The 115,849-nt window shown below is 37.4% G+C and overlaps 1 protein-coding gene and 2 long non-coding RNA genes across 4 annotated transcripts; 1 reads left to right on the forward strand and 2 right to left on the reverse strand.

The window, feature by feature from the left end:
- Positions 1 to 1,186: 1,186 nt before the first annotated feature.
- Positions 1,187 to 20,032, reverse strand: LOC103092224 (uncharacterized). 2 transcript variants are annotated; one of them, XR_008917585.1, is made up of 4 exons: positions 19,396 to 20,032; positions 15,659 to 15,758; positions 13,012 to 13,185; positions 1,187 to 11,179 (listed from the first exon to the last, which is right to left on the reverse strand). It is a non-coding gene; the product is annotated as an uncharacterized LOC103092224 (long non-coding RNA). The 2 variants fall into 2 exon arrangements; XR_001629056.2 differs by having other exon boundaries at positions 1,187 to 13,185.
- Positions 20,033 to 38,966: 18,934 nt separating this feature from the next.
- On the reverse strand, positions 38,967 to 80,419 carry ATP6V0D2 (ATPase H+ transporting V0 subunit d2). Its single transcript, XM_001378881.4, has 8 exons — positions 80,031 to 80,419; positions 64,711 to 64,882; positions 53,798 to 53,976; positions 49,728 to 49,807; positions 47,160 to 47,237; positions 40,974 to 41,150; positions 39,468 to 39,545; positions 38,967 to 39,256 (listed from the first exon to the last, which is right to left on the reverse strand). Exons 1-8 carry the CDS (start codon positions 80,158 to 80,160, stop codon positions 39,095 to 39,097), a joined length of 1,056 nt encoding a protein of 351 aa, XP_001378918.2. The 5' UTR covers positions 80,161 to 80,419; the 3' UTR covers positions 38,967 to 39,094.
- Positions 39,406 to 64,715, forward strand: LOC130458356 (uncharacterized). Its single transcript, XR_008917586.1, has 3 exons — positions 39,406 to 39,640; positions 42,505 to 42,611; positions 63,393 to 64,715. It is a non-coding gene; the product is annotated as an uncharacterized LOC130458356 (long non-coding RNA).
- Positions 80,420 to 115,849: the final 35,430 nt, after the last annotated feature.

Genomic DNA, 115,849 nt, shown 5'->3' on the forward strand with positions numbered 1-115,849 from the left:
ATAGTGGAAGATATAAATTGTGATAGATATAAGAGAGGGTGAGTAAATTTGACCGCAGAAATATGTTTCACTACAGTGTCTTGGGTTTTTAAATCAAATATAAGGTGGTCGCTAGGGAAATATTCCCAATTATTCAAATACCCAAGTCAATTGGGTTTTATAGAGATTTTTAATTAACAATACAATGAGTAATCAAAGAAAGAGAGAGAGAGTAAGAAAGGAATAAGTATGAAGGGCCTCAAGCCAATATGGCCTAGACCTGAGTCTTAAAAGAGAAATCAGTCAGTTTTTTATAACTCACCATAAGATTTGTCTAAGTAAGGATTTCTAATGACACCAGGGCAGTGTCCTTCCTCAAAGAGTCTTCCAGCCAGAGATTGTTTCAAAGGGCCTCTCTTAAGAGCCTCCAGAGCTCCTACCCCAGAGGGACAGAGCTCCTCAAGGAGCTCTCCTTCAGAATGAGAATCAGAAACCCGATCTCCAATCTGAATGTTTCAGAATGACTTCCCCGCTCTTCCCTGAGCTCTTATTTTTAAGGGCAAAATCTCCTTTGTCACTTCCCCTAAGTCCTTACATCTACCAATCACTGTAGATGTTTCTAAAGGACCGCCCATTCTTAGTCCACACCTAAGAAGGTGTGGATTTTTGAGTAATTCACACCAGGAAAGCTCTGAGTAAGTTTTCCAGTTCTTTGTTCCTTGTAAATTCACAAATTGCTTGGCCTTTATAGGTACTTAGCTTAAGAAAAGTATGGGTTTAAGTACTTTTCATTGTTCAGAAAAGAGTTTACAACTTTATCTTCCCCTAGGGCAGACCCAAGTAGGTAAAGTAGAATTCTCACATTCCTGCTTTAAGTAGAGTTCACTGCCCAAATGGGGAATGGTCTTAATCCAATCTTATAAAGTAGGGTCTGGGAAATTTTAAGGTTTACACAACCCCACATATATATATATATTCTATACTATGGAGTTGCATGAACAATTTGTAGAATTTATACATCTCTATCTCTCTAAATCTACACCTCTCTATATATCATCTCTTTGATATTTTGTGTATATATATATTTTCATATATAAATACAGTTGTGTATACATATGTACATATACATATATGCATATAGATATATACATAGAGGTAGTCCAAAAGTCTTAGTATCACTTTAAATGATCAAAACTTAACACTGCACTATGACTTTGGACTTTGGAGATACCTTTAATGTATATATCTATGTGCATATATTTTTCACAATTTGTATATCTCTAACTGACATTTCTCTCTCTCTCTCTCTCTCTCTCTCTCTCTCTCTCTCTCTCTCTCTCTCTCTTTCTCTCTCTCTCTCTCCTCTCTCACTCCAGCATTTTAAATGAATAGGGAATTGGACACATAATTGAAAAAAAGGTTGAATTTGTGGTGGTGGTGGTCTAGGTCTGCAATTACAATGATATTAAGAAAATACCATGTAGGAAATATCTCTGCGAAGCAGATCAGCAATTTTTGGAGGCCATTCACAGAGGGAGAAATGTCTCAAGACTTTAATGATTCCAAATTCCCTGAAGCACAGATCTGCCTTAAAAAAAAAAATCAACATTCTCCTGGGAATGTTCTATAGCTGTAATTTGTGGAACACTACAATCTAGGAAGAATTAAAGTTGGCAATGCCCCAAAAGGGCAATGGAAAGGAACATGGTGGTAATGAATATACTGCAAGTGATCGATCAGAGGTGTGTAGGAAGAGCAGCACAAAAGATGCTATCAGTGAGATGCCTGATTTAGAATGATAGGATTGAGGGAAGGGGGAGAAGGAATATGTGGATATTTGATTACAATAAATTCAACTGGCTAGGAAACTACCCTAGGAGGTTGGAGGATTGGCTGATCATGCCAACTGATCAGTAAGAGTGAGGACTAACCAGTGGATAGACTTTGTTTACCTTTCCTATCCATGTTATGCTGATAGCTGTAAAGGAAAGCCCTTAGAATGTTGGGTTGACTCCTTAGGGAACATTTATAGGACATAGACAGGAGTTGCACAACACAAAAAGGAATGGATGGCTTGTGTTCAGCACAACTAATGAGGTACCCACATTGATGAGATCACAAATTTATCAGAGTATAAGTTTTCTGATACCCCGTAAGCACTAGGGATGCAAATAATGCCCAGTGAAGATCATATTGTAGAGGATGGTTTAAGATGAGGAGCATTTTTAGCCCTCCACCTTTTGGAGAAAGTGAGCTGAATTGTCACACCTTTCTCAATTCACATAGGCAAGATCAGAGTGTGACTTCCTTGTGAGATATCTACTCTTCCTTTTTGCATTAATATTAACTAATGATGTTGGTTTATAGTAAAAGTTTCATATCATGAACTCCTTTGGTAGTCTGGAGAAGATTCTGGACTGCCACCTACATATTGTTGCCATATTAATAATTTAAAGAAATACCAAATTTCAATCAGAAGTTAGTGAAAACAAAGATGCTTCCCCTAACCCTGAATTAATGAGTCCCCTGAAACTTAGATTAGGTATACAGGTATCCCTTCCACAACATGACTTTCCCCATCATGATTTCCATATATCAGAAGTTGGCATAAGAAATTAGATGGGAAATTTTGGAGAGTTTTGCAGAAGCTGCAGATAAAATGTGAAGGCTAGCAGATGGCACAGAAAAGTTTAGAAACTCAGAAATGCATGAAATATACATACAGCATTGTATAATATCAACATATTTTCTTTTCTTTCTTTTTTTTTAAACCCTTACCTTCCGTCTTGGAGTCAATACTGTGTATTGGCTCCAAGGCAGAAGTGTGGTAAGGGCTAGGCAATGGGGGTCAACTGACTTGCCCAGGGTCACACAGCTGGGAAGTGTCTGAGGCAAGATTTGAACCTAGGACCTCCTGTCTCTAGGCATGGCTCTCAATCCACTGAGCTACCCAGCTGCCCCCTATTTTCTTTTTTAATACCATAAATATACACCATTTCTTTTTAAAAGTGAAAATAAGTAAGAAGTTAAAGTTTGCATAAAAATGTAAAAACCAGCAAAAGCTAGAAATGTAGAAATATCTAAAAAGTTTAAAAACTCATAAATGCATATAAGATACCATAAAGGAAAAAAGAAAAATTCAAACTTCTTCTCTGGTACTAACGGAGGGCCAAAACATTTTTACATGGATTTTTCAGTTCGAGGGGGCACTGCACTCCTAACCCCTGCAATGTGGAAGGAATACCTGTACTTGTCTATAGGTTTCTGTTTCCAAAGTGACTCCATGGTTTAGATATTGAAGCCACATTTGTGTCACAGAAGGAAGTTGTTAGGGTCCCTTCTGTTCCTGTTTTTGTAAATAATTTATATAATATTAGAACGAATTATTCATTGTATGTTTGATAGAATTAAAATGCTCTGAGCCCCCAGGCAATCTGTTGATTGCTGATCTGGGAAGGTAGACTCCTAGCCTGCTGAATTCATTGTAATCAAATAGCCACTTATTCTTTCTTCCCTTCCCCCAATCTTGTCACCCTAAAACAAAAACACAAATTCTGGATGCAAGTACTATGATCTTATCTTTTTCTAGTAAACCATTATTTAAAATATGCAAGTAACTAGTAAGCAAAATTTAAAATAGCAATGGAACACAGTAATGGACCATGCTACCTGTCTTATGCAGCAATTAAAGAGAGAGGAAAACTGAGATTGTAGTTGATTCACCATTATTCTTATCATTTCTTCAAATAGGCATAATTCAATCTCTCCTTGTTGGATTCTCTTAATAAACCATACTGTGAGCCAGGAAAAGAAAAAGGCTCCTGTAAGCTGCTCTAAGGCTTGGAATCAGTCTCTTGTAAAGCATCCTTTCTCTGCTGCTGCCTCTGTTGCTGCTCCTGCTGCATTTGTCTGGATCTTTCTCCAACTCTCTTTTTTCTTCTCCAGAGGTTTGTTGTTTTTTGTTTTTTTTTTTAATTGCTGTGGTAGTGAAAATCTCTCCCTTCTTGTCCATTCTGGCAGAAACTTCCTCCTTTCCCTAGCTGGGAAGAAATACAACTCCCAGAATCTTTAGCAAATTATATACTCTTACAGGACCACTAGCCCAAGTCTTTCCAGATGCTCTTTTAAATAAAGATGAAAAAAGATACAGTTCTCAAAGAATTTATAATCTAAGGAGGGGAGATGGGGAAGATGTGCCATCTATGTAAACATGATGCAGAATAGAATGTGATGGGAGCAAAAGATAAATCTATACGAAATGCTATAAGGAAATGAGGCTGACTTCTAGGATACAAACATGGGTAACTGGAAAAGTAGTGGAACCTTGTGGGGGGAAATAGTGAAGTTAAGAAGACTGAAGAAGGTAATAAATTTCATTTGAAATATGTTGACTTTGACATACCCACAGGAAATTTAACTAGAAATGTCCATCAGGCAATTAGTGATAGGAGAGTAGTTTAGGAAAAACATGAAGGCGAGTAATGCAGTTTAGGGAGTCATTTATATACATAGGGTATTTGAACTCTTGATTGCTTATGATATCAGAGAGAAAGGGAGAGGGGGAGGGAGGAAAGGAGAGGGAGAGACAGAGGGAGGCAGGGAGAGGCAGAGAGAGAAAGGAAGAGGGAAAGAAGAACCTAGGACATAGTTCCAAGTTAAACCTCCAATTAGCATGCATATGATCCTTCAAAAGGGACTGAAAATGAAAGGTTGGACAAATAAGAGGACTGAACCAAAGCTCAAAGAGAAGATGGGACATCACTGTGTCAGGTGCTGCTGGAGAGCTCCCAAAGCTTTGTGTCAGAGGTGAAGCTAAGAATAGTAGGAATCGCTTCCTGCTGGCATTGGACTCCTTGGTGTCTCTATATCTTTTGCCCTGATGGCCAGGCCCTCTTCCTGGGGACTCATTCCTCCGAGTTTTTGTGAAACTGCTATCTTCTGTGAAAAATTCTCCTCTTAAACTTCTAGAGACATAAACGTATCGGAGATGATCCTTTGGGAAATGGAATGATGTACATTTTCTCCTAATTTTAAGAAAGATCCCCTTGTATCTACTTGTATGTATTCTTCTGGTACAAATTATCTCCTCCTATAGAGCCTATGTTCCTTCAAAGAAGGAACTGTTTTATTTTATTTTTTCCTTTGTGTTCCCAGTGCCTGACACATGCTATAGTGGCTACTTAATAAGTGTTTGTTAACTATTTGACTTGTAGGGAAAAAAGAAAGAGGAAGGAGCAATTACAATGTTGGGGGGGTATAAGGTGGTGAGTGCCACTTTAGTAGAACCTTAAAGAAAGAGAAGTATTTCAATAAGCAGAGATATGAAGAGAGTTCTATGATCTAACAATTCTTTTATGGGATGGATGGTTAAACTAATTTAAGTAAAACAACTATGGAGGAAGCTTTTCAGTCCTCAGAGTAATGAAGGATCCAGAACTCTATGCAAAAGTACTTAAATAGAGAATTTAAAAGTCATTGATATTTATTTTAATTCCATGCAGGAGTTATTGTATAAGATGGTAAATATTACAAAGATTAATTGACTGGAAGTGGTTGAGCCAGCAGGATTGACAGAGGTTCAAAGATATAAAACAGAAGGTTCTTCATGGGCATTTACAGTAAATTGTTACTCTGAAAATTTTATCATTGTAAAATGTCACTCCACTGTTCAAGAAACTCCTGTGGCTCAGTATTTGTTATATTAAAGTTAGAATGCATATATCTCTGTTTTAAGGCCCTGACCATTATAAAATAAATGTCTTGATGTGTGTGTTTGCATTTACTAAATGATCCCTTCAACAATGGGATATATTTTAGGTAGGAGGGAAGTATGACTGTGTTGGAGGAAGGGAGGAGTGCTCCATGCCTAGTGTTGAAAGGAAAACTGTGAATCAAGCTTTTGCATTATTGCCCACTGAGGTGGAGCAAATAGTAGTTGGAATGTATGGGAGGGGGAGTGACAATTGGAGTGAGAGAAGAGGATTGTGGGAGAAACTGCTAGGTGAAAGGGTTTTTGCCCTCTAAACTTGGCTGAGTGTGGAGCAAAGACCACGAGCTCTCTATTCCAACCTGCAGAAAACCTTGCCTCCATTTCCCTTACCCCGGAGAAGAAGATTCCTGTATGTTAAAGAGCACTTATTAGAGGAAGAAACCAAACAACTACAGCTGCTGAAAGGGGCTGATCCCTTAACTTCAGGGGGTCACCCTGAAGATCCTTTCCATCCCTTGACCTTCCCAAGAAGGACACTTGCCTTTTGTTTAGTAGGATAGAGATAGTGACTAGTTAAAAAGAAGATAGATAAGCTGAAGCTGAGCCATCTTGGCTCAGCAGAAGAGGAAAACAAGGGTCACCTATTCCTACTTACTTATCCCCTTTCTTGATTTACTCTAATTATTAAACTAGTTGAAAAATAGAAGATCACAGTCAGATTCATATTGGAGGGAGAACAAAGAAAAAAAAGCTAGTGGCTAAATCAGCCATTAGCCTAGGCTAAACAATGAAAGCCAACAGTGACAGTCTGACTGCCAGACAAGGGCAACTTCAGAGGGGTTGCAATTACCAGACAAACCTTGAGGAGTAAACTCCACTATCCCCCAGAAGCCACTAAAAACACTGGTCCTGTCATCCTTAACCCAACCTTACCCAGAGGTACCTCTCTCATGGGGTGAGTGGGAGGAAATTACAAAGAGAGTCTCTCAGCAGAGGGGTACTGCTCTCCCTTTACCTCACCAGCCTCCATATTCCCTCTGTCCTTCACCTCCTCCATTCTCAGTTACCAACCCTTCCTTATCCCCTGTATCCCTTCTTGTATATCTTCAATCCAGTTCCATTATTACACTAGAGTGCACTTCTTCATCTTTTCCCCACTTTTTTTCAAATTTCATATCAAGCATCACTTCCTCCACAAGGTTTATCCTGATTCCTTTAGGTGATCTTACCTTCCCACCAACACATAAAGGTTTATTTCATATATGTTTTTGTATTAACTTATGTTCATATTGTTTGACCCCAAAAGGTGAAGGAAATAATTACCCCATGAAGGAAATAATTAATTTTTTTTGTCACTGTATCCTTAAAGCATAGCACAATATCTGGTATAGTATTAGATGCTTAATAAGTACCTATAGAACTGATAGAGAACTCAATTTTTTTAAATGTTAAAAAGAAACAAAAATTTTAAAAGGAATGGATACAGAGATATGGATACAGACAGGAAGTAAAGTGGATAATTTTGGTTATATAAAATGGAAAAGTTTTTGCATAAATAAAACCATTGCTGCCAAAAATAGAAAAGAAACAGGGAGTTGAGGAGAAAATCTTTGCAGCAAGTTTCTCTGAAAAAAAGTCTTATTTCTAAAGTATATAGGAAGTAGAATCAAATGTATAAGAAAGAGTCATTCTCTGATTCATAAATCGTCAAAAGATATGATTAGAAAGTTTTCAGAGGAATAAATCCAAACTATCATTAGACACATTTTAAAAATGCTCTAAATCACTAATAATTTAAAAATGCAAATTAAAACAACTCCAAGGTATCATCTCACATTCATCAGATTGGCAAACTTAACAAAAAAAGGAAAATAATAAATGCTGAAAGGCTGATGGAAAAAGTTACTTGTTGGAGGTATTTACTATCCTATCCATTCTGGAAAGCAATTTGGAATGATGGCTCCAAATTATTAAAGGATGCATACTCTTTGACCCAGTGATACTGATAACAGGCATATTTCCCAAAGAGATCAAAATAAAAGGACCCAAGTGTTCAAATATATTTATAGCAGCCCTTTTCATGGTGGCAAAGAATTAGACATTGAAGGGGGGGCAATCAATTGAAGAATGGCTGCACAAGTTATGTTATATGGATGTGATGGAATGCTATTATGCTGTAAGAAATGAAGAAGGAGATGGATTTAGAGAAACCTGGCAAGATCTGTATGAAATGATGCAAAATAAAGTGATCAGAATCAGGGAAACTATTTATTTATTTATTTATTAAACTCCGAGCTTCCATCTTGGAATCAATACCGTGTATTGGTTCCAAGGCAGAAGAGTGGTAAGGGCTAGGCAACGGGGGTCAACTGACTTGCCCAGGGTCACACAGCTAGGAAGTGTCTGGGGCCAGATTTGAACCCATAATCTCCCATCTATAGGTCTGGCTCTCAATCCACTGAGCCACCCAGTTGCCCCCAAAACAATTTATATAATAACAGCATTATAAAGACAAACAATTTTGAGTAACTTTGGAACTGTGTTCAATATAATGGCCAATAACAATTCCAGAGGAATCAGCAATTTGGATCTATGCCCAAAGGGCACTAAAAGACTGTCTGCCCTTTGATCCAGCCATAGCACTGCTGAGTTTGTACCCCAAAGAGATAATAAGGAAAGAGACATGTACAAGAATATTCATAGCCGTGTTCTTTGTGGTGGCAAAAATTGGAAAATGAGGGGATGCCCTTCAATTGGAGAATGGCTGAACAAATTGTGGTATATGTTAGTGATGGAATACTATTGTGCTCAAAGGAATAATAAAGTGGAGGAATTCCATGTGAACTGGAATAACCTCCAGGAATTAATGCAGAGTGAGAGGAACAGACCAAGAAAACATTGTACACAGAGACTGATACACTGTGGTACAATCTAATGTAATGGACTTCTCCATTAGTGGCAATGCAGTGATCCTGAACAATCTGGAGGGATATATGAGAAAACACTATCCACATTCAGAGGAAACACTGTGGGAGTAAAAACAGAAGAAAAACAACTGCTTGATCACATGGATTGGTGGGGCCATGACTGGGAAAGTGGAGTCTAAAAGATCACCTTAGTGCAAATATTAATAATAAGGAAATGGGTCTTGATAGATGGCACACGTTAAACCCAGTGGAATTACACGTCAGATACAGGAGGGGTTTGGGGGGAGAGTAGGGAAGGAACAAGAGTCTTGTAACCATGGAAAATTATTCTAAACCCTCTAATTAAATAAAATTTGGAAGAAAAAAAAACAATTCCAAAGGAATCATGATTAACCTGCTACCTGTCTCCAGATAAACTATGGCTTCAAAGTCTAGATTGAGGCACATTTGGAGGAGGGCAGGAAGGACATATCTATTAATGACTAATCATTAGTTTAGAAAAAGCTATTCTGTCAAAGAAATCTGGAGTCCTGTAATTGACTTGCTTTTTTCCTTTAGTAGACTTTCAGCATAGAATAGACTACCAAAAAGGTAGGCTCACATAGACAGTCAACACTCAGCTGAAGCAACTAAAGGGGAAAATATGATTTAGAGCTTATCTTCCCAAAGAGTGAGGAACCTTTGATTAACAGTTACCTATGCCCAAACAATAAGTCTATATTCTTAAACCTGGAGCAGGGGCACCCTACATTATAAGTTCCACCCGTCCCCTCACAACCTCCTAAGTGCTAATGATAAGAAGAGGAAATTTAAGTTTGGGACAGCAGTTTTACTGAAGAGCAACATTAAAAAAAAAACAACAAAAACCGGGGGCAGCTGGGTAGTTCAGTGAATTGAGAGCCATGCCTAGAGACAGGAGGTCCTAGGTTCAAATCTTGCCTCAGACACTTCCCAGCTGTGTGACCCTGGGCAAGTCACTTGACCCCCATTGCCTAGCCCTTACCACTCTTCTGCCTTGGAGCCAATACACAGTATTGACTCCAAGATGGAAGGTAAGGGTTTAAAAAAAAAAAACCCACCACCAAAACCTAATTATTTTGCCTAACTATACATATTTGTAATGGGTCTTATTTTTCTTGTTTTTCAATTTTTTCTTGTTTTCCTTCAGTAAGGAAAGGAGGGAGAGGTAGTTGGAAGAGAATTTAGAACTGAAAATAAAATTAAATAAAATTAAAAAAAATAAAATTTGTGTGAATGAATCGTGAGAAAGTTATCTCAAGAATGTGGGGGAGCTGGGGTAGAAATTGAAGGATGGTCTTTGATGCTTGGGCTGTAATTCATCAGACATTTCTCTGAATTCCCTAGGTACAAAAGAATGAGCAACAAATCTGAGCATCATTTCAGAGCTTCAGAAATAGAAAAGATTATATATTAAAAATAAATTCTCTCAGTACTTTTAGTGGGGGCATCTACCTGTTTTATGAACTCTTTTTTGCTAATACTTGGTCATTGAACAGTTAAGTCCTTAGTCATATGTCACAGAATTTTGTATTGTTTTAACATGGGAAAACTTTTAAAGTGGCATTTGTTGCTCTCCACATCTAGAGTAAGAACTGTCGATGTAGAAATGCAGAAGAAAACATATAATTGATTTATCACTTGTTTATATGGATATATGGTTTGGGGTTTTGGTTTTAAAAGATTACTCTATTACAAAATTGAATAATATGGAAATAGGTTTTGAGTGATAATACACGTATAACCCAGATTGAATTGCTTGTCAACTCTGGGAGGGAGGAGGTGGGGGGAATGAGGCAACATGAATCTTGTAACCATGGAAAATATGAAAATTTGTTTTTGGAATAAAATAAAGAAAGTTTTAAAATAAATAAATTTTAAAAAATAAAGTGACATTTGTTTTAGTGAGCAAAATGCTTTTAAAAAATACACTTACTAAAGAATACTATAGTCTACAACTCATAGTGTGTAGCTATGAAGATTTGAACCTTCTGTCGAAAATCATCTTCAAAAGCTGGCCTATTCTAATCTCATAGTTTGCTAAAGATAATCATGATGCATGCATAGATGGACCTCATCAAAATCTTATTCAAGTATAAAATCAGGCATATGATTCAATAAATTGATGCCTTCTTAGTTGCCTTTTTTGAGAGTATGGAGGTCAAATCCTTCTTTTAGAATCTTCCTTTCCTTCAGATACTTTGGAAATTATCCTATCTTTAACAATTTCTTCTTTATGACTTTCAGCAAAAGTCTAACTTGAGCCTTAGGTTCCACATCTGTAAAATGTAATAATCTACTTCAATCTAACTCAAAAGGATATTATGCCTTGAATTCAACAAAGCTCAAACTGCTCTATAAATGTGAGTTAGTTTTGAAGTTACCTATTTTTGAAGTTCTCTCTTTTACTTCTCACATCCATCTTTTTATGCCTCTTCTGATTATCTTTTGCCAGTATTTTTTTACTAGAGGGCATTTAAAGAGATCTTGCCATAAAGTCACTCTTCAACGTGCATAAAATCAAACACTCCTTGTGAAGTTTGTTCTGGAGAAAAAAGTTTAAAAGGAGGATGGGGTAGTTAGATTAGTAGGTAGACCCTGATTTACTCACTCATTAATTTCTTCAGCAAATATTTTGGAATACCTCCAAAAAGTATAGTACAAAGTGAGGCATTCTGTAAGTAGGGTTTCCTGTTCTCAAGGCTAGACTAGCAAGAGTAGTCTAGTATCACAGTTTTTTAATTTTAGAATTTTCCTTTATCCACATACTCACTCACCTGGCACAATCCTGCTTAATTTTTGTGGGCTGACCTCACTTTACCCCCCACCCCAACCTTACTTTCTACCATTTCCAAGGTAGAGGGAGTGGTAAAGGCAAGACAGTTGAAGTTAAGTGCTTTGCCCAGTTATACAAGTAGGAAGTGTCTGAGGTCAGATTTGAATCCAGGGCCTCCCATCTCCAAGCCTGGCTCCCTATCCCGAGTCACATAGCTGGACTGCACTTTAAAAACAAAGTGTCTAGGATTAGTGCAGGCAAAGTTCAGTGGCTTTTGGAGTATGGTTTCGAAATGCTTTCCTAAAGGGCAGGATCAATTGACAGCTCCCTCGGTGGTTTAACGTGCCTATTTTCCCACAGAACCTCCAACATTTGAAGTGATAATTCCATTGTCTTCTGCCCTGGTCAGCCAACAGCTGGAGTACTGTGTTCACTTCTGAATACCACATTGGAGTTTGGGTGCTGAGAATCTGGAGCACATCCAAAGGACAAACAGAATGGTGAAAGGCTTTGAGTTCATTGTTTGAGGGAACTGGAAATGTTTGGCTTAGAGAAATGAAGACTTAGAGGTGACATGATAGTTCTTTCCAAATATTTGAAGGACTGCCATGTGGAAGGGGAATTAAACTTGTTCCATTTGGTTCCAGAGTACCGAATCAGTAGCACTGGATGGAAGTTGTAAAGAGAAAAATTTAACTTGATGGAAAGGGAACATTTCTAATAATCAGACCTGTCTAAAAGTGAAATAAAATGCTTCAAGAAGGAGTGGGTTCCTCCTCTCTGGAAATCTTCAAAACTGGACAGATCACTAATTTCTTTCAATCTCAGTTTCCTCATATGGAAAATAAGGATAGCAATGGGCCAGCTTCATGGGCTGTTGTGAGGATCATATGAGAAAACCTGTGTAAAGCACTTGGTAACCCTTAAAGCACATTTCTAATCTACTTGGGCGATACTTTGCATTATAGTTGCTTGTGTTTATACCAAGACAAGTGTGTAGTGATCTAATGGGAAGAGTAATGGCTCTAGAGCCAGGAAAAATTTGAATCTCTTCATTAGGAAATAAGAAAAGTTGAATTAGCTCCCTCACAGAATTGTGAGCAAAGTACTCCATAAGTATTAAAGGGTTTGAAAAATGAGCTCTTGTTGATAAGGGGAGGGCAGAGGCCACATATTACTTAATGTGGGGTCTTCTCAATGCCTACTACAGTAATCTGTACTAATGAATGAGGCTGAATAGTATCTGCTCCTTTCTATGTATATAAATTTGAACAAGTCTCTTAATTGCTCTACTACATTTATATGTTGTAAGGCTTATACTGAAGCACTTTGAATGAAACTAGACATAGATGCTGTTCCCTTCCAGAAAGAAATAAGATCTGCAAAATATTTAAAATATTAGAACAACTGGTCGTTCTGCAAATGCAATTTTTGAATCATTCTTCTGTTTTATTTTTATTTGGGGGAAGAAAAGGGGTTCTGGTTTATAATTTGTGTACATTGTCTTATTTTTGTGTACATTGTGTACATCTATAGTCTTAGAGAGTTGCCTGGCACATTGATTTTATTGATTGATTGTATATTTTTGAAAATACCCTTACCTTCTATCTTGGTATCAATTCTAAGTCAGTAGAGCAGCAAGGGTTAGGCAAGTGGGGTTAAATGCCTTGCCCAGGATCATATATCTAGCAAGTGCCTGAGGCTAGATTTGAATCCAGGTCTTCCTGACTCCAAGGTTAGCACTCTCTCCATTGTGCTATCTGGCTGCCCCTTGCCTGAAACATAGAGAAGATAAGAGGCTTACCCAGGATCATATAGTTTGTATGTATGTATCTGAGGAAGGTTTTGAATACAGATATTCCTGAATTTTAGTTTTGTTTTGTTTTCATTTTCTTTTTTAAAAATATATTTTAAAATTCATTTTGTTAAATATTTCCCAATTACATGTAAAAAATTTTAAAGCAAATGTTTTTTGAGTTCAAATTCTTTTCCTCATTCTCCTTTCCCCTCCTCCTTGAGAAGGAAAGCAATTTGATATTAGTCATACATATTAAGTCATGTAAAACGTATTTCCATATTAGCAATGTTGCAAAAGAAAAAAAATTAGACCAAAAAAAACCCACAATAAAAATAATATTAAAAAAGTATGCTTCAATTTGTATTCAGATTTCATCATTTCATTCTCTGAAAATAGGACTTTTCATTATGGGTTTCTAGCCACTTTGGGGCCAAATCTTTTATTTTCTTGCTTTATGACATCCCTGGCATTCAATCCTTTCTCTCGTTGACACAATTGCAGTGGTCCAGCTCCTCCTCATCTCTCACCTAGACTACTATAAAAGCCTCCTGGATCAGTTTCAATCCATCCTCCATACAGCCGCCAATGATTATATTTAAGCATATATCTGTCATGTGACCCTGGGCAAGTCACTTAACTCCAATTGCTTAGCCCTTAAAGCTTTTTCTGCCTTGGAACTGATACTTAGAATTGATTCTAAGATGGAAGCTAAGGGTTAAACAAAAACCATGAATTTCACCATGCAACTTCTCTACCTGACAAACTCTAGAGATGTTCTATTGCTTATAGGATAAAATGTAAACTCCTTGTTTAGCCTTTAAATCTCTTCACAGTCCAGACTCATTAGATAAGATTCTCCTCACACTCTGGAGTCCAGGCATATTTTTGGTGCACTCTGTGTTCCTCACATACCGCAATCCATTGTACATCTTCACATCCTTGCACTGACCATTGTCCATGCCTAGAATGCACTCTCCCCTTCCTCTCTATTTCAAAGAATACTGTTTTTCAAAAGATAATCATTTTCTACATTGAACCCTTCCTGATCCAGATCATTTCTAGTGCCTGCTATCCTAAACTATATTATAATCAATTACTTTGTTTTTATTCTATTTATATTTATTCTGTAGAAATATGTGTATTTGTCATCTCTCCTGTTAGAATGTAAACTCCTTTGAAGTAAGTATTGTTTCATTCTTTGTATTTGTATCCCCAGTGCCTAGCACAGTACCTGGCACATAGCATTTGCTTAATAAATGTTAACTAATTACTTCACTTCTTCTCTTTCATTAGCTAGTCCTCTGATTTAACATATTTAAGATACATTTGCTTTAGAGTTAGCTAAGTGGTATGGTGGATATAGTGCCATGCCTAGAGTCAGGAGGATCTGGGTTCAAAAGTGACCTCAGGCACTTTCTAGTTGTGTGACCCAGGGTAAGTCACTTGACCCTTTTTGTCTAGCCCTTCTCTTCTCTTAGAGTTGTTACTAAGATAGAAAAAAAAAAGTTAAACAAAAGATACATTTGCTTTATCATTCTTTTAAGTGTCAATAATGATCCAAGTTCTGTAATGTCAAGTAGAGTCATTTCACAGGAGAGTATTTTCAGCAATCTCTAATTAGCAAATGAATTGCATAACCCCAGGAAGTTTCATAAGATTGTGCTTTCATGTGACTTTGTAATCTTTGTTTGAACGTGGTTTTTGTTCTTTACCTTAGCATGTATCTGAGAATATCTGTTCTGAAAATTCTCAGGACTGCCCACATTAACATAAAACCAAGTGACCATCATGACTAGCTGTCTAGATGTCTAACTCTTGGAACCATATTGATATAAAACTGTCTCAAAAACTCTGCACATGCCATTCTGGCTTGTTAGTAAAATAGTTCATTTTATTACCTTTGCGTTCCTGCAGTGATGAGTGGGAGATGGCAAAGTGCCTGATGGATGTTGACTTAAGTTATATCAAAGACCTTGGACTTGGCCTAAGTGCTTTTTGCCAGTCAAATGAATTTTCCATTGCCTGCATTTCTAGCCCCATTCCCTCACTGCTTCGTCATGCTTCTCTCTATTCCTACATTGGCTGCAGTTGTCGTTACTATTTTTGAATGTTCTTGATTTAAAATTTTATTAATGACACTGCTGCTTCTGTGTGTTCAGTGGTGAACTCAGTATATCTTATGCCTGGTATAAAATAGCTTCTGTGACCTCAAGAGAGGACTATGGATGGTGTCAGTGCTCCTCCCCGATCTCTGGATGCTGTTGAGTGTATTGGTTGGGGAGAGGACAGTTGCAGTAGTAGTGGTAGTTTCTGAGGGTTAACACCAGTTGGGAATAGGATTTCCAATAAACAGCTAATGAAGTTTTTGTCTGAGTCCTTTGTAACTCTAAAATGGGGGTGCATGGGGAGGAGGAGGCATTTGGGCTAGAAAAAAGTTTGATGGCCCCTACCTTTGTATAGTTAGTAGTTTTCCCCCAACTCTTCCTCTCAGCTGTTCCTGAGGATGTGACTTAGTCCTCCTTCCTCTCCTTTAGTGGATCAGAATGGAGACTGTTCAGAGAAAGAAGAAGAGAGGATTAAATTTGTGTGAAGCTCTCCTTTACTTACTACTTTCCCTTCTGATTTTCATTCACTTATACTCAAGAGGAAATCATAAAGTCCAACTTCCTAGAGTTCATTATACTATTCCTAGAGCTTATAAAAATAATTAAAATTTTGTAAGACTATCTCTCTTCTAGCTTCTGACTCCCTTAAACTTCCAGATAGGAGATAACTTTTCTGAAGATTTAGATAAAGGGTATATGCCTCTCTCTCTTTCATTCTCTCTTACATGCCTGCTACACTTCCTGTCTCTTTTTTGCAATACTCCAGTTAAAAATAATGAAGCACTCAGAATGAAGAAATTGTGGTTGATCTTATCTATATCTAAGTCAGCATTTGTACTAATTAAAAAGGAAAATGTCAAAAGATTCTAAAGAACAGGAAAAAATTTGGATTTGAAATCTGCTTTTTGGGGCAGAAAGAGAGTAGATCAAATGTGATGGTTGGTGAGTGACAATGACAACAGTGGCTCCTGGACCCTTTCAAACACAAACCACATCTCTGCCACGCCTCTAGTCTGTCCCTTCAGCCTGTTCTTTTCATTGCCTTGCTCTCTCAAATGAATTGCTTGCTCAGCATCTCCACTCATAAAGGTCTCTGTATATATTTCTTCCTCCTCCTCTACCTCTTCCTTTTTAAGAACAAGGGAAAAGCCAATTGTCCTTTTCCTGAGCCAGTGAAAGCCTTGCTTTTTCCAGAGGCTCACATAGACAAATGCAGAAGACTCTTCTGCCTACAATAAATTGGTTTTTAACCCCTCTACTACCTAATGGTCTTAGCAGTATTTACCTCTTTCTCTGTCATCCTCTCTTTGACTAGAATAAAATTTTAGAGCTTGGAGTGATCTTATAATTTTTTTATTAAATAACTTAATTGTAGAAAATTTCAGTTTAAATATTTCATAAACCAATTTTAGTAGCCAACAATGAAAATAACTTTTTATTTGGTGATTTCTAGATAATAATTAAGTGACTTCTAGATGACAATAGCTAACTGTGTATCAAGGCAGTTTATCTGTATACTGAGGATAACAGCACATACCTCACAGAGTTATTTCCAATGTAAAATGAGATAATATTTGTAAAGCACTTTGTGAACCTTAATGCCTCATATATGCATATCACAGTCAGCCCACACTTTCTTTTGTTCATGTCCTCCTATAATCATCAAAGTAAGACCTTCCCAAATCAATGAGAACCTTCCGGTAGATCTCCTGACCCTGAAGTGCATATGGGGATGGTTCCATTGGTTGTGTAATGTCTTGTGCAATGTCACTGGTCCATTCCTTTCCCATTTAATTTAATATTGTGCTTTAAAGATGAAGAAACCAAGACAAAAGAGTAAATGACTTGCCCAAGGTCTTATAACTAGCATTTGATATCTGATATATCAGATATCAAATTTGAACTTGGGTCTTCTGGATTCCAGTACTAACAACTCTATGCATTGCCCACCTAGATCCAGGCCACTTCCAAACTCCTATTAAATTTTTTTTGTTGTCATTCTATATAGTCATATATGAACTGATAACAGAGGAAAGTGAGAATTAAAAGAACAATTTAAATTATCACAACTGCATTGTGCAAACGGATTTTGAAAGATTTAAAAACTCTGGCTAATAAACTGATTGATATGATTCTAAAGAACTTATAATGAAGCATGAGAGATGATAAGCTGATATGCACAAATGAAGTATACATTCCTGGACATGGTTAATATGTTGATCTGTTGTGCTTGACTCTTTATATATGTTACAAAGGATTCTGTTTTTCTTTTCAGTGGGATGAGGGACAAGGTTGGAGGGGAAAATAAGTATTTGATAATTTAAAAAAATCTTAAAAGGAAACAAATTTATGATGTAATGCTTGCCTGGTCAAAAAAAGGTTGTTTAATACCACATCTATCTATCTATCTATCTATCTATCTATCTATCTATCTATCTATCTATCTCTCTACCTATATATCTAACCATCTTTCTATATATCGATCTGTCTACCTATTTTCTATCTGTCTGTCTATCTTCTATCTATCAATCCATCTATCTATCCATCCATCTGTCCATCTGTCTGTCTATCTATTCACCTTGATATATATCAAGTTCTCTCTCTCTCTCTCTCTCTCTCTCTCTCTCTCTCTCTCTCTCTCTCTCTCTCTCTCTCTCTCTCTCTCTCTCTCTCTCTCTCTCTCTCTCTCTCTCTCTCTCTCTCTCTCTCTCTCTCTCTCTCTCTCTGTAATAAGTAATATTACCTGATAATTAAAGACTGGAATCTCTAACTTCAGACCATAAGGACATTTAAAAAAGAACCACCACCAGAGGCAGCACTGAGTCTAGAATGATGGAGTCCAGCCCTATCTCCCATTCATACTAGGCTATATGACTTGGGCAAATCAGCACACATCTGTGAGTCTATTTTCTCATCTGTAAATTGCTTTTCTTGATCTTTGTATTCCTCTTAACTAGACTAGCATGTAGTAGACTTAGTAAGAGTTTTCAAAACTGAATTCTCAGTAGAGTAGATATCAGTGGGAAGAATAAAGGAGAGGTGGACAGAAATATTCAAAACAGCCCAAGCACTAAGGTTTTTAATTCAAGATGACACTGAGAAAGACATATTAATTTATTATGAGAAAATTTATTATAGATTATAGTCACAGTTCATTGTCACCTTTCTTAAGTGTGAGATGAATTCTAAATTTTTATTCTTTAATTGCACAGTCTATATTTAATTTGCAAAATTTCTTCCATATGATAAAGAAAGCATAGAAGGTTAAACTAAGATATATACTACCTTACAAATATAAAGTCTAATTTTCCCAGGAGAATAAAGATTGGACAGGCTAGGTATTGTTTGGCTTGTAATAATGTTGCAAGGCGTTGAAAATTGTTTTTAGGAATCTCCACTTCTCTTTAGGAACTTCTTCTCACTCTGTCTCGCCCCCACAACTGGGAAACCATGAATCTTGAGGAAGTCATGACTTGAGGCTAAGATTTTTCAGCTACTTACTTTATTTTGCTTAGCCTGAAATATATGAGAAGCCATTTCTAAATGCCTATTGACTGATTTCTTAAAGATTGACCAATGTAATAATTGGCTAAGGAGGAGGACTTTGGGTGAAATATAAATCTGGGGGTTCAGGGGACAGAGAGCCAGGCCTAGAGGAAATTAGACATCCCAGATCCAAATCTGGCCTCAAGTACTTTCTGGCCGTGTGACCCTGAGCAAATCCCTTAACCCCAATTGCCTAGCCCTTACTGCTTTTCTGCCTTAGAATTGATACTTAGTATTGATATTAAGATAGAAGGTAAGGGTTAAAAAAAAAAAGAAACATTAATCTGTGCTTTTCAATGGAATTGAAAATCTGAGAAGAGACTGGGTTGGCAAGCTGACCAAGGACAACAACGATAAGACAACAACAAAAAAACATAACCTTGACTGAGACTTTGTAAGAATCCCGAGAAAATGAAGGTAGGAATGTTCTTCCCACCCCTGTCCTTCCCCATTTGACAAGGGAGAGCTTCTTTTTTCCCCCCGCAAGCTGCTATTTCAATTCAACATTTGCACCCAGCAAAAGATCTTTTCATTACCTTTGCTGATTGTGAGTCAAGGGCACTTTTTAGCTGTGGGTCAATTTACTAGTTCTCAGCAGCAGTTCCCAGGATACTTACAAAATACTGATTGCCTTGCCTCGTATGAGAGTTAAACCTGCCATATTTCACAATGCCTGAAGGTTACAGCATATATTTCCTTGTTCTAAGACTCCTCCTCTCCCCTTTTTCTGATCAAATCCAGTATTTGGACAAGTTTAAGTCTAAGTGAATAACAAATAAAAGGGAAGTAAAAAAAAAACAAAAAAAACTCAGCCTCCAGGAATAAATGATTAATGTGTTGTCCTCAAACAAAAATTCTGCCCGTGACTCACCAGCAGGAGGGCATTTTGTATTAAGTTGTTTTTTCCACTGGTGAAGTATCTTTCCAAGTAGGCAATTTCTGTGGCGGTAGCCCACAGGTCATTTCTTAAAATGTCATGCTCCAGTGAGGTTTGGGTTTTCCTTGAATTTATGGCCAGGATTTCTTCTTTATTATTCCAAAAGCATTCTGTTTCTCTCTTCCTTATTGCTCTCACAGATTTTTGAATGATGAATGACTCCTGTCTTAAATCACATCCAGCTTCCTAGCTCACACTCTACTGCTGCCTAGGAGAACGCTGGCTATCATTCCAGACCTTCCTTTTCAATTTGCATGGAATATTTTTCTCAACAGCCTTGCCTGAAAATATCATGAAACCTTGCCATGGCAGTTTAGTCTAGGTCATGTCTTAGAAATATGTTGATTTAAATTCCCGCCTGCTATTCTGGAATGAGGGATTTTGTCAGAACAAGGTTTTATTCCTGCTTTGAGCACTTTCCTCTTCACTTTCTTAATTTGTCTTTACCTTATTGATTCATTTATTTGTTTGTTTATAAAATGTTTTATTTCTACTATTTTTTACTCTCATTTACAAATTGTACTCTCATCCTTTTTTTTTGTCAAGTCAACAAGCAGATTAGGTACCTACTATGTACCAACAGCAATTAGTAAGGAAAAAATAGAAATATTGATCACATCTGATAGCATATGCACCATTCTGCACCTAGAGTCTACTAGGTCTCTAATTCTAGGTTTTAAAAATTGAGTTGTTTTCAGTAATATCTGACTTCTCCTAGCCCCATTTAGGGTCTTCTTTGCACCAAAACCATAATGGTTTGCCATTTCCTTCTTGGGTTCATTTTATAGATGAGGAAACTGAGGCAAAAAAAAAAGTTAGGTGATTTGTAAGAGTCATACAGCTAGTATGACCAGATGCTGAGGCCAGATTTTGACTCATGACAATAAGGCTTCTTATTTTAGCCTCTGTGCTCTAGCCATTATGCAACCTACCTGCCTCCTGACTCTCGGTATTTGGCATTAAATTTTCACATTGACTAAGGCAGCTTCTAAGATTTATCTTCAGATTCTAGAAGAGAATATTTGAATATGACTCTCTTCTATTTTACCTTAAAGTTGCTTTAATGGTAGCATTGGTTCACTTGTTTATCCAACCTTGAAGAGAAACTCTGAAATTTGTCAGTTGAACTAAAAGTTCCATCAACTCATAAAAATTTTATGTGTTTTCCTATCCTTATAGAGATGGTAGATTTATTAGTAAAAATAACTCCTAGTTATATAGTGCCTGAAAATTCACAAAGCACTTTCCCCATAATAGGCCTGTGAAATAGCTAGTACATTATTTTCACTCCCATTTAGTACAGAAGTAAACTGAGACCCAGAGAGAATAAATGGGTTTTTATGACCACTCGGTTTCAGAACCATGATTCACATAGGTCTCCTGACTCAGCTCATTCCACTATAACCATGTCATTGACCTAGTGAGCACTAGTAGTACTGATTTTCTTTCTTGTTCTATTTTCATTTAAACACTTTCTAGTAAGATTCTCTATCTGACAAGAACTGCTGGGGATGTAGGAAAGCAGTTTGGCAGAAATTAGATATAAACCAGGATCTGACACAGCTTCAAATGTGTGCAGAACCAAAGTATGAAAGATTATCTAACAAAAGAAAATAAAAATAAAGAATAGAAGGAGTTATTTTCATAAAGAACTATGATGGGGGCATGGGAATTTGTATGTAACAAGAATAAGGAAGATAATAAAAGATAAAATATAAAATTTTTATATAAAATTTAAAACTTTTTGCCTCCAAATACTTTGTGATATCTCTTTTTTAAGAGTCTTATATTCAGGATATATAGGGAATTTCCAAAAGTAATATGAAGAAAAACATTTTCAAAAGCAGAATTAAGAACTAGCAATAACGATAGGAAATATTATTGCAAATCACCCAAAAGAACAATGAAAATGAAAACAAATTTGAGATTTTAATTCACACCCATAAAGTTGGTAAGGAAGATAAAAAGAAGAATAGTGTTGAATGGGATAGAGGCAGATAGGTAATCAGGGGACCATGTAGTTGGGGACTGTGCTATAATCAGAGAAGCCTGATGCTTCATGGGATATCTATCTTCCATGGGCCCAGTCTTGGCAGCTGGTTCACTGTGAATAGAGCCCTGAGCCTAGAGTTTAGGAAGACCCGAGTTCAAATTTGGCTTCAGACACTTACTAGCTGTATGATCTAGGCAGATCACTTAACCTCTGCTTTTCCTCAGTTTTCTCAACTATAAAATGGGGATAATAATAGCATTTGCCTTGCAGGTTCATTATGAGGATTAAATGAGATAATATCTGTAAAAAGCACTTATACGTTATTTGTGTTATACATTTATATGTTATTTTAACCAGTTATTTTAGCACAGGATGGGGAAATCAAAGTCAGCGAGATAAATCCAGCTTGTATCAAAATATTTATAACAACATTTTTTGTGGTAGCAAAAAACTGGAAACAGAGTGGTTACCTATCACCAGACAAATGTTTTAAACATGTAGCCTGTGAATCAAAGTAATCAAAAGTAATATTATTTGTGGCATAAAAAAAGATGAATATGAAGAATTCAGAAAACCATTAGAACAATAGCAACTGATGCAGAGCTAAATAAACAGAACAAGAAAAGTATGCACATATAACCAATGTAACAAACATAATGTATTGTTAAAAAAAAAAAACAGCTACAAAATAAAGGTTAAACCCAGGAAAGTACTTTCCTACTCTCAGGCAAGAGAAATCTTAGGTGTGGAATGGAGTGCAATAGAAGAGGTTACTATGTCAGTTATTTTTCTTTATTATAAGGGAAGACTTGATGAGGTTGACATAGGAGAAACCAACAAATTTAAATAAAAGGCAACCATAAAACTAACAATTAAAAAGAATTATGAACCTGAATCTTTTTTTCTAAGTCTTCCTTCTTTTAAAAAAAAATAGAATGATGGTAAATTTGTATCTGGAGAGAGAAAAAAAAAACAAAACCTTTCTAAGTAATTTATTGTTTGGCCTGAAAGTTTATTTCAGTTTCTGAACTGGAGGCCCATGCTAAATTTTTTAGCCATAATACTAAAAACTATTAAGAATCCAAGAGTTCATTGCTAATGACCACAATTTGCATCCTTCATTAACATCTTACCTGGCATGAAGGATCTCCAAGGATAATGCAGTTGAGGTCAAGCCTTTGGTTCATTCCAGGTTGGAAAGGCTTTGACTCAGAATACTGGTGCAGGTTTGTTGCTCCATAATCCAAAAGACTTCCCCTAGTTGAATATAGAAGAGGGTACTGTGAAAATTAAAATTAACTCTCCCCTGAATATGAAGATTAAAATTGTAACCCCTGCAGATTTTTAGATTTAATCATCAAAAGTGTAAACATCCCATTAATCATTAAGTGGGAGGTCTGTGACCCACGCGAGGTAAAATTAGGGGAAGACACAGGAAGTGATGCAAAAGAAGCATCTTTAAAAGGAACTGTCACTTCCTGTGAAGGACAGTTCTTCATTCTTTGGAAGTGGAGTCTGGAGACAATTCTTCATTCTTTGTAGTGGAAGCTGGATCTGAGATCCTGTTCCTGGTAAGGCTATTCTAAAATCTCTTCTTTGAACTGACACAAGATCAGTGAAAAGCTGACTCTGGATTTTCTGAAAAAAACTAACCTCAGGAGAGACTTACCTCTTGAGAGAGACTTCCCCAGGTCCTTGGCTTTGCCAAGGCCTAAGAACTAACTCTCCCTGCCCGGGGTTGAACCAGGGTCCAGGAGTAAAGTACTTACTGCTTAAACTAGATATCTTACCCTATCCTTTCTCTGATTTTCTTACTTCATTCTTTCTACATTTTGTAAATAAATTGTAAATAAACCTCTTTGGAATAAATTAAATTCCTGGCCACCACACTCTTAAATAATCCACTCTGACCCTTTTAAAAATAACCCCCTTTCCTCCTTACAGACTAGTCTCCCCATTGATGCTCACATTGAACATCCGCCAAAAGGTGGAACATTAGATGATAATCTTCTAGCCACGGCAATTCTTTAAATCATCCAAAAAGGGAATTCATCTTTCCCCAAAAAACCCACCCTCTTTCTCAAACCTTCCTATTTCATGTCAGGGCATCAACATTTTAGCCACACATAGATTTTTTAATTTAAAGTCATCTTTGACACTTTTCTCTCCTTTGCTTTATCCTCATCTGATCGATTTCTAACTTTTTTTTTTTGCCATAAGTCTGTTAGCATCAAATTATTTTCAATTGCAGAACCACTACCCAAATTCATCCTCTTCTCTCTAGTAGCCTGGAATATACCAATTGGTCTTCCCTAATTCCAGCCTCTCCCCTCTCTAAAACATCCTCTACCTGCTAGCCAAAGTCTTACTATGTAATTACCTTGCTCAAAAATTAGTTTAAAACTTCTAAAACCTGACTCTCGTTTAGCTTTCCAACCTTATTTTCTATTACTACCTTTCAGAAAATCTGTGTTCTAGACTACTTGCCACTTCTAGATCAAATATGCTATCTGCTACCTCCACAAAATCATACAAAATAGCTCCTATGCCTACAATTTAGTTTCATTTCCACATCTTAGAATCCTTGATTTCTTCAAAGGCTCTTCTTCTCAGATGCCAATTCCTCTTTGAGACCTTCTCTGATACATAGGTCTATGTTATTTGTTTCTCAACTTATCTTGTAGTATACTTATTTGTATTCCTATTTTACCTGCTCATCATAAAATTAGTTCCCCGGGGACATTTTTGTCCTTTTAATTCTGGGTCCTAGCAGGACTGGTGCTTAATAAATGTTTGTTGAATTAAGTTGAATGGAATCCACCAAGAAATGCAAGGTTTAAGAACTGTACAGAATCTGAAGACAGAGTGTTTTGAGAGACAGGAGGCCAATGTTTCTGGACCACAGTTATAAGTTATATAAGTTATAAGAAGATTGGAAAGGTAGGGAGGAACCAGGATATGAAGGGCTTTAATAAATGACACTATTTTAGGAGAAAAGGAACACAGTTAATAAAGATTCATCATCTGAAATTGTTGTAGTCACTTCATAGCCAGCAAATTCTGATCAGTGAAGAGACATGAATGCTAAGGACTGCTGAGCAGGAGATAGAATGAATTGAAAAGAAATGGAATGATCCCTTTAAAAAATCAATGGGGTGAAGAACTGTCTGCCTCTTGGAAGTAAATGAGACAAAGGGGAAGGATGCCAGAGTCATATTCCTTTCCACAGCCATTTGTATGCTCACCCCTTGAACCAATTGGCAACTGATACAAGTTTTCCAGCATCTCATCTTTTTGGATATTTAAGAATGAATCACTTTTATATAACACTTTGAGGCCTTCAGAGTACTTCCCTCACAAAACTACCTTTGAGACGTAGTTATATTTTGTTTATTCCCATTATAAGTGGAGAAAACAAGTTTCTGAGATTAAGTGATTTACTGATGGCCATACAGGTAGTCAAAGCCATAAGTAGCCTGGAACAGCAAGGAATTTGATCCAGGGGACAAACATAAAGCAGGTATACTTCCTTCTAACAGTAGTTTTGGGGATATTGGTTGCATTTCCTTCATCCTCAGAGCCCTATTGCCATGGTCTGCCTTTCCTATGCTGACTCTCTTTTTCATTTTCCTCCTTTTGTCTCCCCCAAGTTCACCTGGGATTTGGGCATTGGGAACTACTGGTCAGCCAGACTCTCTGAGGGATAACTGAAGGTATGTTTTCTGTGCCTGCCCTGCCACCTGAATTTGCCCTATATTCAACAATTCTTAATTCATATTAATTCATAATTCATAAAATTCAATTAATAATAAAACATGCCCCCTATTCAGAGGGGACATACTCCAAGGGAGCACCTGCTGACCCCATATATAGGCTAGGTGCTCCAAAACCTTTCTTCTCTTCACTTTAAAACCTAAAAAAGGAAAGTGAAAGCAGAGGAGACCACAGCTGAGGGTAGTCACAGCTCCTGGCTAGGTGCTCCATAATCTTTCTCCTCTGCACTTCAAAACTAAGTTAAAAAAAGGAAAGTGAAAAAAGGGACCATAGGTGAGGGCAGCAACAGGTAGGCTTCCAGTCTTTCCTGATTGATCAGTAATGAAACCATGCTGCTTTTAAGTTTACAAGCTACTTTACATTTGTAACTTCATTTGATCCTCACAACAACCCTGTGTGGTAGGTATAACTATTAACTCCATTTTTGCGGATGAGAAAATTGAGGATGAGAAAAATTAAGTGACTTTCCCAGAGGTACACACCTAAGAAGATGAGGAAGGATTCAAACTCAGGATTTTGACCTTTTTTTCCTGGCTCCATTTCTAATATTCAGCATTTCCCCATGAACTCACCAGTAGCCTTTGTACCTTGGAAATGCTTCAGCTCCTCTGGCCTCCCTCCTCTGATTGGTGAGTTCCTGCATGGGACCACCACTTCATGACTCACTTCTCTCCTGGCTCTATTCCTAACCCAATGGACTTGTCCACATTATTTTCTTACTTTCATCCCGTCTCCCTTACACTTTATAGATCTATTTAATGGGTTGTCTTCCCCCATTAAAAGGTAAGGTCCCTGAGGGTAGGAACTTTTAAAAACAAAACAAAACAAAACAAAACAAAATATATATACATATATATATTCCTAGCACTTAGCACAGGGTCTGGCTCATGTTAACTATTCAATAATATTAATTAAATGTTCAATAAATACTCTATTTTTCTAAATATCATCTATTTATGTGTCTATCATCTCTCCATCTCTCCATTTCCTTATCTACCTATCTGCCTATATCTATATCTATCTATCTAACCATCCATCTATCTGTCTGTCTGTCTATCTATCTGTCTGTCTGTCTATCTATCTATCTATCTATCTATCCATCATCTATCTTATCTATCCTATTTCTTCCTGAATCTACCTGAATCCCAGTTGAGCCCTCTATGCTCTCTACCATCTAACTGCCTAAATAAAATGTCAGGACAAGTTCTTGACAACTGTGTGATGGTAAGGCTTTCTGTCATTTTCTGTCCATGCCCTCATTAATCCTGCAGTTTTTCATACCTGCAATGGGGAATTTCAGTTGTTCTCTTTTCTATCCTGCAACCAATATTACACATAACTTTTCTTCCTGGAAAATTGCTGTCAAATAACTGAATAGTCCCCTAAGAAAGTACACAGATGAATGAGCCTAACTCATATGATTTTTTAAATACTCATCCATAAATGATCAAGTGAAGTCAATTATATGGCATTATAAAGTTGTAGCCATTTTATTCTAGTATCCTGACAATGCCAGTAATTGAACATATCACCAAAATGGTTGATCATAATTTCAAAAAGAACAAAAATAAATACAATTTATAAGTTGTCTTTGGCATGTTGTAGATTCAAAGTGTGAGCTGTTTCTCATAAGTACTGCACAAGGAAACACATACTATAAAATGCACTATTGGATTCAGCCTGACCTGAAGAAGCTTGCAGTACAAGGCAAACTTGAATGTCAACATGTCCAGTGCTTTAAAGAAAACATTGAAAAATTAAGCAAAATAAATATAACAACGCCATATATGAACAAAAGGAATTAAAAACTACAATGTCTAAACACTGGGAACTCTGTATTCCATAGCAGTTTTTAAGTACTGTAGCATATACATTAAATTGCATACAACTTCCATTTAATGCCCTTTTCTGTATTGAAAACTTCAATAAGAACATGTCAGTCCAATAAGTCTAATCAGAGTATCAGTGCAAGAATACCAAACTGCTTGAGAAATATCAGCAAAGAGATTCTCATAGAACAAATGTGTTTAGAGAGTCTATTGAACTCACAGATAACAACACTTCCTCTGTCAACGAACATATTCTTCTTCTTCTTTTTTTTTTTTAAACTCTTACCTTCCATCTTGGAGTCAATACTGTGTATTGGCTCCAAGGCAGAAGAGTGGTAAGGGCTAGGCAATGGGGGTTAAGTGACTTGCCCAGGGTCACATAGCTGGGAAGTGGCTGAGGCCAGATTTGCACCTAGGAGAACATATTCTTCTTAAACCTTTGCACTCTGTGGAATTTAGTTGAAAATTCCTTTTTTGTTTTGGAAAAGTCAGCATGAAAACATTTAATCTAAGGTAAGGATAATGCATGAAATATCCTTAACACTTGTTTCTGTGCAGATTTGTTTTCCTCAATTTTATTTGCTCAATAGAGATTTGCTGAACTTAGGTGAATTTCTGACTTTGAATGCAGTTAGACGTCACACAATGCATGAAACATATATTTCTGTTGACATTTTTTTAAAGCACACAGTAACTTTAGGAGGAACATGAGAAAAGGAGTTCAAATATTCAGAATACAATCTAAATAAAACTAACCTAGAGAACGAAAAGAGGATATTACCTCTAAAAGGTCATACTATGTGAAAAATACTGATTTTAAGATGTTAATACATGTTAGCAGTTAGTATAATACCTACTAGTATGGCATGACACAATAAGCTACTTAATAAATGTCTTCAAATAGTAAATTAGTTTGTGTAATTAGATGACTAAAAGGAAAGAACCCTACTCACCAAAACGTCTTGTGTATATTTTTGTTTGCATATGTGTACCTTTCCGTTGAAATTATCTCTAGTTTACTATCTATCTATCTATCTATCTATCTATCTATCTATCTATCTATCTGTCTGTCTGTCTGTCTGTCTGTCTGTCTGTCTGTCTATCTATCTATCTATCTATCTATCTATCTGTCTGTCTGTCTGTCTGTCTGCCTGTCTATTTATCTATCCATTTATCCATCAATCTATCCATTTATCTATTTGTCTTTCTGTCTATCCATCTATGTGTCTATTGTTTGTCCAAAGTTATTTGTATGTTGAAGGTACCTAGGACAAATTAGACCCACTGAAGAAAACAGCCAGAAAAGACATGCTTGTGAGAATGCCTGAGACCCTTGGCACGGCCAGTCTTATGCAGACTAGATTAACTCTCATTCTTTTTCAATTTGCTTATGTTTGTAAAGGAACCCTGGCAAATTTCTTGTGTGAAGTCATTTCATAAACAATATTCTGTGGGAAAGTAGCACCCCCCTCAAACCTTCCTTTTTGTCAAAATAAATGGAGATAATAGAGACTATGCATCTGTCTGTTTGGCCCTTGCTTTATTATCTATAAATCTCCCTCTTTCTCTTTCTCTCTCTCCTTTTTCTCTCAGTGTCAGAACCCTGGCACTCCATAGTGCCCCCCCAACAGCATGTTGTCTCGTCCATTAGATTGTGAGCTCCTTGACAGCAAGGGCAATTTTTGCCCTTCTTTGTATCTCCAGGATTTAGTATAGGGCTTAATACATTGTAAGGACTTAACAAATAGTTTTTAACAAATGAACTAGTTATGGGATTCTGGATAAATCACTTAACCTTTCTCTGCCTCAGTTTCCTCTTCTGTAAAATGCAGATAATAGTAGCACCTATCTCACAGGGTTGTAAGATTAAAATCATGTGATATATAAGAAGATATGTAAAGTGTATTACAAACTTTAATGTGCTATATAAATGTTTGCTAAATTTTGAAGAAAACTGCTAAGAGGGACCAGTAAGAAAGGAATGCCTTCCAGGCTTAGGCCATGTCTTGTACTAAAGCATGGAGAGAGGAGAGAGACTGTCATGTGTGAGAAACAAAGAGGCCAGTTTGGCTGAGAGTGTGCAAAAGTGTTTCTATATGTAATTAGGATGGAAAGGTAGAATAGAACCAGGTTGTAACAGGTTTCAAATGTCAAACAGAAGAGTTGGCAGTTGTGTGCCAGATGGATAGGAGGGAGATGTGATGCTGAGAGACCAGTATGGGAGCTCGAGCAATAGTACAGGCAAGATGTGATGGAGTCCTGAAGGTCAAAGGCTCAACTTCATTCTCAAAATTTGAGTCTTTCCTCATTCTGAAGAGCAAAGAAGTCTTTGTAATATCATAACTATAAGAACCAGACCTTCCTTTCCCTAAATTATGCAGAACAGATGAGCTGTCACTCTTTCTCAATTTGCTAATGTTTGTAAAGGAACTCTGGTAATGTTCTTGTGTGAAGTCATCTTATAAACAATATTCTTTGTTTATGAATATGATGTTTATGAAATTAAGAAAATGTATCAGTGCTAGATCGATATAGTAGATGCTTAGTAAATACTCACCAATTGAGTGGTATTCAATCTGACTAACCATATTCAATCAGAGGGTAATGGTAAAATATAAGTTTAGATTTTGAAAGGGGAAGGAGAGAAATCAGTCCAGTTTCTTTTATGTAGGAAATGCTGGAGAGGGATTTGTCTACAGGTACATAATTCATATATTATGCTTAAATATGGCTTGCTAGGCTCAGTACTTCAGTATCTCTAGGATGATATGTGAAATCTTCTGTTTGGCTTATAAAATCCTTCATAACCTGACATATTCCCACCTTCTCCATCTTCTTCCATCTTACTTCCCTTCAAGTACTCATCAATCCAATAACACTGGCTTCCTTGATCTCTCTCTCACAAGACAACCCATAACCTAACTGGCTGTCTTCACTGGCTGACCCCCAATTCTGGAAATCTCTCCTTCATCTCTGCCTCCCTGCTTCCTTCAAGTCTTAGTTAAAGTTTCATCTTCTACAAGAAGCCTTTCCAGGTTCTCTTTAATTGTAGTGCTCTCCTTTTAAGATAATCTCCAATTTATCCTGTGGTAGCTTACATGTACCTAGTTATTTGCATACTGTCTCCTTCATTGGGCTGGGAGTTCTTTGAGAGCAGGGACTTTTTTTGTTTTTGTTTTTGCCTTTCTTTGTATTCTCATAATTTAGCACAGTGCCTGGCACCTGGTATGTATTTAAATGTATATTTATTGACTTGAATTGTTTCTCTATTCTTGGGAAAAATTACAGGATGGCTTTGTTAAGTAGTAGTGTTTCAACTTTAAAAGACTTAATAATTCTCTCAACCAACCTTGCATCCAGAGGATCACTGATAAAGCATGCTATCTACCTCCTCTTAGAGAGGTAATGGATTCAGGGTTCAGAATGAGACACTTTTGGGACAAGATCAATAAAGACTCTGACTATGCATGGTTATTATAAGATTTTGTTTTTTCTTCAATGGAGTGTGGGTGTGGCATGAGAGGAAAATGGATTTTTTCATTAAACATTTACATTTAAAAAGGATTTGTTCCATACTTTGTTTCTCACAATACACCCCACTTTTAACCCAATTGCTCAATGTCATTTTTGACTGCCAATCTGCCTACACATATTCTCAAACTGCTTTTAGATTCCCTCATCAGATCTGTGCCTAGTCCAGCTAGATTGCTTTAAAATAACATAGAGAAAATAACGTATTTCAGGAGGGTGGGTAGGGATTTGGCACTGAACAGGCAGGTTCATTCTAAGTATTTTTGAAAAATGTAGAGTATAGGAATTCAATTTGTCAGCCTAGACACTTTTAGGGTCAGATAGTGATTATAATGTGAAAACATTCCCAGAAAAGTAGTGGCTGGTTGTGGGAGTAAAAGTTGAGTCTCTGAGGCAATGATTTGAAGGGAGGGAGAGATTTATATTTTCAAGAAGAATAGAGAAACTATTTTCCTCTAGTTTTGCTCTGTCATATTTACCTCACTGATAAGTTCCTCAGAGAGTTCCCAGTTACAAGGTTTCCATTCTGCAGTACTGATCTTACTTATTGGTAACCTTAAGTAAAGTCTAGGTATAGAAGTCATATTAGCTCACAATTTTATTATTGAAGAATGAAAATACAGTACAGTAAAATGAGTAGATTTTATATATATTATAAATATTTTTGGGTATGTGGTCCTTTATCTCTTTCTTTAATCTAAGGGGGTCAAATGGTCTCCTGACTTTTTGCCTTGTGTCTTCCATCTTTTACTGGGCAGGGAGGCCTTTGAGGGAAGGTGGCAAGAAGTCAGGAATCTTCTATTTGTTCAAAAGCAGTGGCTTCCATCTGTGCCAGAACAAAGTCATATTCACCTTTAGTTGCAGCTTGATCTCCCAACTGGGATATGGAGAGTCTCTGCTGCAAAGAGGAGCAACCTTCCCTTTTATCTCAGGTTTTCCATCTGCTCTGCCTATCCATGGAGGGAAGAGGGGGGAAAAAAGTTGGTGGAGAATGAGGCTTCTTTCTCCAGCTATCCATCTCTTATTGAGCCCTTTTCCTGCTTACTCTCCACCCTTCAAAGGGAAGAAGAGTGTTGAAGCAGGGCCAGATCTAATCATCTGACCATCTTATACTACACTTGCCTTTAGCATGATCTTTAACCTCCAATGGGAAGAGGAGAGGTACCCTCTCTCTACTCACTAATAAAACTTCTCATACCTGGTCATCCCAGTGATTCTGAATCCCTAAAGGTCATCCATCACTCAAACCCCATTCTCTATCCTTCAACCACCTGATTCCTTATTCCCGTACCACTCATCCCTCCCACACCAAATTTTTAACCAAACACCACCCAGACCTTCCATGTTGATTCTCTCTCAAATATTCTAACCACTCACCCTACTCATTTTCTCTGAGCTACCTTTCCACCTAACCTCAGTTACACATGAAGATGGTTGTAACCTGGATCTTTCTATCACCTACAAATGTACTACCGCTATTCTCGAGAATTTTGAAATCTCTGTATCCAATCATAAGTTACTTTTTAAATCTCTTACTTTCTGTCTTAATAGCAACTTCTGAGGCAGTTGGGGTTAAGTAACAGATCTAGGAAATGTCTAAGGCCAGATCTGAACCCAGGTCCTCCTGATTCCAGGTCAAGTTCTCTATCCGTTTCTCCTTAAATGATTTCCTTTTTACCTCCCCCTCTACCTTCCTTTATAGAATCCTACTTTTCTCATACACTGTGACTTCTGACCTTTTGATGCTCAATTATCTTCCAAACTATCTCTTTTCCACTATCCAATCTCTCGCCACAGAGGCCAGGGAAGTCAGCATTTGAAAGCCTTTGGCCAAGGAAAGGACATAATTAACTGAATTAACTCTCTCTGGGCTGGGTCTCTCTCCTGGCTTGCCCTCTTATCTTATCTAATCATCTCTGGCAAGAAGGGAAGAAGAGGGAACCCTGGAGGCTGCAATGAGGGACCTGATCCTACCTTAAGTTAGAAAGACTGAAACCTGATTTCTCTCTTTACTCCATAAATCTAGTAAAAAGCTCCAAGATTAATTTTTATTTCACGCCTATAGGTATACTGCTGAATGAAGGTGGAGGAAACTATGCAACCATTCAGACTTAGTTCATTATAAATTTATGTTACATAACTGGGTCCTCAATGCTTCAAGGCAATCTTTCTGTGCCTCCCTTATTAACTGACTAGCCAAGTTTCCAGAGTGGCTCTTCTAAACCTTTTCATCTCACCTCAGTCCTCCCATGGCTCTATCTCGCCCTATTCTCTGAGTTAAAAACTTTGCATCATATTTAGCAAAAAAAACTGGGGCCATTTGCCTCTCGTATGCTTTTTTGCCATTATCTCCCCCTTCACCTTATCACATAATGAAGTGGCCTTACTCCTTTAAAATGGTAGCCCTTCCACCTTCGCAATCTTATCCAATATCCTTCAACAGAATGCCTTCCCTATTATTTTTCACTCTATCACTTATTTTAAATCTTTCCCTGTCTACTGGCTCATTACCTACTGCCTACAAATATGCCCATACCTTCTCCATCCAAAAGTCAAAAACATTCACTTGATCTTTCCATTGCCACTATCTTCCTCTGTTTCCTTTTGTAGCTAAATTCCTTGGAAAGGCTATCTATAATAGATGCCTCCACTTTCTTTCCTCTCTTCTTAGTTCCTTACAATCTATTATCTGATATCATTATTCCACCAAAATTGTACTCTTACTTACTAAATCCAATCTTCACTCTCCTCAATCTTTCTGCAGCCTTTGTTTGACACTGTCAGCCACTTCTGGGAATCTCTTTTCTCTGTAGGTTTTCAGGATGCCACCCTCCCCTGTTCTCCTACCTATCTGATCACTCCTTCTCAATCTCCTTTGCTGAATCCTTCTTCAGATCACAAACTCTAACCCTGGGATTCTATTGTGAGTCCTTTTTTACTTCTCCCTCTTTTTTCCTTAACTTATTATTACTCTCATCAGCTCTCATGAATATAATTACCATCTTTGTGCTGATGACTCTCAAATCTATCTTTCCTGCACCAATCTGCTCACCTCCAATCTTACATCTCTAATTGTTTTTCAGACATTTCAAACTGGACAACCATTAGACATCTTAAACTAAACATATCTAAAACTGAACTCATTTATCTTTTGCCCTAAACTGCCCCCCCAACCCTTTCCTTGCCTATTCCCCCCTATTACTGTAGAAGCTGGTACCACCCTCCCAGTCCCTGAGACTTGCAACCTAGTGGTCATCCTCAGCTCTTTATCTCTTACTGTCCATATTCAATCTATTGTTGGAGCCTGTTGATTTCACCTTGCAATATCTCTCTAATGTTTCTCTTCTAATATCTTCTGTCCTCTGACATTGCCACCATTCTTGTGTTCTTCACCTTATCATCTCATGCCTGAAGTATTGTAATAGTCTGGTGGTGGATCTGCCTGCCACAAGTCTTCCCTTACTCCAATCCATCCTCCATTCAGCCACTAAGGTGATTTTCCTAAAATGCCAGTCTGACTGTGTCACCCCTCTACTCAAAACCAACCAAACAAACAAACCAAAAACCACCCAGTGCCTTCTATTGCCTAAAGAACCCAATAGAAAATTCTCTATTTAGCATTAAAACCCCTTCATAAGTTAATCCTGTCCAACATTTCTAGGCTTTTTGCACCTTACCCTCTTATAGGTCCTCTTTAATCCAATGACATTGCTCTCCTGGCTATTCTACAAACAAGATGCTCCATCTCCTTCCACTGGAATCCTTTCTCAACCCCTCCTAATTTCAGTGCTTTCCCTGTTAATTATATATCTCTTACTTTGAATATATTTGTTTATATGCTGTCTCCTCAGTTGGAATGCAAGCTCCTTGAGGGCTAGGATTATCTTTTGCTTCTTTTATCCTTACTATTTAGCACATCTGTGTTAAAATAAATGCTTACTGATTGATTCATTTTCATTATAAGCACCTAATGACTCTAGGTTTAAATATAAAATGATCTGTTTGATATTTGAAGCACTTCAAAACTTTTACCTTGTCAATATTATTTTTTTAAACTGAGAATATTCTAACAGTATCATTTCTAAGATAGAAAAATAGTCAGGGTTAGGAAATGAGCATTAAGTGACTTGCTTAGGGTCACACAGCTAGTAAGTGTCTGAGGCCAGATTTAAGCCCAGATCCTCCCAATTCCAGGCCTGATTCTCTATCCACTGAGCTACCTAGCTGCTGACCTGGTCAGTATTCTTACACCTTATTACCCACCATCTACTCTTTGATCCAATAACAATGGCATCATGGCTCTTTCAAGAATACAACACTCCATATCTTGCTCTTATGTATTTTCTCTGGCTGTCTCCATGTCTAACTGCTTTCCCTCCTCATCTCTTCCTACTGGCTTTCCTGAGTCCTTTTAAGTCCTAATTAAAATCCCATCTTTTATTGAAAGTTTTTCCTAACTCCTCTTAATTCTAGTGCCTTCAAGTTCATATTTATCCTATATATAGTTTCTTTGTATATATTCTTGTTAGTTTGCAATATACTCTATTAGTTTGCAAACTCTCTGAGAACAGGGACTTCGCCACACTTAACACAGTGCCTGGCACATAGTAGGCATTTTAATAAATATCTATTGATTTTTTATCTCTTTAATATAAAGTTATTATCAGTATTACTGGGTCAAAGGGTATGTGCAGCTTAATAGCTTTTTGGGAATAGTTCCAAATTTCTTTCTATAATAGTTGGATCAGTTCACAGATCCACTAAAAGTGCATTAAAGTACTTGTTTTCTCATAGTGCCTCCAGCATTTATCAGTTTCCTTTTTAGTCAACATTCCCCATCTGACAGACAAGAGGTAGTATCAAATAGTAGCTTTACTTTGCATTTCTCTTACTGAAAAGTATCTATTCATATTCTTTGCTCCATCATAGTCTTTGAATATTAATAATTGGGGATTGACTTTTATTCTTGTCAACTTCACCCAGTCCTCTATATATTTTAGAAATGTGACCTTTATCAGAGAAATAGACTATAAAGAATTCTTTCCCTAGTTTTCTGGTTCTCTTTGAATTTTTAGCAATATTGGTTGTTTGTACAAAACCCTTTTTAATTTTGTGTAATCAAAACTGTCCATTTTACCTCCTATGATCTTATCTTTGGTTTGGTCATGAACCCTTCCCTTATCCAAAGATCAGGCAGGTAATTTTGCCCATGCTCCTTTAATTTGTTTATGTCACTTTTTTGTGTTTAAATCAAATACTCATATATTATCTTAGTATATGGTGTGAGATGTTGGTTTATATCTAGTTTCTGCCAGACTAATTTCAAGTTTTCCCAACAGTTTTTGTCAATTTGTATGTTCTTGTCCAAATAGTTTTCAGTTTATAAAAAAACTAAGTTACGATGCTCATTTGCTTCTATATATAGGATATCTAATGTATTCCATTGATTGACCTCTCTTCTTGTCTGGTACCAAGTTGTTTTGACTATAACAATTTGTAGTATAGTCTGAGATCAGGTACTACTAGGTCTCCTTTATTACCATTTTAAAAAAATGGATTCCTTTGATATTCTTCTTTCTACAGATGACTTTAACTCCATTAAATAATTCTTTGGTTACAAAACTCTACTGCTTACTAGTTTTGTGGCCATAAACAAGCTACTTAACTAATCTTAAGATGCTTTTTCATCCACAAAATGGGACTTCTAATACCTGTACTATCACTCAATAATAAATCTACATAAATGTGAATTATCATTGAATATTTAAGGCAACCTTTTCCATTTTTTACCTTTTCATCTTCTACCCTATTTACAGATGCACAAAAAATATAAATGTAGTTATTTGATAAATGTCCATTTGCTCTTTAAATTAGACTTCTGAGTGCTGCCACTTCAAGATATTACCTTGAATATATATATCAAGTGCCTCATTTTATGACTATGAAGAGGTTTAATATATAATTTGTATATACACATATTAATATAGAAGGAACTTGCTTTAAATTCAGAGAATCACTTTCTTTAAGCTTAAAATGTGTTCTTTTATTTTTCAATTGCCTTACCTCTGAATATATACTTCTCTTCTCCCCTCTACCATGGATTACAACAAAAATAAAAAGAGAAAGAAAAGTTGTTCAGTAAACTGAACCAAACACATTAATGAATTCTAAAAGGGTACACAGTCATCCACATTTACTTTCCCTCAACTCTTAAAAGTTTTTAAAGGTATTTGATGTTTTTGTTCTTTTTATTTATATTTTGGTAATTATTTTGAATACTGTTTTCCTGGTTTTGAAAACTTCATTCTGCATTGGTTCATATAATTTTTCCAGTGCTTCTTAATTCTCCGTATTAATAATTTCTTATGGCATATTTTATTATGTTCATATACCACAATTTATCTAGCCATTCTCCAATCAATAGAACATGTTTTATTACCAGTTCTTTACTACCACAAAAAGTGCCATTAGGAATATTTTAGTGTACATGAGAGCTTTCTGGTTTTGACTTTCTTGGGGTTATTATATGCCTTATTATATGCAGGATCTCAAGGTTGAGTGGTCTGGTCCTTTTAATCACTTTTTTTTTTAATAATTGCAAATTGCCTTCCAGAATTGCAGGAGTAATATACAGTTCTACCAGCAGTGTATCCATCTTTTTGTGGTCCAAGATGGACTAGTTGCATCTTAATTCAGGGTTTTGATTTTCATTCTTATGATCAAAATTCAGAGCAATCTTTCATATAGCTGTTGATATCTTGCAATTCTTCCTTTGAGGACTTATCTTTTGACCACTAGCCCAGTGGGCACTTGACTTTTAATTTTATAAATTTGTATTTGTTATTTAAATATCCTGGTTACCAAACTCTTATGTGATACAAAGATTTTTTCCTCCACCCCAATAAACAGCTTCCTTTTTTTAACACGCCAGCACTGACTTTTGTTCAGTTATTTTTTGGGAAAAAAAATTCACAGTTCACAATGAGTTGGGGATAACCTCTTTCACTTTATTTTTATTTATTTTTAAATTTAAAAAAATTTTCCCTCTTTAACCTAAAAAAAATGATCCTTTTATCCCCAATAATCCTTTCCCTTTTCAGAGGATTTCATGTTGATACATAGAAATATTAAAAGGAATACTGAATAAGTGGTACAATACAATTGGTTTTTTTGATCTGCAAGTCAAAGAAAAATATGTATTTTTCTCAAAGTAATATGTGAATACTTTTTAAAAGTCACAGATAGCATTGAACAAATAATGGCACAAGTTATAAATGACATGTAAGAAAAAAGAAGTGGTTTAGATATAGAATAAGATATCAAGAGATAGGCAGTTTCCAGGCTATGCTGGTATCCATGGGAAAGAGGAGGATGTTGTTGTTGCTATGTTCCTCCTCTTCTTCCTCCTCTTTGCCTCCTAGAATACTGGGTAGATTTACTATTTATGGAAAGATCTGGATAAGAATAAAAGTTGGAGGAAATATGGAAGGGTTAGCATCTGCATTAGTAGCCAATATATGCACTAATGTATCACAGTGGTGAGATCTGGTTTGAAGAGTCTTAAATATTTACTTGCTTACAACACTAAGGCAAAATTAAATTCTAAGTTGTATTAATGTTCCAAATCCAACAAAGCCACATCTATACAAAAGCGCAGCTTACTAAGACAGTGTTTAGTGGCTACTGGCCCCTTGGCACCAGGAGCCCTTGCCTTTTCAAGAGGCAAGAGAAGGAGTTTAGAGAAGTAAGCAAACAAAATTTAAAAGAACAGAAAAGGAGCAGGGTAGGGAGTGTAAGTATGTGAAGAGAGAGGAGAATTAGGATCAAAAGTTCTTACTCTGGATAACTAGGGGGGAAAGACTTCAAAAGTACAAAACTAGCCTAGTAATATACCATTGATTTTAGTATAATTTCAAATTAGTGCTTAATGCCAACTGAACCATAAATTACAAAAGTAAAAATAATTATTTAATTCTGGTGGAGAAAGAAATAATTGACTATTATTGTGGTGTTGATTTATAGGGTTTAATGACAGATCTGATACATATTAAGATGAAACTTTGTTTATTTTTGTGTAGCCCACAATATAGGGCAAAATAATAGCCTTTATCATTTCCCACAAGATCCACATTTATCTTGGTTGATTTTCTAACCCTGTTTCTCCCACTGAATTATAAAATAGGAACATAGTTGTTAATTTTTGTTCGATGTCTCTGTGAAATACATTCAGCAATCCATACGATATTTCTCATCTCTTGTTCCTTCAGCTTTATGTAAGCATAAAACACTCCATAGTGGAACTGCCTATTGAAGGTCAGTACATTCAGTTTTACCTAGGAAGGGAGAAGAAGAATGAAGAACATTAGGCTGTGTATGCAAAACCTTACATTCATAACATCCTAAACGAGATTGGACATGAAAATATACTTATTTGATGCCCGTGTAATGAGATCCAAAGAGTATAATGCTGAGAAAGTAAAATTAATAGTTTAATATTTGAAAGTCCCAACTTAGTTGAGGGTAACTTTTGAATTAGTCTCTTACCTCATGTTCATAAAAAACATCTTCCAATGACTTTCCTTCCAGGCCATCACCTACAGCTTCAAACAATGGCTTGTACTCCTTAAAAGGAACAAACAGAAACATTGGTACTTCCAAGTGCATTGTACATGGAGGCTTTATGGAATGCTATGGGCAAAAATCAAGCAGGAGAGAAGGTAAGGAAGAGATATGTCCTGCACTTGTTTCTAGTGGAGAGCCTACCCACACCAATGAGACCCACATAAACCCAAGTATTTCGGCCACCCGTTGGGAAATTTTCTTTTTTGAAACAATCAAATAGACAATCAAATACACACTTGGTTAAGAACCATTAGCTTTGGGGTAGAAATATATGTGAAAGCAGTTCTTTGGAAAGATGGTTTGGATGCTGGGCACTGTTCCTAACCAAACGACTCATAAACAGTCTATTTTTAATGCTATAATTAGTCATTTCTTTCTATTGTTTATGTCACTACATATTTTATATGTATATTCTTAATTGGTTACTCTGGGCCAGACACTGTGGAGGGAATGAAATATAAATATAAAGTAATGATAACCTCTGTCTAGTAGATTCTTACATTCTACTAAGAGACAACAGAAATAGTTCTGTCCATTGTTGGTTTCTCTAAAAAGATCAACGTGTGATTGTCCTTAGCTTAGGACAAATGGGTTTTGTGCATTATAGAGGAATGACCAAGAGCCTAGGGAGAATGCAAAGGATGGACTTCAGAGCATAGATGGAAATTCCAGTCCACTAGCCATATGGTGAAGAGGAACCTTTTTGTTCAGTTCTGTAGTTGGGACTGAGGGCATTAACCATAGTCAAGGCTCTTGGTCTTACTTCCTACCATGTGATGGAGTTCCAGGGAAAGAAGAAAGACAAAGCTGTGAGGATTGAGTCTCGTACAAGCCTGACATGGCTACTATTATGAATATGGTTTCAGCATTCATTCTTTCAGTTTAAGTGAAAGAGAAAGGAAACTGGCCAAGAACTCATGAGCTCTGAAAGGCTAGGAGAGTAGTAAGCCACTAGAAGGTTTGGGAATGGAGTCCATGGCAAGCACACCTGTCTGAATGAACTACAGAAAGTCTTTGCTTGCTCCAAATTCCCCCCAAGGAACTTCCATTGCACTCTACTTGGGAATCGACTCTCCAACTTCTTCTACAGGGGGAAATGCATTAGCCAACCATCCTCATGACCTGTTCATCATTCCCATTCCATATGGATGTTTTTAAACAACAATTAATAGGAAAGATGCATCCCTTGGGGCAGCTAGGTGGCTCACTAGATAGAGAGCCAAGGCCTGAAGACAGGAGGTCCTGGGTTCAAATCTGACCTTGGATACTTTGTGACCTTGGGCAAGTCACTTACCCCAAATTGCCTAGCTCTTATGCCTTGGAAGCAGCACTTAGTATTGCTTCTAAGGCAGAGGTAAAGGGTTAGAAAAAATGAATAATACATCTCACTTTGGGACAATAAGGGTAGAAAAGTTCATCATCACTTACTGAATAAAGGTCAGCCACAACCTTCATCTGTTCAAAATCCTCTACTTGGGATAGTAGGCGCAATCCTTCTGGATATAGTTTACCACAGGTTGGGTACAGTGTTACTCGATCTTGTTTGCTCAACTCCGTGCCAAAGGAATTAAGGGTGATGATAAAAGCACGTCTGTCAGCCTCAAACTGAATTTAAAAAACACAAGATTAGAGACAGAGCTAATAATCTACTAAATACTAAATTAAAATGAGGCAATTTCATTTTTAAATTTTAATTAATGTAATTTTCAATTACATATAGAAAAAAATTTAACAATTGTTTTCTGGTATTTTGTATTTCAGGTTCTCTACCACCCTCTCCCCTTTCCCTGAGGTGGTAAATAGACTGATATAGGTTATACCAGGACTTTTATGCAATAAATATTTCCATATTCCCCATGTGACAGAAGACACATATCACACATATACAATAAAAAAAGCTCATGAAGAAAATAAAGTGAAAGATGGCATACTTTGATCTGCAGTCAGATTCCAACAGTTCCTTCTTTGACTGTGGATTGCATTTTCATTCATGAGTCCTTTAGGGTCAGTCTGGGACTCTGTTTTGCTAATAATAGTTTAGTCCTTCACAGTTGATCCACATAAGATATTTCTGTTACTATATAGTGTTCTCCTGGGTCTCTACTCACTTCACTTTGCACCAGTTCATATAAGTCTTTCCAGGTTTTTCTGAACCCATACTATTTGTCCTTTCTTATGGTACAATAATATGCCATTACAACCATATGCCACAACCTGTCCAGCCATTCTCCAATTCATAAACACCCTCACAATTTTCAATTCTGATAATACAGAAAGAGTTGCTAAAAATATTTTTGAACAATTAGGTCTTTTCCCCCTAACTCTGATCTCTTTGGGATATGGACCCAATACTGGTATTGCTATGTCAAAGGATATGCTTAGTTTTTTGTCCTTTTGGATTTGGTTTCATATTGCTCTCCAAAATGGTTGTATCATTTTACAGTTCAACCAGTCGAGTGTCCCAATTTTCCCACATCCCCTCCAACATTTTGGTCATATTAGCTAATCTGATAGGTGTGAACTAATAATCTCAGAGTTGTTTTAATTTGCATTTCCCTAATCAATAGTTATTTGGAGCATTTTTTCATATGATAATAGATGGTTTTTATTTCTTCATCTGAGAACTGCTTGTTCATATCCTTTGATCAAATGGGGAACGTTATGTATTCTTGTAAATTTGACTCAGTTCTCTGTATATTTGAGAAACTGAGCTTTTGCAGAGACATTTGCTATAAATTCCCCCCACCCCAATTTGTTGTTTCCATTCTTATCAAGGTTGCATTGATTTGTTTATATAAAACCTTTTTTAGTTTGATGCAATTAAAGTTATTCATTTCATTTTTAATTATGTTCTCTGTGTTTTGTCTGGTCATAAATTCTTCCCTTATCCATAAGTCTGACAGGTAAACTTTTTAGTGTTCTCCCAATTTTTTTTAATGGTATTATCTTTTATTTCTAGATCATGTATCCATTTTGACTTTTTCTTGGTGTATGGTGTGAGATGTTGGTCTTTGCCTAGTTTCTGCCATATTATTTTCCAGTTTTCTCAGTATTTTTTGTCAAATGGTAAGTTCTACCCCAATAACTTGGATCTTTGGGTTTACTGAACATTAGATTATTATTGTCATTAACTGCCATGTGTTGCTTTCCTAACTTATTCCATTGATCCACTACTTTATTTCTTAGCCAGTACAAGATTGCTTTGATGATTATACCTTTGTTGTATAATTTGAAATCCAGTAGGACTATGCCTCTTTCCTTCATTATGTTTTTTCATTAATTTCCTTGATATTCTAAAGTTTTTATTCTTCCAGATGAATTTTATTTCCTAGTTTAAAAAAAATTGGATAGTTTGAATGGCTTGGCACTAAATAGGTAAATTGTTATTTTTATTTTATAGGCTTGGCCTATCCATGAGCAATTAATATTTTTCCAATTGCTTAGGTGTGATTTTATATGAAAAGTGTTTTGTAATTGTGCACATATAGTTGCTAGGTTTGTTTTGGTTAAGTACACTTCTAGATATTTTACATTGTCTATGATTATTTTAATAGAATTTCCTTTTCTTTCTCTTGCTATTGAACTTTGTGGATGGTAAATTAAAATGCTGATGATTTTTATGTGGGCATCAAATTCCTTTCTAAAGAACTGCATCTGATTAAGATGTAGCCACATCATCTTAGCACTTTGCAAACCTTAAAGGACTATATATATGTTAACTGAAATAATAGTAAGTTATTATTATTTTGAATTTCTTTAACCTTTTTCTGTACCAAAGTAGAAAGTTGGTACAATGGATAGAATGCTCAGGAAAATCTAAGTTCATAGACATTATGAATAGACTTAGATATATACTAGCTATGTGATCCTTGGGCAAGTCATTAACTATATACCTCAGTTTCCTCAACTGTAAAATGGGATGAGATAATATTATGAGATATTTTATAATGTGCTTAGCATAGTGCCTGGATCTTAGTAAGTACTTTAAAAATGCTTATTCCATTCTCTTCTCTTTCCAAAGCAACTTTGGAAACTTCTCTGAGTTGGGAGGACCAGCATGCAGGTGATATGCTTCACTTTATCAGCTCTCAACACTGATCTCTCTGTCTTTTCCCCCATCCCCATTATAATTAGAAATTTATTTCCACTCTCTTTGTCACTACAGATTTGTCCATGTAATATAAATTTTCAGATAAAATTTAAATATATTATCTTTTGGCAGAGTGGAAAAGAACCCTGTACTAATTCCCAGGAGATATGGGTTCTAATCCTAGCTCTGCCACTGATTTCCCATCAGTTCCTATCTCTAGCCTTTAACTTCCTTCTCTTCTGTAAACTAAAAGGATTAGACTAGTATGAGATTGGAAATGGTTACCCTAAAAACTATGATTCCGGGGGCAGCTGGGTAGCTCAGTGGATTGAGAGCCAGACCTAGAGACAGGAGGTCCTAGGTTCAAATCTGACCTCAGACACTTCCCAGCTGTGTGACCCTGGGCAAGTCACTTGACCCCCATTGCCTTGCCCTTACTACTCTTCTGCCTTGGAGCCAATACACAATACTGACTCCAAGATGGAAGGTAAGGGTTAAAAAAACAAACTATGATTCCCAGCAAAACTACAATTCCCAGGAGCCTACTCACTTCCTGTCCTTATATGCTGATGTAGACTGAAGATAAATGGGTGGAGTTCAGTGTCTAGCCCACTTTTCCTTCCTTTTGGTGGAGCAGGCACTTTGAGCAGGTAGAAAACTTAGTCACATGGTTCTATTTTGTCAGATAATAAACTTTATAAAAATAAGACTTGAAGTATTGGACATTTAATTTAACTCTTACAATTTCTGAGGCCTCTGAAATTTTATAATTTTTCAGTCTCTTTTGAAACTCTCTTAAATTTTAGTTTACTATATACCACAAATAAGAAGCAACTGACTCATATTGTTCACTGATGGACCAATTAGTAGCTGCCTTGATAATAGGTTTTATATAAAAGTAAGATTCTAGGGGGCAGCCGGGTAGCACAGTGGATTGAGAACCAGTCCTAGAGATGGGAGGTCCTAGGTTCAAATCTAGCCTGACACCTCCCAGCTATGTGACCCTGGGCAAGTCACTTAACCCCCATTGCCTAGCCCTTACCACTCTTCTGCCTTGGAGCCAATACACAGTATGGACTCCAAGATGGAAGGTAAGTATTTATTTAAAAAAAAATTAAAAATATTTTTTAAAAAGTAAGATTCTAAGTTCCTTAAAGGAGCTTCTGGTTTTAACTTTGTAACTTTAGTGTCTACTACAGCTCCTTGTACATGATAAAATGGTTAACCCATGGACATGGCTGCTGATTAATAAATTAATTTGGTTGCTGCAACAGCTCGTTGGTACCTATCATGGAAACATGAAAACCCTACAAGTTGGAAGTCTTCTACTTTGGGGACTCCAATGGGTTGGAACAGTCCACTCCAGTTAGCAAATCTGATCTTCTATTGGGGAAACTTTGGAATATAAAGAAGGGGGACAGATAATAGGGAGTTTAAGATAGAGATGAAATTCAGAAAAAAATTTAAGGCAGGTTGATGGGTAAATGATGTATATGTACTAGATCAATGGTGTCAAATTCAAATAGAAACAAATCCCTGGGGCTTCATATTGATTTAGAAAACCACAAACTGACATTATCTATATTGCATTTTTATTTATTTCATTAAATATCTCATTGTTAAAAAAATTACACTTTTATCTGGTTTGGGCAGCATTTGGGAGGCTGGGCACACAGTTGTTGTCTCTGCACTGGATGATGTCTAGCATTCTTTCAAACTCTAAAATGCAATGGTGCTAAGAAGAGAGACTGAATTCATCATGGGCACCCTGGGAGGTTAGGTGTACCATAGACACCCTCACAAGCCTGAATGAAGCTGCTTATATTATTCTTTCCCAAAGGCATCCTTCCGCTTAGAAATAATGGTACTTAATAAAACCACAGACCTAAATGATTCTGTGGCTGGACCATGTGAGTCCTGCTATGCAATAACAATGAGCTGTTCTTCACTTTAGAGCGACGGGAGGCTCCCGACTTAGAAATCAGTTATTTTCATGGGGTCATTATCAATTTGTGTGGATACAGCTCTGCTCTCACGCCAAGACCCCCAGTGACTAATTAAGGGCAGGCACATATAATATACTAGGAGGCAGAGGATGAGATCTAAATAGCTGTAGAACAAAACAAAACTAACTAGGTCTACCCCATGACCTTGGCCTTTTTATTGTTAGCAACATACTCAGATGGAGATAAACACGCCTCCGCAAACTTTGTGTTTGTTTTATCACTAGGTTTCCTTTTAAATCACATAGACAATTCAAACAGTGGGAAAGAGGTTATATGAGGGCAAATAACACATTATGCTTGAAGATACTTGCCTAATATAAACTTGACCTTATCTTCACACATTAAAACACTTGTTTCAAATGAAGTTACAATTGCGAGAACTCATAATATAAAATTTGTTTGGTGTTAACACTAGTATCATATTCGGTTTATTGGATGCCACATCAACTAATTTGTTTCTAGTTAGACATGTTAACAACCCTGCATTTTTGCTTTTTATTTAAATAAACAATAGTCAACAAGCATTTATTAACCCCTTTCTATATGTTAGATACCATGTCAAGTACTAAAGATGCAAAGAAAGACAAAATCCCAGTCCCTATCTTTAGCAAACTTACATTATAATGGGGAGATAGCATGTAACACCTTAGGAAAATTCAAAATTTAAGCCGCATAAATGAAAAATAATCTCAGAGTTAAGGCTCTGATGGGTTGGGGTGGGGAAGAGGTAAGGAAGAAAAAATTACGAGTTGGATTGAGTCTTGAAGAAAGACAGAGAGGTCAGGATGTAGAAGTGAAAGAATAGAGTGTTCCAGACATAGGGAACAGCCTGTGAAAAGAGGGGAAATTGAGTGTTTGTTCTTTTGTTGTTGTTGTTAAATTTTATCTTTATTTTATTCCATGAGTGTTTGTTCTTAAGGAACATTGTGTAGACCAATGTAGCTGAATCATGGAATTTAGTAAGGGATGTAAAATATGAAAAGGCTGGAAAGATAGAAAGGGGCCAGGTGACGTTGGGCTTTAAATATCAAACAGCATGTTTGAGTTGAACTGTTTATGAAATAATATTAATAATATTAGATCTTCAACTTGCCATTCTTATATATTATCATGTTTAATCTTTACAGCAACTGTGAAGTAAATAGGGGGTAATAAATCACATTTTCCAGATGAGTTCTTTGAGAAACAGGGATATTGAGTGGCTTGCCCAAGGTCCTAAAGACAGTTACGTACTTGGTATAACTCACATATTAATGGCAGGATAAGGAATTATATTTTGAAGGGCAGGAATTATCATTCAAAATTAACAAGGAGAAATTTAACAGAAATGACAAGTCCTGAAATTGGAGTCACTTCTGCCTACAAATTCTACCCACAAATAAATTTCTAGTGGGGGCTTAAATAATTTAGTATAATTATAGGAAAAGGAATCACCTAGATGAGAAGCAGGAGAGGAAAAACCTTTAAAATAACTGAAAGATGACTGGGCACCTGGTTTCTTAATAACCTCTTTCTTACCTCAAGAATAGGGCACATCACTTCTGCTGTGACATCACCATGTTCTTTGCAGAATTTGTAGAAAGCCTCAAGGTATGACTTAAAAAAAAGAACAATAAAATAAATATATTTTCCTTTAAAAAGGTTGAGTGCTCAACTTTCTAGGAGTTACTAAATGTTGTAATGGAAATTAAACCCTTTTCCCCTGGGGATATATTGTATAGATTATACTCTGATAAAAAAATTTTTTTTTAGTACAAACACACAATGTGAGTGAGGGCAACAGCAAAGTGAAGGCAGAACTAAGTTTGATCTTCACCCATCATCCATGTCACACAACTTAGTGCTTTATAGTGTTTTGAGTCATTCTAGCTCCCTCTGGGTAAACATTTGCTACCCCAAGAAAATTAGTCACTTCTGCAGCAGGATCCATAGGAGCTGAACAAGTTGATTTATTTATCTTTTGATAATATCTAATGTCTTGCATTTATCTGGCAGACACAAATGGAAAATGTTTCTAATCACAATTATAATATTTCAGTGGGATCTATGGCCTCTGTGAAGCTTCCTTTGAGTATCTTTGGAGAGAGGAAAGTTGTTAGAGGAAAAGCAGATGATAAGACTTCTACAAAGTCAAGGGACTGAATGCATGTCTTCCTGTATTTTGAAGTATATATTGGAGAGTGTGTTAAGTTGTGATGTGAGGGATCCATCATTCTTTTGGTGGGGAGGGGGGTAATTTCATTTAATGAGTTAATTTAGAATATTTTTCCATGATTACAAGATTCATATTCTTTCCCTACCTTCCCTCTTTCCCCGTCCCCCTCCCATAGCCGATACACAATTCCACTTGGTTTTACATGTGTCATTTTTCAAGAACTATTTCCATATTATTGATATTTACACCAGGGTGATCATTTAGAATCTACATGCCCAATCATGTCCCCATTGACCCATGTCATCAAGGAATTGTTTTTCTTCTGTTTCGACTCCCACAGTTCTTCTTCTGCATGTGGACAGCGTTCTTTCTCATAAATTCCTCAGAATTGTTCTGGGGGATCCATCATTCTTATGGTCTGAGCAAGACAAAAAGTCTTTTGCTCAGCCTATAATAAAAGCTATTTTTTTTCTAACCCTTACCTTCCATCTTGGAATCAATACCGTGTATTGGTTCCAAGGCAGAAGAGTGGTAAGGGCTAGGCAATGGGGGTTAAGTGACTTGCCCAGGGTCACACAGCTGGAAAGTGTCTGAGAACAGATTTGAACTCAGATCCTCTAATCTCCTATCCCCTGCACCACTACCTCTCTGCCCTGCAACTTGGTATTAAAGAATTGCCTAGATGTCAGCTGGGAAGTGCCCGAGGTCAGATCTGAACCTAGGACCTTCCATCTCTAGGCCTGGTTCTCAATACACTGGGCTACCCAGCTGCCCCCACAACTATTCTTAATTTCTTAATTCAGCTTGTAATTTCATTGGTACAGGGAACTCTCAGATGAGGAAACTCCCTCTACCAATAAAAAAGTTGGCACCTTTTTTGTGCCTTTTTTTTTAACCTTTAACTTCGGTCTTAGTATCAGTTCTAAGACTGAAGAGTGTCAAGGTTAGGCAGCTAGGGCTAAGTGACTTGCCCAGGGTCACCAATCTAGGAAGTGTCTAAGAACAGATTGGAACTCAGATCCTCCAATCTCCTATCCACTGCACTACCTAGCTGCCCTGCAACTTGGTATTAAGGCATTACCTAGCAGTCAGATTTAGTGACTTGCTTAAGGTCAGACAACCAGTATGTGTCAGAGGTGGGACATGAAGGTCTAGTCTTCCTGACTTCAGAGTCAATGTACCTATCATGCTGCCCCTCTTAAAATACAAAGCCCAAAACAAAAGGAACTTATAATATATTGGGAGAAAATATGCATTGCTGTAATGTATGCATGTATATTTATACATATAAATGAGGGGGTAGAGTCAACATGCACTTCCTGGAGGACATGGCACCAGCCAAGGTCTGAAGGAAGCTCAGGATAGATAGATAGTCATGGATTTCCAGCACTGCCAGCCCTTCAGCGAGTGAAAACTATGTGAATAGTTGAGCAAGGTGATTCAAACTGATAATTATTTTGAAGGAGAAAGAGACCGTGTTATATGATTCATTTGAATCACTCAGCAATCTAGCATAATCCTATGTCAACACCATACTCCTTGCCTTGAAATGGGATTTGTGGTTTATACCATGAAATCGTGGCATGATGGAGTGTGGTCTATGTAGTTGTAAAGATTGACTTAGGGTCATAGTATCTTTTTCCCTCTGTAACTTCTTGTAAAACATTTTTTTGTTCTCCAATTTTGACCATTTTCTGCTCCAAAATACAATATTTTATGGGGTGGCTAAGTGCCTCAGTGGAGAGAGAGCCAGGACTGGAGATGGGAGGAACTGGTTTAAAATTTGGCTTGACACTTCTTACCTGTGTGAACCAGGACCAGTCACTTCACCCTCATTGCCTAGCCCTTATCACTCTTCAGTTGCATCGGAACAAATACTTGGTACTAATTCTCAGACAGAATGTAAGGATTAATTTTTTTTAAGTACTTACCTTGTAAAGCTTATTACGCATTATTTCAATATTCATTTCTGTAAGGGTATTTTCAGACATGCAGTCTTGAAAAAAAGGAGCTGAAAGTAGAGATGATCACAGAATTAATTCATGCTATATACTTGACCATGGTCATAGTTATAGATGTGACTGATACTGTCACTCTTGGTATTATCCAAACACCTCATTGACTTAAAAAAAAAAAAAGATCTTTACTTACTGTCTTAGTAACAACTCTAAAGGCAGAAGGGCAAGGCTTAGATAGTTGGGATTAAGTGACTTGCCCAGGATCACACAATTAGTGTCTGAGTCTAATCTCCATGACGTGTGATTCTGAGAGTAGGTCTTTTACTCATGCTGAGTTCCACCTGTAATACTTTACCACTTTCCTAGAGCAATAGTTATAAATTAATAAATAAGGGACAGCTAGGTGGATTGGTGTACAGTGTGCCAGGCTTAGGTAGGAGAGATGCTGGGTTCAAATCTGATCTCAGACACTTCCTAGCTCTGTGCCTATGGGCAAATCACTGAATCCCAGCCCTTACTGCTCTTCTGCCTTAGAACTGACATTTGTACTAATTCTAAGACAGAAGGTAAGTAGTTTAAAATCAGTCTTCAGAGCCCTAAGGGATTGTGGGGGTCACCTCCTTGCAACTCTCTTATTTGACAGATGAAGAAAACGAGACTGAGAAATGGTAGGAGTAGATTCCGACACCTTTTGGCAGAACCAGAGTTGTAAAGTCTCTTGACTCCTTATTCAGTGCTGGTTCTAATATGCAATGTTGCTCCTGCAAAATACTACCCATTCCTAATTAAATGCCATCTCCTCCATGAAGCAGATAAGTGATGCAGTAGAGAGTCAAGAAGACCCAAGTTCAAATATGACCTCAGACACTGACAATTTGTGTCACTTAATCTCAATATGCCTCACTTTCCTCAACTGTAAAATGGGCATACAATGGCACATACTTCATAGTATTGTTTTGAGGATCAAATGAGATATTTGTAATGAGTACTCAGCACAGTGCTTGGGACAGAGTAAGTGCTCTCTTTCCCTTTCCCTCTCCCTCTCCCTTCTTCTCTCCCTCCCTCATTTCCTACCTCCATCCCTTTCTCTCTCTCTCTCTCTCTCTCTCTCTCTCTCTCTCTCTCTCTCTCTCTCTCTCTTTTCCTCTCACATCTCTTCTTCCTTTCCTCCCTCTCCCAACTTCTCTCTCTCTCCTCTCTCTCCCTCTCTCCATCATTTCCTCCCTCCATCCCTCCTTCTCTCTCCGTGTCTCTCCTCTCCCTTTCTCTCTCTCTCTCTCACATCTCTCCCTCCTTCTCTCTCTCCCTCTCTCCTCTCCCTTTCTCTCTCCCTCCTTTCCTTCCTCCCTCTCTCTCTCCATATATATAAGTATGTATGCTTATTCTCTCTCCCATGAAGCTTTCCCTAATCACACCAGCCCACAGTGATCTTCTCTCCTGAAGTTCTACAACCTTTATAGTCTGTGTACTCATTTGATATTTATACTTTCTTTGAATACTATTTAATTTTCAACACCAAGATTATCTCTTCAATCACAATGGACTCTTAGAGGTCAGAAATAATGTCATATTTCCTATACTCTCACATATGATACATGCTTTGCAGACTATAGTCTGGCGTGATCAGATGAGATCTGGCCTCACAACTTGGAAAACAAGTTCAAGTCAGATAAATACTGGCTATTTGAACTCAGGCAATGATTTATCATTGTCCTGGGCAATGTCTAAGATTATAAAATGCAATGAAAGGTCCTCTGTTAGAGAATGGGAATTCTTTATAGTAATGAAATCACAAATTTAGTCTCTATTCCAGTCTTTATATTCTGTATCACTATAGAAGAATATGTATAATTAAAAATAATGTATGGAATAATTCAATGATAATAGTTCCCAGCAGAGAGGCAGCTGAGTATCTCAGTGGATTGAGAGCCAGGCCCAGAGACAGAAGATCCTGGCTTCAAATCTGGCCTCAGACACTTCCTAGTTATGTAATCCTGGGCAAGTCCCTTAACCCCCATTGCCTGGCCCTCACTGCTCTTCGGCTTTGGAACCAATATATAGTATTGATTTTGAGATGGAAGGTAAGGGTTAAAAAAAAAAAAGGAAAAATGGCAGTTGAGAGGAGGATGAGTTTAGAGTGAGGAGAGATTTAAGAAAGGAGGATTTTAAAAAAATAGTCCAAGATAGAGGGGATGGAGAACTCAATGATTCTAAGATGGAAGATAAGGGTTAAAATTAAAAAGCAGCTAACACCATAGTACTATAGTACTTATTATGTACTAGGCATTTTGCTTTATAATTAACTCATTTGATTTTCACAACAATCCAAGGTGGTAGTTGCTATTTTTACATTCATTTTACATGTGGGGAAACTGAGGCAAGGAATTTTAAATGACTTGCCCAGGGTCACACAACTAATAAGAAATACTTTGTTGATTGATTATTGAGACCAAAGAGCACAGTAGCTGTGGGTGGGAGGACAGTTTGGTGAGGGGGAAAATGAACTGTGCCTCTTTTTTTCATTTCTAGCCTTACTCTGGCTAGAATAAAGATTTCAAGACTTATCTTTATAGCCTGTCTTTTCTCAACTGTGGCTGCTGTGACAGGGGAAAGTTCAAATATTCTAAGGGTAAGACAATAAACACCTAAGAGACTTGTCAGTCCTTTTCCCGTCCATCTATAAAATGGGTTGTTTTTTGACACTTTTAGTCATGTCTGACTCTTCATGAGCCCATTTAAGTTTTTCTTAGCAAAGATACTGGAGAGGTTTGCCTTTTCCTTCTCCAGCTCATTTTACAAATAAGGAACAGAAGCAAACAGGGTTGAGTGACTTACCCAGGGTCACACAGTCAGTAAGTGTCCCAGACCAGATTTAAACTCAGGAAGATGAGTTGCTGACTCTTGGAGTGGGTTCTATTTACAACATCATCTAGCTGTCCCATCCATGTCTCTAGTCACATGAGAAATAGGGTGACTAGGATGATGAAAAGTTTGGAGAACATGACATGGGATGAACTGAGGTGTTTAAAACTAGAACTAGAACTAAAACTAGAAGTGTTTAGCCCAGAGAGATGACTGATGGAGGGTAGCTATCTTTAAGCATATGAAGAATTGTCTAATGGAAAAGGGATTAAGTTTATCCTGCTTGGCCCAGAGGGCAGAAATAGGAGCAATGAGTAGAAGGTATAGATTTGGGTTTAATGTAAGAAAAACTTTGCCCATAATTAGATCTATCCCAAAGTGGAAAGAGCTTTTTCTGGAGAGAATAGATTCTCTGTCACTAGAGGTATTCAAGCTAATAGTGGACAATTGCACAAATAAAAACAAGACTACAGTTTGTCTATCTTGTACTTTGGGGAAGGCAGAAGGTAAGTCTCTCATAGCTCTCTTGAACTGGCTTTGATCTTGAAGAGTGCATTTGATTCCCAGACTCTTGAGTCTAATTCAGAGGAAGAATGGACCACTAAAGGAACAACCTATGACACAATATGAAATTAAGCGACGATTAACTGTTATAGCAATTGATCTTTTAATTTCTGTAATAGAAGTCCATATTGATGAATGATCCTAACAGTAAACTACTACTATTCACTTTCCCTAACAAATATTAAATGGATAACATTTACCAAAAAATCCTCTTAGTTTTCAATTAATTAAAACTGCTGTGAGCAATATTAATTTCAATATAGTGCAAAACTTGACAAAAACATTATTTCAGGTCATTTTTCAGAAGCCATGGAAGTTCTCATTTGAAAAGGTTAATACTTATACTTAATATATAAACTATACTTAAAATGAATTGATTTGTGTGGGTGACTTTTATTGGCAAAAAGATATCATAAAATCTATATATTAAAGCCGTTAAGAAATCAGTGATATAAAATCCTTCCTAAAAATGGAAAGTTCAGTAAGTCATTAGCCATGCAGTATAATTTATTAACTAGTCAAATATGAAAAGGTAAGGTATTGATCTCAATGATGTAATCTTTGAATTTATTGGAAAAAATCTATAGAGAAATCAAGAATTATGTACACTTTCATACCCAAAGGTGTTTCAACGAGAACAGCATCGAACAGATCTGAGGGTGTCTCTACAATGTTGACAGCTTCCATTTCCATAAACCTGCCCAGGGGATGACACTTAAGAAGAATTTCCTTGACAGATTTCTTTTGTAGTACACCATTGATCAGCAGTATCACATTATCAATCATATAGCTGCACCTTAAATTAGAAAGTAAAAATAAATGTTAAATATATGCATGTCAACGATTTCCAAAAACCCATAAAAGTATCCCTGAAAGAATTTTGTTTATTGACATTGATAAGCTGGAGAAAGTTCCAAGGAGAGAAACCATGATGGTAAAGGACCTCCAATAAATGAGCATGTTCAGCCTGGAAAAGAAAAGGGGGCACAGGAGGGGTATCTTTAGGTGTTTGAAGGATTGATGAATAAAATCATGACAAATGAAATCCAGGATTGAATCTGGGAAGAGGATTACCCTGTCCTGTTGGGCCTCAGAAGGCAAAACTAAGAGCACTGGATGGAAGTTACAAGAAGCAAATGTTTTATTTGAGCAAAACTTCTGAATAATTATCTAAAAGGAAAATAGATATAATCTCTAATATTGCCCTATATACTGGTTTCCCTTTATTATTGCCTGAAAATACACCTAATTCCTTTGTATCCTGAAAACTCCCATGAGACTCTATCATCTTTGCAATTTTTTGTCCTATGTTTCTCCTTATTTTTCTCAGTCAAGCTCCTTGGAAAAGCAATCTTTACATATTGCATTCTCTTTCTCTCCTTTCACTCTTTTGAAATTATCTATAATTTTACTTACAATCTCATCATTCAATTGAAACAGCTCTCTCCAAAGATACCCAGGATTTTCTAATTGCCAATTTGGTGTTTTGTTTTGTTTTTCTCAGTTCTCATACTTCTTGACTTCTTTGCAACATTTGAAATTGTTTTCTGTGCTGCTCCTCAAGATACTTTTTCTTTTGTTTTCCCAATATTGTTCTTTCTTGGTTCTCTTCCTAACTGTTGGATAGCTCCATAGTAATCTCCTTTGTTGAATCATTATTAAGAAAACAGCTAACTGGAATACACAAAAGGTTCTGACCTAGGCCCTCCTTTCTTCTCTCTGTAATATTTAAAGGAAATGTTGAGGATTGAAGAGAAACAGGGGATAAAGAAGGTTTTGTAACAGGGAATGGAGGAGTTGAAGGGATAGAGGGAATATGGATGCTGGTGAGGTAAAGGGAGAGAGATACCCCCTGCTGAGAGGCTGTTTGTGAAAAATGGGGTTCCCGAGAAGTGGACCAACCATGATAGCCTGAGGGGATGTCTTCTCTATTGATTGATGTTGAAGATACCCCAGAGCAGGTAAGCATGGACCCTCCTGAGGGACAAGCCTCCCCCCAGCCCAAGGTTGCCTGGCAAGGGTCCTATAAGGACTGTTTATGGTTGAATGGCTGTCTTAGGTTCTGCTTCCTCTATGTGCCCCTGAAATGATAGTTCTCCTCTTATGTGACTGTGGGTTATTTAACTCAAGATGAATTTAATCACAACTTTGGATTGGGAGGATATCAGGGTTGGGGGAAATAAGGATTGCCCTAAACTTTCCCCCAGATTGGGTTTGAGTCTCTCTCAGCTTTTGAGCTGAGGCTAGGCCTCACAGGCTTGTGGAGGGTTTCTTTTATTCCTGTCTATGCTAATCTGTGCTAGCTTTCTTAAGTTCAAAGTCTTTAGCAGAAGACAGCAAGATGAAGAAAAGATTCTGATCTTCAGAGCTGATTGGTCCTGTCTCTTCAGGCTAGTGCCCTAAAGACCAATGTTAAGTTCAAACCACTCTCCTTAAATTCCTTTGTTCGATGACAGGATCACAGGAATTCAGGTAGAGCAAACAGTTGGTAAAATCCAGGAATAGAGGTATTTCTGTCCAGAGACAGGAAGAGAGTGCTCCTTCCAGTCTAAGGGCCAGGAAAGAGAGTGTCCTTGAGAGCGACTGTCACTTTCCCAATTGCCCCTACCCCCACCAACTGTCATCATCGTTAATATCTTCACTCCAACATTTCTATTGCTGTTGGTTCTACCTCAGTGGCAGAAAGGCCAAAACCTTGATTCAGTTTTCCTGTCCACAATCGTCCCCTTTTTTGTTGTGATCTTCCCAAGGCCATTTATTTTTATTATACTTATCAAGCTACTAAATCTACTTTCTAACTATCCCCCCCAAAAATAATAAATTTCCCTCAATTACTCTATCACTATTCTATGCTAACCTTGTCTACTCTAAGGAATTCTTTGCAGGAAAGTTTTGGATAAGGGTAGTTTTGGGGTTTTACAATAAATTCAGTACAATAAATGTTTGAATAAAACCATTACAAAGAAATTTGAATCTTAATGCTAATACTACTTACTCTTGCTAAGTTAAACGAATACTAAGATTTTTCCTATTTTATTTATCTATAATTATTTGCAAACTATTTTATCTATATATATTTCCATTAAACACAATTTCACCATCAGCTTTACATTAAACAATTAAGAGTTTACTATCTGCAAATGTAGCTTAAGTCTATTCCTAAGTATAACTGTCTATGCTATGCTTAACTTAACTTACTCCTAATCTATTTCCTACTTATTATAACTATTCTCTAAATCCCTAGTCTAATCTATAACCTAATCTTATGTACAACATATATACATGCTATGTTACATATTTACAGACCCTATCACTGTGTTACTACCCTACAGTATATATATTATTTACAGAGTTTTCATATAATACAATATTACACATTGTTTCTGCATCCTGATGTTAGTCAAATAGAAATACTTATTGATCTTTCTATTTGCCTCAAACCTTATGGAAGTAAATACATATTTACATTTTGCATGAATGCAATTTCAAACACTCATTTATTTACACAAGGTCTACTATATTTCAGTTTGTGATTTAGTGTTTTGTGTCTAATATGTTGTGTTGAATGGATACTTATCAAGTTTCTTCAGATTTCCACTTCTCATGTTGACTGATGGCTCTCTTCTTTCTTCCAAGTTATGTAGGGTTGCATGCTATTTCCTAATATATGAAATTTTGTTTTATGCTTTTGCCACACTCAGTCTTATATATAAGTTCCATTTTCTGTCTGTTCTCTTCTTGTATAAACCAATTTACAAAGTTCAAAGTTTTAGCTGTCCATTTCAGCTATTTCTCTTTGTTTCTTCTCTCTAGCAGCTTTTCTTGATGCTTTTCCTCTGGGGTGCTTTAAAATCTTTTCCTCTGGGCTGGAAACTTGTCTTCTTATCACTGTGGCATGCTTGACTGCTGGGATCTCATTGTCTCGAACATTAGGTAGCACTATTCTTTCTTTGTGGTGTATTTTTTTATGTTAAAAATTTTGTTTGCATTTCTCAGTACTATCATTTGTCTAGTTATCTTCTTCTATCTCTGTTACAGTAATGCTGGATTTTTCTGGCTTTATGTGGGAACAATGAAACCATGAGTCTTTCCCTACAATTTTTATAGCTGTTGGGGTAGTAAGCAATATTTCATGTGGTCCAGTCCATTTTATGTCCATACCCAATTTTCTATTTAATTTTTTTATGTATACTTTGTCTCCTGGTTTGATATTGTGCAAATTATAACTCAGGGGTACTGTTTATTGTATCAAGCTCATTTCGTGCAACTCTGCTATTCTTGTTTGTAAAGCTTGTATATATTTTGTTAATTGACGATCTCCTCTTTTATAATAATGTCTAAATTTGCTTTTCTTTGTGTAGTTGCTATTGGTTGGAACTTTTTGACATAAGGATTTAAGGTTGACTTTTCTATTATGTCATTGGTATGTTCTTTTGTAATATCATCCCTGCTTTCAGTGTCATTGTCTCAGGAGGTCTGCTAATTTTAATGTTCTCATTGCATTTTCCTCCCCATTGGACCATTCTGTTTTTTGTTTATGTGCTTCAATTAATTTAGTTGCATTTTGTTTAGAATCTTTAGAACAGTAATATTATTTGTTCTATACTTTCTGTTTCTGAAGTACATTCTTTCCTTTCTGCTAAGTTACTTTTTGTCTTGGGCTGAGAAATGTTGCAATTCACTGTTGGTTGGATCTAATCTTTTGTGTTCTTTGCTTTTTAAGTTATAACGTCCTAATAAGTTTAAGCATTGTGTGTTACAGACTGTTGACAGATCTGTTCCTTTCCCTTTCTTTGTATCTTGTTCCACTGTTCCAAAAATCTTCTCTTTAATCTCCATTACATTATTTAATTGGAGTTCTTCTTTTATCTGCTCTTTAGTTTTATTTTTTTGCTTTTGGACCTCTAAATTCTATTTGTATGCAGTCTTTTCCCCTGCCATTTCTCACATTTTTCTTTCCCTTATTCCCTTTTGATGTTACCCCATGCACCTGGCTTCATAATTGGCATTGTATGGCAATTGACCTGAGACTACTTGCAAATAACATGATTTTGCCTCTTGTTGGATGAATTTCTCCATGGTTTCTAAACTTAGTGCTTGCAATGAATTCTTGCAATTACAACTGCAACATTTTACATTTGTTTGTGTATTGTTGCTGTTATGCTGTATGATGTTGCTTTTCCACGACCTCCTTTTGTTGTTCGTTTGGCCTAATTGTGCCTTTAAATAACAGTTACAAACTGTGTCACAATTTCCCACACAGGAAACATTTGGGTACATTTCCCCTTTGATTGTTTTGTGTGTAATTTCTGTGAATTTTAGTTTTGCTCCACCCTGCTTAGTCTTTAGAATTTTAGCAACCAAAAATGTATACACCCCCACTTAAGGATTAAGTGTCAGGGGGGAAGGCCTATGACCGGCATGTGCTAGCAAGTGACAAATCAGAAACAACTGACTGACCCCCTGGGCTGTCCTAAACCTAAGCCACCATTAGCACATGTGAGACACAGGAGGTGTGTAAAGAACTGCCTTTATATTTCACGTCACTTCCTGTGAAGAGAAAGCTTTGCTGGAGTTGGTCCTGGAACTCGAGACTGGAGGAGCTCCTCAGATTGCTTCCTTTAGATAGTCACGTGATGAGTGATAAGACTGACTCCCTTTTCCCTTGGCTTTCTGGAGAGGCCCCTTGACCAAGGCCTCTGAACTCCTGCCTGACTCAGCCCAGGCAGAGCAGTTTTATTCTCATTCCTCTCATTCTCATTTTTAATTTCTTCCTTCTATTGTAAATAAACCACCATAACATTCTGTTCTGACTTGAGTATTTCATTGGGATTTAGAATTTAAATCTGTGGAGACCAACAAAAATTTATATTCAGTCTAAATCCTAAATTTATCCTTAATACTCTTGGGAATTTTACCCTTACATTTCTTGTGGGTCTATATGACTGAGGAGTGGCTAGATTTTTTATTTCCTCAATTTCTTTTTGTCTAATTGTGCTATTTGCCTCTTTGAGTTTGGTTTGAGCTCTTTATACTCCTTTGGTAACTGCCAGCTCATTTTGGCTCCATTCATTAGCATCTCTAGAGCAATCAGAACAGAGTCATCTTGGATAAAGATTTAGCAAAGAAGACTCCTTGGAGTATAGTCAGATAGTAGGAGTATCAGGAAAGGGAAGTGTCAGGAAAGCCTAGAGAAGAGAGTAACCAGAAGAAGGTGATTGAGAGTGTAAAAGACTGCAGGAGAGCTGAAGAAGGATGAGTATTGAAGAAAAGTCATAGATTTGGTGATTAAGAGATCACTGATAGCTTTGTAAAAAGGAATTTCAGTTGAATGATGAGGTCAGAAGACAGATTATGAAATTTAAGAAGAGAGTGAAAAAAAGGGAGGGAAAGATGTTAAATTGTAGAAAGCTTTGAGGAATTTAGTCACAAAAGGGGAAAGAAATATAAGGTAATGGCTAGAAAAGAGAGATGGATCAAGGGAGGATTTGGGGGATGGAGGAGACATGGGAATATCAATAGATAGTACGGAAACAAATAGGTAGGAAGAGATTGAGTATAAGGCAGATAATGAGTATGGCAAAGGGGATAATATGCTGGAGAAGACAAGAATGAAATGGGGTCATTTGTGGTTCTCCTTAGCAAGGGAAGGGTTTAATTATCTTGTGAGGTGGGGAGAAAGTTGTAGAAGACATCTGAGTGATTCAAGATAAGGAAGAATAAGAGAGAACTCTTGACTAATAGCTGCAATCTTTTCAGTTAAATAAAAGGCAAGGTTCTCAGCTGAGAGAAACACAAAAAAGGAGAAGGCAGAAAGCCCTGAGAATAAGTTTATAAATTATCTACAAATATTTGGAATACCAACAATATAATGGGAAATCTTTGTCTAACTAATATCCAAGGATAAGGTCATTTTCCACAATACCAACAAGAATTTTTGAGACACCTTTTAAGGCCAATGCCAACAATATCAGAAAACAATTGCTATCAATCAAGATAGCTGGGAAATATCCTCAGGCATAAGTATCAGTTATGAAAGAAACATTATAGATAGTAATCCTGGAATGTATGTTCATATCTCTTCATTGTGTTGACATGAATATATCTCCCATACTAGAATACATATTGCTCATGAAGGACCGTGAAATCTTCACACAGTAGGATACTCTTTAAAAATTTACAGTTACTCAAGAGAACATTGTATACAGTAACAGCAATATTGTTTGATGATCAACTGTGAAAGACTTAGCTATTTTGAGCAATACAATGATCAGGGACAATTCTGAAGGGCAATCTACTTCCAGAGGAATAAGTGTTGGAGTCAGGTGCAGATCAGATCACACTAACTTCCACATTAGCTCATTTACATTTTTATTTGGGGACTTTGGTTTTATATAAATATTCTCTTACAACAATGACCAATATGTGTGGAAAGGAAAACTGTGAATCAAGCTTTTGCATTTCTGCCCACTGTAGTGGAGCAGACATGTTGGTTGGAATGTGATTGGTGTGGAAAGGGAAACTAAAGAGAAACTAAAACAAGTTCTGGACTTTCTGCCACTGAGTTAGAACCAACAGCAGTTATAATGTTAGAGAGAAGATATTGACAAGACTGACAGTTGGTGGGGGAAGGGGCAACTGGGGGTGGCAGTTGGTCTTGTGACTTGCTCTCTCTTCCTGGCCCTGGAACTGGAAGGAACCTCTCTCCCTGTCTCTGGATAGAAGCGCCTCTATTCATGAATTTACCAACTGTGTGCTCTACCTGGATCCCTATGATCATGCTCACTGGACAAACAGACTTAAGGGAAGTAGTTTGGACTGTAAGGTTGGTCTTTAGGGGTGTCAGCCCAAAGAGACAGGTCGAACCAGTTCTGAAAGTCAGAACTTTCTTCTTCTTGCTGTCTACTGTTAAGACTTTGAACTTAAGAAAGCTAGCAGTAGCATAGACAGGAATAAAAGAAACCCTCCACCAGCCTGTGAGGCCTGACCTTAGCTCAAGAGCTAAGAGAAACTCAAACCTCATCTAGGGAAATCCCTCTTCCCTTTTCCCTGATACCTCCCCAATCCAAACTTGTTATTAAAATTTATCTTCTTTTAAATAATCGCAGTCAGATAAGAGGTCTGTCATTTCAGGGGACATAGAGGGAACTTAACCTCAGGACAGACAGTCAATTATAAACAGTCCTCATTGGACCCCTGCTGGGTGACTAAGTCGGGGAGGGGAGGCTTGTCCCTCAAGAGGGTCCATGCTTACCTGCTCTGAGGTGTCTGCAACATCAATTGATAGAGAAGATATCCCCTCAGGCTATCATAAGTGGCCTATCTCTCGGGAACCCCATTTCTCAAAAATAGCCTTTAGGCAGGGGGAATCTCTCTCCTTTTACCTCACTGGCAGCCATATTCCCTGTTTCAAAACCTTCAGTATCCCCTGTTTTTCATATCCCACCCATTTTCAACTATAAATATTACATCAGGAGGGGGTAGTGACAGTTGGAGTGAGAGAAGAGGATTGTGGCAAAAACTGCTAACTGAAAGGTCTTTTCCCTCTGAACTTGACTAAGTGTGGAGCAAAGACCTGGAGCTCTAGATCCCAACCTGTGGAAAAGCCTTGCCTCCATTTCCCTTACTCAGAAGGAAAAGAAGGTTTCTGTATGTTTGAATTTGAGGAAGAACAAACAACAACAGCTGCTGAGAAGGGGCTGATCCCTTAACTTAAGGTGGTCACCCTGAAGGTCCTTTCCATCCCTTGACTTTACTAAGAAGGACACTTGCCACTTGTTAAGGTAGGAGAGAGACATTGATTAGCTAAGAAGAAGATAGATAAGTTAAAGCTGAGCCATCTTGGCTCAGCTGAAGAAAATTAGAAACTCAGTAGGGTCTCCTCTTCCCTCAAACCTCTCCCCTTTCTTGATTTACTAAAATTATTAAACTACTTGAGAAATAGAAAATCACAGTCAGATTCATACTGAAGAGATAACAAAGAACAAGAGACTGGTGGCTAAGATAGCCATTAGCCTAGATGAAACAGAGAAAGCCAACGGTAACAGTCTGTTTGCCAGACAAGGAGAACTCCTGGGGTTCAACTACTGGTCAAGCCTTGCTAAGTAATCTCCATTAGTCTCCAAAAGTTATCTCAAGGACACTGGTCCTGTCATCCTTAACCTAACCATACCAGGATACCTCTCTTGTGGGTTGAGTGTGAGAGAATTTCAAAGAAAGCCTCTCAGCCACAGAGGGTATTTCTCCATTTTACCTCTCCAGCTCTCCAGAGTCTCTCTGTCCTTTCACCTCCTCCAATCCCTGTTACCAACCATTCCTTATCCCCTGTACCTCTTCAATACTGTTCAATTCCCTTGATTATTACATATGGGAGCATGTTTTACATGATAATACATGTATAATCCAGATCAAATTACTTACCATCTCTGAGAGAATGGAGGGAAGGCAGAGAAGGAAACAATATGGATCTTATAATCTCAGAAAATGAATGTGGAAAATTGTTATTGCATGTAATTGGGAAAATATCTTTAAATTAAAAAAAAAAACTTTTATGGTTGTTCTATGCCCACAAGGATCTAAAACCAATCACACCCTTTGATCTAGCAATATCACTAAAAGGGGTACCTATATTTACCTAAATATTGCAGCTCTTTTGATAGTAGCAAAGAATTGGAAATAGATCATCAGTTGGGGAATGGCTGAACAAATTATGGTAAATTATTGTAATGGAATACTATTATGCTATAAGAAATGAATAACAATGATTTTGGAAAACCTGGAAAGACATATGAATTGATGCAAAGTAAAATGAGGAGAGCCAGAAGAACTTTGTACATATTAATAGTAATTCTTTTAATGAACAGTTGTGAACGAACTAGTTATGCTCAGCAATGCAGAGATTCAAGACAATTCCAGTCTCACGATGAAAAATGTCATCTGTCTCCAGAGAAAGAACTGAAAGATTATCAATGCAAACCGAAACATGCTAAATTCTCTCTGTGTCCCTCCTCCTCCTCCTCCTCTTCCTTCTTCATCTTTTCCACAAGATGACTAATATGGAAAACATTTCTTTTATATGACTGCACATGTAAATCTATATTAGATTGCTTATTGTCTCAAGGAGGGAGGAAGGGTAGGGAGAAATGGAGGGTGAGAATTTGGAAGTCAAAAAATTTTTTTAATGAATGTTAAAAATTATTTTGTATCCTCCAGGAATTGATGCAGAATGAGAGGAGCAGAACCAGGAAAACACTGTACACAGAGACTGATACACTGTGGTACAATCGAATGTAATGGACTTCTCCATTAGTGGCAATGCAGTGACTCTGAATAACTTGGAGGAACCTATGAGGAAAACCACTATCCATATCCAGAGGAAACACGGTGGGAGTAAAAACACCAAAGAAAAACAATTGCTTGAATACATGGGTCGAAGGGATATGGTTGGGGATGTAGACTCTAAATGAACATCGTAGTGTAAACAACAACATAGAAATAGATTCTGATCAAGGACACAAGTAATACCCAATGAAATTGCATATTGGTTGTGGGAAGAATGGGTGGAGGGGAGGGAGGGAAATAATGTGATTATTATAACCAAGGAATAATGTTCTAAATGGACTAAATAAATGAATTCAAATGGAATACCAAATATTTTAAAATACTTATGGTTGTGGTAGCTTGGGGAGTAGGGGAGTCTCATTTAGATATAATACATCATAATCTCTTTTTTTTTAAACCCATACCTTCCATCTTGGAATCAATATTGTGTATTAGTTCCAAGGCAGAAGAATGGTAAGGGCTAGGCAATGGGGGTTAAGTGACTTGCCCAGGGTCACACAGCTAGAAAGTGTCTGATGATAGATTTGAACCTAAGACTTCCCATCTCTAGGCCTGGTTCTCAATCCACTGAGACACCCAGCTGCACCCCCTACATGATAATCTTTACTAAAAGTCTAAGTAACAATGGCAAACAATTCATGTAAGCTCTTTCTGAGGCATCTAGATAATACAGTTGTGAGAGTATTGTAGTCAGGAAGCCCTGAGTTTGAATTCTATTTCAGACACTGGGGGAAGTCACTTAACTTATCAGTCTTGGTTTTCCCATCTATAAAATGGGAATAAGTAACTTCTAGCTCTTATGGTTATTTCTTACGACAAGTGCTTTTTATACATCCTACAAATTTTAATTAAGTGTCTCATATGTGTTATATACCATCTAGGTATCATGATAAACATGAAACTGTCTCTGATCCCAGGGAGCTTATAAGTTAAGTGTGGTAGTACCAATATCTCCATTTTACAGATGAGGAAACTAGTAAGTTGTATTATGAACAGGACTTTAAATACAGAATTTCTTCTGCTAAATTAGGTTGCCTCTAATATATGTTAATATTTATAAACAGTGAAAAAGATAAAAGGACTTACTCTGATTTTTTGCTTTTTAATCAACCATGAGGGACTAGTAAGACAACAAGGTTTAATAATTTATGACAGCCAAAGATCTACCTAGATCTAAATTTTCACTTACGTCATATAGGTGAAAAATGTGCTGAGTGGTTCCAGGGAGTTGTTTCTGAAATGCTCAAAATCTCTGCATAATTTTTTCCTCATTTTATTGTCAATAGTAGAAACTGTGAGTGGGACAGTTTCTTCATTCAAAAAGTTGCCATAATCTGTAGTCTGAAGGTGAATTTTCAGATCTGAAACAAAACCCAAGATTGAATTTGTGTTAGTCCCTGGAGTTCATAAGCAAAATTGATCCTTTACATTTTGATTTTACTTAAACTATGCATATGCATCTAATCAATTATTATAAGCAGTCAAATGGATAAATACCAGGCCTGGAGTCCAGAGGACCTGGGTTCACTCAGACACTACAAAGCCATGTTACTTTGGACAGAATTGATATGTATAGAAGGCAAAGGTTTTAAAAAATCATTTATTTATTTATGAATTATTTTTTATTTAAAAAAGCATTTATTCAGTAATTACTCTATGCCAGTTTTGGCACACACTGTTTTGGGCTAGAAATGCAAAAACAGTCCATGTCTTCAAGAATCTTATATTCAAATGAGAAAATAACTATGTATATACAAGATATATACAGAGTAGATGAAAAGTAACCTTAGAAAGGAAACTTATAACATTAGCCTATCTCTACGTGTTATTCATATACCAAAGATCTCCATTTTCTCTTGTTCTATGTCTATGCAATGAGATTATATTCCTATAATGTAGTTTGTCATGTGAACCAAAAGTAAAGATTTTGATTATTTATCCAAACATTAAATGTCCAGATATTTTAAACACTAGAGTTTTTCTCAGTTCTAGCTGGATATTTGGAATTGTTTTAAATACAGCTATTGTCCAGGTAGACTCCAAGTCTTAAGGAAAACTGCCTTTATTCTATTAGTAGTTGGAAAACAATTAACTGATACAGTAAAAAAGAGTTTAGTCAGCTGAAGAGGAATGAGAAGTTCCATGGAACCACAACTGTAAAAGAAAGGAATAAAGAAACACTGTATAAACCAAGAGGCCGCAACTTGAGTTCAGACAAATCATCCCAATTTCTGAACCATCACATTGCTTTGGGAGTGTACCCAAGTCTCCATTCACTAAACCCACGTCCAGGGACAGAGGTAGACATTGGGTTATGTTGTGCTGAGAAGGAACTGCTAATGGCTGTTATTCACTGGAGAAGCTTACAAAAAGGGATTTCAAATGTTTTTAGCATCTGACTTTAAGTTCAAATGCATTTTCTTAAAAACAAAAACAAATCCAAACCCAGAGACCTTCAGTAGAGATAACAAAGTTATCTGGGCAAGTCACTTAACCCTGTTTGCCTCAGTTTCCTCATCTGTAAAATGAGCTGGAGAGGGAAATGGCAAACCACTCTAGTGTTTCTGCCAAGAAAACTCCAAATGGGGTCATGAAGACTTAGACTTTCTATTTCACTGCCACAGTCGGTGAGATCTCAAAGCTACCTCCATAACTTGATGAAAATAATAATTAGCATTTAGGTAATACTCTAAAGTTTGCACAACTCCTTACATAGGTTATCTCATTTGATCCTCCCAACAACCCTAAGAGCTAGGTTCTATTTATCTTTACCATTTTATAGATGATGAAACTGAAGCTGAGAAAGATGATTTGCCCAGTCACATTAAGTGCCTAAGGCAGAATTTGAACTTGATGCAAGTATTTTCCTTATAATAAGTCCCAAACTACCAAACCATCTAGGAAGGATGTATAAAATAAAATCTGAGATTTAAACTGGAAAATTCTTTTTTTCTGAGGGCCACTAGATAGCATAGTAGATTGAAAGCTAGACTTAGAGAGGGGAGGTACTGAGTTCAAATTTGTTCTCAGATACTTCCTAATTGTGTGACCCTGGGTAAGTCACTTAACCCCTGTTGCCTAGCCCTTTTGGAAGGTCAGAATTTAAAGAAAAGAAAAGAAAATTCATTTCTTCTGAGAAATTGTTTTTTGTCACCAAACATGGCATCTAGAACTTAAGTGAACTATCATCTGCAATTTCACTATGTGCAACAGCAGAGGCCTGGGGAAAAGGCACAATTTCACAAAGTCTAAAATATATTTTTATTCATTAGCATTGTCTGACCTTAGGATATATGAGAATATCCATTTAATTAAGTAAATTAAAAAGATAGTATGGCATGTTGAGTTTGGCTTTTACCAATGGTAGTTTGGATTTATATTTTGATAGTCTGTGTTTGTGTTCTCAGCACAAAGGGCCATTGCTACCCAATGTTGCAAATGATGGTAAACTGTGTCACATTACTTTTCTTCTCTGATATACAGTTGCTGGTGCTATTTGAGGTTGTATAACTTCAGCACCGTCCAGCTGCCAGGGAAATCTGGGAGCTCAGTATCTCCAAGCCTACAGACAATTATAGACCTATAATACTGTAAGTGGCAAAGAATAGCTGGCATAGTAGAAGGTGTCAAGTTCAGTTTTCTACTTTCAAGGACAATTTACTGCCCAAAATGTTTGTTCTTTGCTATTAGTATGCAGTCAAGACAGTGTTCATTCTCCTTCCTGTAGCATACATGTGTGGCTCACGGGGAAGCAATAATGGGCACCTTTGGTCTCTTCTCTTCCTCATTGTCCATCAAGAGAGACTTTAATACCTGCCAGGAATAGAAGCAGGAGGTTGGGGCCAGAGGCTGCTGCTCTGCTTTCTTCAAGAGAGAAGGCTACTGGATTAGAATTTTATCTGCTCTCTTAAATACTGTTAAACTACTGAAAGCAGTTTTCATATTTGTTAAACTCCTGTCTGCTATTTCTTAATGGGGAAAGGACATCTAAGTTTCCAAGGTTTCACTCCCTTTTCATTAAATACCAGTTTCACTATGAACACACAGCAAATACCAATGAAACTCATTTATCCAAATTGAGAGCAAAACAGAAATCAGAAAAAATATACATAGAAAAATAGGTATCAGATAATACAGTAGTGAAGGAGCTTTTCTATTGGATTCTAGGTAAGAAGTCAAATGAGAGTCCCCTTTGTCTCTAGAATAGCATGCTGAGCGTAGGGGGACATGATGGAGATTTCCAGTTCCTCTCATGATGACTTCTAAGACTGTTTTTCTCCCTTCCTGGCCTAAAGTAAGAATGTGGCATCAAGAATCTTCTCTTTTGAAGTTGGACGCCAGAAAGCTCGAAGAGACAAGAGATCAGATCTCTCTCTTTTCTTCCATTCTTGAGAACTCCATCTGTCCTCTCATACAGGCACAAGGCACTGATTACCACCAGTGTGGAGAGTTTCATGCCAAAGGGCTTTGGAGATTAGGTTACACTATTGTTAAAAATTTTTTTTGAGCCCTTACAACTATAATTTACTACAATACACTCACTGTGCTCAACGTTAAGGAAGATACAAGGATAATAATAGCTATCATTTATATGTAAATAAAGGTTTGCAAAGTACTTTATGTATATTATCTCATTTTTTTTCTTAGAACAAAACCCTGGGAAAGAGGAAATTTCCATTTTACAAATGAGGAAATTAAAGTAGACTGAGGCTAATTAACTTACCCAAAGTCAACTAGTTAAGTCCTCAAATCAAGATTTGAATTCAACACAATTACAATGAATGGGGAAAATGGATAAATAGATTTTGATGTTTGAATATAATGGATTATATTATGTTATTAGAAATGACAAATATTGGAAATATAAAGAAAATATATAAAGAGAAGAAAAGAGAACAAGAATATATACCATGATTACATTAAAAAAAAAAGTCAGGGACAGCTGGGTGGCTCAGTGGATTGAGAGCCAGGCCTAGAGACTGGAGATCCTAGGTTCAAATCTTGCCTCAGACACTTCCTAACTGTGTGACTCTGGTCAAGGCATTTAATTCCCATTGCTAAGCCTTTATCACTCTTCTACCTTAGAACCAATACACAGTATTGATTCTAAGACAGGAAATAAGGGTTTAAATAAATATTTTAAAAAAATAAAAGCCACAAAATCAAGAGAAAAAAGTACCCAAGTAAAACAAATCCAAAGAGGACTGAAAAGCAGAGAATGTTTATATTAGCATATATAATATATAATTATATATTTTCTTTTTTTATAATTTATACATGTCAAATAAGTTGTAAGCAATGTGTAGTTATATTTTTGCACACAATCTTTTTTTATACATCTAATAAATGATTTGTGGTGGTGGTGATGGTGGTTACTACATATATAATAAAAAATAAAGAAAAAAGGAGATGGGAATGATTAAGATCAGAATTTCAAAAAGCCTTCTTTTGGTTTTGATTGTATGAATCTTAATAAGAACTATATCATTCTATGAGAACTGTAACTATAGCTGTTATATATATAACTAAAGCCATAGTTATATATATATATTAAAATGAATATATATATTTGTTACTATAACAAATTATGACAAATATAACTATATCTATAACAAAACAAAATAATTCAAGAAAGTTGGTATCTTCTGTAAACACCACTAATAAGTATTCTCCCACAAGATAAAAGATAAACATGTAAAAAACCATATAAGACAATGGACAGTGAAATGAGTAGAACATTTTATATATATACATATATATAATATACATTATATGTAGCCACAGAACTATTGTTGGAAGAGTAAACTGTGAATATTATTGAACAGAAAGGTAAAACATAGAAGACTTAATTAATATAAATATGTTGGCTCTCCCTGATACCCTTTGAGATGTGGCATAGCATTGATAATCTGAGGTACACAAGGAGCCGCCTTTGGGAGTTACTTTAGCACACTCATCAAGAAGTAGCTGAGAAATAGGCTTGTCCAATAGCCAAACCGACAGCTAGTCATGCACTTGAAGGGACCAAAGATGGGCTATATAGGATCTGTTAAATTTTTAGCTTATTTCTTCAAGAGACCAAGCTAGTGTAGGGAAAAACATACTGAAGAAATGTTGGGGGGAAACACCAGACATTTATTTTTGCCCTATACACTGTATTCATTCTCATTATGTATATTGTTTGTTCTCTCTATGTCATTGAAGTACATATTTCTGTGTAAAAGTTACCCAATGTATAATGGGTAAATGGCACAATCATTGGTCTACTAGAGTGACTAGTCCCTCCTCCCCAAACAATTATAGGCACACAGAAAGGTACAAGCTTATAGCAGTACCCTAAAACCCTGAGGGTACAATATAACAAACCTTGCCCTGGAAGAAAAGAGCTCAAATAATGTTACCACAGGATCACAAATTTAAAGCTGGTAGGGACCTCAGTGGTCATCTAGTTCAACCCTCTCATTTTATAGATGAGGAACTCAGGTCTACAGAAGTTATTTAAGGATAGACTAACACTTGAACTGTGTTTTGTTGGAAGCTCCACCTAGAACTTAAGGAGGGAAAGAATCTAGGCACAGAGAGACAGACACCTTTTGCCCACATACTGAGGCAGGAGATGGAATGTTTTTGTCCTTTGTTTTCTAAGAGGACCGATGTCATCATGGGCTCAGACTCACTTTCTCTTCCAGAGTCATGAAAGTCCAGTACAAGACAAAAGTCAGGATGATTGGTGATAACCTGGAGTGCAGTGAATGACCTTGGCATCTTTGATGTCTGACTAAGCTCTAAGTACTCCATAGTGGCTGCTTCAATTGCCTTCATGGCCACTGGAAGAAATTGTTCCAATCTTCTCATTCCACTAAGGGAAGTCTTCACATGCTCCAGAGGTAGACACCCCTCTAACTCACAGATGGGTTTGTGGCCTATTGGTTACCCTTAACATAGTTTAACCCCTCTGCCACAATGGTTCACCAGGGTATGGTTGCTGTGTATGTTACAGCTTCCTGGAACCAAAGGTAAGAGTTGGGTACCAGGTAGATGCCAAAGGTAGATGGATGAGCAACCCTGAAAAGACTTCAGCAGCTGGAGAAGGCTCACAGGAATTTGTGGAAGCAAAGGATAAGTACATGAACAGTGAGTGTTTGGCAGGGACAAAGAGTGAATAGTAATGTTAAATAAGGGAAGGTAGTTTATAGCCTGATTGTGGAGGGCTAGGGACCCACTGAAGGTTTTGGGAAGGGGACAGGAGTGAAATTATCAGTCCTATGCTTTAGGACAATTATTTTGACTAATATGCAAAGATTGGATTGGATAGAGGAGAAAGGAGACAAGGATCCCCTTCAAAAAGCTATTACAAGGACAGCTAGGTGGTCAGGTCTAGAGATAAGAGGTCCTGGATTCAAATATGACCTCAGACACTTCCTAATTGTGTGACCCTGGCCAAGGCACTGAGCCCTGACTGCCTAGCCCTTACCTCTCTTTCGCCTTAGAACCAATACTCAGTATCAATTCTAAGAGAGAAGTTGGGTTTTTTTTTTAAAGAAGCTATTACAATAGTCTAGAACAAAGCTGTCAAACAGATGGCCAAAGAGACCAAAAGCAGATTAAAATGTAATTAGAAAATATTTAACACCATAAACAGAAATACGGAACATTGATAGAATTAATATTTGGTCTTCTAAGTCAACATGCTGCCAGCAGGGATCCTTTGATATGGTTTAGTGACCCCCCATTTCTGTTTGAGTTTTCATCATTGGTCTAGAGGAAAAGTGAAAAGCGCCTAAACTAAGATGGGAGAGGTATCTAGTCCTCATTTGTACATGTTTTTACAGTGATCTGGAGATCAAAGAATCAGTTAATCAATAAACATTTATTAAATGTTCCAGGCACTATGCTAAGCCCTGGGCCAACAAAAAGAGATAAAAGACAGTCCCTGTTCTCAAAGAATTTACAGTCTAAATGAGAGAGACAACATGTAAACAAATATATGCAAAGCAAGTCATGTACAGGATAAAAAGGAAATAATTTAAAAAGGGACAGCACTGGAATTAAGAGTTAGGAGAAGGTGAGATTTTAGTTGGGACTTAAAGGAAACTAGGAAGATGAGTAGTTAGAGAGTAGGGAGTACTTTTCAGATTGCCAGAGAAAGTGTCTCTTAAGAACAATAGAATATTAGAGTGGATAGTAATCTCTTTAAATTTATCTAGTCCAACTTCTTTATTTGATGAAGAAAATGATGCTCAGAATGATTTAATGACCTGTCCAGGTCACATTAGTTCCTCTGGCTCTGAATTTAATACCACTGACCAATTCTGCATAGCCATACTGCCCTGAACACAATTAGTAACTTTTTTACTCCAAACTTATTCCATTCAAGAAGTCCAAAATGCCATCCCAAGAATATTTTGCCAATCCAGTTCAAAATCTGTCTCAAAGCCATTAGTCAATTAAGTAACCCAACACACACTTATTAAGGATTCCATCACCACTACCATCATCAACAATTAGAACAAACATTAATTTAAGCACCTACTATATGGAACATGGAGATTTTTTTAAGCAGCATTCTATTGAATTACTTGATTCCCCCAGACTGAGGTGGTATCTTCAGCATCAATCAATCAAAAAGCAGTTATTAATCACCGAGATTTTAACTATTGGGGATATAGACAGAAGTTAAAGCATTTATTTAGTGCTTTCCATCTGACAAACAGTTCTAAGTGGGAGAGAAACAAATACAAGGGAAGACCCAAGTTTAGCCCTTAAGAAACCTGGATCATAATAGTAGTAGACAACACAAAAGGGGAGCTCTAAGTGGGGTATATGCAGCTCGTTGGTGGCCAAGATTCCAGCAACATAAAGGCAAAAAGTGAAAGAGTTACTGTCCTCAAGGATTTTATACTCTATATTTTAATAAACTGAAAATAAAGAAATTTGTAGTTGGAAGTCATTAGTACCTTGCAAAATCAGAAAAGGCATTGCATGAACGGTGGCTCTTGGTTGGAGTCTTAAACTCCAAAAGGAAAGGAGGAGGAAGCACATTCCAAGCATGGAAAGGGAAGCAGCAAAGGTACTATGACAGTTGATATGGCTGAACCATAGTGTGTGAAGAGGAATAATGTTAGGAAGGGCACAGATTGTGAAGGCCTTTAAATTCTAATTTATATCTGATCTTAGAGATAATAGAGAAAGCCACTAGAGTTTGTTGAGAAGAGGTAAAGTTACATGATAATGTGTGGAATGAGAAATTTGTGTGTTATTCTCAAGGTAATGGTTATGAATATCTCCAAGAAGTCAGTAAGGCTGGTTCCCCATTTCCATCCTTCTCCCAGTAGGACAAAAGTCTTACAGATTGAAAGTGTTTGAGGTTTGATATTTTAAGTTTGTCTGGGAACTTGCCTTAAAGAGGTATCTCAGACTGATCTTGTCTTAGACCCTGAAGAACCCCATGATCAAATCTTAAGTACCCTTTTGTCTTAGAAGGTTCTCCCATTGCATCAGAGGCTTCTCCCAGGTGGTCAAACCCCATGGCTGGAATGATCCTCTTGTATCCATTGTAAAACATCAGCCTCTCCTAGGTAATCTAGCCCCGAATTCCTCCTCTCTTTGTATACTATTCCTGTCCTTTATTTCTGGATTTAAAAGGTCTCCAATGATTATAAAAATGTTATAATCCCTTCAGGGAGGCTTAATTGCATCAGGATTCTCCTAGAAATGAGGGATTTTTCTGTAAATTTTTGGGCATTGGTCTTAGATCAAAGACTTGAGGCAGTATCCCACATCTCTCTCAATAAAACATTGCATTTTGGGGGTAGCTGGGTGGCTCAGTGGAGTGAGAACCAGACCTAGAGACAGGAGGTCCTAGGTTCAAATCTGGCCTCAGACACTTCCCAGCTATGTGACCTTGGGCAAGTCACTTGACCCCCATTGCCTAGCCCTTACCACACTTCTGCCTTGGAACCAATACATAGTATTGGTTCCAAGACAGAAGGTAAGTGTTTAAAATAATAATAAATAAAGCATTGCATTTTCATTGATCGACCCCTTAAACTTCCACTTCACACAATAGTATGATCAAAGGCTTTAGGAAAAGCACTTAAGTAGCTCTAGGAAGAATGTATCCAAGTGGAGAAAACAAATAAGGTATTGGTGAGAGGTGATAAAAGGCACAACATTTTGCTATTTGAATCTAAATTATATGGACTTATAAGTACATGGCTGATGTCATGCCACATTTCTCCTATTTTCATTAATGAAAACATGTGATTTATCGCTTGTTTATTTGGGTATATGTTTGGGGGGGTTAAAGTTTTATAAGATTATTCACTTACAAAAATGAATAATATGGAAATATTACCAGAACAAATCCCTTCGACCCCATCCAAAGGAAAGGCATATTTAGAATCCATTCCAATTCACTTGACACAGTAATGAAATAGGTAGAGGCATGTTAAGTTTTCAACATAAATTCAATAGGGGGAGAGATCCTTGATTGGCTACAGAAAGACTTTCTATTCTGAGAATTCAGAAAAATGAAAGAACCAGAGCAAAAACTAGCTGGAAGAAGGATGTAATTACCTTAGGGCAACCATACTTTCATAACTACTTAAAAAGTTTCTTGAAGGAAGAGAGAGGGTATAGAAAAGAGATTTTATTTTAGCCAGGGGATCATGGGCCCACTCTCACTCTGTACACAATAGCTAACCCTGCCTTTCTAAAAAGTAGGTCAGGTACTATAAAAAACTCTCAAGGATTTAAAATAAGATGGACAAGATTTAGAGGCATTCCTCACAACTGGAGTTGAGTGGAAGGCTTAAATCAAAGAATAAAAATACCATGATAGTTGTTCAACACCATATTTTATTTTCCTTTTGTTGCCTTGTTGAATTGGTCAGAAGGAAGAGAAATGCATATGTAAGATTTAAGGATGAAGTTATTGAAAATGTTTATTATTATACTTAAATACTTTCTGTGTGCCAGGCACTCCTGCCTCCAAGAAGCTATTAGCAATAACAGCAATATCACTTTTGTAGTGCCATAAGCATTGCCAATATGAAGCAGGGAATACCCAATTCCTGCCTCCAAGGAACTTAATATCATCAGAGCTAACACATGTATGTGCTCCCTATGTGCTAGGCACTGACTGTGCTGGGTACTTTTATAATTATTTCATTTGTTCCTCACAACTAATCTGGGAGATAGGTGCTATTATATTTTGTAGATGAGGAAACTGAGTCAGACAGAAGTGAAGTGACTTGTAGAAGATCACATAGAAGTTAATGGTGATGACAACATAATTAAATGTGAACAAGTTAATGAAAGTGAGTAAATTAGTAACTAGAAGACTTTCTGGGAGGGAGAAGACAACAGCCAGAGATAAAGGGAAAGGTCTCAAGAAGAATGTGAGTCTTAAAGATATTTGATCTTGGAGATGATACAGAGCCAAGGTAGCACACTGAAAGACTGGGAGACAAAACATGTTCAGATTTAAGCTTTAGAAAAATTACCTGGATGCAGTGAGGTGGTTCAGTGGATTGAGAGCCAGGCCTACAGATGGGAGATTCTGGGTTCAAATATGACCTCAGACACTTCCCAGCTGTGTGACCCTGGGCTTGACCCCCATTGCCTGGCTCTTACTACTCTTCTGCCTTGGAACCAAAGCATAATATTGATTCTGAGATGGAAGGTAAGGGTTAAAAAAAAAAGGAAGAAAAATGGCAGTTGAGTGGAGGATGGTCTTCGAAGGGGTGAGACTTGAGAAAGGATTTGTTAGAAAGCTATTTCAGTAGTCCAAGAGAGAGGGGGATGAAAAACTAAGGGGGGGAGGAGAGCAGCAAAGGCAACTGAGGAACTGTTAGACAGATAGGGAGAGAACCAGGAGAAATAGTAACATCTAGAGAGAGGGGAGTATTCAAAAAGAGCTGGTGAGCCAGTGTCCCATGCTACAAAGACGTCAAGGAGGATCTAGGTAAGAAAAGGGGCTAGACAATTTTTAATAGGAGCAATTAACTATTACTTTCATTGATTAAATAATTTTAAAGACTTTGGTATAATTGAAGCCTCAGTTTCCTCATCTACAAAAGGATGGGGTGCAGAAGGACTAGCCTAGAGACAATATGATATAAATAGAATTGATTCTGTAATCAAGAAGTTCTAAGTTCAAATCCCAACTGTGCTATCCAGACAAATCATGAACCCTCTTTAGGTCTCAATTTCCTCATCTACAAAATGAAGGGGTTGGACTAAAAGAGACTTGACTCTGGAGTCAAAAGGCCTTGGGTTTGAATTCTAGTTATGTCACTTTATGACCTCAGACAAGCTGCTTAACTAAATCTGTGAATCTCAGTTTCCTTATCTGTAAAGTGGAAGGGAAGGGTTTGGACCAGATGGCCTCCAAGGTCCCTTCTAGCTCTTAGATATGAGATCCTCTGAGATCCAAAGCCCCTTTCATTTTTAGAACATGGGTGAGAAAGAATACTGTATGGTCAATCTGCCTGTACATAGCCTAAGCTTCTATTAGCTCCAGTAACAAGAATGTCCCAAATGATAAAAGCAGTATGAATCAGTTCCCCTATTTTAAAAATAGGAAAACTAAGCTACAGGAGTTTTAGTGATGATTACAAAGTGAGTCAGTAGTAGGCCTTGGAATATCTCAGACCAGACCAGGTTTCAAAAATGTTTCTGAATAATAGTTCCTAAAATATATATTTGTTAGTGTGACCTTATATTTTATCCTTGTCAACTTATTTTTTTGATATTTATCCATCCTAGAAGTTGTTGCTAAAATAATATTTAAATAGCTCAGAATTTTAAGGGAAATCATTCTTTTTGGATTCAAGGTTCTTTTCTGACATGGTAATATAACATAAAAAAAATGCTTGGTTTTACATTCTGGGTTAAAATGATGCTTGAGAGTTGTTCTCTAGTACATGATTTGGCTGTCATTCTTTTCATGCAAAAATATAGGTCTTAATGCAGTTTTCTAATATTAAAAGCTTAAAATTTCACTAAGACAATTGGGACATTCTATAAAGAGAAATTTCCAGTCCTAGTTTCTTCTTCTATCTCTGTCTTTGAAGATATAATAATTCCCTTCTTACATCCCTCTTACAGACCAGAAAAAAATAAGTACTGGCTGGTCTCCACCCAAGTGCACCCAGATGTGACAGTAGCGTTACTTTACACAAATTATCTCCCAACATGCTGTGAAAGAGGTCAAACAGGGTAAGCCATTATTATCATTCCCATAGTAAAGATGGGGTTGAAGTCTACACAGAGTCTAGAGCAGTATTCTGGTGTCCTAAATTACTACCTGTGAGGTAATCAGCTTGGTAGCACTGGAGAATGGCCATAGGATTAGAAGACCATAGGTGGCCTGGGTTCTGCCACAGGCTGTGTGGCTTGGGGTATTCTAGGCTACAGTTTCCTCCTATGTAAAATGATGGAATTAGACCAGGTAACAACAGAGGTCCCTTCAAGCTCCAGATTATGCAGATCTGTAATTTCTTTTTTGGTATTCCTTTGAAAATTCCTCATTTGTAAAGTAAGTTCTTTTCAGTTCTAAGCACCTAGAAAATGTTATCATTGATGGGAACCAGAGATAAATTTAGTGACCAAGTGAATAAGTATCAGAGAAAAAAAATAGGAATTATCTGTTGACAATTGGAAAGAAAAAATGAAGGTGGAGAAAAGGTCTCTGAGGAAAAAATCCAAGAGCCTGGTGTTACTGTGGAAGTAAAGCAATGCTTTAAACTAGGAGTTTTGAACCTGGTGACTATACATTTGTTTGTTTTTTAAATTTGATAACTATTGCATTGATGATTTCCTTTGTCATCCTATCCTATTTTAAACATTTAAAAATATTCCAAGAAAAATTCTTGGCTTCCTCAGATTACCAATGGGGTTTAGGTCTCAAAAATGGTCAAGAAACCCTTCTCTTAATGACCAACTCTGATGAAAGGACAACAATTCATGACAATTTCAAAGGATCCGAAGATGAAAAATGCCATACATTTCAAGAGAGAAATTATGAGCTTCAAGGGCATACTGAAACATACTTTTTAAACTTTTTTTTTGGCAACATGGCCAATATGATGTCATATTACTTGCCTTATCAAGTGGTGGAAGGGAGAGAACTTGGAATTCAAAGGTTTTCTTCGAATATTTTAAAAGATTGTATATGTAATATGGGAAAAAATTACAAAATAAATAAAAATAAATTTAAGAAAAAGCCCTTCTCTTCGATATACTCATTCCCAAATCACACCATTTAGGCCTCCTCCTCCTGTGACACTCTTCTCTGCATATTTCCCTAAATTTCTCCTAGGATGTCCCTCTACCCAATATGCCAACCCAGAAGCTTTCTCTGATTTCTTCTGAAAAGGTACCAAGGGAGCACTCTGGCTATTACCCTTTACACCTATCACAAGAGCAGACCACATCTTTTTCTATCAAATATACCTATAAATACATAAAGGGAATGAGCTACCACCTGCCCATCCCTGTTATGGCAATTGGTGGCTCCTAGAGCCTACAGTGGATATATCTTGGAGTCAGGAAGACTTGAGTTCAAGTTAGATCTCAGATGCTCAAAGTTATTTAACCCTCTCAATTTGCCTCAATTTCCTCTTCTGTAAATGTCAGAAATAGTAGCGCCTACCTCCCAGAGTCATTGTGAGGAATGAAATAATCATTATAAAGTTATTCAGCATAGTGCCAGGCACTCCTTTGGTGTAGGACGATACCTATCTCCCACCCCTTCTTTGAAACTAGGAAAACCAGGTTTAAGCAAATGCCCTAAAGGATATATAAAGATTAACCAAACAGTAAACCAAGTGGGGAGATACAATTCTAGGAAAGACAATCCCTGACACTTATCTCTTTACCCTTCTTTTGTTTTCTAGAAACCCACAATGGCTGCCTATCTCATTTCTTAGCTTTCAGTGCTAACCTTGCTTGCATTAACTTTCTCCTATCTGGGTTTTTTGTTTGTTTGTTTCCCCCCCAAAACAAGACCACAAAGTAAAATGGAATTCACTTAGTTTCCCCCTTCTCCAGACACACTCCAATTTTGCCCCGCGGCGTTGAGGGAGGTCACCTGGGTAAACGTAATGAACAATCTTCAGATTTATTGCAGCCATTGCAATTTATTTATGGAGAATGGACTCACTCTCGTGTTATCAAATCGAAGGCATCAGTTTCTGGCTGTTCCCATTTCAAATAAAAGCACCTGAAGGCTTGGTGTTGCTCCTGCTGCTGCTGTTGCTGCAGCGCAGCAGCGGTCCTGCGGCTTCAGGATTTAACCAGCATGATCCAAGGCTAGGCAGTTATAGTTCTCACGTAAGCAGCCTACAAAGTCACCTTCAAAGAGCTTTCTCTCAACTTCCATTCCCCTCCTGCGGGAATACGTCAGGTTTTTTTCCTCTTTCTTAAATAAGCCCCAAGTTATGGGAAGGTGGGGGTATTAAGGGAGGGAAGAGAGGAAAAGGCAGGACTTTTTTTTTTTTAATAATAAATAAGAGCTCCCTGGATCGTCAAGACATCCCAGAGAAGGTATTATTATCCCCATTTTACAGTTAAGGAAACTGAAGGAAAACAGAAATTAAGTGGCTTACTTGCCGGTAGTCCACACAACTGGTAAGTAAGTGTCCGAGGCTGGATTAAAACTTTGGTCTTCTTGATTCCATTTGTAGCATGCTCTCTCTAATGTGCTGCCTTTTCATGAATATTAAATTTACACTGAAATTAATAAGAGGGAGTTTGGGACAGTATAAGAAGCTTTGGGTCAGAAGACCTTGGGTTTGAGCCACATGATCATGGCCCAGTCATTGGACCCTCTCTGAAGCTGAATTACTCATCTGTAAAATGAAGATAAAACTCACATTTATTGTGCTTTAAATTTGGTTTGAGTCACTTTTCTCAAGGCAACAAGGTGATAATAGCTAGTTTGCTGTCAATCCTATTTTGTAGAAGAGGGAACTGAGGTTAGATAATTTGCCCAAGGTCATAAATATTTAAAAAAAAAAAAAGATCAGGATTAGAACCTAGGCCTCCTGACTCCAGGAAGAGGAGCCTTTGTTACTCATCTCTCAGACTTGTATTAATCATCTCAGGCTGGGTGTAAAAACCAAATCATGAGATAATGTGCAAAAAATACTTTGTTAACGTTAAGGCAGGAGATAACTAAACATAAGCTGTAATTATTCATTTGACATTTACCCTTCAGATCAATGAGTATACCAGTCCAGAACATTAATGTAGTATTTGCAAAATTTTAGCAGTATCTCATGGGAACTTCAAAATGTGAATTCATCACCAGTGAGGGTGAAGAGGCAGATCCTTTTTTTTTCCTCTCACATTTTTGAGGAGATAGACCATTTAGAAAGAACCAGAGCTGAACTTAAATTAGTAAAAAGTTCTCCAGGCTCCCATGCCACTGGAAGCAGAGCCTCTCTCTTAAGAGTTTACAAAGAGTCTATCATCCAAAAGTTTGAAAATGGCAGCACTCACCTTCCAGGGTTTCACACTGCACCAAGTTATTGTAGTCTTGCTGGGTCAGGAGGCCAGCTTTGAACCCTCGGACAAGACCCTCCAGGTAGCCATGGTCAGTATTGAAATAAAACTCGGCGAGGGGTAGCATGGAGGAGATGATTTAATTGATTGAGGCGAAGCAGACCTCTAGCCCTTTTTGCCGGTCACAGAAATGTTCTGCTCAGTTGGAAAGGTAATAGACAAGTCTAAGAGGAACTAATGATCTGTCAGCTGATGGTGAGGGTTTCACTGACTAGTTTTCCCCTGCTTGATTTGCCCACAGCTCAATCTTGCTTACACAATAATAGCTAATCAGTCTGACAACAAAACTAGCCTCCTTTCAGGCAGCTGATTCCTTTGGGAGACCAAGTAATTTCTTACTCCATTACCAACCCCCACTACATAATTAGATTTGATTGCCCCCTCCCTTGGCTTTTATTTATTGAGCCCCTCCTATATCCTGAGTCTAGGTACTTTCTACTCTTAATTTTTAGAAAAATACTCTCCTTCCTCCCCCACCCCCCCACCCCACCCCTAGCTAATCCTATCCAACTCAGCAATTATTAAGCACCTTCTGTAGTGGGGAACTTTTCTTTTCTTGCCCCACCTAGCTGAGATGTAAGAAATTTGCAGAGAGAACCCACTCTTCAGATGAAGATCTAAGTCTGCTCTGCATTTTATCATCTTGGAGAATTTCCAGGGAAAACTGAGAGATCTAGTTATTTTCCCCAAGTCATGCTTCTAGTTTGTATGTGGCAGAGGAGAGATTTAAGTCCTTCTCACTCAGGGCTCCAAATGCCCTCTCTCCACCTCTTCACTCTGCTTGTATTGAGCTTGCTCTGAAGCCCTTTCTCTGCTTCTGTGATCTTCCTGTAGCAAACATCAAAGACCCTGGCAAAGAAAAACAAAATGTTAGAATATTCTCTCTCCACCAGGAGCTATTCTATTAGAATTCTATTAGAGGGAATACCTCAGGCAAATAGATAAGCTAATGATTTCTTTGGTATAGAGCCCCCTCCAACAAAGTATTGGAGACACCTAAGAGTTGACTAGGGCACTATGATTTGGGTCTAGCCCTTGGTCACGGATCTAATGTCAAAGGCACAGTTGGAACTTGAATCTTCTTCCAACTGGTAAGACCTTTAAGACCAGGTGGTTTAACCTCTACTATTGCAGGTTTTCTCTCCTATAAGGAACATTCATACTTGCTAATGGGAGAGGGAGAGAACATCCTATAAACAGAACCCCAGGCTCAGGGAAAGCTTCTTAATGGAGATAGCTCATGACCTCAGCCTGGAAGGAAGGCAGGGATTCTAGGAGCCTGAGGTGAGGAAGGCATAATTTCCAGGGCAGGAAACCATAAATGATGAAACAGGAGAGACACCAGGGAAGGAGTGTTGAATTTGGGGAAGAGCAAATCTGCCAGTTTGCCTGGAGCATGTTGTTGTTGTTTAATCAGTTCAATCTCTGGCTGTCAGACTCCTCATGATCCTTTTTGGAGTTTTCTTGACAAAGATTCTTGAGTGCTTTACCATTTCCTTCTCCAGCTTATTTTACAGATAAGGATCTGAGGCAAACAAGGTTAAGTGACTTGCACAGGGTCACACAGCTATCTGAGGTCATATCCGAACTCAGGTCTTCCTGACTCCAGGCCTGGTACTCACTCTATCTACTGTGCCACCTCGATGCCTGGATCATAGATTAGCTGAAGTGGTAATAATGTGACTTTTCTGGAAAAATAAAATGGAGCAGGACAGTTAAGAGCATTAAATACTGAGCTAAGGAGTTTGGAAGAGACAGGAAAGTAGAGCTGAATAAAGTTTTGTTTTTCTTTTTTAAGATAGATGTGAAAGACTCAGCTATGTTAATAGAAGGGACAAGGTGAGAGAGTTAGTGACAAATTTCACAGTTTTCAGAGTGGTTTCTTTGCCTAATAAAAGTGGCTTGAATATCTACTGATGCCTCATAAATGCTACCTTACTGCAAAATGGGCCAAAAAGATCAAGGGAAGCACAGAGCTGGCATTGCTAATTTTTTCAGTTATCAACTACTGGCAGATTTCCAGAATTCAGTCTGACCTCAGACACTTACTACCTCTGTGACCCTGGTTAAGCCACTTAACCCTGTTTGTAAGAGATTTTGTGGAGATTACATAGATATACGGTTTGTGTGACAGAGAACATGCTAGTTGGAAGAGACCACAGCAGTCATCCAGTAGGACTGTAAATCATAAAATCATTTGGTTTTACTGCCACAGATATTATGAAAGATTATTAATACAAACTATTAGTGTGATTTTAACAAATGACCAATTGTTAACCAACTTTTGAGTATAATTCTTTTGGAAGAGTTTCCCTGCTTGATAATTTCATAATTTCCTATTGGTACCTGCTAAATTACCCAAAGGGATGGCTCAGAACAGAGTAATGAAAAGACTTGTCCTGTTTTAATCTTACTCACTACTCAGAAGAAAGAGGGGAGTAATCCAAACAACTTTATCATCCTGCAAAAACCCATCCACCTAGAGACTCCACCTCATTTATCATCTTTTGTCCCTCTGATTGGACAGTGGGGTGGAGCCAGGAACTCCAAAACCTCCCTTTAAGGAGGGGACTCAGCTCTTTTCAACCCTTCTTGTGCATTTGTCTTCCCTCTGTAGATTGTAAACTACTAGAGGTCAGAGTCCAACTTTCCTTTTTCATATTTGCATCCCTTTGTCTCTTTGCTTAGTGCTCTACAATGTTGGATGACTCAGTTTACCTCTGCCCTTTGAGAAACTTCAGTTCCAAGCACCTCCATTTTGGGGTTGAACTATGGATTTTAGAGCTGTTTGGGAACCCTCAGCATAGGTGGGATTTGTGGACATAGCTAACATTAAGTGCCTTTTATTTGTTTTGGAGGCTTCTCTTATTGTGTCAAGGGGACTCTTAGGAGCCCAGCTCCTCAGTTTGACCCTTGCCTTTGATGTGATCTAGCTGACCCCTAGGTGATGACCCTGTGGTTGGCTGCAAAGAGGTTTGCAACCTGTTTGTGGTTGTCTCTGCAGGCTGGCCTTAGCAAATTCTCCAGAGGGTATGAGACTCCCTCCCCACCCCACACCAAGTTTTGTTTCTCTTCGGAGAAGAGAAATTCTCTTAGGCATCGGAGCTGGCATTTCGTGTGGTGCCTTCTCCCAGGGATACAGTTCCCAGAGTCCTCAGAGTGCAGGTCCTGTGTGGTATATGGCACTGGACTCTGAATGGTGGCCAATGATGGACCTGATCCCTTTTCCTGATTAAATACTTAGGGTTTTATGACTACTTTAGTAATTCTGTGTTATTTCCAAGTTAACAGCACCTTGTAGGTACTTAATAAATATGTATTGGCACAGTAACTAAAATATTGTGGGATGATCCATTGTGATCAACTTTGCTACTAATAGTAATATTATATCCAGGACAGTTCTTAGAGACTTTAAAAAAGAAAGCTATCCACCTCCAGAGAAAGAGCTGTTGGAGTAGAAATACAGATGAAAACGTATGATTTATCACTTGTTTACTTGTACATAGGATTTGGGGTTTTGGTTTTATAAGATTAATCTCCTACAAAAATGAATAATATTGAAATGTTTTGAGTGATAATACATGTATAACCCAGTAGAATTGCTTGTCAGCTCTAGGAAGGGGAAGGGAAGAGGGGAGGGAGACAACACAAATCATGTAACTTTGGAAAACCTATGTGTAAATTTATTATGGGAATAAAATAAAGAAAAAAGTGAAAAAAATGTATATTGGCTCATTGACTGGGTCATGTGTCAATAGTTTTGCACCTAGTAGGTGCTTAATAAATGTGTATTGGCTAACAGACTGGGTCATTGTCAATACCAATTTTTTGCAGTCTTTAAAACTCAGAAACAGTGTTTCATTCTCAACTCATCTTTCACATGTCTGTAGGACCAACTCTTAGCATAAGTGACTTGTTTTCAGGGCTTTTTCTGTGCCACCTTACTTCCTCTTTTTGCTTTCTCACCTCCTCAACTCTCTACATTTTTACATATACATATAATTTCCATGCACATTTATGAAGCATCACCTTCTTGGAAAGTATAATGTAAGTTGTCAACAAGTTTTTATCATGCACCTGCAGTGTGCCAGTCACTGTGCAAAAGACTGGGATTACAAAGAAAGACAGAAAGATTTAAGGAGCTCACAGTCTAAAGGGGGGAAACTACTATCTACAAACAAAAATTTTCTCTTCCCTCAAGATGTTTACTTTTTCCTGAAGGGGAAAAAACATGTAAATAAACAATTATATATAAACATATAAAATATAGATAAACATATAAATAAACATATATAAAACATAAAAATAAAAGTAATATCTCATTTTACCTTCACCTCCATCAGAGAGAGGTAGGTGCTGTTATTATTACTTCCATTTTTTTATTTTGCAGTCATGCCTATTTCTTCATGAGCCCATTTGGGATTTTCTTGGCAAAGATATTGGAGTGGTTTGACACTTCCTTCTTTAGCTCAATTTATAAATTTATAAATAAGGAAACTGAGGGGGAAAGGATTAAGTGACTTGTCTAGCTAGGAAGTGTATGCAGCTGGATTTGAACTTGGGTCTTCCTGACTCCAGGTCCAGCACTCGAAGCCAAATGTAGGTCTTTTGCCCAAAGATAATTATATATAGAAGATAAGAGCTAGTTCTCTCTGGAGACCAGCTCCAAGGGAGAAGAGAGAAAGAAAATCCCACATGGATGAGAAGTTGAGGGGGCTGATTTCATTTTATTAAGTACACAGGTTCAATATTTATATAGTTTCTACACTCTATGATCAAAGGAAAATAATATATCAACAGCATACATCCTTGTGCCAATTAGTGTCCAGCTGCAGTTAGGAGTATTCTTCACCCAGTGGTAATCTTCAAAGCTTCTTTTGGTCTGTCATTGCTGACATAAGGATTTCTTTGGAAGTACAAAGGTGCCAGGTTATGGCTGAGCATATGCATAAAGACCACTTGTCCCAGAGATAGAGCTCAAGGTTTTGTGATAGTAAGTTAGCTAGTCAGGATGTTCTGAGCCAATTAAGAAAGCCAAGTGTTCTTAGATAATGATTTATAGACCTACAAGGTCTTTGCCAGGGTCTGAGGAAGATCTACAAATGTGTCTTTTCTGGCTGCTTTTGCCTCAATGGGCCCAGAATATCCTTATGGACTTGTCTTATGGATAAAAATAATTAGGTAATTTGAATAAAAACAGAGTTATGCAAAGGGGAGTAATATGTAGAATAGGCCTGGATAAGTAGGCTAGCCACAGATTGTGAAGAGCTATAAATGTCCAACAGATGAATTTGTATTTTATCCTGAAGATATTGGGCAGACACTAGGATAACCTTTTCTTTAAAAAACAAAACCAAAAACTTCTTAAATTCTGTCTTAGAATCAATACTATATTTTTAAATTAGTTTGCACATTAACTGGGGAATAGCTAAACAGATATGGTATATAATTATAATGGAATCTACTATTGTCATGTAACAAATGATGAAAGAGAAAGTTTCAGAGAAACCTTGAAACATTTGTATGAGATAATGATGAAACAACATTGTTAAAATATAAATTTTGAAAGCCTTAAGAACTCTGAATGGGGGCAGCTGGGTAGCTCAGTGGACTGAGAACCAGGCCTAGATATGGGAGGTCCTGGGTTCAAATCCAGCCTCAGACACTTCCCAACTGTGTGACCCTGGGCAAGTCCATTAACCCCATTTCCTACCCCCTATTGCTCTTCTGCCTTGGAACCAAGATTGATTCCAAGATGGAAAGTAAAGATGTGTTTTGTGGAAAGGAAAACAAAAGCAAGTTCTGGATTTTATGCCACTGAGTTGGAACAAACAACAGTGGGAATATTAGAGAGAGAAGATATTGACAAGACTGACAGTTGGTGGGGGAAGGGGCAACTGGGAGTGGCAGTTGGTCTTGTGACTGGCACTTCCTTCCTGGCCCTGGAACCATAAGGAAGTCTCTCTCCCAGGCTCTGGAGAAGTGCCTCTATTCATGAATTTACCAACTATGTGCTCTATCTGGATCCCTGTGATTGTGTTCATTGAACAAACAGACTTAAGGAAAGCAGTTTGGACTGTAAGGCCAGTCTTTAGGGGCATCAGCCTGAAGAGACAGACCCAACCAGCTCTGAAAGTGAGAACTTTTCTTCCTCTCACTGTCTACTGCTAAGACTTTTGAAATTAGGAAAACTAGCACAGATATAGCATTGACAAGAACAACAGAAACCTTCCACCAACCTGTGAGGCCTGGCCTCACCTCAAAAGCTGAGAGAGAGACTCCAAAACCTAACCTAGGGTATCTCTCTACCCTCTTCCCTGAAGTCCTTCCAATCCAAACTTGTTATTAAATTTTATCTTTATTTGAATATTGCAGTCAGATAAGAGGACTAACATTTCAGGAGACATAGAGGAAGCTGAACCTCAGGACAGCTATTCAACAATAAATGGTCCTTATTGGACCCCTGCTGGGCAACTAAGTCTGGGGGGAAACTTGTCCCTTAGGAGGGTCTGTGCTTACCTGCTCTGGGGTATCTGCAATATCAATCTATAGAGAAGACATCCCCTCAAGCTATCATAAGTGGCCCATTTCTCAGGAACCACATTTTTCAAAGATAGCCTCTTGGTAGGGGGTATCTCTCTCCTTTTATCTCACCTGCAGCCATATTCCATCTCTCCCCTCAACTCCTCCATTCCCTGCTATAAAACCTTCTGTATCCCCTGTTTATCAATCCAACCCCATTTTTCTATAAATATTACAGTTTAAAAAAAAAAAGAATTCTCGTTAATACCATGACCAACTCTGATTTCTGATGACCAATGTCAAAGCATCACTTCCTGATAAAGAGCAGTCAAGTTGTAGAATGAAGCATTCATTTTTGGAGATAGTTAATATGGGAAATTGTTTTGTTTGACTATGCATTTTCATTTTTGTTACAAGGGTTTTGTTTTTATTGACATCTTAAAGAGTTTTATAGATATATTTTGTTGTTATAACACAAATACTTACAGATTATCCCCACTCCATGAGAGGTCTTTTATAGCAAAGTAAAACAGTTAAGCAAAACTTATAATACAATGACCTCATCTGAAAGAGCGTGTAATATATTCCTTATCTATAGCATCCCTTGCATCTGTTTTTAAAAAATGAATAGAAATCTATTTTCTCTCCCTACCACCAATATCTTCATTGAAAAAAGAAAACCAGATTCCTCATAAGAAATGTGAATAGTTAAGCAAAATAAATTTCCTTGTTGACTATATTAAAAAACATTTATTTCAGGGGGCAGCTGGGTAGCTCAGTGGATTGAGAGCTAGACCTAGAGATGGGAGGTCCTAGGTTCAAATCTGGCTGCAGACACTCCCCAGTTGTGTGACCCTGGGCAAGTCACTTGACCCCCATTGCCTAGCCCTTACCACTATTCTGCCTTGGAGCCAATACACAGTATTGACTCCAAGATGGAAGGTAAGGGTTTAAAAACAAACAAAAAAAACATTTATTTCTCCCTTTGTACTATAAGTATTTACCTCTCTGGTATGAGGTAGATTGTACGTTTCGTCATTGATCCTCTGTCATGATAGTTTCTGTCAAGCCCTAAAAGCAAGCCCTACCTATGATAAGAGTTGGTCCTACAGACACATGAAAGATAATGAGTTGACAATCTGATGGGAAGAGACAACATATTAAATTATTAAATTAGAAACTAGGAGAGGAAAGAAGAGTTAACATAGTTTCAGAAAAGATTAGGCAAAAGCTCACATTTCAGAATCCAGGATCCCAGGGGCAGAGTTCAAGGTTCCAATGGGAAGAATATGAGAATGATAGCAGGAAGGAAGATAGTTCAGTGTGGAGATGGCCAGCGAGTAGACTAAATCCCTGGTTCTGGGCAAGATAAAGTAAAAAGATTTATGGATATAGCCAAAAATATGAAAACATTTTGAAAAATTTCTTTATGTCTTTATAACAGTTCAAAATATCCTGTCTTTTCAGAGAGTTCTCTACTACTTTTAAAAATGTGTTCAAAATTCAGAATTAGGTCTGTGTTTGGTCTTAGAGGAATAGTCAAAAGGCTGGTTTGCTGACTGTTGACCCAACAGCTAGTTGGATAGAGTAGTAGATACAGTACCTGGCCCGACATCAGGAAGACTCATCTTCCGAAATTAAAATATAGTCTCTGACACTTACTAGCTGTGTGACGCTGGGCAAGTCACTTAACCCTGTTTGCCTCAGTTTCCTCATCTGTAAAATGATCTGGAGGAGAAAGTGGCAAACCATTCCAGTATCTTTGCCAAGAAAATCCCAAGTTGTGTCACAGAGTCAGACACGACTGACTGGACTGAAAAACAACAACCTAGCAGAATCTATCTTTATCTGCAGATAGATTATTCGCTTGGATAAGAGGTGGATCCCAGTAGTAAATGTTATCTGATGCTATATAGTTCCACAGTTATTATGGGACTCCCTTGCATTGTCTGATTGATTTAATTAGTGCATTCCCAGGGGGAGAAATATGCTGAATAAGAATTTCCCCTGAAAACAGGATTAATCTATTAAAATTATATTAAATTCCCTCTAAGTCACTTATAATCCATGTGATCTTGGATGAGTCACTTCCCCTATGAATCTGTTTTCTCTACGGTAAAATAAGGCGGACCAGCTAGCCTTTGAGGTCTTTTCTGATGCTAAATCTATGAACAAATGATCCTATGTGTCAAGTACTATGCTGATTAAATTAGAAGAAAGTCCTTATCCCTGAGGAGCTTGCAAGCTACTGGGGGGAAGCTAAGTGGATACAATTAAAAATATGGGGCAATTAGATAGGGTACTGGGTCTGGAGTCAGGAAGATCTAAATTCAAATCTGGCCTCAGGCACTTAGTTGTGGTGTTACTGGGCAAGTCATTTAACCCATTTGCCTTAGTTTCTTTCATTAAAAAATAAAATAAAATCTTACCTTCCGTCTTAGAATCGATACTGTGTATTGGTTCCAAGGCAGAAGAGTAGTAAGAGATAGTCAATGGATATTGTAGGGATTAAATTATGGTTGGACTAAATATTAGAGAATGTTAAGATAATACTGTGGTCACCAATTTTAAATTCATACAGCCCAAGTCAAAATGAATTTTAGCAGCTTTTGTTTACAAAAGAGGTAGAGAGAGTGAAAGTAGAGAAATGAAAGAGAGGGTAGAGTAAGCAGTCTAGCTTATCACCCTAAATGTTGCTCCTGTCCTGGGCTTGTTAACACTTCAGCCAGAGGACTTGGTGTTGAATTAAGAAAGGGTTCAACCCACAAGATCTCCAAGAAAGCAAGACCTCTCTGGAACTAATCTCTCCAGAAGCCAGGAAAGGAAGGCCAGCTTTTTATTCAACAAGAGAAGAACCAAAAGGAGAAGATCCAGGAGCAATCATACCAGAAGCAGTTCAAGTTGCCAGCCCCAGGGTCCTTCACACTGAAGATTCAGGCTGAAGACCGAAGATCCCTTGGATAGGAAGTTCATCTTTTATAATTCCTTTTTGATCACTTCCTCCATTTTACAGGAACCAATTGCAGTCTTTAAATTTGCTTAACACTACCCAGGAAGTAGTCAGTCATTTCGGGAGGTTTATCTCACTTTATTAAGTGGTTTGTGAACCTCCCCTACTTATTGTTAAGTAGGGATGTCTTCTCTTTAGGTTCATAAAATTTAAAAGTAGGCAAGGGGAGAGTCAATCCCATCTTCACAATATTAGATGACTTGTTTAGGGACACATAGCCAGGAAGTGTCTGAGGCCATATTTGAACCCAGGACCTCCCGTCTTCAAGCTTGGATCTAAATTCACTGAGCCACCTAATTGTCTCCTTGCCTCAGTTTCTTTATCTGTAAAATGGGAATGACAATAGCAGCTACTTCTTAGTGATGTATTGAAGGTCAAATGAGAGAAGAATTGTAAACACAGCGCAGTGCCTGGTATATAGTAATCACTACATACATATGAGCTATTATTATGATGATGGTGATGAAATTAAAGTACAGGGAGGTTGAGATGATTTGCCCAGGCTCACACCATTAATAAGTGTCTGAGGCAGTACTGAAATTCATAGGTCTCCTTTATCCCTAGGTTAGTGCTCTCTGCCCAGTGCCATCTACATAAAACCTTTATACAACCTTGGATCACTCTCATCACTTATTTTGCCTACTCTAATTCTTGGACTCCTGGAGAAAATCATAAAATATCCACTGCCTGAGGCTGTATCTCTGGGCTGAAGGAGAACTACTGCCTAGTTATGGCTTAACCTCAGAAATGCTGTTTATCTTCAGTGTGGTCCTTACTAATACTAAGTTATCTTTTTTTAATTAAGCACCCATTGTGCACCAAGCATCATGCTAAGAGATTTTATAGATATTATTTCATTTTATTCTCACAATAATCCTGGCAAAGAGGTGCTATCATTATCCCCATTTTATAGCTGAGGAAACTGAGCCAGATAGAAGTGACTTGCCTGGGGTCACATAGCTAGTAAGTGTGGGAGGTCATATTTGAACTCAAGTCTTCATTCTCTAGACACAGCTTTCTAATCACTGTGCTATCTATCTACCTATATATGATAGAGCTAGTTATGTATAATGCCTTGCCCATGATAGGCCAATGAATGATTGTTGGTTCAATTAAAGTGGCAAGCTTTAGTAGTGAATTTAGTAAGTGTAATAAATTCAACTCCTTCAACTGAAATATTTTCTTATTTTTCTCTTCATATTTTCCCCAATAAATTCTTTTTTATGCTAATTGGGCTAGATATTTTTTTCTTGTCATTGTCTTCCAATAATACTTCAAAAGTTTGAAGGCAATCAGTATGGCTACTCCTTCCAATAGTGCCAATCACAGTTCTTCTACACCTGAGCAGATCATATTTTTGAGTGTGTCACACAAAAAATTGTCACTCTTCTGACTATCCTGGTGGGCAAGAAGGTGGTAGAGTAGATAGAGAGCCAGGCCTGCAATCAAGAAGACTCATCTTTCTGAGTTCAAATCTGGCCTCAGACATTAGCTGTGTGACCGTAGGCAGATCACTTAACACTCTTGGCCTCAGTTTCCTCTTTTGTAAAATGAGCCAGAGAAGGAAATTGCAAACCACTTCAGTATCTTTGTTAAAGGGGGGGGGGGGAGGGAAGCTGGGTCGCTCAGTGGATTGAGAGCCAGGCCTAGAGATCTAGAGATGGGAGGTACTAGGTTCAAATCTAGCCTCAGACACTTCCCAGCTATGTCATCCTGGGCAAGTCACTTGACCCTCATTGTCTAGCCCTTACCATTCTTCTTCCTTAGAACCAATACATAGTATTGACTCCAAGATGGAAGGTAAGGGTTGAAAGAAAGAAAGAAAGAAAGAAAGAAAGAAAGAAAGAAAGAAAGAAAGAAAGAAAGAAAGAAAGAAAAAAAGAAAGAAAGAAAGCTCCAAGTGGGGGGCAGCTGGGTAGCTCAGTAGATTGAGAGCCAAGCTAGAGACAGGAGGTCTTGGGTTCAAATCTGGCCTAAGACACTTCCCAGCTGTGTCATCCTGGGCAAGTCACTTGACTCTCATTGCCTAGCCCTTACCATTCTTCTGCCTTAGAACCAATACATAGTATTGATTCCAAGGCAGAAGGTAAGGGTTTAAAAAAACAAACAAAAAAAGAAAACCCCAAGTGACATAACAAAGAATTGGAAGTGACTAAAAATATTGAATGACCAATCTGGTGATGAAATAAAAAAACATTATTAAGTACTTACTATGCAAAGCACTGTGCTAAGCCTAGAAGATACATAGAAAAGCAAAGCAGTTCCTGTTCTCCAGGATCTTATATTCTATCAGGAAGACTGAAGACATATAAGATCATTCACAGCAGGGTGGATGGAAAGGTCCAATTGCCTCTAGGGTGCAATGGCAATGAAGATGGTAATGCATCTTTTTTTTTAGCATCATTTAAAACTGCATCTCTTTTTTATTTCAATGCATTTGACAGTGCCCAGGATTTTGGTGGGAAGAAATGTTATTGGAAATGACTCTCCCCTGAAGAAGCAGAAATGGTCAAAAGGCGTCTGTAACTTTGGTTTTTATTTGGATGGAAGACTTCTGGATGCTCCATCCAAGTCAGGTCTTACATGCTGTTATCTTGACTCTATCCCTGAGGCTGCTGCCTGAGCCTCTAGAGATTGTCTACATGGCCCAGGCAGTGGGTAAAAGAAGCATCTGAAGCCCTGGAAGCAACCATGGGAACATGCCCTCGATACTTAGCCTGGTCATTCCTCAAATCAACAGTATGTTGCTAAATCACACTTGAAGCCCTTCCAGATTGGTGTAGGACCTACCTTGGGTATGGACATTAGTGAGGATCCTTTTGCCAAAATAATGAAGTCTCACAGGCAGCTAGGTGGCTCAAGGGATTGATTGGGGGTCAGCTATAGAGATGGGAGGTCCTGGGCTCAAACTTGCTCTCAGACACTTCCTTCTGTGTCACTCAGGGCAAGTTGCTTAACACTCACTGCCTAGTCCGTACCGCTCTTCTGTATTAGAGCTGATTTACAGAGTTGATTCTAAGATGAAAGGTAAGAGTTGAAAAAAATGAAGCTTTAGAGTTTTAGTCCAGCTGAAACCTTAAAATCATTTTAGAAACCTACTTTAAAATGAATTCAAACACAATTACAAAGAACAAAAGTATTAAAAAAATTTTTAGATCGCATTTGTCTTCTCTATAAATAGCACACATTTCTAGACTCTTTTATCATACTCAGCCAGATCTTTGATCTCATTGCTGTAGGTATTTCCACCAATAATGCCCATCATATCCTACCCATGACTCTACATCCAACATGACTCTTGTCCGTAACCTCCTATAAATTCACCACAGTGGTTTATCTAATGTGCCAGGAGCTTTGCTGGACTATTTATCAATTATCTTATACTCCTACCACATGAAGTCTTTGTGGGAGGTGAGGAAATAAGGTTGGGAGGGAAGTGAAATAGAATAGGAGGGATATTAGACTGCAGAGCAAAATTCCAGAATATATACAGCTAGCTGGTCAAATACTTCTTTATTAAAGACTGAAAACTGTTATCAAAGGGGTAGTATATTAAAAAACATTTCATTCCCCCTCCCCTAACAAAACTCCATTTTTCACAATGGCTACACTGTTACAGCAATTTTGATCTACAAAACAAAAGAACAACATTCTTCATAATCTGTTCATGATATATACTTTTAAAAAAGACATTTCTATACCTTAGAGATATTGTTTCATAATACAATCTACATACTGTGCTTTTAGAGAGACAACAGCTTAGCAAAGGTTTTTATGGTGAACCACCTTCTTTTTTGAATCAGATATTTTTTATGACAATCATTAACCCCATTTCATCTTCATAATTCATTATTTGTGATATGTTACAGCCTAACCTCACCATTGCTCTTTGGGCGAATCTCTATTTAAATTCATCACTGATTGTGGTGTTCTCTTACAACAGACAACAATAATAGAACTATGTGGATATTACAAATCTGAGCTTTTGTTTCGAGGACAAGCTTTGGAATCATTATAAGAGTTTTTCAATTTCACTGTGATAGGTCTAAAGCTGGAAAGGGACCTTATAAAGTCTCCTAGTACAGTACAGAGTTGCTACAGTACAGGGTTGCTGTTAGGATCAAGGCAGATAATATACACAAAGCATTCTGCAAACTTGAAGTGCTATATAAATGCTTTTGTTGCTGTTGTTCATTTGTTGATTCATGTCCAACACTTTGTAACCCCATGGACCCTAGTACACCAGGTCCTTCTGTCCTCTACCGTCTCCCAAAGTCTGTCCAAGCTCATGCTCATTGCTTCCATGACACTATCTATCCATCTCATCCTTTGCTGTCCACTTCTGTTACTGTAAATCTTTCCCAGCATCAGTCTTTTCCAATGATTCCTGTCTTCTATAAATGCTTATTGTTATTGTTTTAACTTAACAAATATTTATTGAATTTAATGTTTGAACAGCAAGTGATTCTACTAGTAATTATTAACACTTGTCAGATAGTCTAAATCTATTCTTCCCAAGTTTTCTCTAGTTTTCCTCTCATTTTGGGCTACTGTGGAGATTTGTGAGAAACATTCTACTTTATGATCCCCCTAAATGCTTTCATATCTACATACACTTGCATGTTGAGAGGCTTCTCTAGCATATAGTTTCCAAGAAAAGAAGAATTTACTCATAGAATGCATACTAGAAGTTGGCTTCTTACTCTATTCCCCCTCACCAATTTTCTATTTCCAGTGTATCAGCTGAAGAAAAGACCCACTCTGGAGGAAAATACTTGGCCACATCATGAATTTTTGGTGTAAGCATTTATGCCTAGGAAAACAAAGCTTTATGTATTGTTTTGTTGATCATTCAGACTTAAGAAAGTGATGGAGGAATGTCAATAATGCAGACAAGTATTAAAGTTGTGTTTTGGGGGAAAAAGTTTATTTTCTGAAGATTTGCTTATTAAACTCTTCCTCCCCTCAGAGCTGGTTGTTAAATATTTACAAGCACACTTCCTGTCATACCCCACACTGCTTATAAGTGGAAGCTGGAAATCATGCCTGTATATGGCAGTCTTGAAGGAGGAGATGGACTCTTTTAGTAAGAGGTGATAGCTGGGTGGAGAAAACATCACAGTCATTTATAAACCATCCCTCCCTCAGTTCTAAGCCATATCTGATTGGAGCTAATCATAGGGGAATCCTTCCCTCTCCCCCAATTCCCTTAACTCCATAAATGCCTAGCACCTGGATTGTCCCAAGGGAACCATCTTTTTTCAGTGAATACTCTGGGGAAAACCTCCCAAAAACCTTTTCAAAGGCTGTATGCCATAGCTCCTGCTCATGTGTTCCCAGGATCCTGCTTTGTGTTCTGGTATGAGACAAATCAGAAGCATACGGCTCATTGTTCCCTGCATATGAGTGCTTCAGGCAAACAAAGCAGGATATTTCTTAGCATGGATGCACAATGGCCATCTTGTTACTCAACAGGACAGCCCAGGTTTACCTCTCTCTTCCTGCAGCTGACTATAGAAAACCAGTATCAGTCACTGACTCCCCAACCTCACTCATCTGCAGTAATGATTCATTTTGGGATAATTGATTGTTTACAGAGTGTTTTAAGTCACTCTAGCTATTAAACAGAAATATATCAAAGAGATTTCAAGTTTTATTATTTCAACATTTTATTAATGTCTAGAATCTTCCCATTAGGGTCAGAAAATGCCATTTGCATGTATGACTTTAGCAAAATTATACACACACACACACACACACACACACACACACACACATATATATATACATATATATATATATATTAGCTATTCATTTTTATCTGAAGCTAAGTGCCTTTTCCACAATACTTTATTGTATTTCAGTGACCTTCAGCAAACAAAGCATCATACCTTTCTGATTTATCTCAAACCAGCACACAAAGCAGGGTCCTAAGAACATGTGAGTCAGCTGTAGTATCTCCCTTGCATCTTTAAAAGATTTGGGGGGGGGGTGAGGGGGCAGTGCAGCTGGACAGTTCAGTGGATTGAGAGACAGGTCGAGAGACAGGAGGTCCTAGATTCAAATGTGACCTCAGACACTTCCTAGCTGTGTGACCCTGGGCCAGTCCCTTAACCCCCATTATCTAGCCCTTACCACTCCTCTGCCCTAGAATCAATATTGATTCTAAGAAGAAAAGTAAATGATTAAAAATAAAATAAAATTTTTAAAGGCTTAAAAAAAGTGAAGAATTCCCTGAAAAAGATGGCTCCCCGGGGCTGTCGAAATGTTATCTTGCAGTATCTTTACTAAAGGTAGCCAAGTAGTGCAGGGGAGAGAATGCTGGCCAAGTTCAAATCCAGTTGTACACATTTCCTGGTTGTATAATCCTAAATAAGTCACCTAATGTCTGTTGCCTCAGTAAAATGGAGATATTACATATGTGTGAATGTTTGTGCATGTTTATTCCCTCTCTTAAAGCAGTTGGAACCATACATAAATATTTTTAAAAAGAAAAAAAAAACCCTAGTTGTCCTTTCAGTTTTGCATTTCAAGACTTATACATTAATTTATGCAGACACTTAACTCCAATCACTCTTCTGCCTTGGAATTAATCAATTTTAAGGCAGAAGGTAAGAGTCAAAAAACAATCTATGAGTACATTTATACAACTTTGTGGGACAAAATGAGTTCATAATCTTGTAATGATTAAATTAAGTATCTCAAAAACTCAAAACCATAATTGGTTACATCAGAACAATTATTAGATAATATTTTAAAATAATTAGTCACTTATTTAGTGCTTTAAAGTTCACAAAGAACCATATTATTTTAATCTTTATAGAAAACCTGGGAGGTAGGCTTTATTTATTCCCATTGTACAGATAAGGAGATTGAAGGCAAGAGATTAAGTGACTTGCCCAGGGTCACACAGTTAAATGAGTAAATGAGGCCAAATTTGAACTTATAACAAAATTGAACTTTCTGACTTTACTAAGGTGTCACCTAGCTGCCCAGAGCGACAGAGGTGACCATGAAAGCACCCCAATACTTCTTGCCCTAAAGAAACATTTTTAGCTCAACTACAAAGTATCACTGTAAAATTATAGCAAGGCACTTTTTTCCCTTTTCATAAACTAGTCCAATAAATAAATAACTACCAGTTCGGAAAATGGTATATTTAATGTTAAGGTGATTTTGGGAAGGATTTCTTTTGATATCTGACTGTATTCCAGGGAACTTGATCTCTCTCTCTCTCTCTCTCTCTCTCTCTCTCTCTCTCTCTCTCTCTCTCTCTGTCTGTCTCAACCCTTACTTTCTGTCTTAGTATCAGATCTAAAATAGATGAGCTGCAGGGCTGGTCAAATGGGGTTAATGGGCTTGCCTGGGGTCACACAGCTAGGAAGTATCTGAGACCAGATTTGAAATCAGGATGATTTCCTGTGCTCCCTAGCTTCCCCTTGATGTCTCCTTAACCAACGACTTAACAGTTGGAAGGGCTCTTGGCAGCCATCTAGTTCAACTCATGCCAGAAAGAAATATTCATTATTTTATATCAGTCAAGTAATCATAGAGCCTCCTCTTGAAAATCTCCAAAGACAGGGAACCTCCCTGTGCTTGATGCAGCTCATTCCACTTCTGGACAGCTCAAATTGTCAGGAAGTTTTGTTTTGTTTCGTTTTGTTAGCATCAAGTCTAAATTTCCCTCTTTGCAGCTTCCCATTCATTTCTCCTGATTCTAGCCTCTCTCTGGAGCCAAATAGAAGTCTAATCCTTCTACCATGTTAACAGCAATTCTAGTATTTGAAAATAGTTTTCTCTTTTCCAAGCTAAATATCTCCAGATCCTTCAACTCATCCTAATGTGGCACAGACTCAAGGTCCTTCACTGCTGTGATTAACTCTCTTTGGGTGCTCTTCTCCTGTTTAATGTCTTTTATAAGCTATGGTACCCAGAATAGAACATAAGATGTGGTCTGACCAAGGCGGAATGCAGTAGGGATGTTGTTAGGGTTCCATTGTTTTTCAGTCATGTCTCACTTTTTGTGACTCCACTTGGGGTTTTCTTGGCAAAAATACTGGAGTGCTTTGCCATTTCCTGCTCCAGCTCATTTTATAGATGAAGAAACTGAAGCAAACAAAGGTTAAGTGACTTGCCCAGGGCACACTGCTAGAAAGTATCTGAGGCCAGATTTGAATTCAGGAAGATGAGTCTCCCTGACTTAAAGTCTAGAACACCATCCATTGTACCACCTAGCTACATACAATGAATATGACCTTTTTATTCCTGAAAATTTTGCTTCTTTTGATGGAGCCCAAGTTCCCATTGGCTTTTTAATCTGTCACATCACACTGCTGATTCATATTGAGTTTATAATTCACTAAAACAATCAGATGTTTTTTAGACAAACTGCTTCCTACATCTTGTACTTGGGAAATGGCAATTTTGAGCCCCAGAGAAAGATTTATTTTATTTCTTTAGAATTTAATCTTCAGGGGAAGCTAGATGACTCAGTGGATAGAGAGGAAGGCCTGGATCCCAGAGGTCCTGGGTTCAAATTTGACTTTAGACTTTTTCTAGCTGTATGATCTTGAGCAAGTCACTTAACCCCAATTGCCTACCCCTTATGAGGCTACTGCTTTGTTGATTCCAGGGAGAAGATAAGGGTTAAAAAAAAAAAGAATTTAATCTTATTAGATTCAGTCATATACTCTAACCTGTCAAGATCTTTTGAATTGTTACCAGAGTAGCTAATCCTCTCAACTGTTTTCATCTACAAATCTGATATACATACCCTATTTATGTCTTTATCTAAGCCATTGATAAGGTTGTTAAACAGCCTAGGGACATAGATAGCTGGAGCAATCTGTCCTTTCTAACAAATAACTGCTCCAACTGTCATATCATTTTGTCATTTATTCTCTCCATTTAGAAAAATATCTTTTGTTTTTAAGATTCCTGAGAAACTTAGAGGCTGCTTTTAAAAAAGAAGCATCCAATGCTAAAGAACAAACATTAGACAATATCTCACTTCTTTAAAGAAATATTTACTCCCCTTCAACTCACTTGCCTTAAAAATATTAGTCTCAAAAGAATGTTTCTTCTTTAACTGTTTTCTGTTATTTTGTTTTCTCCATCAAGATGGCAACATTCCCAGGACATTTCTCAGTAAGATGAGCTGGGAGAATAATTATACTTAATTACTCTGACAAAAGACAAAAAAAATCTAGGGAAGAGAGATACTAATGATATCATTGCATAGAATAATGATATTTAAAACAAAATGGAAAAAATACAACAAAATAGAAACAGAATTAAAAGAGCAACTCAAGGGGGAAAGGTTATCATTTAGTAAGATAATATTACAAAAGCCTTAATGAAAAATACTTTGTTTTCATATGAATTCCATTTACTTGGGGAGAGACATTTAACTTTATATGGGAATTTAGAGGCTACAACTCTCTCAATAGTTTCCAAATTCTCTTTCACATCTAACAAATGATTTGTCATTAGACCAGTCTTTTCATATTCACATAGAAAAGATGCCACTAAGCTTACATATTTGCAGGGCTGCATATTGACTTAGAATACCACATGATTTTCTATTATATTTTTATTTTGTTAACTATTTCCCAATGACATTTTAACCTAGACACCCTTAATTTAGGCATCTTTTAAAAATTTAATTTTTGATTTATTTTTTCAGTTAGCAAAAGTCTGCCATCTCTCTCTCCCATCCCCTACTCTATTTGAGATAAAAACAAACAAACAAACCCTGTTGTAAACATAATTAGTAGGGGCAGTTGATAGCTCATTGTATTGAGGGCTGGGCTTAGAGATGGGAGGTCCTGGATTCAAATCTTGCCTCAGACACTTCTTAGCTATGTGATTCTGGGTAAGTCACTTGAGCCCCATTGCCTAGCCCTTACCTCTTTTCTACCTTGGAACCAATACACAATACTAATTCTAAGACTAAAGTAAGGGTTTACCAGTGGAATTGCAAGTTGGCTATGGGAAGAGGTTGGAGGGAGGGGAAGGAAAGAACATGAATCATGTAACCATGGAAAAATATTCTAAAATAATTAGTTAAATTAACTTTTCAAAAAAAATAAAATAAGGGTTTAAAAAATAACATGTATAGTAAAGGGGGAAAAATTTCTGTGTCCATAATCCAAAAAAAAAGTCTCAATCTACATTTTAAGTATAGCATCAAGTGGATAGCAAACTTCCCCAAGTTTTTCAGTTTCTTGTCTTAAACTTTTTTTTTCAATGTTTCAGTGTCAATGATTAAGTAATATATAAATTGTTCTCCTGGTTCTGCCTACTTTATGCTGTATAGTTAAGTCTTCCCAAGTTTCTCTGAAGTCATTCCCTTCACATTTGTTATAACACAATAGTATTTCATTACACTCATAACTTTTTCAGCCATTACTCAATTGAAGCTTCCAATTTTTTGCTATCACCTAAAAAGGCATAGAAATAGTCATATTAAACATAGAATTTGTATTGCTTAGGACTAATTCCTCCCTTAATCTACATTCTTCCTTATTCTCACTGCTCCATTCTCACCCCTTTCTCCTATTTTCCTGTTGAATAAGATTCTTCTCAAAACCTTTACCCTTGACAGGGTAGTAGTAATATTGGTGGTTTTATTTAACTAGATTTTTTTTCAATGAAGAAAGCACAATAGATGTTAGATGTTTCTCCAAAATCTAGATTTGTATATTTTTGTAATTCTATCAAAAGAGGAAAAAAATGTTTGGGTGGCGGGACACTTCATAGGTGATAACTCTGACTTGGAGTGGAGAAACTCCCTCAACCAACACAGACTGTAATACATTTATGACTAAGTAGATAAGTTATAAAGATGGATTCTTGTGGTATATAAAAGTTAAATAACTTTCCTAGGGTCACACAGAAAGTCAGTATCAAATGCTGGATTTTAACACAGTATCTTTCTGACTCTGAGCCCAGCACACTATCTACCCCTGCCAATGATGGCAAACCTATGGCACAGGTGCCAAAAATGGCACCCAGAATGCTCTCTGTGGGCACATAAGCTGCTCCCCTCCCCTTCTCTACTGTGCCTGATGACATTTTTTCACATCCTTGCCCCTCTGCCCAGCAGCTCAATGGGAGTGCACAGTGGGTAAGGTGGGCAACTCACAGGTGGCAGAGCAGGAGAGGAGTGGAGCTCTGAAGCCAATCCCCACCCCCTCTTCACCTATGCTGAAGACATCGCTCACTTCACTCACCCCTCCACACAGCAACAAAATGGGATCACTTCCTCCCTCCCCTGAGTGGGATAAAGGAGGGGTGGGGCACACCTGGCACTTGGTGAGGGTGCAGGGCATGGCACAAGGTCTCGGAGGGTGAGGCCTATTACTCCATCTCTAAAAGGTTCACCATCACTGACCTATTCTATTCTGCCCTGGTGATCATTCCTATCTTTGTCTTTATTTCCTCTTACTGCCAGAGTACCAAAGACTTTTGGTGCCAGGCCTAGAGTCTTTGGAGATGAATCTTTAAATTTTATTTTGGGTCTCTACCAACCACAGTAAGTAGAAAGTGAAAACTCTGGGTTCAGATTGCTGGGACTACTATTTCTCCATTAGAATTTAGCCAGTGCTAGAGTTGGGAGGACCTAGATTCAAATCTGACCTCAGATACTTTTTAGCTGTGTGACCCTGGGCAAATCACTTAACTCTAATTGCCTAGCTCTAACCCTCTTCTGTCTTAGAATTGATACTAAGACAGAAGGTAAAGATTTTAAAAAATAATAATTTAGCCAATGGATAGATGACACAGTTTGACCAAAGATGTGACATGGATGAAGATTATTACCTTTAAGGCTCCTGGGGCTTTTACATTATATTAAAAATCTTTCTTTGCCTGATGGAAGATATAAGTTTCTACTTTCAAAGGTACAGTATCTATTCATACATCAATCAGATTCCCCTGCATAGGTGGCTCTTTGGGTTACACATGAATTTTTTTGTGCCTACTGACATTAACTGGAAATTTCTGGTATAGAAGGTCCTGTGGATTCTATACCTTCGTCCTTGGTGGCAAAAACAAACAAACAGGGGGCAGTTAGGTGTCTCTGTAGGTAGAGAACCAGGTTTGGAAATGTCCCAGGTTCAAATTTGACCTCAGATACTTCCTATCTGTGTAACCATGGACTAATCAATCTCTAAATCCCCACTGACTAACCCTTACCACTTTTCTACCTTAACATAGCATATTCATAGCATAGTCATAGCAATGATTCTAAGACAGAGGGTAAGGGTTTTTAAAAAATAAAATAAAAACCTAAGTAAAAAATCATATTTAATCATAGTCCTACAAATCTTTTTTTATCTTTTCATTTCCCCTTCCTTCTGAGCTGTTGTTGTTATTGTTTTTCCCCTCCAGGTAGTGATATTTATCATCTTCAAAGATATATGAAGTGGCAGACCACTAATGCAATTTTAATAGCCTTTTTTTCTTCCCCAGAAATAAACCACTTCATTAAAGCACCCAGCATGTATTAAAAAACTGAAATAAGGAGCCTAAGAAGTAATTTGTCAACTATGAAAAACAAGCGTTTACAATATAGGCAAAAATCATAGAATAATAGAATACTAGAGTTGCTTCCTATCTCAAAAGATATTTCATTTAATCTACCTGAGCAACAATCCCTCCTAGAGCATCTGGATTCAAGTTACAACCTTGCCACTTATTAGTTGAACAAGTCACTTAAAATTTTCTAGCTTGAACTCAGTCAGTGTATCAAAGACTTATTTCATCTTCAGAATGGGTACTCACAAGGCAGTGTTACAGCTAGCAAGCAAGTACAAAGAATGGAAGCAGGCAGGCCTCCTTTTATCCTTGTCCTTGAGGCAAAGATGGTCCCCTACTCCCTTCACCATTGGCTGGTTACTTGAGAGTTACAATCTTATCTAGAAAGTAAGCTAATCAAAAGGGGGAAATTTGCAAACCAATTATCCTAATTATTCAAGCAGGTTTTAACTCAACAAAATAAGGACTGTTTCAACCCTATCTGCATGTCTTATATATATAATATATATATATATATATATATATATATCCTTTGAACCAATCAAAACAAGGACTTTCAATCCTATCTGCATGTCCTATAGCCTTTTAACCAATCAAAACAAGGACTGTTTCAATCCTGTTTACCTGAGATGGGGCTTAGGTTGGGAACATGAAACTTACCTTGTTTTGATTGAAACTTAGGTGACATGGCCTGACATCTTCCTACTTTGGCTTCATTTTTGATCTTTGTGAGAGGAGTCCACCACTTTATAGTCCTCACATCTATAAAATGAGAGGATAGGACTAGATCAGCATTGTCAAACTCCAATAGAAATGAGAATAGCTAAATTGTACATAAAGATCTCTGTGGGTTGAATATTGATTTTTAAAAAAAATGAATGTTAACATTATGTTTTATTGTATTTTTATTGGTTAAATATTTCCTAATCAAATTATAATTTGATTTGAACTACACCCAGGAGTATGGTGCACCCTGTGCAAGTGTATGTGTCCTGATGTATGTCTAATCCCTATAGACTAGATGATTTTTGAGTCCTAGTCAATCCTAACTCAGAAGATAAACACTGGGTTTGGAGTCAGGAAGACACCTGGGTTCTATATCCCCAAGAAGTGGTCATCCAGTCCCTCTACTTAAAGATTTCTGACATAGTTATATATATAACTATCTATCCATCTATCTATAGGTATCTTTTTTGCCAAATGGTGTGGGGAGAGGAGAATGAGGGAGTTATCTGGGAATTTTCTTGTAACAAACAAATTAATTATTTTTTAAAAAATTTAAGGGAAAAATCCAAATGTAGTCACAAAGATTTGGATACGACTGGACCAAAAAATTAGATAATGAATGGGTCAGGGGAAGTTCTGCAAAAGATGCTTTTTAATTTCAGAATAAAAATGAATTTGTTACTTGGCAAAAATGTAAAGTTAACCATTGTAAAAACTAGTTAAATGCTTACTGCTGTATATGTTAATGGTTATAGTAAAGAGCCAAAAATCTCCTTAACTTTATTTTATTTAAAAAATTTTAAGATGTATTTAGAATATTTTCCCATGGTTGCATGATTCATGATTTCCCCCCTTCCCTCCCCATTCCTGGCACTGACAAGCAGTTCTACTGCGTTATACATGAATCATTGTTCAAAACCTATTTCCATATTATTCATATTTGCAATAGGGTGATCTCCTTAACTTTTTACTAATTAATTGGTTAATTCTCACATCTAAAACAAAGACTTCTAGTGAGGAGCAAGTTAATTATCTCCTCAGGCAGGCGGATTTTTTTGCCGGGGAGTTCAACTTGTGAGAATGTTCCTATAATCAGACTGCAATTGGCTTTCAGCAACTTCCAAGCAGGGCTCCAAGCTCTTCCTGAAGGGGATGGAAAACAAACCTAATCCCTTCTCCACGAGTCCTTTGAGTTCTTGAAGCTAATTATCATTTTTCTACACCCCCCACCTCCCCACCTCCCCATCTTCTCTAGGCTAAGCATCCTCAGTTTCTTTTATTGTTCTCTTCTAGAACTGGTTTTGAATTCTCTGGTTGCCCTCTTCTGGATGTGCTCCTTTTTGTCAATCAACGCCTTTCTAAAAATAGAGCACCCAGAGCTGAGCCTGTAGTCTAACCAGGGAAGACGAGAGCAGGGCTCCAATTCACTAAATGAAAGGCAGTGAGATAGATCTACTGGGCTTGGAATCAAGGAGACCTGGGTTTAAATTCATCCCAGACACTTCTATGTGATCCTAAATAGAGCGTATAATTTCTCTGAACTTCAGGCTACTCTCCAAGATTTATTAAGTTATAGCTTGGTGGCAATGAAGTCACAGACCAGTGAAATTGTGTTTTCCCATTCTCTAATACTCCCCAAACCTACCTCGCTATGGTTATTTAACAAGTCTTTTCCAACCCTTACTTTTCTTTGACATTCTTATTTTCTAGGACAAGACTGTGCCCAGTGTACTGGCTCTAATACTTGGAAGGAGCCTGCTGCCTTCAGTTTTAGTCCACAGCAGGTACCTCCAAAATGTCAGAGGAAGGCAATTAGATAAACAGTCTGAAAAAATAACATGGCCAAGAATGGGCCGAATGATGTTTTTAGAAATAAAAGTAGTTTCTCCCCTAGACAGAATGGCTTCTTGTCCTTTGATGGAGAAAGAGAGATTTTTATATGTCAAAGATATATCTAGAAGGGCATCTAGGTGGCCGAGGGGTAGACAGCCAAGCCTGGAGATGGGAGAACCTGGGTTCAAATGTGGCCTCAGACACTTCCCAGCTGTGTCACCCACTGCAAATCATTAACCCTGTTTATCTAGCCCTTGTCCCTCTGTCTTAAAGTTCTTACTAAGAGAGAAAGGGGTTTAAATATATGTATATTTTAAAATATATTTATATAATAGTGTGTTATTATATATAAATAAATATAAATATATGTGTTTAAATTAAAATTTTTTAAGTTTAAAAAAATAAAAGTTTAGCATACACAGTAATTGAAACATTGTGGGGCAATCACATGTAATGGACTTCTCTACTAGCAGCAATGCAATGATCCAGGACAATTCTGAAGGACTTAAGAGAAAGAATGCTATTCACATCTAGAGAAAAAACTGTGGAAATAGGAATCCAGAAGAAAAGATATGATTTACCACTTGTTTGGATGGGTATATGATTTGGGTTTTGAGTTTTAAAAGATTAATCTATTCCAGAAGTGAATAATATGGAACTAGGCTTTGAGTTGAGTGTGATACATGTATAACCCAGTGGAATTGTTTGTCAACTCTGGGAGGGGGAGAGAGAATGGGGGAAGGAAGAGGGGAGGAAGACAACAAGAATCATGGAACTATGGAAAATTTTTTTTTAATTTTCTTAAAGTAAGGGTTTTTAAAAATTGTGTGTGTGTGTGTATGTGTGTGTGTATGTGTCTAGAACAGACTTCAGAACCACAGGCAGGTAATGAATTAGTTGTTGTTGTTTTTTTTTCCAGGCAAGATTGATTATTTTAAGAATTGGTCTGGTTGAGATTTTGCAGTAGGGAAATGGGACATTAAAGCTAAATATTTCATGAAATAGCTAAAAGGTTTTGGTTTAGTGAAGAGAAAAATCTTAAAGCCTCAATCCTATACAACACTTTTAACTATGTAAAAAGTCTTTGAATTCATGGGCAGAGATAAATACAGGACTCCTATTCCAGTAATAACCGCAATAGAAAATGATGTAGCTAGAACAATTTAATTGTTTGCTGCCACTTTGGAGAATTGTGTATCAGTTCCCTTACCCTCTTTCTACGATAGTTTGGCATGTGGTTGACCACAACAGTGACATCTGACATTTAGACATTTAGTTAGTCAGTCAACTAGTATTTAATAAGCACTGATTTTGCATCAAGCACTGTGCTAATAGTGAGGATATAAAGAGAGACAAAAATCACATCCCTTGCTTTCAAGGATCTCACAGTCTGATGGAAGAGACAATATATAAACAAGTATGCATATTCCAGTTATATTCAGTATGCATATATATGCAAACACATATACTTCCATGACAGCTATATGATTTGTAGATAAACTGCTAAACTAGAATCAGGAATATCTGAGTTAAAATCTGGCCTCAAATACTAGCAGTGAGATCCTGGACAAAATCATTTAACCCTTGTATGCCTCAATTTCCTCAGCTGTAAAATGAAGAAAATAAATAGCACCTCCTTCCTAGGGTTATTGTGAAGATAAAATGAGAAAATATTTGTAAAGAGATTTGCCAATCTTAAAGAATTCTATAAATATTAACTATTATTATCATCTTCATTGTCACAGTATAAAAAAGAAATCATATTTGAGGCAGGAAATAATATTTGGGAGTATGAAGAAGAGAAAGAAGGAAGTCCTGTAAAATTTGGAATTTGAATTGTCTTGAAAGAAGTCAGGGAAACCAGATGCTTATTGTGTGATCCTAGTCAAGTCACTATACACTGTTTGCCTCAGTTTTCTCATCTGTGAACTGGAGAAGGAAATGGCAAACTACTCCAGTGCCTTTGCCAAGAAAACCCCAAATGGAATCACAAAGACTCAGACAGGACCACACAACAACAACATAAAAGGAAAACCAGAAGCCTAGGGAAGGGAGAGTCTACATTCCAGGCACAGGGTCTAGAGATGGAATGGAATATTCAAGGAATATTAAATATTGAAGATATTTTGTAGTTAGATCCTTGAGGGTGTGGAAGGGAGTAAAGTCAAGAAGACTGAGAAGGTAGGAAAGAACCAAGCTGAAAAGGGCTTCAAATGCCAGATAGGAATTCAAGGGCATTTCTTCTCAAAGGTTTAAAACAATTGAGCTAGAATCTAGATGACAATAAGGAAAAACCATAGATTCTCCCACTGTGTTGAAGACCTTTACCATGTATATTTGTCCCCATGTAAAATATATATGTCCACATAGGTTGCTAAAACAGAGCTGCAGATCTCTTGGTGGAGAGGGGCAATGTCAAGAGCCATTGGTCTAGTAGGCAAGATGGCAGGAATTGGATCTACAGCTTTGGAATCTTTTCAGTGGTTTGTAGGGGACCCTTCTAGAAAAGACAGCTGACTTTCAACTTGGATGACCATTTATGAAGATCTATTTTGTAAGATTCTTTCTATTGTCCCTGTGGAATATATTTTTTGCTTTTCTCTTTGAAACATACTCTCTTTACTTTAGAAGGTGGTAAAAAAGATATTAAATGAGAAAAAATGTTCAAGGGAACTGAGGATAGGATTATAGAACTCTAACTATAGGGATCCTTTTGTGGTAACCTCTCCTCTATTAGTACAGGAAGAAAGAAAGCTATATAGTTAATTAATATTGCATCAACATTCAAATGAAGATCTCCTCAATCTAGAACAAACATGCTTTCTCTTATAGCAGATTTAATTCCAGTCTAAGTTTTTTTAAGAACTTGGACAAAACTAAATGATTCCAAATGAAATTGTTGATAGAGATACTAGACTCCTCCATTGGCAGTTAATGTTGACATTAATATCTAAAACATGAAGACTTGAAGGAATTTGCAATATGGTAGACTGATCATTTCATTCTTTGCCTTTCCCCTTCAAGAGCCCCTGGTAGGGTGGAGGTGGAAAACCAAGGGACAACCCAGAATTTATTGCATTATCACAAAGCTCTAACCCCTTTAGTGCTGAGCCACAATATGTATGCCCATAGGAAGTGGCCCAGGATCCCACATATCAAGTAGGGCTTGTGAATTTACCCCAATTATATAATTATCCTATAATTTGAGGTCAGTGACTCAGCTGATGATCTAGCTGTGCCAGGGAGCAGTTGGAGGGCAGCAAGTTGCTTTCAGGGATGGAACTTCGGGCCAGCTAGCAGTGATTCTGATATTTTAATCAAAATCTCAAAGTTCTTGTGCTGAATGGATCATAACTCATCAGGAAATCATAAATGAGAAAGGACATGGGGGGAGGAGTACTCTTATTCACTTTAACATTGAGGATATTTGTTATCTGCAGAATTTGGAATAATTTTTAGTTGCAGTATTAGAAATGTTTGTTAAAACAACAAATGGCTGATGGGGAATGACAATCCAAATTTAGATATGACTCTAAGTAGATAATGGCTACCTAGGCAGTCTGGAAGAAGCTACAAGGACATATTCTGCATGGTAATTATTTTTTAGAGATTTTAATTTCATCTTTTTTCATATGATGGCAATGAGTAAAACAATAGGAGACAACAACAACAAAAACCATATCAAAGAAAAAGAAGAGCAACAAAGTGGAATGGCTTTTGAGAAGGCTTTACAAATTGCTGAGAAAAGAAGGAAAGGGAAAGAGAAAGAGAAAGATAATACCTAAACAACAGAATAGGAAAGACAAGAGATCACTTCAAGAATATTAGAGAAGAAATATCTTTGAATTTTAAAAGGAATGTTAGAGATGTCAATGGAATGTTTTTATGCAAAAAATGAACATGATAAAAGACTAAAATGGTAGAGACTTAACAGAAGTAGAAGATATTAAGGAGAGGGGACAAGAACATACAGGAAAACAGACAAGAGGGATCTTAACATCATCAATAACCACAATAACCATGGTTACTAATCTAGAGCCATAATTTCTGGAGAATGAAGTCAAGTGGGTCTTAGGAAGCATCACTAACAATAAGGCTAGTGGAAGTGACAGAATCTCAGCTGAGCCTTTTAAAATCCTAAAAGATGATGCTGTTAAAATGCAGTACTCAGTATACCAGAAAATTTGGAAAATGCAACAGTGGCTACTAGATTGGAAAAAGATTAGTTTCCATTCTAATCCTAAAGACAAGCAATGCCAAAAAATGTTCCAATTACTGAACAACTGCACTCATTTCACATGATTAAGATTCTGCAAGCTAAGAATCAGTAAGATTTGGATAAATCTGGAACTGATTCTTAAAGACTTTGGCCACATAAGAAAATAATGAGAAAGTACATGGGGGGAGGAATGCCTTTGTTTACTTTAGCAAGGGGGATATTTGTTAACTTCAGAATTTGGGATATGGTTTAGCCACAATTAGAAACACTTATTAAAACAATAGTATTGGGAGCATTTACTGACTCCTTTTGGGAATGACTGATGGGGAATGACAATCTGGAGAATTACCAGAAGTGTAGGATGTTTTTCAAAGAGGCAGAAGAACCAGAGACCAAATTACAAACATTCACTGGATTTTGGAGAAACCAAGGGAGTCACAGAAAACATCTACTTTTGTTTTATTGACTACATTAAAGCCTTTTACTGTATGCATTACAACAAAATATGGCAAATTCTCAAAGATATGGGAGGACCAAATCATCTTACTTATCTTCTGAGGACCTGGAGGCAGGACAAGAAGCAACAGTAAAACCAAATGCGGAACAACTGATTGGTTTAAAATATTAGGAAAGCAGTGCTACACGGTTGTATATTGTCACCTTATTTATTTAACTTATATGCAGAGTGCATCATGCAAAATGTCAGGCTAGATGAATCTAAAGCCAGAATTAAGGTCACTGGGAGAAATATCAGCAATCTCAGATATGCAGATGCTACCACTCTAATGGCAGAAAATGAAGATAAATTAAGAAGCCTTTTGATGAGGGTGAAAAAAAAAAGAGTGTAAAAACTAGTTTGAAATTTAACAGTAAAAAAACAAAATAGGGCAGTTAGGCGGCTCAGTAGATAGAAATCCAAGTCTGGAGATGGAAGATCCTGGGTTCAAATCTAACCTCAGACATGTTCTACCTGTGTGACCCTGGGCAAGTCACTTAACCCCAATTACCCAAGCCTTTTCCACCTTTGGCCTTCGTACTAATATTTAGTAGAAATCTTAAGACAAAAGGTAAGGGTTTTTAAAAAATCAACAATAAAAAATTAAAGCCAAGATCTTGGCAACTGATCTCACCACTTCCTAGCAAATAGCAAGAGAAGAAATGGAAGCAGTGCCACATTTTATATTCTTGGGTTCAAAGTTTACTGCAGATGGTCACTGCAGCTATGAAATTAAAAGATGCTTGTTCCTTGGAAGGAAGGCTATGGTAAATCTGGACAGCATACTAATAAGCAGAGATATCAGCCTGCCAACAAAGGGCTGGATAGCATGACTGTGAGAACTGGGCTATAAGAAAAGCTGAGTATTGCAGAATCGATGCTTTCAAATCACCATGCTGGAGTAGACTTTTGGACAGCAAGGAAGTCAAATCAGTCAATACTTAAATTAATTCAGACTACTCACTGGAAGGGCAACTATGCTTAAATACTTTGGCCACATAATAAGACAGAACTGATTGGAAAAGCCCCCGATGTTGGGAAAAATAGAAGGCAAAAGGAGAATGGGACAGCAGTGGATGAAATAGATGGCCAATGTCTTGGAAGTACAGTACATGAGCTTGGACAGACTGTGAGATAGTGGAGATAGAAGGGTCTGGTTTGTGTGGTCATGAAAGTTAGACTTAGTGGAACAAGTAAAGAATAACAGCAATAAAAGTCAACATTCAGCCTTCAGGGATCTTTTTAAACACCACTGGCCTATACAATCAACCAGACAATAAATCAAGCCCTTATTTATAGCATTTACCATTTTCCCAAAGTATTAATGTTCATAGCAAATTTAACAATTGGCTTTCCCAAGGGGGCTCTAGTATACTTTTGGAGATTATAAATAATCTAAGTCTTTTGTAACTTTTTAAGTGTTCTACATTAATAAAGGGAATCTTATAAACCACATTGACTAGTGGTATATTTCAATTCTTTTTTAAAGAAGATTTTTAACAATGGCAATCTAAGGTTTCAATTGATTATAGTTTTTCCTACAAGGGAGCAGTCAAGTTCGACTCTCTAATTTCATTTTTAAAAACCTTTATCTACTGCTTATCTACTTAGAATTAGAATATTAAGTATGCTTTCTAAGGCAGAAGAGAGGTAGAGGCTAGGCAAAAAATTGGGGTTAAGTGACTTGTCCAGGGTCACATAGGTAGGCAGTGTCTGAGGTCAGATTTGTACCCAGGACCTCCCATCTCCAGTGGATCAACCACCGATCCACCTAGCTGTCCCTGTCTTTTTAAATTAAAGAGAAAGAAAGTGAGGTGCTTGGGCTGTTGTTTTAATCAGAGAAGGGAGAATAGGAGGTTCAATAAGTGTTCAATTTAATATGCCAACATTTGTTAAGTGCCTATTATAAGGTCTTGTATTAGGAACTGGAGGAACAAAGATGAAAAGTGACACTGTCCTTGACTTCAAGGAGATTATAGTTTAATAGGAGGGTAACACTTATACCCAAATACCTGTAGTCCAAAGTAGAATGAGGTAAATGTGTACAAGAGATTGACAAAAAATAGAGATTTTTTAAAACTCTTACCTTCTGTCTTAGAATCAATACTAAGTATCAATTCCAAAACAAAAGAGTGGTAAAGGCGAGGCAATTGGGGTGAAGTGACTTGCCCAGGGTCACACAGCTAGGAAGTATCTATGGCCAGATTTGAAACCAGTCCTTTGGATCTGGCTCTCTATCCACTGAACTACATAGTTGTTCCTAAAATAGAGATTCTTAAGCTCAAGGTCTATGCACATTTCAAGGAGCATGTGAACATGGATGGAAAAAAATTACATTTTCATCTTATATGTATTTTTTCTGTACTAAAAAATATTATTCTGAGAAGAAATCAACTAAATAACTTACTTGTCTACATGAAGGCTGAGGATAGAAAGCTGGGCCTGGAGTTGGGAAGACAGTGTAAGGGGGAAAAGGGGTTTAATTTTTAAAGGGTTGGACTTGATTATTTAGGAGTATAGTCACCAGTAATTTAATTAATTCCAAAGAGATTTTATTTACAATTTATTTACAAAATGTAGAAATAGTGAAGGAAGAATAAGGTAAGATATCTAGCCTGAGCACTAAGTAATTTACTCCTGGCCTCTCCGGGCAGGGAGAATTAGTTTCAGTTGGCCTCGGGAAAGCCGAGGAACCAGTCAGTTTCTCAAGAGGATTGGTCTTTCCTGAGGCCAGTCTCTTCGGAGAAAAGCCAGCAGTTCAGAGTCAGCTTTTTTATTCACCACGTGTCAGTCCAGTCAGCAGATCCTTCTGTCCCTCTTCACCAGCCTCAACTTGAAAACATGAAGAATTGAATTCTCACCAGAAGTAACAACTCCTTTTAAAGACATTTTCTCTTGTAAAGATTTGATTTAGCTACCTACTGATTGTAACAATGGAGATACTTGGTCTAACAGAATCAGGAATGTCTTGTGAACTTCACATTGCTCCACCCTACTTAGTCTAACAAGGTCAGGAATGTCTGCACTCATATTTAAGGATTAAGTATCTAGGAGGATGGCCTTTGATAGACATGTGCAGAAATAGCTGACAGACCCCTGGGCTGTCCTAAATCAAGCTAAGCTACCATTGGTACAGACAAAACACAGGAAAGTAATGTAAAACCATCTCTATAGGGCGTGTCACTTCCTCTCTTTGACTCTTTCCCCAGAGAGGTGGATCTGGCTGGTGACTTCCTGTGAGCTGCCTGGGCACCAGTTCGATCCTGGAACTCCAGCCTGGAGGAGCTCCCTCAGACAGTTTCCTTGAGACAGTCATGTGGTGAGTGATAAGACTGACTCCCTTTTCCTTTGACTCTCAGGGGAGGCATCCTTGGCCAAGGCTCTGAACTCCTGCCTGGCTCAGCCTGAGCTGGAGCAGTTTAAATTAACTCTTTCCTCTCTCTCTCTCTCTCTCTCTCTCTCTCTCTCTCTCTCTCTCTCTCTCTATTTCTCAATTTCTTTCCTCTATATTAATTAAAATCACCATAATTTCCAGCTGACTTGGGTACTTATTATTTGGGATATCCTATGGAGACCAATAATTAAATATAGTTTAGGTCACAACTATAAAATTATCCTTACATTGTGTCACTTCCTGTGCCTTCCCCTAATTCTACATCTACCAATCATAGCTGACGCTCTGCTCTAGGACTGCCCAGAAGGCAGTCAGTCAATTCTGATTCGTTACCCACTATCACACACATGGGTCACAAGCCTCTTACTTCATGATTAAGTGGGATATTTGCACTTTTGGTGATTAGATCTAAATGGGCAGATCTTTATACTTAACTTTTAAGTACTGTGTTTACACTTATGGGGATTAAATCTAAAAATAGTCAGGGATTACAATTTAATCTTTACAATCAGGGGAGAGTTAAGTATTTTCATTGTTACAATGAGGGGAGAATTAAATTTAATCTTCACAACAGGAGTTTAAATACAGCCTCAGATACCAGCTGGGTGACTTGGACAAGTCATCTAACCTCTGCGTCAGTTTCCTCATCTATAAAATGGGGATAATAATGTGCCTACCTCCCAAGGATTGTGAGGATTGAAATGAGATAATATTTGTAATGCACTTAGCACAGTGCCTGGTTTATAGGCGTTTAGTAAATACTTTTTCTCTTTTCCCTTCCTTTCCCTTTCACCAGTCAACCAAAGGAATCCATGACTCTAAAAAGGTTATAAATTATTCAAAAAGAAAGCTATCACTTATAGTTAGGTGAATCAGGGAAAGGTAGAGGAAATGGTCTCTGATTGGGAATTTAGGGAAGAGAAAGATTTAATTAGTCAGAAATGTGGGGACTTATCTCTGTTTTGGGGAAAGATGTGTGCAAAAATACATGGAGACAGGAAAAGGATTACACTGGAAAAGGATAAGTAGTCTAGTTTGACTGGAGTACAAAATGAAGGGGAGTACCATGGAATTAGGCTGAAAAGGCAGGTTGCAGTGAAATTGTAGAGGCATTTGATGTATGTATTTTTTTTTTGTTAGATAGTGGTGAACCACTAAAATTCTTTGGGCAAGTCTGTAAAAAGAGACTCTTTTTCAGCACCATGCCCCTAAATTCCTGTATTGAGAGCAGGAGAAACTTTTTATTTATTTCTAGGTGATGGGAATGTTGCTTACTCTAATAGAATCATAGCATATTAGAACTGGAAAGGCTATTAACGATTATCTAGTCCAAAACTTCCAACCCTTTACAGATGTTTTATGGGCACTCTTTTCTTTATTTTAACTCCCTCACACCACTCTTAAGGTGACTCTCCATCCCAATGGAACCCTTCTTAGTAATAAGCACAGTCAAGCAAAACAAATCAACACATTGTTCATAGCTAGAAATGGTTGCCTTAAAGTGCCTCTATATTAATAAAGAGAGAATCTTATAAAGCACAGAGACTAGCAGTATATTTCAATTGTTGTTTCAAGGAGATTTTCAACAATGGCAATGGAAGGTTTCAAGTGATTATCCTCTCTCTTTGTAGGAGACAACCAGATTCAACTCTCATTTCAATTTAAAGAGGAAGATAAGGGGGCAGCTGGGTGGCTCAGTGGATTGAGAGTCAGACCTAGAGACAGGAGGTCCTAGGTTCAAATTTGGCCTCAGACACTTCCTAGCTGTGTGACCCTGGGCAAGTCACTTAACCCCCATTGCCTAACCCTTACCACTCTTCTGCCTTGGAGTTAATATTGACGGAAGGTAAGGGTTTAAAAAATAAAGTAAAAAAAATAAAGAGAAAGGTAGTGAGGTGATTGGGTGTTATTTAAATCAGAGAAAGGAACTTTCCCTCTAGGACATCTCTTTTTCCTTTTTCTTTTATTAAAGACCCTTACCTTCCTTCTTTGAATGAATAGTATGCAGTGGTCCCAAGGTGTAGGTATGGGCTAGGTAATTGGGGTTCAGTTGACTTGCCCAGGGTCACAGCTAACAAGTGTCTGAATTCCGATTTGTTCACAGAACCTCCCATCTCCAGGTCTGACTCTCTATCCACTGTGCTACCTAACTGCCCCTCACCCGAATGGCGTAATGGTCTCTAGGATACCTTCCAACTCCAAATTTATGATCCTATGAACTTTAGGGTTAAAGTAACTTTTTCTTAAGTGACAATTAATTATAAATATTTCCCTGCTTTGCTTGTATAATAAAGAAAATGTTTCAAACTTAAAATGCAGAAGGCTCTTTAATTCATCTTACAAGAGGCAAGTGAAGCAAATTCATAAATGTTAGATTAAAAAAAAGTTGTCATTAGCTCTGAAAAGCCATTCAAGATTTTTTCCTGAGCCATTGCAACTGTTTCACCTCAGCCATGGGGTAGTGCTGACAAAGTATCGGGCATTTTCATTTCACACAGAAATGTCCTACTTCAAGGTTCATTATTATTTGTTTACCGGGAGAAAGCTGTGAGATGCTCCCTGGACTCCTCTGCCCACATGCCCTTTGGCTTGAGAGATGAGCTTAAAGAAGGAAGCCCCGTGTCAACTTTCATTGCAAAGCCCCAGCCTGCACTTTGGGGAAAGAAGCTGAGAAAATGAACACCTTCAAACTGATGTTTCGCTTGTAGGACTGCTTTAAAGAAAATTAATCTCAGCAGGTGGGCTTTCAAATCAAAGAAGATGTGACGAAAAAGCAAACCCCCAGCTGCTCCAAGGGGAAATCATCCTAAATGGAGTTAATACCTCATTTTATCTACAACAAATCCTTCCTTTTGGTCTTCTTTCTTTGTTTATTTTGTAAATGTAGGCATGATTCAGAATCAGAGGGTTGTCAGAAATGGAGTTCCCAGGGGCAGCTGGGTAGCTCAGTGGATTGAGAGCTAGCCCTAGAGACGGGAGAGACGGGAGGTCCTAGGTTCAAATCTGGCCTCAGACA

This window comes from Monodelphis domestica, chromosome 3 (assembly GCF_027887165.1).
Source record: "Monodelphis domestica isolate mMonDom1 chromosome 3, mMonDom1.pri, whole genome shotgun sequence".
NCBI lineage: Eukaryota > Metazoa > Chordata > Mammalia > Didelphimorphia > Didelphidae > Monodelphis > Monodelphis domestica.

Bases quoted from the DNA above. Each gene is read 5' to 3' on its own strand.
- ATP6V0D2 (XM_001378881.4), bottom strand. From the start codon at position 80,160: ATGCTACCCCTCGCCGAGTTTTATTTCAATACTGACCATGGCTACCTG. The intron at 53,977-64,710 runs GTAAGTGAAAAT...TTCTAATTTAAG, and splicing joins ACATTTTTCACCTATATGAC to GTGCAGCTATATGATTGATA. The intron at 39,546-40,973 runs GTAAGTGATGAT...GTTCCTTTTAAG, and splicing joins TTGTGGCTGACCTTTATTCA to GAGTACAAGCCATTGTTTGA.